At 34.1% G+C, this 144,179-nt stretch overlaps 9 protein-coding genes, 1 long non-coding RNA gene, 1 other non-coding gene and 1 pseudogene across 15 annotated transcripts; 4 read left to right on the plus strand and 8 right to left on the minus strand.

Annotated features, from left to right (window-relative positions):
• Window positions 1-1,883, minus strand: part of LOC133699278 (BAG family molecular chaperone regulator 4-like) — a 2,638-nt pseudogene extending 755 nt beyond the window's left edge.
• A 42,053-nt stretch (window positions 1,884-43,936) lies between these two features.
• On the plus strand, window positions 43,937-45,662 carry LOC133683433 (probable N-acetyltransferase HLS1). The gene is made up of 2 exons (XM_062106773.1): window positions 43,937-44,252; window positions 44,423-45,662. Exons 1-2 carry the CDS (start codon window positions 44,082-44,084, stop codon window positions 45,404-45,406), a joined length of 1,155 nt encoding a protein of 384 aa, XP_061962757.1. The 5' UTR covers window positions 43,937-44,081; the 3' UTR covers window positions 45,407-45,662.
• A 4,529-nt stretch (window positions 45,663-50,191) lies between these two features.
• Window positions 50,192-52,177, plus strand: LOC133689275 (zinc transporter 6, chloroplastic-like). The gene is made up of 2 exons (XM_062109084.1): window positions 50,192-51,020; window positions 51,629-52,177. Exons 1-2 carry the CDS (start codon window positions 50,310-50,312, stop codon window positions 51,941-51,943), a joined length of 1,026 nt encoding a protein of 341 aa, XP_061965068.1. The 5' UTR covers window positions 50,192-50,309; the 3' UTR covers window positions 51,944-52,177.
• Window positions 52,178-53,128: 951 nt separating this feature from the next.
• TRNAI-UAU (transfer RNA isoleucine (anticodon UAU)) lies at window positions 53,129-53,202 on the plus strand. The gene has a single exon. It is a non-coding gene; the product is annotated as a tRNA-Ile (tRNA).
• A 9,963-nt stretch (window positions 53,203-63,165) lies between these two features.
• Window positions 63,166-64,758, minus strand: LOC133702039 (RING-H2 finger protein ATL63-like). The gene has a single exon (XM_062126216.1). The coding sequence runs from the start codon at window positions 64,033-64,035 to the stop codon at window positions 63,253-63,255; it is 783 nt and encodes a 260-aa protein (XP_061982200.1). The 5' UTR covers window positions 64,036-64,758; the 3' UTR covers window positions 63,166-63,252.
• Window positions 64,759-65,145: 387 nt separating this feature from the next.
• Window positions 65,146-78,400, minus strand: LOC133702010 (6-phosphofructo-2-kinase/fructose-2,6-bisphosphatase-like). Of its 5 annotated transcripts, none has more exons than XM_062126199.1 (23): window positions 77,960-78,398; window positions 77,770-77,833; window positions 77,200-77,492; window positions 76,022-76,219; window positions 75,449-75,655; window positions 75,247-75,342; window positions 74,904-75,002; window positions 74,800-74,829; window positions 74,134-74,187; window positions 73,348-73,401; window positions 73,186-73,263; window positions 72,026-72,117; window positions 71,884-71,941; window positions 71,712-71,786; window positions 71,423-71,470; window positions 70,914-71,011; window positions 69,788-69,863; window positions 66,420-66,482; window positions 66,199-66,290; window positions 65,919-65,987; window positions 65,773-65,836; window positions 65,627-65,692; window positions 65,146-65,402 (listed from the first exon to the last, which is right to left on the minus strand). In XM_062126199.1, the coding sequence occupies exons 1-23, from the start codon at window positions 78,149-78,151 to the stop codon at window positions 65,325-65,327; spliced, it is 2,244 nt and encodes a 747-aa protein (XP_061982183.1). In that variant the 5' UTR covers window positions 78,152-78,398; the 3' UTR covers window positions 65,146-65,324. The 5 variants fall into 5 exon arrangements, 3 of the variants coding, with proteins under 3 accessions (XP_061982183.1, XP_061982178.1, XP_061982189.1); XM_062126194.1 differs by having other exon boundaries at window positions 75,449-75,658; XR_009843646.1 differs by lacking the exons at window positions 65,146-65,402; window positions 65,627-65,692; window positions 65,773-65,836; window positions 65,919-65,987 and adding an exon at window positions 67,586-67,669 and having other exon boundaries at window positions 66,231-66,290; window positions 75,449-75,658; window positions 77,960-78,400.
• Window positions 78,401-79,910: 1,510 nt separating this feature from the next.
• LOC133688550 (uncharacterized) lies at window positions 79,911-80,387 on the plus strand. Its single transcript, XR_009841174.1, has 2 exons — window positions 79,911-80,001; window positions 80,105-80,387. It is a non-coding gene; the product is annotated as an uncharacterized LOC133688550 (long non-coding RNA).
• A 1,765-nt stretch (window positions 80,388-82,152) lies between these two features.
• LOC133696965 (INCREASED PETAL GROWTH ANISOTROPY 1-like protein 1) lies at window positions 82,153-85,022 on the minus strand. The gene is made up of 5 exons (XM_062119271.1): window positions 83,839-85,022; window positions 83,439-83,755; window positions 83,240-83,351; window positions 82,538-82,669; window positions 82,153-82,459 (listed from the first exon to the last, which is right to left on the minus strand). The coding sequence occupies exons 1-5, from the start codon at window positions 84,514-84,516 to the stop codon at window positions 82,379-82,381; spliced, it is 1,320 nt and encodes a 439-aa protein (XP_061975255.1). The 5' UTR covers window positions 84,517-85,022; the 3' UTR covers window positions 82,153-82,378.
• A 4,620-nt stretch (window positions 85,023-89,642) lies between these two features.
• LOC133675982 (ran-binding protein 1 homolog a-like) lies at window positions 89,643-92,413 on the minus strand. Its single transcript, XM_062097562.1, has 4 exons — window positions 92,099-92,413; window positions 91,841-91,992; window positions 91,634-91,759; window positions 89,643-90,331 (listed from the first exon to the last, which is right to left on the minus strand). The coding sequence occupies exons 1-4, from the start codon at window positions 92,251-92,253 to the stop codon at window positions 90,108-90,110; spliced, it is 657 nt and encodes a 218-aa protein (XP_061953546.1). The 5' UTR covers window positions 92,254-92,413; the 3' UTR covers window positions 89,643-90,107.
• A 1,254-nt stretch (window positions 92,414-93,667) lies between these two features.
• On the minus strand, window positions 93,668-105,000 carry LOC133702098 (clathrin heavy chain 1-like). The gene is made up of 30 exons (XM_062126311.1): window positions 104,838-105,000; window positions 104,535-104,739; window positions 104,280-104,368; window positions 104,083-104,161; window positions 103,872-103,999; window positions 102,549-102,647; window positions 102,336-102,444; window positions 102,057-102,136; window positions 101,738-101,965; window positions 101,582-101,647; window positions 100,957-101,073; window positions 100,653-100,850; window positions 100,165-100,281; window positions 99,958-100,017; window positions 99,707-99,793; window positions 99,511-99,594; window positions 99,288-99,422; window positions 99,137-99,199; window positions 98,953-99,057; window positions 98,768-98,880; window positions 98,416-98,668; window positions 98,132-98,268; window positions 97,781-98,059; window positions 96,689-97,691; window positions 95,985-96,470; window positions 95,695-95,865; window positions 95,428-95,613; window positions 94,867-94,989; window positions 94,654-94,764; window positions 93,668-94,224 (listed from the first exon to the last, which is right to left on the minus strand). The coding sequence occupies exons 1-30, from the start codon at window positions 104,880-104,882 to the stop codon at window positions 94,081-94,083; spliced, it is 5,100 nt and encodes a 1,699-aa protein (XP_061982295.1). The 5' UTR covers window positions 104,883-105,000; the 3' UTR covers window positions 93,668-94,080.
• A 16,937-nt stretch (window positions 105,001-121,937) lies between these two features.
• Window positions 121,938-123,497, minus strand: LOC133703658 (mitogen-activated protein kinase kinase kinase 17-like). The gene has a single exon (XM_062128272.1). The coding sequence runs from the start codon at window positions 123,336-123,338 to the stop codon at window positions 121,962-121,964; it is 1,377 nt and encodes a 458-aa protein (XP_061984256.1). The 5' UTR covers window positions 123,339-123,497; the 3' UTR covers window positions 121,938-121,961.
• Window positions 123,498-136,104: 12,607 nt separating this feature from the next.
• LOC133681151 (probable protein phosphatase 2C 25) lies at window positions 136,105-138,387 on the minus strand. The gene is made up of 4 exons (XM_062104294.1): window positions 137,743-138,387; window positions 136,965-137,303; window positions 136,676-136,855; window positions 136,105-136,561 (listed from the first exon to the last, which is right to left on the minus strand). Exons 1-4 carry the CDS (start codon window positions 138,238-138,240, stop codon window positions 136,400-136,402), a joined length of 1,179 nt encoding a protein of 392 aa, XP_061960278.1. The 5' UTR covers window positions 138,241-138,387; the 3' UTR covers window positions 136,105-136,399.
• Window positions 138,388-144,179: the final 5,792 nt, after the last annotated feature.

A 144,179-nucleotide genomic window follows, 5' to 3' on the forward strand; every position in this document is an offset into this window, starting at 1 on the left:
TCAGCAAGCACTATTCTATCTACTCTTCTCAAATCTCTCTCTCTCTTTTTATTTAGATGGAGTGGGAAAGCATGATTAATGAAATATGAAACTGACAACTCCTTGTAAGCAGTTGAAATAGCCCATAAATCAGGACCACCATAGGCTCCAACTTATACCTAAGCTGTGTTTAATCATATAATTCCACTTTCTAGCATTGTTTTACCTATATTATTAGATCACTTTAAGCTTTTAGGCACATGAAGAGCAAGAATCTTTCAAGCCCAAGCTGAAACCTGACTTGGGAAATTTCAACAAATCATAAATTCAAGATATGTTCCCTCGTGCTTTCGAACGAACTAATGGAAGATAATGATGCAAATACCGCATGCAAAGGAAAACGTTTTGCAAGCAGGGAAGGCATTATATATAACCTCAATCTTTCTCTGCACTTTCGCTTGTCCATCTGCCTCAATTGAATCCAATTTAAGCAATTGTATCATAAGCAATTCTGTTAAGACAGAAAATTCTTTTTCTGCAATCTTGGTCCCACTGCGAATATTTGTCTCTAATGCAACAACCTAAGAAATCATCAGCACATAGATAACCAATAAGTTCTCTGATTTGCATCAAGGAAGGCTTTAACTTTTATCTCAATGTGAAAGCTAACCTTCTCGCTGGATCCTCAAAAAGTATCACCTTTGACATGTCTTTTACACCTACCATGTGCAGATATTCATCATTCTCCTTTTCTTTGCCTTTAAACAATAGCCTCTGCTCCTTAGACTCCAGACCAGTCTCATGGGCAAGGACTTTTTTCAAATCCCCTTCAATTCAACCAAATACAGCAATTAAGCATCAACTTGCGAAGGTAGAATAAGGGACAGCAAAATATTGCAACCAGTACCCTCACTGAAACCCAGCAGCCAGTCTAACACATATTAGGCAATGAAGGTAAACTCAGCCAACGTCATGGACAATCAAATTGCATGCAAGAAGGAGAGGAAACATGTAATAAACGTTCGAAAACAAATGACCATGTTCAATGTACATCCCCATAAAGCTAAATTAAGCTAAATTAATTTTTAAGCATGACTTTTGTCCGTTGGATAAATATGCAGTGCATATTGAAAGAGAAACAAAAGCCAAAAGGCTTGTTCGATGACAAAAAAAAGAAGAAGCATTACACAAAAATGCTAAGAAATGTCAAAATCTATTGCCAAGCATGACTAGACCCATTCAAATTAAATTCAAAACAATCACTAAATGAAAAACTAGGACCAACCACAGTTTTGGCTCTGACCCAACGAATCAACAGCAAAGTCGACCCCGGAAGGGAGAAATGAGATTCTAGCATTTTATCCAATGGGATCAAACCAAAGAAAGCAAATTTCAAGCGCAATTAATCAGTGACAAAAGATTACCAAAAGTGGATTGAGCAGGGACATCAATATCATAGTGACATAAGCCATGAGAGACCTTGATCTTGATCATAGGCCCAGAAGAGCCATCCCCAGCATCCATCTTTTGAACAAGCATGCCACCAGGCCTAAGTTCCCAGTGTATATCCCTGTAGTTGGACTCCCTTGTCTCTCTGTTTTTTGATTTTTTCATGGTCAAGAAATGGAGTCAAGAACCATATAGAAGTACAGAATTTGAAGAAAAGTGAAAAAGGTAGAAGTTGGGTTGTGAGAGGGTTGTCCCTGTAGTAGCAAATCAAGATTATTGACTAAGCAAACAAAAAATATAAGCCCTTTAAGACAGAGACTTGTCAGCGCTCAGCAGACTTTAGAGCTTAGCAGTTGGTCGGTTTCTCTCAATAACTTGTACTAAAAGAAAGTTGGTCCCGTTCAGGACCATGACATACTCTATTTTCAGTGCGTTCAAATATCTTCATCAAGATCGACACTATCTAAGGTAAAAGCGATGGCGAAGTCTTCAAAAATATTCGAAATCTTATTCAGCCCAAATATATTTTCCTGTTTCTTTAGAATTTTGACAATATAAGATAGTTAACCAACGATAAGGACAATAGTTAATAAAAGTTGGAAACAGCTTTTGAGATTTAACAGAGCTCAGTGTAATAGGAAATTACTGAATTAAAAATCTATTATTTTGCTTCATCAAAGGCACATTATTAATTATTAATTATTAAAAGAAATCTAAATGAAGAAAGAAATTGCCAGATTAAAAGGTGAATATCAACGACAAACTGTAGGCAGAGATCCAAAAGCTACTTAAATTTTATGGGTAACTCAAATCAGATCTTGAGTTTATTTTTATAAGAATTCGAGTTTTTTTATCACTATTATAAATTTATATGATGATTAATTTTGAGATTAGTTAGATTAGTCGAGCCACATTAATAAAAAATACAATAAAAAACTACTTGATAAACCTTTATTTTATAGTAATTGAATACCAGCGGCTACTTTGAAATATATATACAAACCCTCTAATTTCTTAAAAATTCAGAGTTAGAAAAGGAAAAATTGAAACTTTCTATTCATATACAATATTTATCTATCCAAACAATTCAAAAAATAATTTTTCAGTTTTTTAAAAATACTGAATTTTGAAAACACCCTACAATTTCTATACACAAGTTTTGACTGATTTTTTAATGAATAAAAAACTCTAACAATTTTTTTTATATATATATACATGTACTTTTTAGCAATGACAAGAATTAATTTTTGTTTATATTTTTATATTTAGTCAGTGTCATAAACTTAATTTTTATTATAAATCTAATATAAATATTTCTTAGTTAACAATATAACTTTTTTATGATAATTTTTAATTTAAATAAAATAAAATTCCAATTAGATTATCAAAAATATAAAAAAGTGACTATTATAATTATAGTTTTTATTTGTTTAAAAAATTTATAATCTTGATGTATTTCCTATTTTTTTAAGTAAAAGTATCTTTTTCTGTTATCAATAATTTTTTTTAATTTTTAATTGAAAATGAAAAAAAAAACTAGGACGTAAAATAATTTTTTTATTAGCAGACATACCCTTAACTTTTGTTTAGATATTTTCTTACAGTAAAATAATAAAAAAAAAATTGTTTGATACCATTATCACTATCTTTAATACAACATCAGTGATGGAATATTAACTTTGTGACATCCTCGTGAAATCAACTCGTCATTTATTTGCCATTCAAATGGCATATATGTTTTTTCTTTCTTCTTTAGGGTATGCCATTTTAGAAAAAAAATTAAAAAAATGTTTTTCCAGATTGATTCAATATAAAATAATTTTCAATTGATTTCTTAATATTGCTACCTTGAAAAAAAATTAACTCATGAATATGGATTTATATATATATATATATATATATACAACACATCGATTAATCATTATCTTTGTTATTAAAATAAAAAAGTTATTGTTACTTAATAAACAAATTATTAATTATTAAAATCATTATATTATCCTTGATCATTAAAACTATTAACGAGTATTAAGAGTAAAATAATCTTTTTAATATAACATAATTATTTTTTGTGAATTGTATGAGGTTAGTTTGATAATTTTATTTTAATGTACAATAAAATTACTCATTTAACTTCGGAATTAAATAATTTAATGCCTACTACTAAAAGATATTTTTGTACTTTTATTTTTTAGAACAATATAATTACTTTGATGCCTTTAAAAATAAAATCAATTAAACTCCCAACCTAGGGTTTTTTTTGTCATTTTACATTGTTTTTATTGTAATTTTTAAGGGTATTCATAGGCATTGTTTTAAATTGTATTTATTTAATATATAAAAAAAACATGCTAGCGTGTGCTATTTAAGTGATGCGTGGGGGGTTGTCTAGCCACCAAAAGTCGTTTTTGGGGCAATGTTTGGAAGATATTGACGACTTCTACATGGTGGTACAAAGCATTTTTCAAGATTCATGACCGTTTATTGCCAACGATCACTTTTTTTTCCTTCTTTTTCTATCTCGAGTTTTGCATCGCCCCGTAAAATCTCAAAACAACCCCCTTAAATTTTCCTCCCTTGATATTTAGTCCTATACTTTTAATTACAATTTTTTATTTATTTTAGAATAAGCTCTAAAATTATAGATGCTTTTCAATTTCCCCCCTACTATATTTTAATCTATAAATAATCTATCAAATTATAAATGTTTTTCAATTTCACCTCCTAAAATTTTTAAATATATAAATAGTTATTAAATAACAAATATTTTTCAATTTCACCTTTTATGATTATTTTAATCTATCAATATATTTTTTTTATTTAAAATTTGGTCTGTATTATTTAATTGCTATTTATTTTATCTAAGATTATTTATTTTATTTTTAAATTTCATCATTTTAGATTTTTTTATCAAATTTTATCTTAATTGTTTTTGTGTTTCTGCAATTGTTTTTTTTTTTTTAACTTTTTGTACATCAATAAAATTTGCTGACAACATATCTAGTCATCACTACAACAACAATCCAATCAATCACCACCATAATAATTATTATCTTCTTCTTAGTACTTTTAGGAGAATGTAGTAGAGATATTTTTAAAAATATTTTTTATTTAAAAATATATTAAAATAATTTTTGTTTTTAATATTAGCATGTTAAAATAATCTAAAAATATAAAAAAAATTAATTTAAATTTAAAAGAAAATTTTAAAAAATATTTAAAAATACAGTTAGACTATAATGTAAAACATCTTCTTTTCAATATCACCGTAGTTTTTACCGCATCATAACCCCACCACTTCCACAATAACAATTGTCATCATTTTGCCACCGTCAACAATAATTATGTGTTATCACCACCACACAAAATTACTACCATTCAATTACTATTAATATTATTACTACCGCAACAATTATTAGAAATGCCAACCAGCAAAACTATTGTTGTCATAGATATTGTCTCCTTAAAAAATTGTACTTTTCTCACCTTATTATAATGAATAAATAAATTTTATTTTATAAATAAATATTTCTTATTACTTCCTAATTCAATGAAAATATTTCTTATTTTTTAAATATTAACTTTAAAATTAGTAAAGTAGCATATTTCCTAACTCAATGAAAGCATGGAAATGTTGTTCGTGATTTCTAAGGAAATTAATTAATTTTTGAGTTTTGATTTTAAGATAAACCAGGAATTATTGTTCGTGATTTCTGCTATAAAAAAACCTGTTTAATTATCATAATACCTTCTCAATTAAAGAAAAACAATATAATTAGTAAGATTTTTCTAAAATAATTTCTAAGAACACACATCAAGAAGGCATTAAATTCTCAAAATTTAAAATTTCACTCACCCCTAGCTACGATGAATTATAAAAAGCCACTATTTTCTTATCAAACTCTGATCTCCTTACAAAATAAAAGGGCACATTAGACAAAATCCTAATATTATTATTGGATAATATTACGAGAACCATTTATTTCAAGATCAAACTTGATCTTTTAAAATTATTTTTTATTTTTTAAATATATTAATATCAAAAATAATTTTTTAAAAAATAAAAAATATTTTTTAATATATTTTTAAATAAAAAATATTTTTAAAAAATAATTATTCTTCAATATTACCGATATACACTGAGTTCGCTTATTTCATTCGCACACATGATGTGATCAAAGGGTCCACACACTTTTTTCTCGTTTGCTTAATGATAATGATATCGAGGGTGACTAGCACTTCTCCAACCTGCAGATATATATATATATATATATATATATATATATATATATATATATATATATATATATATATATATATATATATATATATATGGTGTTAGTTGGTGAAGGCATGCGGGTCCGATGTGCCTGTTCTGACATTGCCCAGTTCAACAGGGATTATTTGGTACCCACAGGCAAATAATGCACCGAGATCTTTATCTTAGATTTTCCAGGCCAGGAAGACGAGGATCTTACCTGGATTTTGCTTTCGTTTTGATCATATGTCATCGTTTGCCTATGTATTTCTGAAATTTTATCAGAAGCCCGAATGGCTGAATTCGTAGTCACGTTTTATATCTGCCTCTCTCTAGAACCAAGTATTAATTTGTGAGGAATTATATCAAACAGTAAAGGCAACACGAAAATAACACTAGATGATTTGGTGCTGTTGTTATATTATTTATTGTTTTTTAAAATATTTTTTTGTTTAGATTTGTATTAAAATAAATTTTTATTTTATTTTTTTAAAATTATTTTTGATATTAGTACATTAAAACAATTCAAAAATTTGATTTAAATAAAAAAATTAATTTTTTAAAAATTATAATTTCAACGTAAACAGCACCTTCTCGGAACAAAATCAAAGTAGATAAATAAGCTATTATTTGGTATTAATGGACCATATTACTTGGTATTAATAACCGGCAATAATAATAATAAAAAGTGTGTGAAAATAAAGTACTTATATGTTATTTAAAGGTTTTTTTAATAAAAAAATATAACTAGAAAAATAAATTTAAATGAAGATATTTTTATTATTTTTGATAAATCATGAATTTTATATTCTTTTATATTTATATTTTTTTTCAAAATAAATTTTTAAAAAAACTTATATAATATCACTAATTATTCACTTATTACCATAAAATTTTCAGTCAAAATATACATTTTCTATAGTTACCAGCACTGATGTTAAAAGAATTAAATAACATAATTTTTTACTTGCAATTAAAAAAAAAAAGAACGTGAAGATAGTTTTGCTAATTATTTGTGTTTGCAATTTCGAGACACTAGCCCGCAAGAAAAGTCGTATGGGCCAGATTTCGTACCAGACTGAGTCAGAAATCCTCAAGAGATCCTTGGCCCAAAAAAGTGCACGGTACAGTGAAATCAACTAGGCCCACTAAATAACCAAGAATCCTCTCCTTAGTGATTGGACTCTTGCAGGATGGTGTCTTGTTTTACGAAAGAGAGTGAGAGAAACACATAATCCAAAGACAAGGCTTTTTTTCAATGTCATATTTGTTTTTGTATTTTAAATATATTTTTGAAAAAAAATATATTTTTTATTTATTTTAAATTAATATTTTTTTGATGTTTTTCAAATCATTTTGATGTGCTCATATCAAAAATAATTTTTTAAAAATAAAAATAAATATTATTTTGATGCATTTCCGAACGACACTCCCAAACAACCCCTAAATGGTTTGAATGTGGTTCGCAAGCGCGACCCAATTAAATTTTTACAAAAAAATATTTATTTTATTTAAAAAATATTTATTTTATGTTTTTATATTGTTTTGATGTGTTAGATACTTTAAAAAACAATCGCTACCATAATGTCAAACAAACTCTTAAACTTTAAAGTAAATAATGGGTTGGTTTAGCGGCCAATTACTTTATAAGCATTGTAAAAGAGTTTTGAGTTTGAGTGTCTATATTAAAATCTTTTATTAAAAATATTTTGACCTCATTTGCGGATTTATTCTGAATTTCAATTATAAAATAAAAGCAGTAGAATCTTTCTAAATATATAGTTGTTTGGAACATAACTAGATTGGTGGCTTGTGTTTTGTCGTGATCTAGACTAATTTTTTATAATAAAAAATGATGTTTAGGCACTGTTAGTGTGCCTTTTTTTTTTAAAAAAAAATGATGACATGAGTCATAGATCTTATTTGATTCAATAAGATGATTTCATTTAATTATATGATAGAAAATGCAATGACATTAAATATATTGAATTAAAAAAAGGAACGCCTGACAAAGTTAGAAAAAATTACAAAGTTGAATTTCAAGATAACGCAACGTTACAGGATGAAATTGAAATTTTTTTAAAATGACAAAATAAGTACCACAAGTCAACCTAAGCTAGTATGGTAAACACGCAACTCAAGTCATGAGACCGGATCAACCTCATAAAAAGCAAATTAAAAAAATATATATAATGATGACCAATACCTAAAAATCTAAATGTAGAATGATAAAATAAAAAAAATCATCAACAAAAATAAGCCCAAAAAATAAAACAACTGCAAATACAGGTAAGGTTTTCAAATCTTGTTACCTGGATCATATGAATGAGATAACCTAATAGAAAGCGAAACAAGAAAAATGATGGATCTTAATGTTAAAAAGAAACTAATTTTGAAGGACAAAACTAAACAAAGATATATTAAAATGACCCCAATGAAATATCTGGGTCAACAAGCCAAATTTGCTAACAAGTAATGAGATGTGGATAACCTGATTGAAAAAAACCTGAAGAAAATCACGAACGTCATTTTTTAAAATAAATAACGTTGAAAGATGAAATAAAAAAAAAGTTATAAAAAAAGATTTCAGTCCATGTTAACTTTTCAAACTTATGAGTCGAATCACTAAACCAGAAGCATCCCATATAGAAACAACCATGAAGTCCAATTCCCAACAAATCAAATGTAGAAGGATAAAATAAAATAAAAATTCAATTACACAAAAGGATCTAAAAACAAAAAAAAAAGCAATTAAGAGAATGAGAATCAAATTTGAAATAAAAAAACAAGAGGATAACTTAGAATTTTGAATCGAAAGGGGGAATTGAACAGAAAAATCAAGTTCACAAAAGAATCCAAAATAAAAATTTGATATCAAAAGAATAAGGACCATATTTCAAAAAATAATGAATCACAATTATAGATTCAATGATGAAATTGAAAACAAATTAAAATTTGACAAAAGGGATAAGAACAAAAATTAAAAATAAAGAAAAAATTAGGACTAAAGTTGAAATATCATTAAATGAGAGGACAACTTGAATGACCAGCATAAAGTTCAAGTGGAAGAGAGAAAAGAGGAAAAGAAAAAAAAAAGGCCATCGGTGAAGACATATGCTACCCCAAGCAAAAAGAGATGCCTCAACGTTTCTAACATCATCATCGAAGCTATTGTTCGAATGCCAGGAGACATAACACACACTGTAAAAAAACTGTTGGCAACTCTCACCCATTAGAACGTGCGTTGGACATGCCAACCAACTTATTTTTTTGAAATTATATTTTATATCTATTAAAATACCAAATTGCCCCCAGACATTAGTGAAATAATTTTTTCTTTTACCGGTAATTTAGTCATTTCACTATACTTTAAGAATATTAAAAGACTGAGTTATCCCCAATCAATCTGATAATGACTAATGGACATTGTGAAAAGATCATATTACCTCTAATAGCCAATTTATTGATTTTTTTGTAAGGGTAAAATGATTATTACACTGTTCCAATAAAAAAAAATGAATATCTTTATAGTGAACAATTCCTTTCCCTCTGTAATTAGCTTTTGTTAAAATGTTTTGTCGAGACTCACTACCAGAAAATTATCAAATGGTAATGGAATTATTGACAAAATAGTTCCCATCAATACTTTTTAATGATAACAATGACAAAATATTTATGTCAGTAATTTCCAATGTAATAACCAATGGAATCACCAAAAAAATAAAAATAATTAAAAAATAAAGAAATATCTTGTCGGTGATTCCGTCGTTAAAATGATATGTCATCATTTGGATTGATTGACAGTATTTTCCATCGCAATATTCCATCAAAAAGTTTTTAGGTAGATTTAAAAGTGTTGTTATAACCCAATTTTGGATTCACCAAGATTTTCTTGAATGATATTTTATTTCTATTATTATTTATAAAAATCCAAAAAAATTAAGAAAAAATTTAAAATTCAAAAAAATATTTTTCTCGATTCAATCGCATCTTTCCATTAAAATTGAGTCCACTGCGTCAATACGGGTCAAACCATGTCGACCAGGATAAAAAATGAGTTTCGGGCCGTTTCGGGGCAAAACCGTCATTTTCAACCAAAACTGAGTCCACCGGATCAATACGGGTCAAATTTTGTCAACCAGGGTAAAAAATGAGTTTCATGCAATTTCGGGTCAAAATCATCATTTTCGACCAAAATCGAGTTCACTGGGTCAATATGGGTCAAACTATATCGATTAGGGTATAAAAGGAGTTTCATGCCGTTTCAGGTCAAAACCGTCATTTTCGACCAAAACCGAGTCCACCGGGTCAATTCTGGTCAAACCATGTCGACCAGGGTAAAAAATGAGTTTTTGGGTCGTTTCGGGTCAAAACCATCATTTTCGATCAAAACCGAGTCCACCGAGTCAATACGAGTCCAATCATGTCGACCGGGATGAAAAATGAGTTTCAAGCCATTTCGGGTCAAAACTATTATTTTTGGTCAAAAACCGGTTCATCGGGTTGATATCCATTGAAAGTTTTTTTTAATGTTTCAACATAATTTTCGGTAATTAAAATTGATTTGTAGCAGTTGAGTCGGGCTTTTTCTAATACTGATTTGAGTTTTTTATTTCTACCTATATAAATATTTATTATTATATATAATAAAACAAAATCAATAATACAGAAATTTATCATACTAGTCGGTGCAGTTGTGCCGATAGGAGGCGGAGTAGTTGTGTCGATGCCATTTTTCTTTAAAGCAGATCCGTGGTGTCCCCTGTCACTGGCTATAAATAGCCAGTGACAATTCACCACAAGGGAAGGAGGAAGGAAAAGAAAAAGAAAGAAAAAAAGATTAAAAAAAAAACAATTTGAAAAATACCAAAAATATCCTAACCGTTAGATTTAATAGTATTTAGTTCTGAACCTTTGATTTAATAGGATACAATAGGGCTTACCACACTAGATTAAAACCCAAATCTATCTCAGCACTTAAAACAATCTGCCCTTTGATCGTGTGAAGCCACGTCACCCGGTGCACCAAGCTCTCGGTACACTGCGCCATACCAGATCAACTTGCAGATCAAGCCAATCATAGCTGGAGGATCAGGTCATCCGCGATCCAACAATTCACTACCTTCAGCTGCACCGGTGTACCATGCTCGTGTTCACACCATAGCCTCCGAACCACCACATAAAGGTTTCTAGCCTCATATAAAGCAAAACCCCGACCTGTTTTAGCGTTTCCTCCTCCCTATCGGGCCGGAAAAAGGCCGCGATTTTCGTCGGCCACCCGAAGCTTCAAACCGACGATTCTCCCTCATCAACCATCAACGGACGTCGAAACCACCATCATCAGAATCGTCTCCCTCAGATCTACCAGAATCAACCATTTGTTGGCCGGAAATCTCGCCGAAAAATTTCACTGCCTCCAACAGTAACCGCGCGTGACCACAGGGGCATTTTCATAAATTTTTGAGAAATTCAAGGGTATTTCAGTCCTTTACCGATACAGTGGCACTCAGGTAATTTTTTGGGGTTCCTGATGGTATTTTTTATATTTTTTTATATATAAATGCTTGTAAATATTCTTGCATGTTAAAAAAAACAAAAAACCAAAAATAAATATAAAAGGAATAACGACGCGGGTCCAACACCCATCTTATCATGTCATCGTTTGTGGATCCAAAGCCCAATTCTCAAGTATGGTTATACCAATTTCTCAACAATATCAAAATAATTTTTGTTTTATAAATAAATATTATTTGTCGACACGTCTCTTTTTTAGAAAAGTGTCGATGTCAAAGTTTAAATATCAAATATGGATTATGTCCATTATTATTTCTTTTGGTAACTCAGATGTAACTTTCCTTTTTAGGGACAAACGTCAATATTTTAGACAAGTCTTCTAGTTTTAGAAACTGATGTCATTTTTAACGTGTCTTCTATTTTTAGGTACCGACGTTAATCATTAAAAAAAAAAACAAAATTGCAAATAAGCTCAAAATATAATAACATTTGAATCAAATAAAAAACACACAAGTAAGGGTAACCTTTCTCTTGAAAGGATGTTTTAAGGATGATGCCTACCTTCCCTTAATTATAACTAACCTCGTACCTAAATCTCTGGGACCAGTGTCTAATTTGAGATTTCTAGTTCCCTCAAATTATTAGATGGTGACTCCAATAAAATCTTCATTTCCCCTAATCGAGAAAAAACCCTTTTTGTTAAATAAACAAAAAGTGGAGCCGTCACCTGATGTCGTGTATCGACAAGTGTTATAACCGACACTAGCCCTATTCTCATTTTCTTTTCTTTTTTTCTTGAACTGCAAATCAAAACAACAACCTTTCCCTTTATTTGTTAAAAATCTAAGCTCCATCATCACAAATTCAGCCACATAACATTTTGTAGTGTTAACATTATTGTATTGGTAATTTTTTTCTCTAAATATTCCCTACACCAAGTAAGCGAACCTATCCATTTATATTTTAAATTAATGTATTCACACTTTTTTAGTATTTCTAATGTAGTTTGCTTGTATATTTAAGTGTTTTTCAACTTTTTGATAGAGAATTAAAGTTTGATTTATATGTTAGGGTTTATTTGTGATTTAGAGAAATTTGAATTTATTTGTAATTTGATGAAATTGATTTTGATTTTGATTTTGTAACTTAGGTGTGTTATACTGAAATAAATAAGGGGTCATATAATTAGTAACAATCACATTTTATCAATTTTATTATTATGTTGGAAATTTTAGGGAAATTGACTTTTTATGGAACTGAAAATAATTAAATGGTATTAATTTAGCTTGAATGAGTTTGAATTGAATAAATAATAGATAATTTGTTGGTACCGATTACTTGTAGTTAATTGGATTTATTTAGTTAATTTTTTAAGGCATCATTACATTGTTATACAAAAATAATAATTGGTTATTAGATTGTGAACTCATATTTAAATAACAAAGTTGGATTTTGAATTGATTGCTATATTATTAATAAATATTGTCATATATATGATGTATTGATACTCACCCCAATGGTTGAATAAGGGAGATTATTGTAAAGAGATTGAGAGTTTTATTAATTTTACACTTTTAAATTTAAAGAATATTAGTGGAAGCGGAATTAGATGTCGATGATGCATCTTCTAAAAAAAACATCAATTGAAAAATATTTGTGTCGGTTTGCACATGGAGAACTCTATATTCTTTACATGACCATATTAGAAAGGATTGTTGGATCAACATCTAGTTCTAGGAACATACATGAAGTTATAGATGATAATAGTAATCGTTATAGGAGTATGATGATGGATGGAATGATAATAAATTATGGTTATTTCGGTAAACGTTCGCGTGTATATGAAGAACCAAATATAGATATAACTAGGTTTTTTAAACTTTTAAAAAATTCCGATGAACCATTATAGGATAGAGGTACAAATCACAATAAATTATCCACCATTGCATGAGTGTTTGCCATTAAGTTAGATTATGATATGAGTGAGGTCAACTATGATAGCATCATCGAATAGACAAAAATCATTTTTAATTTAAGAGAATATGTTGAAAAAGAATTTATATGTTGCAAAATCCATGATGAAACCCCTTTGGCCCAGGTTATTAAAAAACTGATATGTGCTTAAATTTTTGCATATTATAGTGAAGATGTAAATTTAGTCATGTAGGCATGCTCACTACAAACCCAATATAGGTAGAAGGAGGACACTTGTCATATATAAAAAAATCGAGATGTTTCCCAATCATTCCTAAGTTGCAAATGTTATTTATATCTTCGAAGATAGCTAGACACATGATATGATATCATTCACATGATATGAAAGATGAAGTCATGGTGTATCCTTTATATGATGAAGCTTGAAAGTAGTTTAATAGGGTGTATCTTCAGTTTTCAATGGAACCATAAGACATGCATTTTGATTTATGTACAAATAGGTTCAATCCATTTGCCTTATTTGTTGCACCCTATTCTTGTTGGCTAGTTATACCAATAATTTATAGCTTGCTCCCAGTGATGTGTATGAGGCTGTAATTCATATACTTATCTATATTTATACCCAGTCTTTATAGTCGAAGTAGAAATAAGATGTCTGTCTTCAATCATTGATTGCTGAATTGAAACAATTATGATAATTCAGGGTTTGACGTATGATGTCTTAAGAAAAGAAAATTTTTAAATTAACACAACTTTGATGTAGACTATAAATGATTTTTCTATGGATGAGATGGTTTTAGGATGGAGCACACATGGAAAATTAGATCTGGTTATATTTTATGGAAAACAATAAGACCTTCACCTCGTGATCAACTTCTTTTTTTGATTTCCACCATATATTCTTGTCAAGTCATCATTGATATTGAAAAAATAGAAAGGACTTCTTAAAAGGTAAAGCTAAAAAGGATGTTTCCTTTAAACAAATCCAAGTCTTTTCTCCCATCTCTTTAATTGTTTCCTTTGGACTCACTTCATTTTCACTTTTTAAATTCACAACTTTATATCGTTTATTTTTCTTCTCAGTTTTGCTTTCTCTTTTCAGCTTTAATTGGTTTTATTTAAGCCTTCAAATCTTTTCTTTTGCCAACTTTTTCCTCCAACAACATTTTATGAAAATAGTAGCTGATAATAATTTCAGATAAGCACGCCTTACTAACCACTTTTATACATATTTTTGCATAGTAACCATGACCTCACATTGTCGTATTACCATTTTAACTTCAGTGCTCTTTTTTAATTTCAATTGGTCTTCATAAACCCGTCTAGATGACAATGATGGAAGTATGTATGTCCTTCTATCCTTCTTAAGAGAATACCTATTTTTAAATCTATAATGCTTAGCCTTCCTATCAAATTTCCAAGGTCTCCCCAACAAGATGTGACTTGCATGCATTAGAACCATATCACATAGAATATCATCGACATACTTCCCAATCAAAAACAAAACTAAGATCTATTTAGTCACTTTCACCTCACCACAATCATTCAACAATAACAATTTATAATGTCTATTATGCTTAAACGTACAGATGTTCAATTTAATAACAAAGATAGTACTGGCTACATTAGCATAACTTCCACTATCTATAATCAAACTACATACCTTGTTTTGTTCATGGTAACACGTATGAAATGTGTTCTTCCTCTAGCTGAAAGCTCTATCCTAGTTGAAACTAACACTCTTTCAACTTTTATTATGTCCAAATCGATCTCTATTACCCAATACATGTAAAGTCATGGTCATTATCATTTACATTTGCATTTTCATCCATAAAAAGTCAGTTTTAACATTTTGTACAACCCTTCAGAAATGTTTCATCTCTGATTAGCCCCCATTCTCTATCCATCCATCCCACTATTTTGTTGTCTCATCAAAGCCATCTCATCTTTCAAATCTTTTGTCACCCTAGTCAGCAATTCAAGTTGTTGGGTGAAAGCTTGAATCTGAAAGGTGTTATTCATTTTTGGTGTCACATAATCATTATTTCTAGAAATTTTTGAATTTGTAAAAATTGATTGGTAGAAAGAAAAATATACCTCACAACTCTTGTGATTCACACAATTCAAGACTTTTCACTCAATTGTTCTTACTACGTCTTTTACCTCTCGTCTCACGTTCTTGTGGTTCTTTTAGAACCGAAAGTCAATGAAATAATGTTAATGACTACAATAACACAACCCAAATATATTTTAAATGACTCAAGAATCAATAAGATACTAAAAAACTAACAAAACTACAACTATGATTTCATGAATGGCAAAGCAAATTTGTACGAAATATGGACGATATGAAGGCTTGGAATAAAATAGAAGCAAAAAATAATGAAAACATTTATTTTACCACTAGCTAACCTAAATATAACAAAAATAAACTAAATAGGTCAAAACAAATAGTAACAAACATGTTTTTATACCTTGATGCAAATTTGACCCGACACCAGAATTGAAACCCAGACCAAAAGATATCAAAACAACCTTGAAATTTATATGCAGTATCTTTATACCCATTGAACAATAATTCTTAGTTTATAGGTTGTTCTTGTATGCCTAAGTATCGAACACCTGTGTATGATCAATTTGCGATAAAATTTAACCTTGAATTTAAACACCAATAAAACGATATCAAAAGGAGCCCAAATTTAATATATAGTGTGGTTTCACCAAAAATAAATTTCAAAGTGATTTCAAGATGGTTTGATTCAATCTTTCTATTTTTTTTGTGTTTTCCCAACAGAATTGAAACAAACTTAAATGTCCATTCTTCTGTTTTATTTTTTACTTTTTATGCTACTAAAATGTTTAGGAAGATTAACAAAATGAAATGATAGTTTTTTGTTCTTTTTCTTTTTTACTTAGATGTTGAAAACATAAAGAGAAGAAAACGACTAAGAAACATAACTAAACTTATAGAACACAAAGAAAACAAAATTTTTAGAAAGATATGACATGATTTCAGAACCTAACTTTGATTCCAACTTATGCAAACCTCATAATTATGTGGTCATACAACCCAAAATAAGATTGACAATGAATCTTGAAAAACCGAGATAGGTATTATAGGAGTGTGACATAATGAAAACATATTTCATGACACCAACACTATTGAAATAAAAAACCCCACTCTATGAATACTAATTCACAAAACAAAGTATAAGGAAATCACCACAAAGCCAGTTAATCTTTGATAAGTCAATTTAGTTCGTTAGAGAACCAAAAAAATAGAAGAATCTCTCGCACTTAAGCTGAATAAATTTGGCAGCAATTGTATTATCAAGTCTTTATATCTTGTCCTTATAAAAAGTATTTATACTCTTGATAATAAAATAAAAAACTAATAATAATGGGTCAAATATGCACCCAATTTAAATAAAGCCTAAACTAATTAAAATAAGGTTTAGAAATAATAAAAGAAATAAAACAATAGTCTAAAATTATTTTTCATCTGTTATCGCTTATGATGATGAATCTAGCTTTGATACCAACCGATGTGAATCTCATGATTATGTGGTCACACAAATCACAACAAGATTGACAACGAATCTTGGAAAGCAAAAGCAGGTCTAATAGGAGTGTGACACAACAGAAACTTGTCATGAGGCACCAATGCTATTGAAATAAGAACCCCTATCCTATGAATACCATTTCACAAATGAGAAGTATAAGGAAGACACTACGAAGCCAGTTAATCTTTAATAAGTCAATTTGCTTCGCCGTTAGCAAATCAAATAATACGAGAACCTTTTTCACATAAGTTGAATAAATTCACTAGCAATTATATTATCAAGTCTTAATATTTTGTCCTTACAAAGAGTATTTATATTCTAGAAAATAAAAATAAAACCCCAATACTAATGTGTCAAACATGCACCATGTTTAAATAAAGCCCAAACTAATTAAAATAAGGTTTAGAAATAATAAAATAGATAAAATAATAGTCTAAAATTATTTTTCATCCTTTGCTAGATATGATAGTGAAAAATACCCAGGAGAAATAATTGTTAAAGAATCTTTGCTAAACAAAAGTTTGATGCCTTGTAAAATAAGAATTAATTTCTGACCAATTAATTCTTCTTGTTTAATATGGAATCTGTAACATCCCTCATTTCTGGGATAAAACCACAATCTCATGTCAATAGAAAAACAGAGTAGTTAATTTTTTTTTATATATATACATATTCATGGTCTTCGTATTAACATCTACCAGAATTTCGACAGAGTCCCCCCTATACCGGAAGGTCCCAAGTTACCGACATGTAACCTGTTTACACTTGTAACAGTTCGCATCTCATAACTTAATTCCCGACCCAATCATCCTGGGTTTCAATTCCACAATTATACTCGCACCTATCAACCATAATATTTATGATATGCATTATATAACAAAAAATATCATTATGGATGGATAATTTAAATAATATAAATACATAGACATGAAATATGGTTATATAAACTACAACGTTAAATTCATCCAATCAAGTTTAAACATTTATTATACAAATTAAGTTATACAACCATTTTCATGTTTACAAAATACAAGGGTATACTCCCTGGAACCTAGACTTCAAAAAGGAAACATAAGTTAGGATTTACTCCTGTTGTGCATGCGATGATCCTGAAACAAAATACATAATATTGCAAGGTGGATATTTCCATAAATATAACAATATGAAAATCTAATAATTTCAACAGGGTAACATGCATTCATATTTCATTTACTTCTCCCTTCTAGTTTTTTTTTTATTTAAAAAAAATCTCTTCCTTATTCAAACTATTAATAACCGTTCCCTCTGCCACTATCAACCTTCATTCCAGACTTTATAAGATGAACGTGATTACTTTTGCTTATCACATTACCGATACCAATTTCACTGGTATTGTCATCACCACCCCATAGGAGTCGATATAAGGCGATCCCTTTACCCGGAATCCTAACATACACTAAATGTATGCTGGCCATTCCATGGTGATCCCTTTACCCGGGATCCTAACATACACTGAATGTATGTTAGCCAATACGTGGAGATTCCCCTTACCCGGGATCCTAACATACACTAAATGTATGTTAGTCCATTCGTGACGATCCCATTACCCGGGATCCTAACATACACTAAATGTATGCTAGCCAAAACAGGGTGATCCCCTTACCCGGGACCCTAACATACACTCAATGTATGCTAGACAATACATGGTGATCCCCTTACCCGGGATCCTAACATACACTCAATGTATGCTAGACAATACATGGTGATCCCCTTACCCGGGATCCTAACATACACTCAATGTATGCTAGTTTATGCCTCAAATCACACTTCTAATATTTTCTTTTTTTCAGTGATAATTTCATCACTTGGCAATTCACATAACAACTTTTCACCTTGAATACGCATACATTCAGTAATTCACATTTCACATCAAAATATATTAAATCATGGAATTTAACTAGGAAGCATAGGTGTGAAACACCTACCTGCAATAGAAGCTCTACTCGTGCTCCCCTGCTGCTGCTGTTGCACTACGTCTGTGGTCCCTCCTGCAAATCACAGGTTTATCTCATAAATTTTCCTCACTCAAGGATATGTTTTATAATGACCATATCAACAACCAATAAGTCTTTCTCTCAGTCATTTCTTAGTACTTTATGTTTTTTCTCATCTCACTCATTATTACTGTTGTTCTTTGTCCAATCCTAGTTATCATTTCTTTCTTTATATTTGGACTTTCACTGTCCAACTGTTACTGTCCATTTTCGAACTGTTACTGTCTGACCTCTCCTTAGATTTTTAACTATATCTGGAGTTATAGAACTCCGATTCAAGCGCAATTTGTGGCGTTGGAAAGGTAAGACATGAGGTTACAAGTTCTATGTTTTGGGAAGAACCTAGTTCTGCCTCTAAGGTAGTCAAAATCGCTCATTAACAAACGCTTGGACTGTTACTGTCCAACTGTTACTGTCCATTTTCGAACTGTTACTGTCTGACCTCTCCTTAGATTTTTAACTATATATGGAGTTATAGAACTCCGATTCAAGCAAAATTTATGGCGTTGGAAAGGTAAGACATGAGGCTACAAGTTCTATGTTTTGGGAAGAACCTAGTTCTACATCTAAGGTAGTCAAAATCGCTCATTAACAAACGCTTGGACTGTTACTATCCAACTGTTACTGTCCATTTTCGAACTGTTACTGTCTGGCCTCTCCTTAGATTTTTAACTATATCTGGAGTTATAGAACTCCGATTCAAGCAAAATTTATAGCGTTGGAAAGGTAAGACATGAGGCTACAAGTTCTATGTTTTGGGAAGAACCTAGTTCTGCCTCTAAGGTAGTCAAAATCGCTCATTAATAAACATCCAAAACTACAATTTCTATGAAGGAAATTGATCCTAATTCCTTCATTCTCCTACCCAAAATCTCTTTGAAGGTCAAGAGACGAAACTGTCCAGATTCATCAACCTTTCCATTTACACACAACACATGAAGTTCTTTACTTTAACAACTCTTACTTTTTCCTCAATTCAAGTCTAAGAACTCAATATATAAATTAACATCCAGGCATCAATTCATAATCGACTTGAAATAACTCATAAGGGTTTAGAATATCTTACCTGATGCGAATCAAGGCTTCGAACCCTCCTTTTCTTTCTAATGACAACCGACCCTCCCCTCTTCTCTTCTTATTCATTTTTTTATTGTTGACCCCTTTCCCACCAGGGTTTATTTTACCTATAACCCTCAATCTGTGATGGGTTCTTGAAATTTTGGTGTTTCTCTCTTAATTTCTAAAAATAGATATAAAAACTCCCTCTTTTCTTTCTTTACGTAGCTGCAGATCTGTTTTTGGTGAGAATAGGAGTATTTATGCTCTATAATTATTCTTATTTGCATTTAGGCCCCATTTTCTTTAAGTGTATTGGTTCTTACCCCCACTTCTTTTTAGTTTAGTTTATTTTCTTTAATTTAATTCAGCCTTGGTTTTTCTTGGGATTTACAATCTCCCCTCCTAATAAAAATTTCATCCTCGAAATTCAAGTTACGTACCTATGTCGGAGAATAAGTGCGGAAACTTTTCCTTCATCTCGGATTCTCTTTCCCATGTTTCTTCTTCGATTTGAGAGCTTCTCCACAATACTCTCACCAAGGGAACTCTTTTATTCCTCAACAATTTCTCATCTCGATCTAAGATCTTGACGGGCTTAGTTTTCATGGTTAGATCCCCTTTAATCTTCATAGGAACTTGTGGCAATACCCGTGAGGGGTCTATCTTGGCCTTTCGTAGCAATGATACATGGAACACATTGTGAATCTTATCCAAATATACAGGCAATTCTAATCGATATGCAACTGGCCCGATTCTTTCTTTAATCTCAAAGGGGCCAATATATCTCGGGGCTAATTTCCCTTTTACTCCAAATCGAATGATGCCTTTCCAAGGAGCCACCTTCAAAAATACTTTATCCCTACTTGGAATTCCAACGGCCTTCTTCGGCGATCTGCGTAACTTTTTTATCTATCCTGGGCTTCCTTCATTCTCTTTTTGATCACCCTCACCTTGTCAGTTGTCAGTTGCACTATCTCAGGTCCCAAAAGCTTCCTTTCTCCTACTTCCTCCCAACAAATTGGGGTACGACATTTCCTCCCATACAATGCTTGATATGGAGCCATACCAATAGTAGTTTGATGGCTATTATTATAAGCAAACTCCACCAATAGTAGGAGATCCTCCTAATTCCCTCCAAACTCCAGCACACATGACCTCAAGAGATCCTCAAGAGTTTGGATGGTCCTTTCAGATTGACCATCCGTCTGAGGATGAAATGTCGTGCTCAAATTCAACTTTGTCCCCATTGCCCTTTGTAAGCTAGACAACAATCTTGATGTGAACCTTGGATCCCGATCCGATATAATTGAAACCGGCACTCCGTGAAGTCTGATTACTTCATTTACATACAATTTTGCCAGCTTATCCACTGAATCAGTCTTCTTCATTGGCAAAAATAAAGCAGATTTTGTTAATCGATCCACGAACACCCATATGGCATCATTCCCCTTCTTTCCCCTGGGTAATCCAGTCACAAAATCCATAGAAATATCCTCCCATTTCCATTCCGGAATTGATAATGACTGTAATTCCCCTGTAGGTTTCTGGTGTTCTATCTTTACTTGTTGACAGATCCCACAATTCGACACAAATTCTGCTATTTCCCTCTTCATATTTGGCCACCAGTAGTTTTCCTTTAAATCCCTATACATCTTTGTACTCCCAGGATGAGTAGCAAATCGAGATTCATGAGCTTCTCTTAATACTTCATCTTTTAAAATCTTATCCTCAGGCAAATAAATTCGCCTACCCATAGCTATTAGCCCATCGGATAACATTTGAAATGATGTCTCTATACCCTGGTTTACCCTCTCCTTGATCTCTTTTACTTTCCCATCTGCTTGTTGAGCCACCAAGACCCTGTCTCGAAGCACAGATCGGATCTTTAACTGAGCTAACAGTGATCCTTCGGGCCCTACACTTAGCTGCAAGCCCATTTTCTTTAATTCCACTATACTTTCTTGTTCCTTAAGCTCCATATTATTCATCACTGTTTTTCCCTTCCTACTCAAGGCATCGGCTACTACATTAGCCTTACCAGGATGGTAATCAATAACACAATCGTAATCTTTTATTAACTCTACCCATCTTCTCTGCCGCATGTTTAACTCCTTCTGTGACATCAAATACTTCAAACTTTTATGGTCTGTAAAGATTTGAACTTGTGTCCCATATAAATAATGTCTCCATACTCTCAAGGCAAACACCACCGCTGCAAGTTCTAGGTCATGAACCGGGTAATTCACCTTATGCGACTTTTTAACTGTCTTGATGCATAAGCAATGACACGCCCATTTTGCATCAATACACATCCCAGACCCCTTTTTGAGGCATCACTATATACCACAAACCCTTCTGTCCCTGATAAAAGGGCCAACACAGGAGCAGAAGTGAGTCTCTCCTTCAGTTCTTGAAAGCTCGCTTCACACTCTTCCGACCAAACAAACCGGACTTCCTTGCGGGTCAGCTTAGTTAAAGGTGATGCTATGGTGGAGAATCCTTCAATAAACCTTCGGTAATATCCAGCAAGACCCAAGAAACTCCGGATTTCTGTCACATTGGTAGGCCTTTCCCATTTTAACACGGCCTCAACCTTTCTTGGATCTATAAATATTCCTTCTACGGATATTACATGGCCCAAAAATACCACTTCATCGAGCCAGAACTCACACTTATCCAGCTTTGCATATAATTGATTTTCCCTTAAAGTTTGTAGCACAACCCTTAAATGTTGTTCATGCTCCAAATGAGAGTTTGAATACACCAAAATATCGTCAATAAATACAACCACATATTGGTCCAGGTAAGGCCGAAACACCCGATTCATCAAGTCCATAAACATGGCCGGAGCATTGGTTAACCCAAATGGCATCACCGAAAACTCGTAATGCCCATAACGGGTTCGGAAGGCAGTCTTTTGTATGTCTTGTTCCTTGATTCTCAACTGGTGATATCCAGATCTCAGATCTATCTTAGAAAATACCCTAGCACCCTTCAACTGATCGAACAAGTCATCTATTCGTGGGAGTGGGTACCTGTTCTTCACCGTCACTTTATTCAATTGATGATAATCAATGCACAAATGAAGGGTGCCATCTTTCTTCTTTACAAACAATACCGGAGCTCCCCAGGGTGAGTTACTAGGCCGGATGAAGCCTTTATCTAACAATTCCTGAAGCTGGACCTTCAGTTCCGCCAATTCCATAGGTGCCATCCTATAAGGAGACTGGGCTATAGGAGAAACTCCTGGAATAGTTTCTATGGAAACTTCAATTTCTCTAACTGGAGGTAATCCAGGCAACTCTTCTGGGAATACATCTTGAAACTCCCTCACAACAGGAATACTAGCCAAACCTATGCTACCCTTTTCCAGCTCTCTTACATGGGCTAACCAAGTAGAAAAACCTTTCCTCAGTAATTTTCTAGCCACCAAGACTGAGATTACACAACTTGGAATTACCTTTGTTTCCCCTTTAAACACTACTCTTTTATCACCTATTCCTTGGATTGTCACCGTCTTGGTGAAACAATCCACTTGTGCCTTATGTTTACTTAACCAATCCATGCCCAGAATCACATCAAAATCATATAACTCTAACGGCATAAGATCTGCCCTCAACTCTAATCCTCCAATATATAGTTTTACCCATCTATAAATATCATCAATATGTATATTCTCTCCCAAAGGTGTACTAACCGTCACCCCTACTCCCAAGTTACTAGATAACACATGCAAGTTATTCACAATTCTATAAGATATAAAGGAATGACTAGCTCCAGGATCAATTAAAACATAAACTTGCATTGTATCTAACTATAAAGTACCTGCCATCACATCAGGTACAGCTTTCACATCCTCGTAGGTCATGTGATATACCCGACCCTGAGTCCTCCCCTCCTGATTTCTGGGCCTCCCACGTGTAGCACTCGTGCCTGACTGGGTAGGCCTGATAGGACGATTGACTGTCACCAATTGCTGCTGGCTCTGAACCTCAATCCTCTGACCATGGGCTCCCTCGGTAGTTCTATGAGGACAATCCTTCTTTCGGTGACTCGTGTCCCCACAATAGTAACAACCTCTTCCTACATGCGGGCACTCTCTCCATCGATGCCCCTCACTTCTACAGATATAACATCTCCCCGGCATCGCAGAGCAATCTCCCGGATGTCGCTGCTCACACCTCTGACAAAACGGATATACTGGTCCCTTTTGCTCTGTAGACCCTCCAGCAGTTTTGACTCCCTGTCTAGACTGTCCTCCCCAAGCTCCTCTTCCACTGACTTGTCTAGATCCTCCTGAGCTCCCTCCTGGGGTGAAACTCCCACCCCTTCTTTGGAACTGTCTTGATGATGGCCCGCTCTTCCCCTTATTTGGGAGAGGAGGTCTCCCGGTTATAAACTCAAAATCTCTCCTCTTAGCTCCCATTGCCTGACTTTGCTCGACCACTGGCTTTGGGGTATCCTTTATTACCCTCTCCATACCCTGAGCAGCACGTACCAATTCCCGTACCGACTGAAACTGCATGGCTATCAATATCATCCTCAATTCCCGCCTCAGTCCATCACGGAACCTCTCCACCCTGTGGCGCTCTGTGGCAAGGTAAGTGGAGGCAAAAGCTGCTAAATCTTGAAATCTCCTCTCATACTCCAGCACTGTCAAATCTCCCTGTTTCAATTCCAAGAACTCCTGTTCTTTCTCCCTCTTATGCTCCCAAGAATAGTACCTCTCCTCAAACTCTTCACGAAAATCCCTCCATCTCAATACCTCCTCTGATCTCCTTTCTCTAATGGTCTCCCACCAAGAGTGGGCACCTTCAACCAATAGCTGAGTCACACAATCCACCCGTAGCTCCTCTGGCACCTGCATCTGATTTATAACTCTTTCCACTTTCCTCAGCCAATGCCCAGCAACCTCAGCATCCTCTTCACCCCGGTAAGTCATACAACCCATCTCTCTCATACCTTTCACCCATTGCACTATGGTGACTATTCCCCCTGATCTAGGAGTCGTATTGGAGGCCCCCGTACCATTCCTGCTGCCACAGCTCTCACTATATGTTCCATAAAAGTAGGATCCGAAAATAGGTTTGATTCAGCTACCGGTGCCACTGGTGGAGGTATATTATCTCCCCCCTGTCTGTCTGATCCCTCGGGCATGGATACATCTGCCTGACGGAATGATGAATCATCTCGAAGTCTCACTGACTCGCCCCCTTCTGAGTACACTGATGCTGCAGGTATATGAGAGGAGGTGTCTGCCAAGGGATCCCAGTCTGGATCACTTTCATTACGAATACTCTGGCCACTTCCCCGAACTGGGGATGGATCAGTCCTGGCTCCTTGCCTTGTTCTCACCATCCTAAAACACATTCCAAAACCATATAATCATTCATATCCCCAGAATAGCAACTTGAGCTCTGATACCAAATGTAACATCCCTCATTTCTGGGATAAAACCACAATCTCATGTCAATAGAAAAACAGAGTAGTTAATTTTTTTTTTATATATATACATATTCATGGTCTTCGTATTAACATCTACCAGAATTTCGACAGAGTCCCCCCTATACCGGAAGGTCCCAAGTTACCGACATGTAACCTGTTTACACTTGTAACAGTTCGCATCTCATAACTTAATTCCCGACCCAATCATCCTGGGTTTCAATTCCACAATTATACTCGCACCTATCAACCATAATATTTATGATATGCATTATATAACAAAAAATATCATTATGGATGGATAATTTAAATAATATAAATACATAGACATGAAATATGGTTATATAAACTACAACGTTAAATTCATCCAATCAAGTTTAAACATTTATTATACAAATTAAGTTATACAACCATTTTCATGTTTACAAAATACAAGGGTATACTCCCTGGAACCTAGACTTCAAAAAGGAAACATAAGTTAGGATTTACTCCTGTTGTGCATGCGATGATCCTGAAACAAAATACATAATATTGCAAGGTGGATATTTCCATAAATATAACAATATGAAAATCTAATAATTTCAACAGGGTAACATGCATTCATATTTCATTTACTTCTCCCTTCTAGTTTTTTTTTTTATTTAAAAAAAATCTCTTCCTTATTCAAACTATTAATAACCGTTCCCTCTGCCACTATCAACCTTCATTCCAGACTTTATAAGATGAACGTGATTACTTTTGCTTATCACATTACCGATACCAATTTCACTGGTATTGTCATCACCACCCCATAGGAGTCGATATAAGGCGATCCCTTTACCCGGAATCCTAACATACACTAAATGTATGCTGGCCATTCCATGGTGATCCCTTTACCCGGGATCCTAACATACACTGAATGTATGTTAGCCAATACGTGGAGATTCCCCTTACCCGGGATCCTAACATACACTAAATGTATGTTAGTCCATTCGTGACGATCCCATTACCCGGGATCCTAACATACACTAAATGTATGCTAGCCAAAACAGGGTGATCCCCTTACCCGGGACCCTAACATACACTCAATGTATGCTAGACAATACATGGTGATCCCCTTACCCGGGATCCTAACATACACTCAATGTATGCTAGACAATACATGGTGATCCTCTTACCCGGGATCCTAACATACACTCAATGTATGCTAGTTTATGCCTCAAATCACACTTCTAATATTTTCTTTTTTTCAGTGATAATTTCATCACTTGGCAATTCACATAACAACTTTTCACCTTGAATACGCATACATTCAGTAATTCACATTTCACATCAAAATATATTAAATCATGGAATTTAACTAGGAAGCATAGGTGTGAAACACCTACCTGCAATAGAAGCTCTACTCGTGCTCCCCTGCTGCTGCTGTTGCACTACGTCTGTGGTCCCTCCTGCAAATCACAGGTTTATCTCATAAATTTTCCTCACTCAAGGATATGTTTTATAATGACCATATCAACAACCAATAAGTCTTTCTTTCAGTCATTTCTTAGTACTTTATGTTTTTTCTCATCTCACTCATTATTACTGTCGTTCTTTGTCCAATCCTAGTTATCATTCCTTTCTTTATATTTGGACTTTCACTGTCCAACTGTTACTGTCCATTTTCGAACTGTTACCGTCTGACCTCTCCTCAGATTTTTAACTATATCTGGAGTTATAGAACTCCGATTCAAGTGAAATTTATGGCGTTGGAAAGGTAAGACATGAGGCTACAAGTTCTATGTTTTGGGAAGAACCCAGTTCTGCCTCTAAGGTAGTCAAAATCGCTCATTAACAAATGCTTGGACTGTTACTGTCCAACTGTTACTGTCCATTTTCGAACTGTTACTGTCTGACCTCTCCTCAGATTTTTAACTATATCTGGAGTTATAGAACTCCGATTCAAGTGAAATTTATGGCGTTGGAAAGGTAAGACATGAGGCTACAAGTTCTATGTTTTGGGAAGAACCTAGTTCTGCCTCTAAGGTAGTCAAAATCGCTCATTAACAAACGCTTGGACTGTTACTGTCCAACTTTTACTGTCCATTTTCGAACTGTTACTGTCTGGCCTCTCCTCAGATTTTTAACTATATCTGGAGTTATAAAACTTCGATTCAAGCGAAATTTATGGCGTTGGAAAGGTAAGACATGAGGTTACAAGTTCTATGTTTTGGGAAGAACCTAGTTCTTCCTCTAAGGTAGTCAAAATCGCTCATTAACAAACGCTTGGACTGTTACTGTCCAACTGTTACTGTCCATTTTCGAACTGTTACTGTCTGACCTCTCCTCAGATTTTTAACTATATCTAGAGTTATAGAATGTCGATTCAAGCGAAATTTGTGGCTTTGGAAAGGTAAGACATGAGGCTACAAGTTCTATGTTTTGGGAAGAACCTAGTTCTGCCTCTAAGGTAGTCAAAATCGCTCATTAACAAACGCTTGGACTGTTACTGTCCAACTGTTACTGTCCATTTTCGAACTGTTACTGTCTGACCTCTACTCAGATTTTTAACTATATCTGGAGTTATAGAACTCCGATTTAAGTGAAATTTGTGGCGTTGGAAAGGTAAGACATGAGGCTACAAGTTCTATATTTTGGGAAAAACCTAGTTCTGCCTCTAAGGTAGTCAAAATCGCTCATTAACAAACATCTAAAACTATAATTTCTATGAAGGAAATTGATCCTAATTCCTTCATTCTCCTACCCAAAATCTCTTTGAAGGTCAAGAGACGAAACTGTCCAGATTCATCAACCTTTCCATTTACACACAACACATGAAGTTCTTTACTTTAACAACTCTTACTTTTTCCTCAATTCAAGTCTAAGAACTCAATATATAAATTAACATCCAGACATCAATTCATAATCGACTTGAAATAACTCATAAGACCAGGTTTAGAATATCTTACCTGATGCGAATCAAGGCTTCAAACCCTCCTTTTCTTTTTAATGACAGCCGACCCTCCCCTCTTCTCTTCTTATTCAATTTTTTATTGTTGACCCCTTTCCCACCAGGGTTTATTTTACCTATAACCCTCAATCTGTGATGGGTTCTTGAAATTTTGGTGTTTCTCTCTTAATTTCTAAAAATAGATATAAAAACTCCCTCTTTTCTTTCTTTACGTAGCTGCAGATCTGTTTTTGGTGAGAATAGGAGTATTTATGCTCTATAATTATTCTTATTTGCATTTAGGCCCCATTTTCTTTAAGTGTATTGGTTCTTACCCCCACTTCTTTTTAGTTTAGTTTATTTTCTTTAATTTAATCCAGCCTTGGTTTTTCTTATGATTTACAGAATCCTTGTAAAATAAGTAATCCAAAGGCTGCTACATAAGTTTCCAATAGCTTTAAGAACTTTTTTGTTTTTATTGGCAGATTCTAGGCGCAACTTTAAACACGTCATTATATATCTTCTAGATGAGTAAATGGGTCTAACATATATTGTTGGAAAGATACGAATCTTTGGTTTCCGACCCAATAACCTAAAAAGTAGATAAAGGTCCAGACTGACAAATTTGAACCTTTTTAACCAAAACCTCTTAACTTAGCCTATTAAACTCTTCTCGGATCCATTTCATTTTAGGCCTTATAATAGACTCAATGGACACTCCAAATGGATTATTTGATGTCGTAGCTAAGATTACATCATACTATTTTGAGTCTCATATAATAATGTGAACCAACCGCGTTTCAAGATATGATGATGATGGTTTTAGTGAGAATTTATCAATATTTCCTCATCTTGGTTGACTATTATCAAAGAATGTAGTTTTGAGAAGATATTTGACAGACATCAAATTTAGATAAACATATAATTATATGTTATTCAACTGTAATGATTTGAGACTTTTTTTTAGTAAGTCAATTTTACAATTTTGTGTCATAAATTATTTTCTATTGTATTCTCATTTATGATAAATTCACAATATTTTTTTTTATAGACAACTTTGTTAATTTTTGTTATTCAAAAATCCATATCTTATTAAAGGTCAAAATTTTCAAATAGAAGATTAATAATTCGCAATTTGGTTTAAAATATAAGTATGTAATATTTTGTAATTGTAATTTGAATTCAGTGTTACGTAGATTTTTTTTGTTACCATTAATAATAGTTATCTTTAACCAGGTGTACAACGTGGGAGGTAATGTTGATAGTTCGAAACTTTTATCTTTGGGTTCTAAAAGAAAGATTCAATGTTATAATGGATATGTTTTTCATATCAAAAAGTATAAAGATGATATAAATACCTATAATAGTGGGGTCTATATGAAGGGATCAACTTCTAAAGAGTTTGAATTTAATTATGATGGCCTGTTAGAAGAGGTGATTGAATCTCAATATCATAGGGCATAAAATACAATATTTATATTTAAATATTATTGGTGCGATATCGATAAAGAAATTAGGGTAAATCTTTTTCATGGTTAATAAAAAAGATAGACTTAGCAACATCAATGATGTTTTTGTATTTTCCAAACAATGACAACAAATGTATTACATGTACATTCCTTCATTTAGAAAGGATCCTAATAGAGTTTATTGGTTATCCATTGTGAAAACCAAATCTAGGATTTGTGTACAAGTTGTTAAATATAGTAACGATGAAGTAACTACATAAGAAGATGCATTTCAAATGGATGAGTTAATTGATCTAGATAAGGCTGCTCCATCTACTGAGTTAGAAAAATATTTAATTTTTCATGTTGTTGAGAATACTTATGTCCATATTGATACTAATGAGTTAAATGAGTTACTAAGTACCAGTGGACATACAAAAGTTGATGAAGATGAAGCGAACAACTTCAGCTCAACAAAAAAGATGATGATGATGGATGTGCAGATGATGCAAATGAGGATGATGAGGTTCAAATTAAATAATGGATTTGAACTGATTTCAGATGTAAAACATCGTTGTGCAATTAAGATCTTTATTGTTGTTGTATAATTCATTGTATATTGTACATTTATCAAGCGTTTGTTGTTATGTTTTGTGGTTTTAATGAGTTGGTATTGAATAAATATAAATACAACTAATGTTGGTTCTTAATTGGGTTGGATAAGGATCATAACCAACATAGCAAAATCACCGATTAATTAGCTAATATAAATAAAAAAATATAAATTATTAAATAATTATCGGTGACTCCGTCACCAATTTAAATCACTGACAAACACTAAAGTCATCAGATAATTAAAAAGAGTTATGAAAGAATTCAAGAATTTCAACTACCAGACTGAATCATTGATAATTTTATGTTTGTTGATGATATTTTAAATCATCAATGGCTTACTGACAAAACTTAAAATCATTGGAGAATTACACAGAGTTTGGAAAGAATTCAGGAATTTAAAACAACAAATGGAATCACTAACTATTTTATATTCGTCAGTGATATTTTAAATCACTAATGGTCTGATCACCAGCAAAAAACTAAAATCATTATAGAATTATAAAGAGCTTGAGAAGAATTTAGGGGATTGGATTCACCAATGAAAATACTGACATATAAAATATTGCAGTTGAACTTGGGGGTTTCCAAAAGTTTTCTGAATATTTTGAAATAATGATGGATTCACTGATGGTTTTAAAATTTTTTATCAATAATGTGTTGACGTGTTAAATCACTAATAGAGATATTGATGAAAAATATTCTATCAGTAAATTTAAATTCAGATATACAATCAAATCCTATAAATGGCGCACAACACTCACTCTATATATTCATTACTTAAGGTTTGTAAAACCCTCCCTTAAGATTGTGATTTATGTGTTTATTAATTTCTTTTCAATTTACCTATTTTAAATGGATCTTGAGCTTTTCACTGATAGATTTATGTGGTGGACATGATTGTTTGGACTTGAATGTTGAGCTTGGTATTTTTATGCAAAATAATTCATTTGTACAATTAGTGAATTCTCTGATAATTATGTTGGTAAAATGGAGAAGAGGAAAATAAACATTATCATATAAATGATGAGGAGAAAGTTTAATGCAATGAATCAAATTTCTTTTCTTATGGACAAAGAGGAATCAAATTTCAAAATACCTTTGAATTATTTCATTTAGGCTCGATGAGAACCTCAGATTTTTTATGTACTTATGTTGACAGCTTGACCGCTTAATATTCTTTTGCAAGTGCAGCCATTGGTCGGCTGGTGGCTAGTGATTTATAAACCAAAGTAGCCCAATAAATGCAACTTTTTATTTCACACACGTTAATTTCTAGGAAATTCAGTTTTCATAGTATGAGAATAATACCCCTTGAAAATGGTATGCTAATTGTTATGAGGCCGATGGAATTGATGGTTATGCATGTTAATTAATCATCTTAGATTTCATACTTAAATATATTCATTTTATCATCCTGTGAGTTAAATAAATGAAGTGGAAAGATGGATTAATTTATAGTCCTAGTATATAAAGGTTGACGTGAGAATACCTCTTTGAAAAAAGAAAATAAAATGTTATTTGAAAGATGATCCATCAATTGAGAAATAATATTTGGTTTGAATTAATGCGTTGATGATCCATTATAATGAATATTTAATAAGAATAATTTATATAATTTTTTTTTAGTGTTTTGAGGTCTAAACATACATTGTTTATTGTGTTTTTACTCTGTTTGTAATGATGTTGAGAATATGATCATATCTTAGACTCTTGACAAGAAAAGAATGAGGAAAAATGTTTCTAACTATTAGATCAATTCAAAGAATAAATTATAGTTATTGAGTTTCGATGTATCTAATATTACTTTAAATTAATCAAATTTCTCTTTTAAAAAACTTGAAAGATGAACACTATTATAATAGATATGTTTAAATTTCCAGAAGTCATGATAAATTTTCGTGGATCATTACCATGATTTGGAGTAGCATTATAATCAGTATAATATTGTGATTTTATATAGAAAGTCCTCTATTCATTCTATCATTGGAGACAAATAAAGAATTTAGAATCTCGTATAGAGGAGATGATGCTGAGATTTGTTATAAATAGATAAATGCACTAAAACAAAAAACCATAAACCGTAGATTGATAATTTAATTGAATATGCTAAATTATTTAGTTACATTGTTTAAATGTTGAGAAAAAAATATAAGGTCCAAATAGAACGGTTGTGATTTGTCAAGCAGTAGTGTTTGTGAGCCTTCGATACATTTTTAATGTTGATCATGAAAAGGCACTTGATACACCTACTAATGATGTAGACCCATCGATTACAGGTTGTGTATTCGGCATCCCATTTATTAGAAATCCTTATTCTGACAAGTTAATATCAGAATGGAAGCTGAATTTAAGCATGTAAGAAATTTATTTTGTTAAAACATAACATTAAATTAATGATTACATGTTTATATAGTTTGGAGTTAATTAAATGATTTTCAGGTTCATAAGTATGGAAGTTGTGCGAGTGATAACATAGACAATGAAAGCGTTGATGAAAGTGCCTTTTTTTTTTTTCTAGTGGAGCCAACCTAGAGATCATCTAGAATAGATGCCTATGAGTGAGGCTTGGTGAGAGAGGTTTAAGATTAGTATATATATAATCTATACTTTTAGTAAATATACATTTGTTTTTAAATTATAAACTAATTATTTTATTTAAATGATTTTAAGGAAAAACTCTGGTGGGACTTTGCAAACTTTAGGATTGCCAGGTAAGTCTTAGAAAATCATAGTGCAACTAGGTGAGTGTGAATGTGTTAAGTTTATAATTTTTTTTTTTGTAAAATTGTAATCTATTTTATAGTTATATTTTTTTAGTTTAATGAACTCCTGAACCGGGTTGTATGATTACTGGTATGACACGCATACCTATGCCAAAAGAAAAGTCGAGTAAGATGACTTTGAGATGTAGAAGAATTTTAGACATTCCAATGTCAATGAGAGTATTTAGAAGAGATATCTAGAGTTCTTGACGTTAAAGGGTTCTAGAAGGTGATCACGAAGTGGATCCTAAAAAAGAAACAAGAACACTCACAATTCTAGTAGCAAGCATACCGACGACTCTTTTCTTTCTACCAACCATACAAAGCACCTAGTAAGAGCATGTTTTATTTTTAAGTATTTTTTTTTAAATGATAGTTATTATTTGTGATAATATTTAACTAATGATTTATTTTACAGGCTACACGGCTTGAAGGTAATCTGACTCCGATAGGGTTATACATGAAAATACATATACGAAGGGAAGATAAACATAAAGGGATGCAACAATTCATATGCAACAATTTTTTTTTTATCTATATCTTTGACTTATTTATTTTGTTATGTAGAAACAATAAAACGCTGACATGCATGCCAAACACATGGAAGACCCTTCCACCCATCTGGAATACAATCCATAGTTGTGGTTAGAGGCCGAAGTAATCAATGGACCTAATAACATTCAATTTTATGGTAACTCTATGACTACAGTCGTATATATGAGGTCGGACTATAGTGTCTTGACCATAGGCACCCCATAATTTGACACGAGTCACCTATAACCAGCCATTGAGGAGTTGGTTGAACAACAAATTAATGTTCTAAAGGCTGAAATAGAGGCAAAGTATGAATAACAAAGAAAGAAGCAATGGGAAGAGATGATGACATACCTATCCAGTCATTATCCTTCCCCTTATAGACCTTTACGAGATTTTCCTCCCCTTTCACCTTCATCCGTAGCTTCTTCTTAATATTTATAAACATTTGTAATTGTTTTTTTATAGTTAAATTAATAATATTAAATGTGTTCTTCAAGTTACATTTTTTATTCCATGTTGTTTTAGTTTCAAATTGTTTGATAGCATTAAAAACAAATTACTAAACCAACGATGAAATCACCGACGAACATAAAAAATCTGTTGGCTATTCCATCGGGACAATATACCCATTTGACTAAAAAAAAACTACATAGTTGTTTACTGTTTTGATATATACCGATAGATTCACCGATAGAACATGATTGTCAATGATTTTGTCGCTTAATCCAATAGTTAGATACGATATATGACTAACGTTTTATCTACTAGTATATCCATCGATAATTATTTTTGATAGTTTGACCGACTTAAATTGATGTCGTCTATTTTTATTACTAATACTAATATTATATTGGCCTTTCTATCAATGTTTAAATAACCAATATAATTACTAACAAATCTTAAATCACTGACATGACTCTAGCCGATGAAATGACTCATTCATTAAATTCATCGGTGATATTTGTGTCAATGAAAACACAACTTTTACATCGATATAATATTGCATCGGTGTAAATCAAATTTCGGTGTAAATTTCATGTGTATTTACTGTTATGAAAGTTGATCAATGAAAAATACTTTTTAGATAAAGAAAAATCTATCTTGGTTTTCAGGAAAATATTTTTTTTATTTTGGGCAGAATACATTTTCCAGTAGTTGTAAAAACATTTTCTCTTTAATTTATTGATTAAATCAAATTTGGCAATCAATCTTTTTATTGCTATATATTTTGTTCTAAATCTTTTGTTCTTCAATTTTGACTTTTAAAAACTTGATTTAATTTGATTTTTATATCAACTTTGATCTTCATTTTTTTATTGCTATTTATTTTATTTGAAATAATTTTTTTATTTGATCTTTATTATTTTGATTGCTATTTTTTATTTGAAATAATTTATGAAATTATAATTGTTTTTTAATTTCATCATCTTTCAACTTTTTTATTTGTCATATTTGATCCTTATTCTTTTAATTGTTATTTTTTTATTTGAAATAATTTATGAAATTAGAATTTTTTTTTCAATTTCATCATCTTTCAACTTTTTTATCTGTCAGATTTATCTTTTATTCTTTTAATAAACTTGAAAAAAATAATTAAAAAATTAATTCACTTTTTATAAATTCACTTTCTATAAAAACCACTTAAAACATTTATTTTTTTGGCAAACAAACATGCACCAGTAATTAATCCTAATTTTGACTTTTTCAAAGAGAAATTAAATTTTAAAAATCACTAATTATTTTTCTCAGGCATAAAATATTCGGTCCTCTGTTTGGCAACTTAATAGCATTTAAAGGTCAGTTCGGGACCAAGAATATGAATTCAACCTTGCAAAAGGTTGTTTATAAAAAAAAAAAAAAAAAAAGGGAGTTTTGAAGCAAATATGTTGAGGATTGATTGGTGGAGCTTTGTAGTTTCATTTCCTTTGGTTGAAAAGAAAGAAATAAAAACATCCATGGCGAGGATTTTTAATTATTTTATAGTGTACAATTCCAATTAGTTCAATTTAGGACTTGCATTTCTCTAGATTACTTAAAAAAAGCTATTGATAACCGTAAAGTATTCTGAATTTGTAATGCATATAACTTAAATATCCATGGCACTGGAGAATTGTGTCTGTAAATCTTTAAAATGAGATTGGTTAATTCCATTTTAAAAATGAAATATTTCCTTCATTAAAAAAAAAAAAAAAAAGCTAATTGGTGATCACTACTTAACATCTACAGTACCCGGATTAGTATGCACTTCGAATATAGGTAGAGTGACCCTTTTTTTACTTCTTCTTGGCTACATTCATTGCAAAATAAGATTTTTATACTAAGAATATGGTATCTTAATTGGTTGGTGTGTCATGTATTCATTTAGATAGTGGTATTTTGGGTTTCAAGAGTAAAAAAATTAAAAAATTGATTAAAATAAGAAAATCAGAATTTTTTTTGAAAAATCAAACCATGAAAACAAATCGATTAAACCAATTAGAATATTTAAAAAAACTGACTGGTTCTGTTCGATTTCATAAGTTTGAAATCAAAAAATCAAACCAAACTGAAATTAATAACCAAACCAAATTAGAAAAAAATCAAGTCAAACCGGACAAAACCGAGTCAATCAGTTGAATTTCAGTTTTTGTTCTAAAATAATCGAACTGAACCGAAAATAATCACTCCTAATTTCATCTATGTTCTAGCCACCAATAATCTCCAACTCTAGTTTCGGCCAAGTTACGACAATGGTTCATAGACATTGGCCCTTGAACGTCGCATCTCCGAAGGGTTTGAGCGAGATGGATAAAGATGATTATTGAGTATACTCTTTTGGAACCATATTAAAGCACCAACACAAAAGCCTCTCCTCATTGGCAATTTGGCACCACTATAAGTTTGGTGAAGAATAAAACTAAGGAGTTTTAATTGCAGCCCCCCCTCCCAAGAAATCGCCCTTCTTCTCCCGTACAAAACGTGGGCCCGTTCTACTTATGGACACATTATAAATTGGCCCTCCACATATCCATCTGAAAAGGCATGCAGACAGCATAATGCATGCAAAGAAAGATTAGGACACCAAGTAGACAGATTTATGTCGTTCACTTCTTCGAGGAGAGCGCTTCGAGGAAGAGTTAAAATCATCAATAAATCCGTCCTCGAACAAAAATAAATCATCATGAGTGAAGCAGAGACCCTAATTTTCTTTAGCCAAAATGTAGTGGGTGGGACCTCGGTGTTCTTCTTTGGGTGTGTCATTGTTGGAGCTTTCCCACACGTGTGCACTCAGCATTTTGTTAATGGCGCATAAATGGAGCATGTGTCTTTTTCTAGCAATAACGGTAGCGGTGGTCTGGTTTTTATTAGGATTGATAATGAAGAAAAAAAGGTGAGGTAGGTGGAACTACACCAGTAGGTAAAAGGCCCATCAACAAAAAGAAAAGAAGAATAATAACAATGTGTTATCTTGAGATTTTATTACATAGTTTAAGTTTTTAGATTGAATTATTTTTTAATATAATATATGTGGGTTTATGCAAGTTTCCGGTCAAAAAAACTTTCACTTGAAGAGGTGTATTAAAGAATTATATAAATCATATATTGACGTCTTTATCTAATAGCTTAAACTTTTAAATAGGATGATTATTTCATAAAATGATTAGGATTTCGTGAACTATTTTTTTTATGTCTATTGTGAAATGTTGAAAGTTTATTTCACTATGTTGAAAATTTATACTAAAAACCAACAGTATTATGACTGGACCACAACCGAACTCGAGTCCACCCTCATCTCATTTGGGGCTCATTGCAAAACCCAAATCAATTAACGGTTAAATATGTCATATGAATTGGTAAAGCATTGAAGACCAACGAACCACATGCAACTGAACATACACAAATTACATATCATAGTTGTCGCATCGAGGTTGACTTGATTATTTAGGGGTTGAATTGATTATTTAAAACTTATATAAGTGAGTTGTTGAGTTAATTTATAGGTTATTTGGTCGATTCAAGTTTATCATTTTTTAAAATATGTTATTTTAGTGTGTGTGTTTTGTTAAACTCTTTGACCGGACTATATTTAGTGAGGTCAATTATTCAAGTTGAGAAGAATATGAGGCTTTGACCAATTAGTTAGTCAACTTTTCTTATTTATATATGTAGGGCAGTGTACAATAGTTAATGTAGAAATTATAATACAAGATTAAGCTTATCAATATTCCCTAATTATATACATTATATATTGTGTAATTTAATATAATACACCCCTTTAAATTGAGGTTAGAGAATCAACCTAAAGCTTGAACAGAAGATCAGTAAAAGAAGCAGTAGGAAGTAGCTTGGTAAGAGCATCGACAATCTAATCCTTAAAAGAGATAAAGATAATCTGAATGTCTTTCTTGGCAACCCTATCATGTATAAAATGAAATCAATTTTAACATGAGCATAAAAGATAAGATTCATAAATAAATAAGTAGCACCTAAATTATCACACCAAAATATAGGCATTTAAGTAGGAGTAATCTACAGATCTGACAATAAATATTGAAACTAAATAGCCTCAGTAGTGCCATCGACCTAGGTTTTATACTCAGCCTTAGTAGAAGAACGAACAACAATGCATTGTTTGTCGTATTTCTAAGAAATTGGTGTATTACCTAAAAAGACAAGATATTAACCCGTAAACTTACAATCATCAACATTATCAGCCCATTCAGCATTTGTAAAACCATGTAAAGCAAAGGAGGGAGCTACAAGTAATATATAAGCCAAAAGAAAATGTACCTCAAAGATAATACATAATACGTTTAATGGTAGCCCAAAGCATATTTACAGCAGCATGCATAAATTGACATGCATTGTTAACAACAAAATAAATATTTGGTCTTCTAAAAGTGAGATATTGAAGAGCACCAATAATTTGATGAAATCAGGTAGGATTAGAAAACAAGCAATCGAGCACCACAATAACCTTTGAGGTAGAAATAAAAGTATTAATAGGTTTGTAAAAAGACATATATGCTCGATTAAGTATGTCAAGAATATACATATCTTTTCATAGCATAAGACCTACACTAGTAGAATAAAATTCAATCCCAAAAAAATAATGGATAATTCTTAAATCTCAAAACTTAAACTCTGAACACAACAACTATATCAAGCGGTTAAGCAAGACTAAATTGTTTCCCGTAAGCAAAATATTGTCAACGTAAACTAGAAAATAAAAGATACCAGCACCCGTGGATGAATAATAAAATGTCAAGTCTCATACTTGTCAGCATTAGAAAATGCAATCAGTTCATAAATAGGAGGAGAGAGTACATAAGAGAGAGGGCTGACAGATGAAGCTGAAGAAGTTATCAGATTTGCTATCTTTAGCAGCTGTGGATGAAGAATCATATAATGCTAACAAACCATAAAATTAAAGGTAGGTAAGCTTGAACTTGTATGCTATTATAGAGGATAGGAAAAGAGGTCAACAACTAAATTTAACCCAGTTGGAAATTCAAACTGAAACGCTGGACTGGTAACAGCAGACCCAAGTGATCCAGTAGTAGAACTAGGAGAACTACGTGCGTCAAACCTGGAAAATAGCAACTCTAAAGGAGGAGAACCTGTACTTGGAGAATGATCATTAGATAAACAAGCAGATGATGACATAAAAGCATGACTGATGAGCTATCTGATGATGGTAGAAATGGTAAGCAATATGGATGGTGGACAGACTGTAGGTATAATGGAGTGAAAAAATGATGAATTAAGTAAATAGGGCAAGTGGGTAGTAGGGATATGATATGGAGAGGTGTTGTAGGGTTGTGCCATTTTTTCATATTTGTCAAAAGAAAACTCTTTTTCATCAAAATAAGCATGACGCGAGATATAAATATGTTAAGACGTGGGGTCAAAACAATGATAACCAAGATGAGAGGAGCTATAACCTAAAAAAACATATGGAAAGAAATGAAAATCCAATTTATATGCATGATATGAACGCAAAAACAAAAAGCAAAAACACTAAAAAATATATAGAAAATCATAATTAGAAGTACGATGAAAAACACACTCAAATAGGTATTTATTTTGGAGGACATGAGTAGGCATACAATTGATAAGATACAGTGAGGATTCAAATATATAATTTCAAAACTGTAATGGGGCTTTACATTATCTAATGAGAGTAAGAACAATTTCGACTATATGTTGATATGACGTTCAACAATGCCATTTTGCATATGAGTATGAAGACAAATTAAATGATGATGAATACTAATAGTCTGAAAGAAGGTGTTTAACTTGCAGCATTCACCACCTAAATTAATTTGAATAGATTTAATTTTTCACAAAAATTAACGCTTAATAAAAACTTGAAAATGATAAAAAAAATAGAAAATATATTAGATTTCGCAACAAGAGGATAATACCATATATATTTTGTATGTGCGTCAAAAAAAATTAAAAAAGTAACAAAACCATCAGAGGAAAAAAATAGGAGCAAAGCCTCAGACATCACTAAAGATTAAATCAAATTGAACAGAAGTTTTGTGACTCATAGGTCCCAATAACATACGCAATAACTTTCCTAGCGGACATGCTTGACATTGAAAAAGTGAACATCTAGAGGTACAATCAAGTTTATTATTTGATACTAAAAAATTGAAAACACGGGAAATAGAATGACTCAATTAACGATGCTAGATATCAGTAGAAGCAGAGACACGAGAAGACCAATAAACCTTAGGAATTGACATGGTAGAAGACTCAGACAGAATATAGAAACCATCATTGCTCTGACCAAAAAATAGCATTGTCTTAGTGGTGAGATCTTTAACATAGAACACATATATATGATATTAAAAATACACATTATTACCATGATAATATTTCTGAATAGAAAGTAATAACTTTGTAATATGAGGAACATAAAGAATATTAGATAAGGTAAAAGTGCGTTATGGGGTTATGTAATATAATATGCCTAATATTAGATATGAAAAGGCTTTTACCATCACCAACATACAAGTGATCATTACCAAGTTAGGGTTCAGAACTGGTTAGAGTCACAAGAGCAGGTGTAACGTGTTGATTTGCACCATATCCAGAAACCAATCCATGAAGTTAGAAGAGGAGACATTAATGAGCATATATTAGCATTCGAGTGTTGTCCATAGTTGTGAAGCTGAGAACATTGAAAGGATGTATGGTTGAAGGATAGGCAAAGTTGGCACCTGATATTATTCGTAAAAGAACGGTTATTGGACCATTATGAAAAGCCATTATTCCTTTTGTTTTATTGCTAATTGTTCTACCTTCAATCACTGTTATAAGACCCTTGAAAACCATGCAAATCAGACTTGTTTTGTATTTTGTTTTGGTTATTGTTAGAATGCTAGCTTCAATGGAATTATCTTCTACCACAACTGAAATTAGGATTGTTGTTATACAAACCTGAGGGCTGATGGTTTGCAACATTAGCTGATGGTGGCTGAGATGGCATGAGCAGTAAAGGAGGAGTGACAACCATGGATTGAATGGAGGTCTTATGAAGGAACTTGTGGGTAAAGAAATGGCTATGAAGATCTATATACAAAATAGGTTTTACCTTGGTCACAAGGCTTGTTACTAAGTCTTTGAACTCACTGCAAAGACTACAGAACATATACAAATTGAACTCCTCTAGAGAAATTGGTTGGCTAGCAGCTGCTAATTCATCAAATAATGTTTTTGCTTTCTGTATATATATAGTGACTGAATCATCTCCCTGACAAAGATCTTGAAAAGATTCATGAAGTTGCATAAAATAAGGATTGGACAGAGAAACGAGGGTTTGCTCAAGAGTACGCTAAACACAGTGTGTGGTTTGGCAAACAACAATAAGATACAGTACATTCATTGAAAGAGAAGAAAGTAGTGCATGCAGTCAGAATAAGTTCATCATGTTGTTTGTAATGAAGGAAAAAAAAAGATTAATATAGAAAAACCATCAGCAACAACCACATGAGAAGAAGGATATGACGAGGAGCCATCAACAAAGTAGAAAATATCTTATCCAATAAGATACGGCTTCATCTGTATTTTTCAATAAAGATAATTGATGTTTGTAAGTTTTAAAGAAATAACTTATTGAGTATTAGATAAGAAAAAAATTGTTTGTAATTGAAGCCTTTATGGAGGAAGATTCATGGTAGCAATAATAGCAGGGGAAGATTACAAAGCAGAGAAAAAGAAAGAAGTCTGCATCGATTGAGAAGAAACGAAAGCCTATGATGTAGGAGATGGAATGTCGGTCTATTATTGGGAAGAAAAAACATTCAGGGCAGGGTCCATTAAGGAGAGGGAAAATAAGTTTTAATGTGTTAAGGCTCTAATACCAAGTTGAAAAGAATAAGAGGCTTTGACCAATTAGTTAGTTAACCTTTCTTATTTATATATGTAGAGCAGCGTACAATAGTTAATGTAGATATTATAACACAAAATTAATCCTATCAATATTTATTAACCTGCAAGGTCACCCGAGTTTAACTAGGTTAATGATTAAAATAGTTTAAATAAAAATTGATCCAAGTTAGGCTCTACATTACTAGGTTGATATACTAAGTCGAGTTTAATAAGTATGTTATAGTCCGGTATAAATTGCTAATCATTAATAGTAGCATATTTACCTAGGCATATTCGATAAGTTTAAGCCAAAGCATAATTTTAGTTGCATCTATTAATTTTTCACTTCTTTGTTGACTATTCTTTCTATTAATTGTCTTGATTAATGACCATCCTCTTAGCATAAGCTCATATCATAGCTAGGACTAGGGGTGTTCAAAAAAACAGACCAACCGTTTAAACTGAAAAAACCGAGAAAAAATTAACCGAAAAAATCGAACTGATAGAATAAACCGAATAAACCAATTAAAAAATAAAAAAATCACCCGGTCTAGTTTAGTTCTGGTTTAAAAAAGCTTGAAACCGATAAAACCGGACCAAACTGAATTGGTTTAATTGAATCTAAAAAAAATATAAAAGGAAACCTCCTAAACCTAAATACCCTAACCCTACCTTTCCAGCTGCCCCACTTCCCTTTTCGTTTTCCCTTTTCCCGCTCTCTCTCTCCCACCTTACCCTTCCCCTTCCAGCCACCCCACTCATTCCTCCCTTCCGCCCTTCCCCCTCCCACCTTACCCTTCCCTTTTCCTCATTTCTAGTTGCCCCACCCCTCCCTCTCTCCCGCTCTCTCTTCTCTGTGCTCGTTTCTCTAATTTTCTCTCATATTGTTGCCTTTCTACTCTTTGCTTTAGTTTCTAGCAAGAAACTTGGATAAAATCCTTGTTTCTGGTTTTATTAACATGTAGTTGTGCTAGTGAGGTCCCGGTAGTTTGCAGGATGTTATTGGAATTTTGTTAATATGTAGTTGTGCTAACTTGGATAAATCCAGTGATTGTGATTCGGTTTGAACCGGTTCTCAGTTCGGTCTGGGTTATATTAACAAGGAATAGTATTTTCCGGTTCGGTGAAATTTTTAGGTTAAAACCTGATCGAACCGGACCATAAACACCCCTAGCTAGGACCACTTTAGAGCAGCATTATGATTAATTTCTTAATAACGTTTTTCATAACTAGCTAGTAGAAAGCCAGCTAGTTATGGTTTTATAGTGGGGTTACTTTCACTTTCGAATCCAGGTGAATAAAAGGAGGCCGATATGGACCACCGTTGCCGCACACAAAGTACACAGAAACAAATCGTGAATAAAATTGCGCTAACGCAGAACCTTCAGTGTGAGCAGAAGGGGACTTATCCTCTTGCATAAAGCTAAAACTAATAAAAATCTCCCCCAGCTCAACAATTGATTAGTGATCCGGCACCTAATTAGGTAAACCGCGTCTTAAATACCTAGAAGATTAATTTGATAATTCGATAGAATTATATATATAATGAACTTCTTGTTAAAAATCGTTAATTTATGATTAGATTTGAGATATTTATGGCCTACCGGCTCTCTTTTTTCCTAAGCATTTGTACTGTATAAACATACATACATACATATCAATTAGGTGGTCGTAGATGTACTGTATGAACCAAAATTTTGGAGGGGAGAGGGCTTAATTTATGATTGGTTTATTATGTTTGGCCAATCAATTAATTGACAAATGAGGGTTGGCCAACTATACATATTCTTTGGAGTGCACCGTGGCGCGAGCCTGATGAGGTGATCTTAAAGTGGATAGGGCTTGATTAAGTTAAGAATGGCAAAAGGCTAAGGACAAAAAGACGCATCCTATTATTACCCGCCTTTTGTCCAATATTAATTATTGTTGTTGAAGCTCGATGTTGATGTTGATTAGAGAGAACATTCCGCAATATTTCCCACCTTTCCATATAAACGATGATCAATATGAATTTCCAAGACAAATCATTTTAGTTAGTGGTGGAGCAAAGCACCTATTTATAACTTCTTACATTACTCTAGTTTACTACCTGCTAGGTTTCATCTTGTATATGAGCTCTCGTTTCTAGATCTTATAAATAAATAAAGATTGCTCCTATAATCACCCTCTCATGCCAGTTGCTAAATATTCTTTTCTACTTATGGTGCAAGTTTGAATAATGGGATGTGGAGAACTTAAAATACGAAGCTATGATGTTCAAGTTCATAGAGCTGGAGTGGAAGATCTTGAGAGAAGATGTGAGGTAGGCCCGACTGAAAGAGTACTCTGCATAGATACCATGGGTGACCCCATCTGTAGAATCAGAAACAGTCCGATGTGCAAGATGCTGGTACGTGCACACTATATACTGATCATCATCACTCTTATTTATTTTTCCCTTCCTTTGTTTTCATTACATCCATTATCACACAAACCCTATATAGGTGTTGTTACATCCATTACCGCTTGTAATGATGTCTTATTGACGAAAAAAATGCAACCTTGTTTCTTTTACGTTAGGTAGCCGAATTGGGCAGCGAACTGGTTGGTGTCATTCAAGGCTCTATAAAGCTAGCAACCGTTCATAAACCTCCAAAGAATATAGCCAAGTTGGGTTATGTGCTAGGCTTAAGAATTGCACCACTTCATCGACGAAAAGGGATCGGATCGACGCTAGTGCTTGAATTGGAGAAATGGTTCATCGCAAATGTTGTTGACTACGCTTACATGGCTACGGAGAAAGATAATGAAGCGTCAGTTAATCTCTTCATAAACAAGCTTGGATATGCCAATTTCAGGACACCGGCGATTCTTGTTAATCCAGTTGATCATCGCGCCTTACGTTTGTCATCAAAAACTGAGGTGGCAAAGCTCAAAGTCGAGGAAGCTGAGTTTCTATATCGCAAGTTCATGACTTCAACAGAGTTTTTCCCTGATGATATAGGGAATATACTGAGAAACAAGCTAAGCTTGGGGACTTGGGTGGCTTATCCCAGAGGTGAGTCATGGGATGATTTTGGTTCAGATGGGAAAGTACTTCCAAGAAGTTGGGCTATGCTTAGTGTATGGAACAGTGGGGAGCTCTTCAAGCTAAGACTAGGGAAAGCGCCCTTATCTTGCTTTCTATACACAAAGAGTTCAATATTGATTGATAAAATCTTTCCATGTTTTAAGTTGCCTGCGATACCAGATTTTCTTAGTCCATTTGGATTCTACTTCATGTATGGAGTGCACCATGAAGGATCGTTATCAGGAAAGCTGGTTCAACACTTGTGCCAATTTGTGCACAACATGGCGACAAAGTCCAAAGATTGTAAGGTTATTGTAACAGAAGTTGGCGGTAAGGACATCCTAAGGCTTCACATCCCCTACTGGAAATCACTCTCCTGTCCAGAAGATTTGTGGTGCATAAAGACCTTGAAAAATGAAGAGAACACAATACATCAATTGCCAAAAGCGCCACCGACAACAACATCCCTTTTTGTAGACCCAAGAGAGGTTTGAACAATTTGAAAATACCCCCCTGGCCTTATTGTTCTTGCTTGAGGCCAAACCTCACCTCATGTATTGTTAGATAAGTCCATCCCTCTCTCCCTTTGTGGGGGCTAGCTTTTCTGTTGTACCTTTCACATCAGTGACTCAAAATCTCAAAAGATTTCCTCAATTAGGTGCCACCCTCTCTGTCCTTGTTTTCAACTGATCAATTGTCGCTACCCTCATGATCTTGACTAATCAAGAAGCCAGTTGTCCTTGATTTGTCCCTCGCTCTCGAGTAAAAATAATTCGATTGGATCATCCAGCCTTCATTAATTTGTCGCCACTCATATATAGCTAAGGTATTCCTTCACATGCCATTGCAAGAAATTCAGATTTCTTTTGAGGTTAAAGGCGGACATAGCTATTGAATGCAAAGAAAAACCTAACGAGGTCTCCAAATTAAGTTATTCAATAAGTTTATTTGATATTGTTTCTGCCAAACCTTTTATGATTTCGACGAATTTCAGCTCATGCATAATTAAGGCACAGCATAAAGTTGGGAAGATGTCAGCTTCAATGGCCAAATGCGGATCCTACATCTTCCGAAACCCTAGTTCTGAGGATAAAACAAAGTTGGTTAGGGTTTCAAGTCAATAGTTACAGTCGACACCATGTTTGGCTAGGTAAAGCAGCCACGACTTGGGTATCTATTAATTCTCTCCAGCCATAGAAGGAAGTTCCTCCATTTATAGTCACCATTGATTTTGTTTTTCTAAGGTATTTCTTGTCATTTAAATACGTACGTGTACCGAGGCTAGCATAATCACGATTATTGGGATGATGATTGTTATGACCATAAAGAGATAATGATTTCATTGGTTAGAAAGTAAGCAATCGAATGCAATCATAATGGAGCAATATACTTTGATTATTGAAAGAGGCTTTTGTCTTTTGATTGAAATATTTTGAGTGAGTGGAGCACGAGAGCACGAACAAGTGGTTTAAATGACTTGAGAGGTTTCTAATCATGATAATGTCCATATATACTTGCATGTGTGTTGCATTACATTACATATATATAGAGCTAAAGTTGATACATGGGCCATCGCTGCAATAAGCACGAGCACTAACCCCTTTATCAACTGATGTTCTTTCTCTCATTTAATTCATCGCATCTTATTTGAATTACTGTGTTATTTAATTGAGTTTTTTGTTTTAACTGAGTGGTTTATCTCATTTTCCAGCTTGTTTCCTGTGCATGAGTGTGTTTTTGTTAATTTAGTAGATTCAGGGAGAACATTAATTTGCTAATGAGATAATATAATTGTATATACATATATAAAAAAGGTATTATCCCAAGTAGGATCTTAAGCAAGCCTTCTACATCCATATCATTGCATTTATAAGAAAAGTTTTCTTATGTGATGTTTCAAGAAATTCAAATAGCTTAAAAGTAAGGTTTATGTGTTGAAAAATTAATTACTTTCTAGTAATTTAATTCATTTTTTATAATCAATGTGATTGGTAGCTTGTATGTTATATCTAGTAGGTCAAGATGCTGATAATTAGTACCTATAAAAGGTTTTTTTTTTGTGGATTTGAAAATTCTCAGATGCTTAAGTATGTATTTTTTTAAAGAGAGAAAATATTATTATATTTTAGAGAGATAAACTCTAAAAATATAACTAAAAATATAAAGAATGATGATATTATGAACTTGAAGTTTGAAGAATTTATGAGGTATTTATAACATATGAATCTTGTCTTTTTTAGGAGCTGAAGAGTCATTTTATTCATCTGATATTTTGAGTTGTATTTCATTTAAAATAATACTTATTAAATCAATATAAAATATTAAAAAATTCATGTGAAAATTATAAAAAAATTACTGAGAAAGTATTGGATTCAAACAAAATATCTAAATCCATTTGGAACGAAAAGTAAGCCTAACCGCACTTTTCAAGATCATGGTTGTTGAGTTCAAGCTACTCCTAGACCTATACTTTTTAGGTTACTTGCCAATAAATTTGGGTTGATCGCAATATCTCACTTAGGATTGTAATTTTGAATAATAACGTATTAGAAAATAAACTCACTCACCACTATTCCAAAGATATATTAACATCACTCCTTGCACTTGCATAGCCTTATCATGCACGCCAAAAAAAGAAATTAAAAATAAAGAGAAAAAAACAAACGGAAAGTGTTATTATGACTCTGAACATCACACCACTCGACTATGTAAGTTAATTCCATGGAGGCTTCTAGCAAACAGCTTTTTACATCCTTGTATGAAAGAGAGAGAGTACAAAATTCACCATAGAATAAAGAGCACACATGTATATATGATATATACATGGTGAGTGAGTTTATTACACTCGCATAAGTCCGATTGTCTGATTTCAATAATTTCCCACCCCAAGAAAACATGCAGGCTCCACAGTACTAAGAGTAGACCAAAAAATGATGCTGGCCACTTCGAGAGAAGGATGTGCAATTCTTTCATGCTGGCAAACATTCTTTTCTAAGTGATGTACTCTTGACAAATCTCCCTCGGAGATTTAGAAGTTCGTGATCATCAAGGTTTGTTTGATCAATCATTGGACTTTTCTCTTAGTATTCGAGCACTTGAGAACCTATGATGGATCACGATTCTTAGAACATGTATGATATGATATGGTTGGTCTTTATATGGATCACAATTCTTAGAACAAATCTCCCTCGGAAATTTAGTAGCATACGCACACATCCCAGTAATTTCAATTCCTTCGAGGAATGTGAGGATCAAGGGCATGGCAAGGTCAATTTATATGGTTGGTTTCTAGCTTCCTATATTTATTCCAGTCCTTAATCTAACGATTTCCGGAAGATTAGAGGAAGTTCTTTGGGCAGAATACATCGTGCACGACAATCGACAAGCTCCCACCATTTTTGTTGCTTTGATATCACTAAAAATTATTCTGACTAACGAAATCTGGACGAAGGCCGGTCTAAGCGACCTAAAGAAATCATTGTAGGCCCAAAGACTACCAGTTTTGATTCAAGCACCTAGGCCTGCGAGTTATCCTAATCTGCTTTCCATTAAATCGATATTGGGTCTTGTAAATCTGGAGTGACGGTGAGTCTTTATTTGCTTTGATCCTGGGCCTGGAAGACTATCTGAAATCCATCTTGGCAAAAGCACCTAGGCCTGCGAATTATCCTTTCTTTCATAAAAATCATCGTATAAATTCATGGATTTGGCTCCTAGCTTGTATGGTCAAACTGTAAAGTTTGAAATGAATGTGTAATCATGGGCCAAGGATCTGATTCTTTAGATAGAAATCGTGGGCTTTGAACAAATTCCATTGGGCTTTGAAGTAAACAGCCCTGGCTCTGTTTAATGCTTGCAGCCCTGCTATGGAGCCCATTAATGAGGTGCCTAGGTGTGAATTTGTTTTATACCGTAATTTAAAAGTAACCTCCGAGACACAAAAGGTGACTATGAAAGGAATTAGATTATGTGAAACCGTAATTTAACACCTAAGCTAAGACGGTCCTTTCTCAAATTAGTCCTAACTTTATAAAAAACCAATTATCCTAACTTTCTCATGTACAATAATGTATCGGTGGTTGTCACACCACATCTCATGATTACCGACTTTATAGCATCGTTGTCTTATAGGCGAAGTTGCGTCTCGTGGAATTGCTTTTCTTCCTTTTTCTTTTCTTTGTACCATTTTTTTTCAGAATACCACTAGTTTATTTCCCTGTTATCGCTGTAAATATTTTTTTAATATTATTATTAAATTCAGGATAATAGTTTAAAATTAAAAACTCTCGGTCCAACTCTTTAAGTAACTTAAATTTTAAATTAAATTATATATGAGTTGTCCTAACATATCCTTGTTGATTAAAATAATTCAAATATAAAAATTCAATTAAAAAAATAAATAAATAAAGATCAAGCTAACTCTAACCACTCTGCTTAACTTATGACTCGAATTATAAACTCTATCGGATTAAATTATATTATTTTATTTTATTATATGATAAAAAATATAAAAAAATATTTATCATGATTCAATATAAAAAAATTAAAATTAAATAAGAATTTCCCATTAAATAATCAAATTGAGGGGAAAAAATCCAAATATCCTATAACAAGAAAGCCTAGAGTCGTGGAAGCCTATACCTTTCTCTGAACACTAACCTTTCTATTTCTCTTGTAGTATATTTGCTAGTGGTTCATTACACATTTCATTTGCTAGTGGTTCATTACACATTAAATGTTAATTTAACCTAACTTTCATTTGCTAGTGGTTCATTACACATTTCATATCATGATCACCAACCTTTTTCTTTTTTAACACTTTTTTTTTTTTTTGGGAATACTTTAAACGGACAAAATTGTTCTTCTTCCCCCCCTCTCTCTCTCTTTTAAATATTTTTACCGAAATCCATACGTAGTCTCGACACGATTATTTAAGTAAGCTACGCTTTTTTCTCATATTTTTATCAGGACAGGACATGATCAAAAACCTGTATTCTAAACTCTACCAGCAGTTGTTCATATTTTAAGTTCCTTGATAATCTGAAAAGACAGCACTCAAATATTTTCAAGGAAATTGCACAAAGCTAATTCTACAAAACAACAGCAAGATCAAAGATTGGAAACACACGCATCGCACCAACACAAAAAGCTTCTATACCAGCATCACCGTTCATTCAGAAGTGGACCCCATCAATCCCCACCCTTCTTTAAGAAACCTGTCCCACAGGCAACCATCCCTTTCTCAGTTAACAATCCAGTCCACACACGGCAGCGCCTAGTCTTGTAAACTTCCAAATCTCCCCCCCCTCCCTCCAAGTCCACAAAGACCCATTACAGAGCGCTCCCCACCACATTTCTCCCGCAAACTCCAGCTCAATCAAAACACCATTGTTTTCCATGGCAGCAGCTTGCTTGATCGACGCAACCCGCTCCGCAACCTGCAGAGACACGCAAGCTGCAACCCACCTAAAACTAATCTCCATCTTAATAATCTTCTTTACAAGCATAATTGGCATCTCTTCTCCCGTTCTCTTAGCTCGCTATTTCCACGGAAAAGCCCTCTACGACAAGATAACTCTGATAATCAAGTGCTTCGCCGCAGGTGTGATCCTCTCCACTTCATTAGTTCACGTACTCCCCGACGCTTACGATGCACTATCTGATTGCCACGTAGCATCAAAACATCCTTGGAAAGATTTTCCTTTCGCTGGTTTTGTTACTTTGATTGGGGTTTTATTGGCTCTGTTGGTTGATTTAGCTGCAAGTGCACGCTTGGAGCAACATGGGCATGGGCATGGGCACGGAAACGGAAACGGAAACGGAAACGGTAACGGACAGTACACGGTTGTTGGGATACAGGACGAAATGGTGGGAAAGAAAGAGAGTGACAAGTCGGTTAAGGTGGAGATCATGGAAGAGGTGGATTTGGTGAAGGTAAAGCAGAGGCTGGTGTCTCAGGTGTTGGAGATAGGGATTATTTTTCATTCGGTGATAATTGGGGTTACTATGGGTATGTCACAAAATAAGTGTACTATCAGACCACTTGTTACTGCCCTTGCTTTTCATCAAATTTTTGAAGGGATGGGTCTTGGTGGCTGCATTGCTCAGGTAAATTACTCTTACTTATTTTGTCAATCTAACCTCTGATACGATTGGCACTTGGCACTCATTAATTAATTAACTTGTGGGTTTTGTAATTCGTGAAGTTTAATGATATGCCGTGGTTTAGTTTATTACCTTCCTATTCCTTATTGTGATAAGAAAAGGTCTGTGTTCGTGGGCTTGAAGTGGGGTGATTTGTAAGTGTAGGCTCTTACATGTCTTTCTTTCTGTAACCGACTGTCTTTCATTTCTTCAACCACCTTTTCCTTTTCCTTCGACGACTGCGAGCTTCTAGTTTAATGTAAGCACGTGATTATAGAATATGTAGCTAGTAAGTAAATCTGATGAGGGACTGGGTGTGCTTACTTAGTTTATAGAATTTTACATGGCAGTCGGTGCGAGAATTAATGAGTCATTCCTCATGAACAATGGACAATAAAGTGGACATGCCACCATAAATTGGGTTTAGTTTTATCGACTTTCTTCATTGCTATTGATTTTATTTAGAAGAAAGTTGTCGTCAGAACATGCCACCATAAATTGGGTACACTTTTTTTTGGGAGTTTCATTTTTGCTATGAATCTGATTGTTGAAGTAATGGTGACAAATTGCAGGCAGGGTTTAGCCTTGGAACAGTGGCCTACATGTGTTTTATGTTTGCAGTGACTACGCCGATGGGGATAGTGTTAGGGATGATCATATTTTCAATGACTGGTTATGACGACAGTAACCCCAACGCCTTGATTATGGAAGGATTACTGGGGTCATTATCTTCAGGTATTCTTGTATACATGGGTCTTGTTGATCTGATAGCTGCTGATTTTTTCCATAACAAGTTGATGAGTTCTGCTCCATGGTTGAAGAAGGCATCGTACATCGCATTAGCTCTTGGCTCTACTTCAATGTCAATCCTTGCTCTTTGGGCTTAAAAATTCTTTTTGTGCTTTTGTTTCTAAAGGCCATACATTAGAGTAATGAGAAGGGAGTATGTACGTAGTTCAAAAACATCCAAATCGTTTTTAACGAGACAGGGTCATTCCTGACAGGGTCATTCCTGCTGTATAATTTCGCTAGCATGTAACTATCAAGGTGTATAATTCAGAAAATGTGGTGTGCTGCGGCCATTTGGTATCAAAAAATGGAGCTAGGCTAGTTACTTGACATTTTTCTTTCATGTGTCGTTGATTTAGCCAGAGAATGCTATAGCATACACCTTTCTACAACGTAGTGCCCTTCTATGCCAAACAAGTGGAGGAGTGTTCCAGTACTAATTTTGTCACTAATTGATCAATTAAATCACCATCTATACCAGCTGCGTGCTAAATTTACTTGGACGATATAAGAACAACCGAACCACTTTCAACCCTTCCATGTTCCATCCATGCACCTCTTTGCTTCCTTTGGCTTCTGCTTGTTCTGTACCGATTTCGAATGTCTCATGTCTGCATAATCAAGCAGAAAAGGAAGCGTTAATGCTCGTTGGTGATGATATTGGGCATTTCCTTTATGGGCACTGTAACATTCTTGGTTAATTTGTTTCAGTTCGTTCCTACGCTGAGCAAATGGCCTAATGATTGGGAAAAAATTGCTGAGAGTTCAGACATGACGGATACAACGTCAGAAACCCACTATTAAATTGAAACACCTTGGATTGTTTCTTTTTACTCATGGAATGGTGTACTGTTTTTTTCAAAAAAAAAAAAATCTCAGTGCTAGTCGTGACTGGAAGCTCGCAAAATGACTCCGTGTTCTACTACAAGTCTATATCAAAGCTACGTGCCGACAGATGATTGGAAAAGGAGGGCCTACGGGTATGCCTTTTCTTCTTCTTTTCCCTCTCTAGAGAAATATGGATTTGTTTTGTTGAGCATTCGCCGTTCTTCCTTTTCCTTTCTTTCATATTATCAGGCCATAAGAACCCTACGATGAACCGAGTCTACGCTCACCAAGACGTGATTGGTCCGTCAGCTTTCTTCAACCTTCGGCCAGTGGACCACGAATTGATCATGTAATGGAGAAATAGGACAAAATAACTCGAGTTGAAAACTGAATAGAGGCTTTGGGACCCTTTTTATTTGTTGATATATTTTAGTTGGAGACCTTTGCCGCGTGTTGGTCCCGTAGCTCAGTTGGTTAGAGCGTTGGTCTTATGAGCCGAAGGTCGCGGGTTCGAGCCCCGCCGGGACCATCTCTACTACCAAAGACTTTACCTTGAGGTTAGCATTTTTTTAATTTGTTGATCCTATTTTGGATGCCAATGGCAACTCGTCGATTGGAAGACAAAAGAAGAGAACCCATTTCCTAAAAATAATTGTATTTTTTCAGCCAATGCCTGACAAGATTTGGGCCCATCTTATAACATGAGTTCTATGATCATTACGATCTCAACCCCATATCAAAATATGGGCCACAAGTAAATTCCTTGTTTTTTGTTATATCTAATGTTGGGCCAGAATAAAAAATTGATATTTTTTAGTTCCGAACGCAAAGCCATTGTCAGACAGAACTACAATATTGGACAAAAACATCACTAACACAAAATATGAAATATAATTACCTAATATGAAAACTTGTTCTATACCCGATGCGTTTTGTTGAGATGGACTTCCACCTTCATGTTCTTGATCTGAAAATTCAAAATCGAAAGGTGATGGTGTATTTTGATGCTAATGGGCCAAGAAGGGTGCCACATGAGGTTTATAAATATGGCTACCGTGGATTGAAGAGGCTAAAAAAAACAAGAGGCTCCGAATGATTTCAAGAGAAGAAAAGGGGAAAACGATCTAAAAAGACAGAAACTTGAAGGAGTTTTTAGAGTTTAGATTTCATTTCTGGGAGAAGGAAAAGAAAAAAAATTGAGAGGTTCTGAGCAAGCAAAAAAGGGAAGGGAGAAGTTACTGGGACTAAAAAACAGAAGAGAAAGTACCAAGAAGGGGAATTAGGGGGGATGAAAGTCAAAAATTAAAAAAAGAAACTGAAAGCTTTTTGTTCGAGACTTTCTGTATTTCTTTTAGGTTGGTTCCTTCCTAGTGCGAGTTCCATCAGGTGTGAAAGTTTGAACTATCAAAATAATAAATCTTGTCTTCAACAATGATCACAACTTGGGATTCCAAACCAATCGTAACGTCCGGAGGTGTTTTCTTGTCTTTTTTACCCTTTTCTCTTTTAGTAGTTAAATCCATGTTTGGACTTCGGAGTACGTGGATTCGAAGTTTCTTTATATCATGTTCTTAATTATCAAAATCATTTCTGGTGCTTGGTAGAGCCTTAAGTGATAATATGGAAGTTGAAGTCATAATAGGAAAATTCGAAGTTTGTCTCTGAATGCCCCGGTCGGTCAATAATGTCCATCCAAACTTTTTTTCTGCACAAGGACAAAGTGAGTTACTTAAACAGTGTTGATGACATAAATCTATTCCTTTATCATTTTTTTACTTTACCATTAATGTACCAAGGTACTGTTTGGTTTCACATAAAGTGATTTTCTTTAAATTATTTTTCAAATTTTTATGTATTTATTTATTATTAGAAAAATTAATCAACGGAAAATACTTTTCAGTTAAAAAAAGATTTGACTTGATTTCTAGAAAAATATTTTTCTTTTATTTTGGGTAAAAAATACTTTCTAAAAATGATAAAAAAAAATTTCTTACTTAATTTATTCAATGTTCAGTTTCTTTTAAACTCTAAGCTTTATGGTTAGCTTCTTGGTGTTGTTCACTTTCATTGTTGCATTCTAATGGTTGTTTTTCCTTTTTATAAGAATAATATACATGTTAGGTTCATTGTTATTGTTACAAGGTCTTCCTCCAATTCAACCTCCCCCTCTCCCTTTTTTTTTTTTCTTTGTTTTCCTTTTGGCCTAAGGTAGATGGATTTTTCATCATTTTGTTTACATGCTGGATTGAAATTTCTTAATTTTCCCCCTTTAATTGTTGTTTTTTTTGTATATTATTGTTGTTGTTGTCTCTTCATAATCTGTTTTTTTATTTTATTTTTATCTATGTTAACAATGTCACATATAAAGCATTGCCTACTTTCTAAATATTATAGGAATCCCTATAAAAAAAGGTGAATTGGGAAAAAAAAAAGAAAAAAAAAGCACACAAGTATGTTATTTCTTCCTACTCCTTCCTGGCAGCAATAAATGTTTGTTTTTTTCCTCTATTTATTTTGTTCTTATTTGTGTTATGTTATACATACACACACATACACACATACACACATATTATATAACAAAAGCCAAATGGTGAAGAGAAATCAATGTAGATTAAAAGAGCTTTTACAATGGATTGTAATAGTAATTTCACTTTTAATTTCTCATCTTTTCGCAAACGAATAAACGTTTCTTTGGCTTTCTTCCACAAGAGTATCCAGATTTTTTCAATTTTCAAGTATAGTCAAATAACGTTTTTAACCTCAAAAAAAGAAGCTTTGCCTTGGGGGTATTTTTGGTACTTTTACATGGGTAATTTGTGTAATTATGAGAACTATAGGGGGCGTTTTAGTATTTTCATGATGTATTTGTTATTTTTTAACCGAAAAGCTACGAGGGTGCGTTCCTCACGCCCCAGTGGGTGGGCAGCGCCCACGTCATTAAGGAGGCGCGTATGACTCTTCTCGATAGCTAAATCTGGCCATCCGTCGTCTAACTGGTTGCGCAGCCGTGCCCTCTTACACATGATGTGGTGCGTGTAGATAGATAATGTTTGGATTGTCGCCGATAATCGATTGTTTGTGTTTTTTATTTCTTTTTTCTCTCCTGACAACTAAAGTGCACAATTATCCTCTTTATTTGTTATTTTTCAAATCTGACATGTTTGTCATACCCAAGGTGCTTGGGTATGGCATGGTTATCAGACCCACGTGCTTCGGTCTGGACCCATGCGCTTGGGTCAAAAAATTTAAAATTTTTCAAAAGCATAATTGGATTACAAAAATAAACACTATTTCATTCAAGCAGGATTTTTCATTCGTATGCAATAGAACTTAATTGCAAACTCTTTTTTATTTGTGCAACTTGTTTTATAAATTTGTTATATTCAAAGCGGAAAGAATGGAAAAAAAATGTTGAGTTTCAAGTGATTTATTTCAAGTCTTTAAAAATAAACTTTTCTTTTTTGCATGCATTGTGGATGAAAATATTAATTTTATGTTTCCATCTAAGTTTTAGACAGTTTTTTAAAGGGTTCGTGCTTTTTTTAAATTTGAGATGTTGTAGCATGATCTAATTGTCAAAGTTTGTTACAATGAGAGTTTATTCTATAATTATTATTTTAAAGGGTTCATGCTATTTTTAAATTTGAGATGTTATAGGATAATCTAATTGTCAAAGTTTGTTACAATGAGAATTTATTTTACATTATAATTATTAGTATATATGAAAATTTGAAATATATAATCATAAAAGAAAACTTTTGAACTTTTGAATTGATTCATTATGTTGTAGGAAAAGAAAATACAGTATATATAAAAGACTTATTGTCTTCTTGACTATCTTAATTTGTGTAATTTTGTAGATGATTTCTTCACTAAAATTAGAGATTAATAAAAAAAAATAATTACATGAATTTTAGGGATACGTGTGATTAATGTCCCAAAATAGAAGAAAAAAATATAGAAAAGATAAAAATATATTTGGTTAAAAAGAAAAGGATGAAAATACAAAATAAATATGTTTTTAGAACAATTATAAGTGAATTCCTATATTTTTTTAAAAAGACGCATGAGTCTGGCATTGTTGTCGGGCATTTAGGTCATGCATGATTGTCAGATCCAAGGTGCTTAGGTCTCAACCCAAGCGTCTGGACGTAGCAACCATGCCAGACCTATACTCCTAGGTTTGCTAGACCTGTGTTTGGGTTAAAAAATTTAAATTTTTTTAAAAACACAATTGGACTGCAAAAACAAATACTGCCTCATTTAAGTAGGATTTTTCATTCATATGCAGTAGAACTTAACTACAAACTCTTTTTTGTTTGTACAACTTATTTTATAAATTTGTTATATTCGAAGAGGAAATAATGTAAAAAAAATGTTGAGTTCTAAGTGATTTCTTCCAAATCTTCAAAAACAAACTTTTTTTTTTGTATGTATTATGGATGAAAATATTAATTTTATATTTCCATCCAAGTGTTGGACAATTTTTAAAAGGGTTCATGTTTTTTTAAATTTAAGATATTATTGCATGATCTAATCGTCAAAGTTTGTTACAATGAGAGTTTATTCTACATTATAACTATTAGTATATACAAAAATTTAAAATATATGATCATAAGAGAAAACTTTTGAACTTTTGAATTGATACATTATGTTGTAGGAAAAGAAAAAACTGTTTATGTAAAAGATTTATTGTCCTTTTGACTATCTTAATTTGTGCAATTTTATAAATGATTTTTTTCACTAAAATTAGAGATTAATAAAAAAAATTGAGTGAATTTTAGGGATGCGTGTGGTTAATGTCCCAAAATAGAAAAAAGAAATATAGACAAGATAAAAATATATTTGGTTAAAAAGATAAATATAAAAATACAAAATAAATATGTTTCTAGAACAATTATAAGTGAATTCTTATATTTTCAAAAAAAAAAAAACGCATGGTTCTGACATGGTTATCAGGTCCAGGCGCTTGGGTCTTGCCAAGCCCAGGCGCGGGTCTGACATGGCTGTCAGACTCAAGACACTTGGGTCTAGCATGATTGCTCACTCACGTTACTGGGGTCTGACAAAGAGTTTAGTGAAGGTTTAAAAATTAACCCACTTAGTTAGGTTTAATAACATCATTAAAATATTTTATATGCTCTTAATATTTTTTTTATATGTTTATAAAAAAATAATATTAACCCACTGCAAAGCGTGAGACAATAAACTAGAATTTGTTAATTTATATGAATAATGTGATGTTTAAAACGTAGCTCTCTTTATTAGTATAATGGGGATAAAAATTAAGGGCCGGCCAAAAACAAAAAAAGAAGGAGGACTCGTGTGGTTGTTGATTGTTGTGTCAAGCCCTCTCACTCACTTTTGTTTAAGTTGATCCTCGAATGATTATTGGATTGATCAATGTTTTTTTTTAGCCATGATAACTATGTTTTCTTTTAGCTCTCACAGTTGTGTTTGCTAGATTTTTTTTATTGATAATAAATGATATGTCGAGACCTTATATGTGATATTCCAAATCAAAAGTGAGCGTCCAGAGCTAAGGCTTTATGAGTAGAGTAAGTTGCTGACATAAAGTACGCGTTTTGGGACGTTAGGCTTAGAAGTGGGTTCACGTCACCAAGAACAAACCGTGAGGGTGGTAAGGCTTAAAGCGAACAATATACGTCATGTTGGGGCGGGCTATTACATTTGGTATCAGAGCCGAGGACGGCTCGTCTTAAGATGAGGAGATTGTGATATCCTACATTGAAAGCGAACGTCCAGAGCCAGGGCTTTATGAATAGAGTCGGCTGATGACATGAATTACGCGTTTTGGGACGTCAAACTTAAAAATGAACTCGCGTCATCAAGAATAAAACTGTGAGGCTGATAAGACTTAAAACAGATAATATACGATATATTAGGCCGAGCTATTACATTATGTTCTATTAATATCTCATTTCTAGGTTAGTTTATTTGCATTGGTAACAAGGACGGTATGTTGGGATTATGTTTTCTTAAATCTATGTTAACAAAGTAATGTACATAGCGTGGCCTTCTTTCGAAATATCATGGGACCCTTTTTTTTTTTTTTACAAGGGCTATTTTATATAACTGTTGTTCTGTTTGCTGGATTTTTTTTATTGATGCTAATTGATGTAAGTAGATTCTTGAGTTGTTTGAGCCTCTCATTTTTGGAATACTTTGTTTGCTTCGGTAATAAAAGCTATTTTGTTTGTCGCTAATTGTTGTCGTATGGGAGAAATCTGTCTTTTTTTTTTTAATCTATATTTACAGTGCAATACAGAGAACGTAGTTTTCTTCCTTGATATTATGAGGGGACAAAAATTGTCGTGCTCAAGGGCAGAGCCATGGTAAAAGCTTGGGTGAGTTATAGCTAAAGTTAAGATTTTATCAATATTTTTTAATTAATTTTATATAAAAAAATTTATAATTCTTGATTGAATTATTAAAAAAATTTAAAAATTTACGTGGAGCCTTCTAATGTGATGCTTTAGCTTGGGTTAAAATTTCAAAATTTTTAGAGAAATTCAGAAATTTGATGAAAAAATATAATTTGACCAGTTTTACGTTATTGAGCGTAATTTTCAATCCGACCATCACATTGAGCTGAAATTTTATAAGGGATCTTAAAATATATTGAATAAAATTTGGTTAAAATTTTAGGATGAACGAGCTTGGTAGTGTTAACAAAAAGAAAAACCGTCAAGTAAAAGCAAAACGACTCATTAAGATTAAAATGGTTATTTGCCATTAAACAATAAAACAAATAAGTTGTTCCTTCCTTTTATATGTTGTCGACTGGGCAGAAGCATAATAGACAAAGAAAGAAAAGAAAAAGCGAGCGAGAAAGAGAGAAAAGCAAGGGAAAAACATAATCTGAGGAAAAAAAAGAGAGAATAACCTTGTAGACTTACAAAGTATAACTTATAAAACACTAATCTAAGGAAGAATCAAGTGAAGGAAAGAGGAATTGAGAGAGGGAAAATTTTTTAATTATTTTGTTTTTCAGTTGACATGAGATTGTTATTTTATCCCGGTTGAGGGGTTGTTACAATATCGATTTATATTCGTTTATAGATGAATTATATTCCACAAAACATCGAAAGATGTAACTTCAATAGTGAGTTTATTTTTATTTTTATTTTTATTTTATGTATTTTCAAATTTATTTTTTAATATTTTAGGCAATATATTTAAATGAAAATTTTACTATTAATTTTAAAAATTTATGTACATAAATTAATAATTGATTTTTTAAAAATATTATATATTTATTTAATACCCCAGGATATAAAAAAATCATGGCTCCGTACTTGTTCCACGTCTACTCTCTTTTTTCGCCCAACACTAGCCTGCTCTTTTATATTTAGTTACATCTACTCTACTGTTTATTTTTTAAAATAGTTTCCAGCAGTATTTAACTATGTTTGAGTTGAAATCTTATGTGCAAGCTACTGGAGCTTGATTTCTTCGTGGTGTTCACACAGTTGTTCCCGTTTTTACCTTGGATTCTATACCTGGTACGCCAACTTCTTCTTCTTAAACATGAATTTACTCGGCGAATCTATCACCATTAATTCAATACTTCTAATTTAGATCTTATTAATAATTTATATTTTGTAATGTGTAATTATTGTGTTTCAAATTATTATTTTTTTATTTTAGACCATCTTAATGTGCTAATATCTTAAAAAATAAATAAAAATATTATTATGATGCATTTTCAAATAAAAAATACTTTAAAAATAATTATTATCACAATTCAATTGGTAGTGAATTCAAGTATAATTTTATTAAATTTATTTTTTCATGTCATTAGCACGGATAGGTTAAATAATTAAAGGTTAACTCTATCTTGTAATTTATTAAGAAAAAATAATAAATTGACTGCCGCGCTTTTCTGATTGTGTTAATAATGTTCCACTCCAAAATTGAAATCTATGGTTGAAGGTTTGTAGTTATGCTACATAATAAATTAGTTTGTAGCCCAAATAATAAGAATATTCATTTCTTTTAGAAGATTTGGAGTTTCGAATCTAGTTTTTGTATATAAAAAAAGGAAAGAAATAAAAGAAAAGGTGATACCAAGCGCATGTTTTGTCTCAAGAGTAAAATTATTTGTCTTTTATAGTTTGTTTGATACAATTTATGAAAGGTATAGAGTCATAATTTAAATTTCTTTTTTATATAAAAAATACAAAAAAAAATATGAAAGAAATTCATTTTTTGTTCTACCCAGGAATAAAATATAAAGACAAGTTAAGTACTTGAATTCTTGTGCAATTTATTTTCCATAATGATGCCTGTAATTTGTACTTGAATTCTTTTTGTACTGCTCTGAGAAGATAATTCAATAGCTTTTTTCATTGCTTTGCATAATGAAACTCGATTTTTTTAATTTTCCGGCTGTAAATCATGCAAGAACATTAGGTGTATATAAGGATTTTTAGTTCTTGTAATATAAATGTTGAGTTTTCAATTCATACAAATAAATTAAAAATAACCTTAAATTAGAAATATATTTGGTACAACAAATAATCACTTTTATAAATTATTTCGAGTAAAACAAATAGTAATGAAAAAAATAAAAATCAAATTTGATAGATAAAAAAATTTAAAAAAAATAAAAGATTATTTTATGATGTTTTGCAGTATTATAAAAAAAAATCACTTTCATAAATTATTTCGAGTAAAACAAATAGTAATAAAAAGAATAGAAACCAAACTTGATAGATAAAAAAAAAGTTGAAAAATAATGAAATTAAAAAAAATTAAATCTCACAAATTATTTCAAATGCAATAAATAACAATCAAAAGAATGTGGATTAAATTTGACTAATGAAAAAGTTAAAAAATGATGAAATTTAAATTAATCCAAATAAAATAAACAGTAATAAAAAGAATTGAGACCAAATCTGATAGATCAAAAAAATTCAATCAAGAAAAGAATAAAAGAAAAATAAATAATAGTAAAATAATACGGATATCATGAAAGATTGAAAAATAAAAAAAATAATTCAAAATAAAATATATATCAATTAAAAGATCGGTGATCAAATTTGATATAACATGATATATTTTTTATTTTTTGTAATTTCTAGAAAGTTTATTCCAATTAAAATAAAAAGAAAATATTTTATTGAAAATCAAAATAAATTATTTAAAAGACATTATCATCAACTCATTTCACTACAAATTTTATTATAGTCTCTAAGGTATTTTCACAATTCTCATCCATTTATGATATTTTCATTTCCTATCATCACATTCATCCGTTTATCATCATATTATGTTCAGGATATCATGTTTTATAACAGTAATGAGAAAACTTACAAGTGCACGTAGATTTCTAAATATTTAATGCTATTCAATTTTTTTCCATTCTTTTTTCTTTCTAATTCGTTTTCATTTTGAATCTGGCTCCCAAGATTTTCTTTCTTTTACCATAATTTGATGAATAATGCGTTCGTAACAAGATGACGAGATTTCTTGCCTAAATAAGGGCTTGTTTGCAAAATTGTTGTTTTTGAGGACCCGAATGAACTTGTTCATGTGTGTCTAGGGAATTTGCAGGAGGAGAGTGCGTGGCAGTGTATCATTCCTATTAGAAAGATTCATTAATGGTGCTGCGGCTCAAGGGATAAGGATCTGAAAAAAGGGTGAGATTTGAAGTTATAAATTGAAGGAAAACTACTGTGTTGAAATTGTCTACACAATATCAGAAGGCTCGTATAATTCTTTTTCTTTCTTTCTTCTTTTTTTGTCCTGCTACCGATAATGACAGATCATAAATCCACTGTCTCTAAACAACAAATTGAGCTGAGTTCTGAAAATCTGGATGAGACAAGTTGAAGCCAGAAGCTCTAATCAACGGAAAGCTTCACATCTCTGGTTTCCTGCGTTAGCCTTGACCTTTTGGATTTGTGAGCTAAGCACAAACCAACAAGGGAGGCCAAGCTTGTGAATCGCTCATATGTAGCCATTTGTTTAATGCAAGACTCCAAAACACCAAGAAGAAACCATGGAAGACTTTACAAGAGAATTTGTCCTCTCTTACCTTTCCATATAGGCCCACCTCTTAATTGGTGATGGAAATAAGACCCACTTTTTCATTTACTCATCAGACATAATACGGATTTAGCCCCATGCATCAATTATGTGTCAGGGATACAGCCATGCTCCACACACAACTCCATAACCAGCTACAGCTCAGTCAAGATTCTTCCCTTGCGATGCCTTGTTCTAAGCATATAGCTTTCGGATCATAGACAGATATGGTGCACGCCAGTTCTTTGATCAAACTACTGTTTTCTTCAGCTAACAATGAGTGTGACCAATTTTAGAACTAACCCCTAAAAGGCCAAGATTATTGATCTGTGTTTTCTTTACCTAGTGGAAGATTCAATAGATGTTTAAGAAAGAGAATCAAGTGACAATCGATCAAACAGTTCAAGTTACATGACCCGACGAGTAAAGGCAATTGAGATTCAAAAAAAAATTATATGATATATCAACTTACAAAAGATCTATACAATGTGGAATGCAAACATTCTGCGTGAACATAGACAATCTCTCAAGCATCCAGCTCAGTCGCATTAATTGATGGGAATACCTTGCTTTCTGATCTATTCCTACACATTCTCTTCAAAGAAGAACTCAAAGACAAAGAAGTAGATGGTGATTCTGATAAACAATCACGATTTACCACAACATTTCCATTCTCATTCTCAGAATTTGAAAAATCAGTGACAATTTCCAATCTAGAAGCCCCACCATCACTCAAGCCCCTCTCATCTGTTGACTCCCTACTCACCTCCGTGGACTTGAGATCATCAATAGTAATGTCATTGTCATCACCCACAGCAGGAGCTCTACAAACAGGACAATTAGAGTGAGAATTCAGCCACATATCAATACACTCAACATGAAAACCATGACCACACTTTGTCAAGCTCTTGCCAACCTCATTTTCCTCAAAGGGACTTAAGCAAATGACACACTCTAAGCCTTGTTTACACTCTTCTGCTTTGTAAACAAACAATGGAATTGAAGAAATGACTGATCTATCAAGACCCTTTGAAGGGGAAGTAGAGAAAGTAGTGTCAACAGTGAAATTATGGAAATGGTGGAATCTTGAAGCACGCAGAACGTGAGACACAGACACAGAACTTGATCTTCTTCTATGGCGAGCTTGTGCCAAGAACCACTTGGCATAGATGTGGAGAAGCAACACAAAGAGGATTACTAAAAGAAGGGATATAACTGCAGCAAGCATTATATTGCTGTCATACGAAGATATGCTGTTGATGAGATGACTCATTGGATTGTGCTCTGGTGATTCGACAGCACTTGGCATTGCTGCGTTTTCTGGGGTTTAAAGAGAGATGTCTGTAGAAGAGAAAAGGTTGAGGATATATATTTACACATGAACAGAACAGTATAGAATGATCTTTTTTGTAGACAACTAGGTATCAATGGAAGCTGCTACCACCACCACTTCAATGTAGGGATTAAAATATATAAAGAAGACATCAACGTGAAAATGAAGTCGTTGATTGAGGATTAGATTACGGGCAATGTGTTCTGGAACACTTGCGTGTATTAGTTAGCAATAAAACAAGAGTGTGTCTAATGTCTATAGTGTACTTTGAAGTCAAAAAGAATCCCTTTATCCAAGGAGCTAATGGGAGTCATGCATAGGAAAGAAGAGAAGAAAGTCGAAATGGAGGTCTCGTGAAGGCGACGGCAGAAGAGGTTGGGGTTATTGGCTTCATGTGGCTCTTTTAATTGTTTAATAGGGAGGTAGGGATCCCAAGATGAAAAAGGAGATCTAATATCTCTACTATGCCATCCTTTTCATGTCTTTCTTGTTGACTTGGTAGGGGCCTAACTGGTCTTGGGCGTCAAATTTTGTGTTCGGGGTCCCACCGCTGCTTCACCACTACCAGTCAGGACCTCCCTTTTCTCTGCATGTTTCCGGGCTAGATATCAATTTTAGCGTTGGGTATAGGCTCGTGACCTCTGACCTGTCTCGGAGGCAATGACCACTTACCTGTGACATGCTAAGGCTCCTACTCATAGTTGGACTTTTAACATCAGATCCAGAAGTCAGCAACTCGACATCCTGCAACGGCACTCAATCAACAGCCCGAAATCCAGCAATGATTTACAACTAAAACGGCGTTTGCAGGGACGCAGAGCAGCCAACCTGTTGTTAACCAGTAGGAAGTACGTGCTACGCCCATTGGCATGTATGATTGAGGGGCAGTGCTTTCACGATAATCTCGGATTAGGGTGTGAGACATTTAAAAAATAATCGGATTCGTCCTCGAAATACGCTTAATTTGGACAGTGAAATATTTAGAAAGCGGATCACTAGAATGTGCTCTAGAGTTTTGCACCTAAAACAGTCGAGTTCCAGAATAACAAAAACAATGCAGCTCAAACTTTGTTGTAAGCATTGGAATTTGAAAGGAAGGCCATTGTTGATTACGCAATAAGAATTTTATCCTCCGAGTGGTGATTATTCTAGATACACTTGTTGTGTTTATGCTTATGATGCGTCTCGTTAATGAATGGAGAGCAATTGAAAGTGAAAATGCATTAAGTTAGTGTAAAGAGTCCCAAAAACTTTCTTCAAGCATTTCAGTCCATGAGTTTGTATCTTTTTTCCTGGACTCCAGTAACTCCCATTTGTATCTCTATTATTGTATGAAGCGGCACCTGAAAGTTGAATACAAGTAACCTGTTAGAATGCGTCAACAATTCGTTCTAGAAGCCCGCAAATCACTTTACAAGCATCAAGCCAGACTTCTAATAACAGGGCATCACTCGATGTGCCAAGAAGAATAATTACTCCCTTGATTCGTATAAACATGTTCATCCTAAGCTACTTACCATCAATTTCATTGCAAAAAAAGTACCAGTTCTGAATTATTAGAAATTACCTCGATATGTGGAATTTCTTTTAGAGGCCTATCAGCAAAATATGCATATAATGCTCTCAATACAGCCTGCACAAATAAAGCAATAAAAGATGAGCTTGATAACCCAAAGCATCGGGATATTCAAGATCGCATGTTTAATGTATAACCTGGTGAGAGATGACTACAACAGGTGCCCGTTGTCTTTCCAGTTCAATAATTACAGGCTCTAGCCTGCATCAATGTGGAAATTAGTTTTTATTTAACAAGGAATATGAAGTATCAAAGGTTCTAGTTAAAGCTGAAAAATGCAAACCTTTGGATGACATCAAGATAAGATTCTCCACGAGGGTATCGATACCTCAGCTTGTCCTTCTTGCGTGCCCTGCTCATAGGGATACAAGCATCAGGCCTCAGGGAAGCAACTAATAATGTCCGAGCGCAGGAAAAAAATACAAACATGTGTGTGGTTTTAAGACAACCTCAACTGATCACCATAGGAGTTTATTAGAAGAAAATAAGTTACCAAGGTAAGAATGTAAAGCAAATGGGAGGGAGGGGGCAGAGAAAGAGAGACAGTATGAGAAGAAACATACCCATACTCCTCAGGCATGTTCTTCTTGATCTCTTCGTATGTCATTCCATCACATACTCCAGCATTTATCTCATCAAGGGCACGCCATTGGATCTATCAAAATGACGAATTGTGAACTTTTCTACAATCAATTCCAATGTCTATCAATTACCCAATAAAATCAGCCAAAGTAAATCACAATTCTGAACGACCAACTAATGTTCTGAGGGGGTTCACACTGACCTTGGGAAATCCAGGGATAGGACTTGCTGTTATAATTGTTCTTTGAAGTGTGCTGGTCCAAATCTAGACCACAGCAAAATCAGAACAATGGTCATAAGAATTCATATGGCTCATTCTAAACACACTCTACTTGACAGAATTACCATGGAATAAATTAAATAATTAAAAGTGAAATCAGTGTTCCAACTTCCCAAGGCAAAAAAGAGAAGAGGAAAAAGGACTAAATTGTAAAGAAACTGTAGTAAGTTACAGAGAGTCACAACTAGAATGATAAAAACAGTAGGCAATTATGATAAGTTGAACTTGGACTACAAACTAGAACCCTGGTGTGCTCATTGACACAAAACATCAAAGCATTAAGCAAAGAAAAGGCCAAACTTGAACTGATATTCGAAGGGATAAACAAATAAATCATCGTTCCTACTTCCCAAATAAAAGAAAAGAAAAGGGAAAGGAAGATAGAAGAAGAAGAGCTAAATTGTGAAGAAACTGTAATGAGTTGCAAGTTGCATGATAAAAATAATAGGTGATGTAGAACAATTATCCTAAGAGTTTAGTTTTCAGTTGACAAGGTCAAGCCTGAAAAGAAGTCCACAAGGAAACCCGAAAACATCTAATATAAAGCTTGAATTTAATTTTCATGTTTTAATTATTTTCCTGGTTAATTTTGAAGTTTAATTATTTATTTCCTGCTTAACTTAGAAATTTTAATTTAATTAGTATTTTACTATTTAGAAATCTTAATGCTAAATGGATTCTATTAATTAAGTTTTAATTAGAAATCATTTCCTATAAAAGATTTTAGGATTAATATAATTAGGGATGTCTAGTTTATTTAATGGAGATCAATATTATTATTTAGATTCAATAAAAATACCAGAGATTTTTCTATAGATTTCTCTTCAATTATAATCTGTAACCTTAAAGCTTGAAAACTCTAATTTTATCTTAACATACATTGTGTCATGTGGTATCAGCGTGAGTCAACATCTGAATCAATGGCGATCGTGAAGAGAATTGTGGAGTGACAACCATTTTTGTGAAGGTGATTAAGGGGTGTAGGCTGTTTAGGATCAACTAAATCACCATTCAGTAACGATAACAGCCTTAGAGGGGCAAATGCAAACTGGATTTAGCGACATCAATACCAGAGTTTATGACCTTACAACCAGGCTTGAAGCACTAAGATTGCGTGCAAGCATGAACTAGGAAAGGAGAGGCACACAATGGGGATAACATCCGCAGCCAACCTGTCATTAAACCAGTTCATGCAAATCCTCGTGGTAAGTATGACTATGAGTATTCATTTGATAAAAAAAATGTAATTTGGTTGATGGGAGGCACAAACAAGAATCGCAAAGAGAAGAGGAACATGTTTAGAGACTTATCCCGGGGCCGACTTTACCTTAGACGTGTTCCTTAAATTCCATCTATATAACCACTTGTTTATATGAGGGGTGTTGATGAAGATGAACTTGATGGAAGTCATGGGACCTTAGCAACTCAAAACAAACAACCACAACCCGACAGACATAAATCGATCAACGTGATTGAATATCAATATGAGCGAGAACCTTTCAATGATGAGGATGTTCTATGCAAACCTGATGGAGATTATGAAGAAGATTTATATGATGATGAAGATCTTGCAAACAATGACACGGAGGACTTGGTAATTTTTGACAAATCTCTAGAGATATTTTGGAAGATTAATTTGGTGTTCCTTTAAATACAAGGATTGAAGTATTTAAGGACATAAATAATGATGAACTCAAGTTTAAACAGAAAAATATGAGAATGAACCAAAAGAGGACTTCATAGGAACAGAAGGTATAACATCATATATAGATTTTTTTTATCGTTATACATGCACCATAAATTAATTTTTGATGTTTGTTATAGGTTGTAAATAGCACATAATTAGGAAGTAATGTGGAGCCTAATTGTAGGAATTCTAATTAGTCTACTTTTCTAATATAGGGTCCTAATTGTAGAGATTCTAATTAGTCTACTTTCCTACATAGGGTTCCTATCTTGTATATAAGGGATAGATTGATCAATGTAAAAGTAAGAGAGAATATTTGTTTTCTTCTTTTATGTTTTCAATGTTCATAGGTCAAGGACATGTTACTTCGTGAATAAGCTAGCAACAATATTATATTTCAAGTATTTGTTTCTTTGGGGCGAAAGAATTCAATTTCTGATAAATACCTCAAGGATGAGTTTTTCTTAAGTGACAGAGACTGGCATAGAACAATTATCTCAAGAGTTTATGGACTAGATTGACAAGGTCAAACTTGAAAAGAAGTCTGCAAAGAAACCTAAAAGCATCTCATATGAAGTTTGAAGTTATTGTTTTCCTGATTTAATTATTTTCCTAGTTAATTTTGAATTTTAATTATTTGTTTCCTACTTAACTTATGACTTTTAATTTAATTAGTATTTTACTATTTAAGAATTCTAATACTAGGTGGATTCTATTAATTAGGCAAGTTTTAATTAGAAATCATTTCCTATAAAGGATTTTTAATACTAACATAAATAGGGATGTCTAGTTTATTTTATAGAGAAGAAGACTATTATTCAGATTCAATAAAAATACCAGAGAATTTTCTCTAGATTTCTCTACAGTTTGGTCTGTAACCTTAGAACTTGAGAACCCTGGTTTTATCTTCGCTATACGCTATGTGACACAGGCAATTCTGTTAAATTGAACATCGACTAAGAGCTAGAATCCTTCTCATTGACACAAAACATCGAAGCATTAAGAAAAGAAAAGGCCAACCTTAAATGTAAAACCTATTAAAATACCACTTTTTTAATCTTTATGTTCTGGGAAAACTTCTTGAGCTGATCTTCAAAGGAACCAAATAAATAAATTATAAGTTAAATCATTGTTCCTACTTCCCAAAGAAAATAAAAAGAAGAAAGAAAAAGAAGTGCTACAAAGTGAAGAAACTGTGATGAGATAAATACAGTCACACTAGCATGATAAAAATAGTAGCAATTCTGTTAAACTGAACTAGAAGCATGGTGTTCTCACTGACAAAAAACATCAAAGCATCACAAAAAGAAAGGGCCAATCTTAAATGAAAATGCTATTAAAAACCCACTTTTCTATCTTTAAAAACTTGTTGTGGTTAGGAGCACAAAGGTGTTGCTACAAAAGCTTCCAAAAATCTGATTGTGTAATATCTGAATTCTTTGATTTATAATTGCTAGAAGACATATCGCACATAATTTCACTACTTAAAGTGAAAAAAGTTAGGACAGTTGCAGGAGCACATCATATAAAAAAAGGTTTTCAAAGATACACTCAGAATAGATGCGGACATAAAAGGTTTATCGTGAGGATTGATGGGGCTTACAGATGCTGCCTTTTCAGATTTCAGTCGTTTCTCGACAAAGTTAGTGAGCTTCTTTGCATAAATTTCTCCAGCATCACTGCAGAAACAGTATAGTGCATTCCAGTAATGAGTAGGGTAAATCAAATTTCAAAGAAGAACCAAGGTTTGCAGAAAATTAGAACGTGTCAAAAAGAAAGATTAGAAGCTGAAGGAAACATGTCAGCATGGAGAATTAAACCTAAATAAAAATGAAACCACAATTGGCAGTAGACATGAAGGGAAGATTGATTGAAGATAGAAAGACTAGATAATGTGGCATTATAATTGACACACATCAAGGCATCTCATTGCTCTTGGACATTGATGGGACTAGTTCTAGGTTATGACAAATCTCATCTTTGGATTGATTTTGAAAAACAGATGTGAATATTGAAAGGACAAAAAAAAGCCTCCAAAATTTAAATACATAAAGAACTTATCAGCATCGGTATCAAGTTTTAGAGGACTTCAATAAAAAAATGATAAAGAAAAGGGTATTAATATAACATGCATAATTAATAGATATTATAAGTGGGTATGTATAGATACAAAGTGATTTATATTTGGTCTCTCAGGTGCATATCAACTATAATGTTGCTAACAAGAGTGCTATGAAAGCCATTCAGCTTCCGTGCTCAGCAGTTTTGCTCCTCTTTTAATCATAAAAGATTTACATTCAAACACTTTTGGGTAAAAGAGAGATGCTGATCTTCACTGCAATACTGTAAGCAGCAAGAAGCCAACAGGAATTCTATGGAGAATATTACAAACTTCAGCAAAGCCTTCAAGACTGCTGAAGAGGTCAATTTAAAGAGCTTTATGTTAAAGTCTGTAGATTATCCCTTCAAGGAGAGCTAGTTTCACACAACAAAAAGGAAATGATGTCAAACACTATCTGCAAATATCTCCATCATACTTACAAAAAATAGTACTCTTTTTGGCATCTGTGCTAATATAGTGAAACATAGTAGCAGTGCAATGAACACAAGATCGAGAATAGAGTCATACCATACAGGTCATCCAAGATTAAAGCTGATTTGACAAAATATAACATTTACTACTTCAAATTCAAACTATACCAGAAAATTAATAAATCGTGAACCACTACCTCAATACAGTATCACCACCAATTCTACCTCTAACATTATCCCGACTCTCTCCATGCCTGGTAAGTAATATTGGGCGTGGTGTAAGGTGTGTATTCACCTGCATCACATTAACAGAAGTTGTTGGTTTGAGTGAAAAGAATGACATTCAAATCAGCAAGATCATAGCAGTGGAAGAGATTGTCACAATAATGGCTAATCATGTTTCATCACTTAAGGCATCTTAGTTTTTTTTGTTTATTTAAGCCATTGCTTGCAACTCAAGCAAAGACCATGTTCTTGCTCCACACAGAAGTGTATAAAAATCTCCGAACAAATATTCTCTCGAGACTACAATTTATTTTCAACAAACATGGTGTTTAAGATTCAACAGAAACTTGAGTATCACTAGCGCCAGCAGAGATGATAACAGAATTTCAGAAGTAGAAATTAGAAACGAGAAGTGGCCCAACAGAACATTTCTATAATCTGCTAAGAAATAATTGATCCAAGTTATGGCAGGACAGCTTACCAAGAAAAAAACAATTCGCCCGGGCAGGTAGCCACTGATATTGTTAACCTGAATGTATGAAACCAAGTTGTATTATAGAATAATCAGATAGAACATAGTAAGTTCAAAGACAACGTCCTTTATTATATATAGGGTTCATGAAAAAAGTTGAATTATCCAAGGTAACATATAGAACAAAACAGCACTATCAATTTACATCCTCTGCTGCATATAACTGAATTCAGGAAAAAAAATTCTCTGAACAATTAAATTAAGGGGAAGAAGGGGAAAGAAAAAGGCGTTCTTTTACTTGTATTTGTCCACCATGTCCACTGGCCATATCAATCATTTTGATATAAGACCCTTCTTCTACTGGCTCATAAACCTGGTAAATAAAAGTGAATGTTAACCTAAAGTTGAAATTCTTCATTGATAGCGACCAAATCTCAAAAGGAGAAGATATTAGAAGCACATGAAACTACCTTTTCATAATTGGCTAGCCGACTTTTGAAGTCTTGCAATCCAGCTTCGAAATCTGGCCTGGAAAATAACACCAAGGCCTAAGTAGTAAGTACCCATGTCCATCACATATAAGAAGCCGGTGATTTCAGATAGTAACCATACTGTTCTGCATAGTCAGGGCTTTGTTGAATTTTGAGACGTATATTTCTTTCAATTATGCGTTCATCATTGCACAGTGTTTCCAAGAAAATAATCTGCAGCAAAAAGAGAACAGATGTCAAAAGAGTTTGGGACTAATCATTGCATCTTGATTGTATCCCACCTTCCAGTCAAATTTTGTTCTCGGTGACCACCAACAAGAGTTATTAAGGGGAACTTTTAGCAATTTGAAAATAAAGGAAATTCTACGGGGGAAAAAGAAGCGAAAGAATAAGAAAGTCTTCTTTTTAGGGTGGTGTTATTTGAGTCCATAGTTTGTTATTCCCACTCCATATTTATTGCAAAATATATTGATAGACTACATTAACCTTTGTTTTTAGTAAAACTATGAAATGTCTTTTCTATTTTTTGTTTTTACATAATCAAATTTTACTGAAATATTACTTTCTAATTATAAAAATTAAAATTGAATTAAAAAAAAGAAGTAAATAAAATTTGAAGTTCTTAAAATTTTAATTACTCTATTAAATTTTTTGAAATAAATATTTTATTGATGGATGATGTCTAGGAGGAAAAAATGTAGCATGACCAAAATACAATTTCCAAAAAAATAAATTTGGTAATGAGTTATGATAAAAAAAAAAAAAAAAAGAGTAAAGTATCCTAATTACAAAAGGAAAGAATTTGTACTTTTAGCTATATTTTCTAGATATAAATATAAAACGAACATTTAATATCATCATTTGTGAAAAATAATATTAAGGATATTTTGATCCGAGTAATAAGAATAGATTATGGAGTGGGAATAATATTATCCTTCTTTTAAGATATCAACTGTGCAGTTAAAAGGTGAAGAAAAAAGATCAAGACACACCTAGGCACTGTAACACTTCCAAATTTAGCATCTTACTCTTAAGCTTAGAGAATAATATCATAACAAGATAAATAGCACACTTGGCAATTATATGTGAAATTCAGTTTCTTGAGACACATAGAGATTTGGAAAAAGAAAAAAAAAATAACACAGGCAGCCAAAGTGCATATCACTTCAAGGCGAAACACATTAAAAGTACACATCCCAAAAGGATGTTCTTCACCTAAAAATTATATTAGTATATTACTGGTGAAATTCAGGACCTTTTGCAATGATATGGTCTTAGTACCTTGCACTTTCCTTCAGCCATTTTCATCAGCATATTCCTTCTTTTCCTGTTACTGTTTGTGGCATCAAATATTCCTACCTACAAGGAAATTAAAATGAACCAAACTAAAGGATTAGGAAAGATCCGGAAACGTCATTAATATCTGAATATATGATAGTGTACCTGGCCACCTTCTTGCATCCAGGAAATCATATCATCCATTGCCAGTGCTGCTACCTAGTAGCATGTGATACATTAAAACTATTTGCAAAGGAGAAGGTTAATATGGTGTTATCATTCCCAACCATGTAAGAAAAAATAATAGTTCAGAAGTAACAGCATATTTTGAGGGACACAGCAATAATTCTGGGAGGCTTTACTACTAATTACTATTTGGGTTACTGTATTCATCCAGGATTGTATCTGGGACGGGTCAAATTGCTGAAGCAGCTAAAAGGTCAGATCCTGCAACATGCTTACTCAGTTCCACCCTTTATTCTCACTGCACAGTAATTGATTTCCTTTTATTACCTACTTTCATTTCACTTTATTAATGACCATTAGCCAACAAATCTTTAAGAGTCGAAAATCCAAATGAACAAGATCTTGAGATCTCAATGACTCAAGGATACTTCAAATAAATAATAATACCTGTAATAAAGCAATTTGATTCAGATGTTATCATGCAGAACTTGTAAGATTTTAAGAAATTAATGCCTTACAATTTACAACTTTTAGAAATCAATAAATCTTCCATCACTATATCCAGAGGAGAAAGTGAGCAGCAACCCATTTATGAAACCAGAAATTGATTCAGTCCAACCAAATAATTGATTCGCTCACTCATAGAGACAGTTTCACAAGTTCCATCAGTCCAACAGGCCGCAAAAAAACACAAAACAGTCTTAGGATGAAAGAAAAATGCTTTTGTGGTCTACGAAATACTAACACTTATTTAATAGATATTACCTCATTTCGTGCCTCCATTCCTTCAGGGTTGTCGGCTCGGAAAAAGTCAGCAGACTGCATCCACACAAATCATCAAGAAAAAACAAAAAAAAAAGTGACAAATAAATGCAGCCAGAGCATAACATGAGTGCAATACATAGTACAAGAATACAATAAAAAATATTTCTGGATCAATTTCTATTCTATATGCATATCTAAAATAACCATTGAATTTTGCACTCCGTCCTGTAATCTCCTTCACATTATACTGTGATAACAGACATAATATAATACAGCAGATTTGAATGCTCAACAGATCTTGAAATCACATTAAAGTTTAAGTTTTTACTAGCATTAATTATTTTTAAAAAATGGATTTTAATTATTAACAATTATTGAAATTCAGTCACATGATTGACAAGCAACGAAATATTACAAAACTGTAGCTGTAGCTAATGTAGCTGTAGGAAGCACCACAATGATATTCCATGGAAAAGACTAAAGAGTTTTTCAATTAACAAAAGGGAGAGACACACAAACAAGAAAATCACTGTATGTCTATGAACTGTACAGCATTAATCACTGTTTCATGAAAACAAACAATGCAGAACAAATTCCTTTATCATTAAAAAAATAATCATTAAACCACTAATATAACCAAAGAAACCTATAAAGGCCTATGCATACCTGATTAGATCCATGCTTAAGGCGCCGATACTGTTACAGCCAAATACAGTATTATATTACGCTTCAACTTTTCAAATGTAATAGTCAAAGGATGTATGACAGACCTTTCCAACATTAAAGTGCTTGGTATCATGACCCAACCAACGAAGATATCTTGTAAGTTTAGCTGCAGTAAAAGTTTTGCCTCGAGCAGGTAAACCAACCTACAGTTCAAGCAATAGTTAGAATTTTTAATTATCAACAGTGTTCATGTATTAGTTTTTGAACTATGAAAATTGAAAGTATATAAACGAGCACTAAGTAAATTCCAGCATCCAACTTTCAAGTTATTTGTAGAATGTGGTACCAAATCTAATCTGGAAATCTTTACAATTGAACTGAGAGGGAAAGTAGAAGGATAATAAATATTATCACCAGTTCTGACCAATAACTTATGCAGATACATACCAGAACGATCGCCAAATGTCTATCCTCCTTTGGTCCAAGCATCTGATCGGCCACTGCTGCAGCTGTAACAGCTCCAGCAGCTGCTGGCATTGAGTTCTGAGAATATAGGGAACACAGCATAAAACAATGATGCAAAACCACCACGTACAGAAAATAATTAAGCTTGAAAGATTTCCTACAGTGAGAAATATTTGGTACAAACCTTGGTTTCGGTGTCCAGTTTGAGACCGGAAGAAAATGCGCTAGAACTTGATGATTTAACTAGCCTAGGAGATCCAACACCCCTATCCACAAAGAGTCCCCTGTGACCATCTTGCTTTTGCAGAGGTGAAAATGTCCCCACTGATTTTGATTCGACCATCCCAGAACCAGAATAAATTTTGGATGGATCTGGGATAACAACCTCCATCTGCTATTTGAACATTTGTAAAATGCATCAGAACTGGAATAACATAATGACAAGGAGAAATGATGCATCGAGCAGCCACCCATCATATGATAATGCCCTATCTTAAAAGGTAGCATCAAACTGCTCCTTGACCAACTGGAATGAACCTAAGTATTCTAGCAATAGCACATGTTAAAATTTGAAGTTCAGGCATGACAAAGCTGAAGTCATCAAATTGTCCTCCTTATTGGAGAGACATTGAATTTTATGAGGAGGCAAATGATAGAAGATTGAAAAGAACATCCTCATATTTCAGGTAGACTTAAATTTTTGGAGGCCATGATGAAAATTAATTGTATATCTGCAGGATAGGTGACCAAGACAAACCTTTATAGTTGCAGGTCGATCTGCAGAAACAACACTATCCTTGTAGGAAAATGAAGCATTGCCTGGGCCATCAACATTGGAAAACCTTGGATTCTCCGCATTGTTAGCTGCATACACCAAAGCAGAGTTTGCAGAAATTGATGGAGCTGGGACAACATAATGTTCAAGATCAAGCTCCAAGCTAGCCGAAGAGCCGTTCTGAAAAAAAACAATGGAAGAATATTTTTTTTACCATGCACAAGTTTTTAGATTGAAAAGGATCATGACACTAAGGCTTCGTTTGTTATTGCGGCCAAAAGCCAACCGCGTAGTTGGCCGCAATAATATGCAGGCTCTAACAATCCACCCAGTAAAAAAGGATGGAAATTAAATGTTTCAACAAAGAAGTCCGCAATTGCATGTCATTTAAAAAATGTCTCAATTCGACTTGGAGTAGGGTTTTTTTAAAAAAAAAAACATATAACAGCATCATGCAAGGGGGAAAAGAAAAGATAATGCAGCCTAGTTAGAGAAACTTGAATCAGAGGACAACAATTAAAAATTACCACAGCAAGCTCCAATACCAATTTAAGCAACCAACTTGAAAATTTGAGCTAGTTGGTGGAGCAGCTCACATAGTCAACAAGGTCACAGCAAAATTTACACTTGCGATCCATATAAAGTTTGCTCAATGAACCCCCCCACCCAGCACTCATATCTAAATATATGAAAACAAAACTTAAGAAACACACTTGATGACAATGATAACAAATGAACTGAGCCCAAAAACAGGGCCTAGCCCATAGGTAACCAATAATAGCAATCAAAGAACAGCGATATCCAATTCTAATCAACTGTGATTTGACAAGAACAATAGTGGATGGGCTATAGCCCAAAAACAGCCTCGCTGAGAAAACAACAACATAAACAAAATGATGATAAACATTAGAGTATCGCACCTAAAACTTTAGCTCGCAGGTCAAGGAGCAATAGAGCATATAATTTTAGATAGTAAATTCATGATAAATGAAATGCTTGCAGCTCAGCAATCGTTAGGCACAAAAAAATTATAAGAGTACAAAGAAACATATTAATTAAAACCGTTTTCTTCTCACTCTTGGTACATAAAAGAAATGAAATCTCACAAAGATAAAAATAAGATATTATGCAGCATATAGCAACAGGAAAAGAAGATGCACCTCAGCTCCTGCCATTGGCGTGGAATTGATGCTAACATCAGGAATTCCACGAACAGTTGAAGGCTGGAGATTCTCCTGATAAGCTCTCCAACTTGCCGCAAGATCAAAAGGTGAAACTCTGTCAGCCTTAATAAACACCCTACACTCCAGAATCTCATCACCATTCTTGAATACCGCCAGCCTCGATTCCCCTTGCAATGTCCCCCCGGTGAGCAGCCGGTTTGGACCCTCCTCGACCACACAAGGGGCATTACTGTGCTTTGGCTTCAACAGGAATTTGAAATCCAAAGTTTCTAAAATTCAAAGCATAATTAACCAATAAAAGAAAAGGTTATTAAGAAGAAACGTAGAAAATTATAATAATGAATAACTGAGCCTTATAGTGTTTACTGTTTGATTGAAATCTGAAAAATAGTTTTTCTGTTTCTCTTAAGCAAGAAATGGAGGCAAATTACTCCTTAAATTAACAAACAAATCCTAAAAAATCCCTTTCTTTTCTCTAAATTTCTCAGCAGCCAAACAAAAGTTACCGGAAAAAAAGGACACGTACAAAAAAATTGAATTAGTTACCGTGATTAGGTGGAACGACAAAGCTTAATTCCCACATTGAAGCCGATTCACGTTCCATGGAAAGCTAAGTTAGAAACATGAACAAAAGCAAATGAGTGGTTAAGAAACTAAATGCAACTGAATTAAATTTTAAGTTAAACATTTAAAAAACACAAAAAAATAAAGTAAATAAAAAACAAATAGGTATTACAGCTTTAGAAGAATCCCAAGAACCAACAAGTGGCACGGAACCGTAGACATGAGGGATAAGTTCGCCCTTAAGTTTAAGATTCTCCATTTTAAGAGAAACATACAGTTGACCTCCTGCATGGTCTAGATTTTCTTCTCCTTCTTCGCTTCCGTGGGAGCTCCCGTCTGCGTCCTTTGACATTCCAGTTCCCATAGCTGGCCACTCCAATGCCTCTCAGTCTGTTGATTTTGGAGATAGATAGAGAGAGAGTTGTCACTTACATAGTGCGTTTCAAGCAAGTGGTTGTGTGTGGGTGGATTTTTTTCGGGATAATAGGGAATAAAAAAGAGATTAAGAGATGGGGATGAAAATGATTTTTTTTCGCTGGGTTTTGTGCGGTTGGATTTGTTTGTGGAGTGTAACAGAAAGGGACGAGAGGGGGGAGGGTGGAGAGTTGGGGATGGTTTGTTCGATTTATGTGGATGATGAAATTGGAGGGGCCAGCGCTGATGCTTGCTGGTCCACCTTGCAGGACACGGGCGGGCGATACTTCTTCCTCTTTTTACTCGCTCCAAGAATCTCAGGGCCTTTAAACATCTTATTTGTCATCGATCTAACCATATTTTTTAAAATAATTTTCTTTAAATTAATTTTTTTATATTTTTAAATTGTTTTGATATGTTAATATTAAAAAATAAATTTTTTTAACAAAATATTATATTAATATATTTTATAACAAAAAATATTTTAAAAATTAATATTTATTACAATTTAAAATAACCAACAACTTGCATTTTAAATATTTAATTATTTTTAGCTAAATCGGTAACACTAAGACATGTTTGATAACTTAAAATAAAATTTAGAAATTATTTGTTTGTTTCGTATAAATATTTTTTTACAAAATGCTTTACATGCCAAATATTTTTTAATGTTTGGCTTAAAAACTATTTTTATATGCAAATAATTTTCAATGGTAAAGGTAATGAAATGATAGAAATGATAATTAAAAAGGAGATGATTGTAAGAAAATATCTGTTATTATAGTAAAAGAAAAAATAGTGATAATATGATGACAGTAAAAAAATAAATTATAATAATAGTAAAAAAAAAAAACGATCATATAATGATAGTGATAGAAAAATTGGTAGTAATACATGACAGTAATGACAAGATAATTGTAGTTATGGTAAAAGAAGAGGTGGTAATAGCTAAAATAATTAAATAATATTATAATTAGATTAATATTTGTAAAATATTTTTATAAAATTTCATGAGTTAAAAACATTTTTTAATAAATAAACTAAGTTTGAAAGTTGACTATAAAATAATTTTTATTAATTAATTTTGATGTAAAATATTTTTTTTAAAAACCAAACATAAAAAAATCTAAAAAAATATTTTCCTGTTAAAAACTTGACACGAAACAAATATTCCCTTAATACTATATGGGAGACCATCCAAAAGCATTTTTATTATATTATTTGAAACTATACTCTAAACTATTATTCTAACTAGATATTTTATCTAGTCAAAACCTACAATCACATCTCAACTACTAACCAAGTTGGTTCCTAGAGATTGAATTATAACTATATAATTGTTTAAACAGAGATAGCAAATAATATATACAATAAAAAATAGAAAATCTATAAATTTTTTTAAAATGGATCTTCTAAAAAGAAAGCTACCGCTGATATGCAAACTATTGGTAGTTATTTTAGTTTTATTTTTAAAAAAAAAATAGTTATTTTTTTGTATAAAAAACCCATAACCGTGGATTTCAATAGCGAAATCAGCGGTTTGGATTTCATTAGACATGGCAGGGAGCCAAACCTTAACTCGTTATGAGAATTAGAACAACCAACCAAACAAGCCTCAATTTTCACATTGGATCCGTTTCCAAGCCCAATGCTATTGACCCAAACCGAATAAAGTGAGGGTTTGTGTATAAAAACTCCGAGAAGTGCCAAACCCCTACGCGAACTTGCAACTTGCTTGTCCAGGCATTGGTGAAGCAGAAGGGTTTCTCTCTCGCTCCATTTGCTACGATGAGAGCCAAGGTGATCCAATCTCTCATTTCTAGAAAGCATGAATCATGAAAAGCCTGTTTAATTAAAAGACTCGAGAATGATTAATTGGTAGTGTTACCTGTCTAATTTGCAGTGGAAGAAGAAGCGAATGAGGAGGTTGAAGAGAAAACGTCGAAAGATGAGGCAAAGATCCAAGTAGTTGCAGTTTTAGCTCGCCAAGCCATTAATTAAAAGTAATAGTTGCAATACAATTCTATGCTTTACGTAAGCTCCAAAAAGTCAGAGTTAATCAACTAAGGAGTCTCTTGTCTCAGCAATCACAGCTGTTTCCATGAAAGCATTTTCTGTATATGTTGAAAGGGAATTTTAACCCGGGGATGGAAGTTGATTGATGAGCATTTGGATTTTGTTTGAAATTCAATGTTTTTCTTTTATATGAAATCAAATCACGGTGTCATCTATTTGTTAATAAACTGGGGTGTTTAACAGTGTCCTCATTGTTGTTTTACTTAAAAATATATTAAAATAATATTTTTTTTAATTTTTAAAAATTATTTTTAATATTAATATATCAAAATAATCTAAAAATATTTAAAAAATAAAAATTTTTAAAAAATAAAAAATATTTAAATAATTTCAAAAATATTTTTAAAATATAAAAATAAATAATTTCTTATCGTTTTGTGTTATTATTGTAGTCGAGTGATTCGATCAGTCACAATTCCAAACTTACATGGCGAAGTAGCATTGGTTTATAATACGTGGTTTTTTATATTTTTTTTTATAGAAATACATGTACCATTAATTTTAATATTACCTTAGTTTGAAAAATGGTCGTCACGGCTACACATAACTTAATCTCATAAAAATTATCGAAAAAACTTAAGCAAAAACGGATGTTAACAATAAAAAAGTTGAGAGATTGGCCGGAAAACGTTTAATTTTCAATGAATAATTTTCTATTTTTTTTTTTTTTCACAAAACAAATACACCCTTATGTTTATGTATGTGTATTATTTGCTGTTGAAGCTGCGGCCAAAATATTATTAGTTAAAAAATATTTATTTATTTTGTTATAAAAAAATTTTATATATTTTTTTATCGTTGTAATATATTGATATTAAAAATAAATTTTAAAAAATAAAAAAATATTTTTATATATATTTTTTTAAAATAATATTTTAAAAAATAATATTATCTCAGTGCCAATCATGCTCTTAATCAGCCATCAGCGCATAAAATTTCAAGCAATATATATGCCAACAGGATGGTAGTATCTACAAATGAAAAGAAATACTCCTGTCTTGGTAATATGACTTTTTAATCTCGAAAATTGATTTTTTTAATACTATAAATTGAAAATCCGTTATATATATATATATATATATATATATATATATATATATATATATATAGTGGTGCAAATGCTACGCAATGCCTGATAAGTCTCGTAGGGCATTAATTCTGAAACGTTATGTGATGACTATTAAGTCGCTTATCGTAAAAGATTTCTGTTGTGGTCCTCAACTTGCTGGTCCTTCAGATTTTAGGGCGGTCGAAGCATGGTTTCCTGTTTATTGGATAGATGGTTTTTGGTCCTGTTAGAATCTACCATAGCAAAACTGCAATGTTTCTTTTGTCGCGGTGATAAACATGATTGAGCGATTGACCTGGTGTCAGCATGATGGTGCCAACTTTATGTGCCTCACATGGGCTTGGAATGCAATAAATTTTTCTGTTTAGTTGGTGATTCTGGTGGAAAGTCATGCTATGTGCTAAGCATACCCTAGGATTTACGATGTTATTTAGGAAGTGGCTTCTGGAGTGCATGGGAAGGGCACTGCGATTGGGGGAATATCTGACAGATTCAGTGAATTTGTTGCCGAGTGTTTTCCCATGCATTCAGTGACAATAATTACCGAATTGCAGAATACAGATTATGTTTCCAGAAATTCATCGAAGAAATTGTCAAAAACAAACCGAATCCTGGAGACTGTAAGCAATGCCTTCCCTTTTAGGCATTGTTAAATTTGCCCATGTTAGATAGATAAATTCATGAGAAATCGAAATGCCTTCTCGAATGTTTTTGTTATCCGGTCATTGTCATCTTTGATTTTCCTTGCCCTTTTGTTCTGATTGCAACATGCTGAAAGCTTGAGATGATCAAGGTGCTTGGTATCATTGTTCAGAAACCAATGCTTAGTGTGTCTTATCCATTAGAGCTAGAGAAAATGATTTCATAATTTATGGAAATCTCCCATTCTACTGAATTTCAGGAGGCACTGGCTAATACTTTTATAGCACTAATTGATACACTTCGTGCTGGTGGCCTTCTAACACACCACTCTGGCACTCAATAATATCTCATTCAGACACATGTCTAAACAAATTGGATAACCTTAACACACTATTGTTTGAGACTACCCATGCCAATCTTCTTTAGCTCTTGAAACGCACGTATGGTCTCTGCATCAAAACCACCTGCGAACTGAATGTTTTAACATGATGGTTAGTATATATGACTGGTAAAATCTCAAGATTGAGCTTGATGGAGTTCAACGTTTACCTGGTGTACACGATAGGCAAATCTAGCTCCTTGAAGCAAGAGATTATCTTCTCCCGAGCATTCATTAAGCTGCAGTTCTTTAGTTATCCTTTTCAAATAAACCTTGGCCAGCCTCAAAGAACTTAATTTCATCTGCAAACAATGTCAAGACTGTCGGTGCTGTGTCTCTAACTTTTTATTGGGAGTCCAGTATAAAGTTGTTCTCTTGATAATATTTGTGTGAAAATATTGGAAGATGTAGAAAGTCTTTCTTTGGAGTTCGTCAAGTTGAAGCCATTATGAGATGCAATATGCAGAATCTAGAAAATGCAGTAGTGGGGCATCATATTATCTGGATGGGTTTAGTCGTGTGGCCGCCAAGTTTTTCTATCATTACAAATTAGTCACTTGGGAGAAGCCATTTTTCTGTTCTGCTGTTTAAGTTCTAGAGAACGCAGGAGTCTAGACCATTACGTCCTGCTTTTTCGCTGAGACTCTTTTTGGTGGGATGTATATTACCAAATGATACTCTGATCTATTTGAATGGGAAGGAGCAGTTGCCTTCATATAACAAGTGAACGTCTGTTTATTTCTGTAAATGTGAAAATTTTTGGCATGTTAAGCTGTTGTGCTAATTTTATATTAATAATAATTGAGTTGGCAAGGTACTGTCATTAGTTGAACTATCATGCTTATGGTAAAAACCAGCTACATGATACCTACCTGACCGATCAACCCCGTGTTCAGCAACCATTCCCATGGGATCTGAAAATCCCTGTATCTCTTGATCATGCCCTCTCTCGTCCTTTCCATATTATCAATACTTCGCTCCAACCTGTAAATTTGTTGTTTAATCATTTCGTTAATACTCAGCATTGAGTCAAAACGGGAAATTACTGCAATTTAGTTTGTACATGCTCGCCTGTCTTGCAATGCTTGCATTCTTCCCAGGGCTAGGGTCAAAAGATCTTTGGGATTGTCCTGGAATGATGAAACTTCAGACTCGAGGTTCATTAGGTCTCGGTAGTTGAAAGCAGCTTCTCGCAAAGCATCTGCTTTTCGTTCTGGCCATTGTGGGAAATGCTTCAATACTGCCCTCTCGTCAACCAAAGATGATAATTCATCATCTAGCCATTTCACAAATGCCTTCACATCAGATATGTCTTTGAAGGCTGAAGACTCCACTTCTTTGATTAGGAAATTGATAAATTCCTTCTGTTTTTCCACATCCGATTTTATCTGTTCAATTAGCATGCATTTGTCACCAGAGAGTAACAATTCGTTAAAAGCTTAATGAGAAGAGCAGGTGGCAACTAACTTACAGCAGAAAGATAACTGGAGCGATTCTCAATTTCTCCAATCATGTTAGGAGTAAATGCGACTACAGGAATAGCAGCTGAATTGGTTCTGTTCTCCATGTGGGCATCTCTCCTTGTAAGCAAACGATAGAACTCCACTACTTCTGGCACGCGGCGCACTGCTTTTGACCCAGCACACATATTTGGTGGAGGAGGCGGAGGCGGTGGTGCAGATGTCGGTGGCAACTTATTGTCGTTCGCTTCCTTGAGTGATGGAGGGGCTACAGAAGTAGGCCTTGGTGGTGGATTTGGTACTTTAGCGTGCTTCTCTTTTATCGCAGCTAGTTCTTGTATACTCGGTCTTGGACTTGAATGTTCCACATTCCTTTCTGAAACTTTGACAAAATCTGATTGTTTCTGCAGAAATACTTCAGTTTTGCTGCTGTCAAAGGGATTCTGTAATTTCTTCCAAAGCATGGATTTCCTCTCATTGTCGTGTGCTTTGAGTGAACATATTTGTGCTTTTAGACGAACTACTTCTTGTCGTAAATCCTGATTTTCTTTCTCCAGTGAATCAGTCCTTAGCAGAGCCGCTTCGACTTCTTTCTTGAGGTAGATGATCAATGATTCATCCTCTTCTTTTCGCATTTTCCTCTCTTGTTCTGCTTTCATCGGAGCAATAACAGGAGATTGGAATCGCATTCAATAGCTAGATCTTTCCCCTTTTATTTAATTGTCTTGCTTTTGAAGCAAGGTGTTCTCACCTAAGCCTGAAGAGAGATGCTCAGGAGAATACCCCTTAATATGCTCAGAAATGGTACTTCAGGCATGCAGACCATTGTATCCTATACAGGGTATTTCTGACTTTTTGTTAAATCAGAAATTGTGATTTGTTGTATTTGCCCTTTTTTAGTTTGCAGTGTAGGTGAGGAGATTTCCTTGGTTTGCTGGCATGATTTATAGTTGCCCCTAGGAAGTTATGTTAGGTGCAACATTAAATTCTCAGGTCAAATTTAACTCTCTCCTCTTCTATTCTTTTTTGCCTTATTCATTGTATATCACTGACCCGTGAAATCCTGGTAGAATCCCATTTTCCTGCTGTGGCATACGACGCTAGGTTTCATCAAGCCATTTACATGTTTTACACGTAGACTGGTTAGGCATGGCCCAAGCAGAAGCAATCGAGATATGACTGATTGCAAACTCCCAACTGCCCATCTGTGGACTTCCTCTTCCATTCTCCATTGCACAAGTGTAAGCCCCAGAGTGGGATGGTGGAATCATATGGTCAAACCAGGTTTCAATTAATATTCTCCTAACGTTGACCTCTACGAGCTTTTCCAGAGGTCTTGAGGGCACTGAATTGCATTAGTTATTCTTTGCTTGTTAAGCAATGTGAATAGGTAAAAAAGAAGCACATTAAAGATGCTGGCAGTGGTTCACTAAAGAAAAAGAAAGGCGATGATAGATAAAACCTACCAGAATAAGCTTTTTTACTCTTCTTCTTTTCCCCCCCCCCCCTTACTTCTCAAGGAAAAGGATGGAAGCGCGCTATGCTTAGGTTTTATTCTTGAAGTAGCCTACCCTTGTGTAGGCCTTGGTTATCTTCCATAACACAGTATCTCTATGTGATTTATTTTATATGGATTGATCAGAAATTGCTAAACGATTAATCTAGAAAGTAATTCAGCTAAAAGTCAAGAATATCTCTGATGGTGAGGTTTTATTTCCCGTGGTAGTTGAAGAGAGACAGAATGATAAAAGACCACCATTTTGGCAAGACAGGAGACAATATGTACAAGGTTTAGAAGGATCCTAGAAATCTTTGCAGGAATCTATTCTTCAGCTCTAGAAAGCAGAAACTAAGGTTCAGGAGCAATCACTAGAACATAGAGGACTCAAAATCTGTATGATTCTTACGTCTCAACATTAAAAGAAAAGGTAGTCCTCCTAGCTAGGAGCTGCAGGAGCTTGTTTTTGCTTTGATTTTCAGCTTTACTCTTTTTGAAGGCCCCATGGCCATCATTAGCTCGTAAACCGAATCCCCAATTGCCAAGGGAACATAATGGCCTGATAGACTAGCTAACAGCTTGCTGATGACTCAAGAAATGTAGAAGGATGACATGGGCAGAACATGTCTTATTTGTATCAGTATTTGAGCCACAGGAACTTGGTCGGCAATTCATTTGCGAACAATATTAGTAGGTTTGTTTAATGAGAAGTAGGTTTTTATAATTATTTTTAGAAATTTCCCTGTTTTTTTGTTATTAAAAAAATTAATTAACAAAAAATACCTTTTAGTCAAAAAAAAATTTTGATTTAGTTTTTAGAAAAGTATTTTTTTTTTATTTTAAACGAACAACACTTTTAAAAAATTATGAAAAATTTATATTATTTACTGATTATATCAATAATTTATGCAATTTTAATTATTATTATTATTTTAATTTTATCATCTTTTAACCTTTTTTTATCTATTATATTTGATCTTTATTATTTTAATTGTTATTTATTTTATTTAAAATAATTTATAAAATTAGATTTTTTTTAAATTTCATTCTCATTCAACTTTTTAATTTGTAAGATTTGCTTCTCGTTATTTTAATAAATTTTAAAAAAATATTAATAAGTTATTTTTTAATTTATTTTTCATGACTTAACTAAACACTAGAAAGTTTTTTCTATTTTTTCATGATATTATTAAATATTAAAAAATAATTAACTTTTTAAAAATTTATTTTTTAAAAACTATTTTCTAAAAAAAAAATACTTTATCATCCGTGCTTTCATTTATTGCTCTCCTAAAAATGTTTCCTTAACCAACGGCTGGCTTTGTATCCCTATTATCAAACCCCAGTCTAGCAGGTCAAGTTAGGATTAGGCCGATACATTCCGAGTCCAAATTAGATGTAAAAAAAGTTAACTATACAATTTAAACTACATAACAAAATCTATTAAAAATTCTAGATAAGCTAATTTTAAAGATAAGGATAAAAAAATTTAAAAATACATTCAATAAACTTATTTATTTAAAATATTTATTCCTAGGTAAATTTCTAAAAGCTATATATTTAATAAATAATGATCAAATCTTAGCCAATTTAATCTATAGAGTCTAATGTATTTACTTCTTGGACTAATTAAACTTAGCTTTCTTGAAAAATATCAATTTAACTGTTAGTTTCTTGATTTTTATATTTTTCAGGTTCGTATCATAGAATTAATTAATTTTAACTCCATTGATTTAGCAAGTCAATTTGATAATTTTTTTTTAATTTAAAATGATAATGTTTTTTTTAATTTAAAATGATAATGTTTTTTTTTAATTTAAAATGATTTCATTTTAATTTTTTTTTAATAAAGTTAATTCATTTGATTTGTGACTCAGAAAAAGAAGCTATCATTCTCAATTTGACTGGAATACCCAAACCCACAGGAAGGAGCTCAACACCCTGACCTTTTTTGTCCAGCATTTTCCACCCCCGTTATGGAGAGCATCAACTAAACCTGTGTTACTGTGTAGTTCCAGTTCTTGATTACATTGTAAGGTCTGTCATGAATTTCAGCTTCTGTGGTGTATCCACCGTTGTCTATTAAGAAGATGATACTCTTTTGTCCACCGCAGCATAGTTGACACATGTTGTGCTGTCATCTGCAAACCAAATTCCACAGCTTTACGCATCCAACATTACACAACAGTTTCAAGTATGAAATAAGACCACTATGTGGCCAGTAACCTTACAAAGTTATTCTATAGAGGGATGAAATGTATTCATTTTCATGCAATTAACAGATGGATTAATGAAAACAATACCAGGTGCTAACCTGAAAGCTCCCGTCACCAATGCAAGCAATCACACTCTTATCTGGCATGGACTGTGCGTAGCCAAGCGTTGCACCAACTTTTGTTCTTTTTATGTTTCGAAAAATCCGTAATGAAGACAAACAAGTTTAGGCCTTTCGATTCTACCCCACATCCTTGTTATTTGAGTTTCTGGCAGCTAAACCAGGAGTCTCCAGTCTCAGCAATCACAGCTGGGTCCCCTGAGAGCATTTTCTGTATGCGTTGAAAGAGAATATTAATCCTTAAATGTTCCTTAGGATCACATTTGAGAGGAAGCCCCTCTGAAATACAGATCATGCTGTAGCGTGTTCTTGTTTAGCCTTTTCGCAAGTCCTTCATTAGGACACACCCGAAAGCAGTTCCATTAGATACTACAACACGATCAGGCTGCAATGATTGCCTTCTCCTTCTTGAGGAGGAGAGAATATCTGACGGAGATTGGGCCGATGAGGATGTACTCATCGGCAGATTCAGCAATTTCAGAACAGAAAGGATCAGTGCTCACATCTCCCCAGTAAGTACCAACAAAGTGAGGGTGGTGTTCTGTCACTAGTCCTTTGGCTACGCACAGTCCATGCCAGATAAGCGTGATTTATCCTGTAAGAAAAACAAAACACAATAATTTTTGTAAAATGATTAATCCATTGAACCACAAATTAATCTTATAATCGAACGATCCAGGCTCTTTTCAGATCAATCGTCGTTCGGGTCTCAGAACTATTACCATGAGTTGATAGAGGAAAAATTGCACATCTCTGCGTCAACCATAAATGATAAGTTGTTGCCGCTCTCAAATCACAATCACGCTCACGCGCAATACATGCATTACACGCAGAGTCACATTTCTCAAAGAATAATCCAAAATACTATGATTTGCAGAACATAATTATTAATTTCCTTAATGGTATTCTTTGCTTTGCCTCAAGTTACAGTTTGGAAGCACCGAAGTTACAGGACAAAACCAAGCAATCCAATGACAGGAAGATTCTCACTGTAAGCCCCAGCAATGGGCACAGTGAACGCAACAACACAAGCGCCAACTCCATCAGCCCCATAGCCTGCACGGAGCCCATCCCAGCAACCAATGCTGCTAAGCCCTGAAAGAGTAGCGGGAAAATGTCTCAATTCCTTCACAGTTCATTTTTTTAACAACCGTTGAAGTCTCAAACATAACTAGAAAATGCAATGATTATTAACGGATATTAAAGAAAACGTTTTAATTTAAAAACTACTAAAAGAACGATCAGCAGAAAAATTCCTTCGGTACTAATTTGACTCGTCAAAGGATTGCATACACAAGTCCATTGGCAATTTAAAAATTATTTGCAAAGTACAAATCATTCACAGAATTTATTAAATTTCATGAACTCGGAGATGGAACTAATTTTCATTCGTTTCTGATATTCAATATTGGTTGATTTTTCTACTTTTATAGGCTTGTTGGGAGATTAATAAATCGATCCCAGTGTGGCTAGTGCATGTGAAGACCTTCTCTTTTGTAAAGTGAAGTCCTTTACTAAAATTAACTCAAGGTACTTTAACTAATTTTGTGGGCATGCAAACAAACTAATTGAAGGCTTATCAGTGGTTGCTCATCAGATAATCAAGGTTGGCAGTGATGATGGTTGCAGTTTTGGACGGCCAGAATAAGGTCAGAAAGAACATGCAGGATAATTCTGGTCTCCACATTTATCTCTATAGATATCTCTCAGGCCTCAATCAAATATAGAAGAGTTTGGCAGCCAAATTAATCAACAATTTGACAAGAAATTGCACAGATTAACAGAACAAATTATATATAGACACACACACAGAGGGAGGGGGAGGGGGGGCGCCGCTAAATGGCTCTTCTTATCTCTTCTTTGATCACTAGGACTAATATTCTTTAAAAAATAGATATATATATGCGTTGACCACCACCCTCCCACATTCTAGAGCTGGATTTTCATGGAGCCTTTGCACAAGGAAATTTGATAGATGAATCTTTCAACAACATTAATAGTAGCACACAAATCATGCCCATGATATAAAGATAATATAATTCAGACTGCACAGCTCAAGGAATTATATCCCAATAAAAACTTGCCTGTAACAATTTTGTTCTTTTTTTAAAAAAAGAAACTTCAACCCCCACCCCACCCCACCCCACCCCAAAGCAATTATAACCGACTTGTAAACAATTGTTTGAGAACAAAACCCTACCTGAAAACCTTGACAATACCCAGACCACAAAATCACAACCCTCAACATGCAAACATGACCCAAAGTTTGACCAAAAGCTAGCAGAATCAAACTGCAGAATGCATAGGACCACAAACCATTCATCACCAATAAACCAGGTCCAACAAATTTCAAGAGCATGAGAAAATTGTCAAAATGGACAAGACATGTGGTTGACACCCAACTTCATCATACCGCCAAGGGAATGAGAAAACAAACAAATCAACCCTCAAGTTGAGGGATCAGGCTTCTCCTCTTTCTTATCTTCAGAGGTCTTAGTTTCCTCTTCCTTGGCTGCAGTTGGTGACTCTTCAACAGCTTTCTCCTCAGTTTTCTTCTCTTCAACACTCAACTTATCCAACGCATCCGCAGTAGCAGTTGCATCCTTGTTTTCCTCGTTGCCCTTTTGGGATTCAGCAACTTCTTGAAACATTTCCATAAAGGTTTTGCAATCTGAGGAAAAAAACCAATATTAGTAATCACGTGTTTAGAATGATGCATGTGTTTAGAATTCACATGTCAAGGAGGAGACATCACGGCAAATTATGCATGTACAAAAAAAAATACAACCATTCATCATGCTAGTGTAAAAGTCAAGACAATTAGATGGAGGCCCACCATTAAATGAACCAAGGGTTCTTTCAATATAAATCCACACAGCCCACTTCTCCGACCCCATTTTGCAGAGGCCTTGACTCAAACTCAAGTTCCACTAAATGAAAAAGACATTTCCATACAACATTAAATAAAATTCCAGGTTTTTCTTAAAGAAAAGAATGGTTTCTCTGCAAAAACAAAAACAGTTTTAAGAAAACTAAGGTTATTAATGAAGTCACTGTTGAAATTGAGGTTCTTATTTTCTATTTTTCAGGTATCCAATCCAATGGATCTTCTGTGGATACAGTAGACAATTCATTCTATCACAAGATATTGAAACTAATAAAAAAAACAGCATATTTCATATAGTGCATACAATGGAGCACAAATGATCAGCTTAGCGAGTTCCAACTTTGCAAATCCCACACCTTATTCATTGTCTATTTAAAACTAATTGATAGAGACAACAACCATCTCCAAATTTCTTTCTTACTTCACCACATTACAATTTACAACATTTAACTACCTACTCAAAACAGAGTCGAAGACTCTTTTACATCTTTACCATCTTAGGCATTATGCATCATGCATTAGTACTCATAAAACTTCACCTAAGTTGAAAGAAAATCAGCAGAAAGCATCTACTCATAACCAGGTTACATAAGAAACAAATCCTAACCATCTGCATGTGTGCACAGAAGCTACCCTAACTTGAAACCAAAAAAGCAGAAGGCATACAATTGAAACCAAGTTATGTTTAGAACGGAGTTGCATAATGATGCAGCACAAAATTATCACCACAAAGCCTTTAGCTTATACTAACCAGCCACAAAGGCAGTTGTTACTACTACTAAATCACACCTATATCAATTATACAGTCAAACAAACAAGGATTATCAAACAAAATAGTTCACATGCTCACTAAATTTTTTTTTTAAAATTTCAAAATTCCTCTCATGCATTCACAGTTCAGACCCCACCACGATCAACCATGCTAGCAAACACACATGGTAACATATGGAGTCAACCATGCAACATTTACAGCAAAGAATCCATTCAAACATTATCACAGTCAGATAACCCATAAAATGACATAAAATGTTTCCAATCAAACTAGATAAGAAGTTATCGACAAAACATATACTAATAATGACTCACTTTCAACAGATGCAAAACGAATACAGAACAACTCATCCTTCAATTCACCATCAGCGAAATCCGTTGCGTGCCACACACACGACTTCTCATTCCCTGCGTGCTCCTGCACTGACATAGCGGGCAGCACTACAAAAACACAAACACAATATATTCAAAACCCTAAAAAATCAAAGAAAAAAAAGGAAAGGAAAAGAAGCGAAAACAAACCGAGATGATTAGCGCAGATCTTGAGAGTCTTAGATTGTCTCATAACAAGACGAACTTTTCCAGACTCCTTATGTTTCAAAAACTTAACAGTACCAGCGCCTCTCTCTTTCCACTGATTCCCGTCCTTATCGAATCTATAAAGCTTCGATTTCCTTCAATTTTTTTAAATAAAACAAAAAGAAAAAGAAAATTCAGTTTCAATAAAGAAAACCCTAAAATAGGTTAAGAAAATTGAAGAGATTGAATTTATATTCTCACAGATCGAGAATCGCATCTTCATCTTCTTCGCCAGTAGAGACGGCGACTTCTTCGAGTTTGACGATCGGAGCGACCTGAGCACCAGTGTCTTCGTCATCTCCGGCTGGGGCTTCCTCGTCTTCTCTGTGCTGGTGTTCAGGCTCTGTGCTTGCCATTAGATTTGATGTTTTTTGGTTGGAGAGGAGAAAAGTGCGTGTCTGTAAGTTTTAGTGTTAGAGATCGAGTCAGATGGGGGGGTTTTGGGGCTATGATAAGCTAGCTAGGTAAAGGAGGTTTATATATGGTGGGGATGGCGAATTATGAGAGAGAGAGAGAGAGAGGGTGTGATTTTGTGACTGCTGCCGTGCTGGGGTAAAAATAAAATGAGGCCCGGATGCACTACAAGCGCAGGGTAGAAGAGTTAATACCTTTTTCTTTTTCTTCTGTTTTTTAATTTTATGGTAAATATTTGAGGACGGATTTTTTTTTATTTGATTTGATTTTAGTTTGTTTGGTATTGTATTTTAAAAGTGTTTTTAAAAAGATTTAATTTTTTTAAAAAATTAATATATTTTTTAATATGTTTAGATAATTTTGATGTGCTGATGTTAAAAATAAATTTAAAAAATAAAAATATATTATTTTGATGTGTTTTGAAATAAAAAACATTTTAAAAATAAACCGTTACTATACTTCCAAACACATAAGTATAGTTGTTTTTTATTTTAAAAAAATTATTTTTTTATATTTTTAAATTATTTTGATATAATAATGTCAAAGAATATTTTTTTAATATATTTAAAGAATAATTATTAACACGTTTAATGCATGGGGTTAAAATTTGTTGTCTATACTGGTTTATCCATCATAGTATAATAATCACTGTTTTACACTTGGAGACAATACTTTTTATTTATTTATTTATGAAAGTTTCAATATGTGAAGACGATAAAATAAGAAGTAAAATCATTTTACAGCTTGAGTCAACACGTCAGAAATGCCTGTCCTTCACAGGTTTGTGGAAATATAAATTTGAGAACAATTTATTTTTATATCATGAAAGGTGTCTTTACATGACAACTTACAAAAATTATTGTTATATCATTGGGTTTATTTTGACATTACCTGCTAATAGAATATTTGTAGTTTAATTAAAAATTAGAGATGAAAGCCACCTGGAGGTGTTTCGCACGACGAAGAACAGAGTATTATTAATTGAGTTTTACTCAAAAGGTACGATTTCCGTTTAACATAATAAAGACATATTAGGCTGTGCTTTCTCATCAAGCAGGGTAAACTTATAGTCGTCTCTGTACACATCCAAATGATGCGCCGCAATTTCATTCAAACAACTCGCCGTCATCATAATAAAGCAGCCCCAGCATGTTCGTCACTCAACTTCGATGACTGCTGGATAGAAATTGCAACCGCTTCCTACAAGAGGTGAGGTTAGTGATTCGACCAGCAGTAGCAGGAGCTGTTTCCAAGTTCAAGACTTGACGATGGAAATTCTAACACCGTAAATTCAAGAATGATCAGCTCGAACTCAAAGCACTGCCATATCAAGAGCAAGAAAATTGCTTTGCAACATGCATCCAAGCCCAACAATATTTTCAAGAGTATAAATTGAACTGTTGTACATGAATGAAATATGGTGATTACAAAATTTAAAAAAACCCTAATATGAATCCAAGAACCGTGCAGGCGACAATTAACAAAACCAAAATGTTATTACTACAATAAAACTAAAACTATACACGTGCCACAACCACAACAAATTTCATAACCCAATCTCTGTAGAAAACATGTTCATGGCCGAGACTTCACTGGGGAAAACTTGCTGCATGACAACCAATTCTGAGAGATAAAAAGTTACGGAAAATGCAATGGCAGGGACCGGTTTAATTCCTCCCGGAAGTATATAGCCATCAAAAGAACTGAATTAACCTTCAATAACAGACAAGCAATTCTAGATAACCTAATTTCAGAGGTAGATGTCCAAATCAGTAGGGGGCCATGGACGGCATGCCATAAGGTGGCATTGGAGGCATTCCCATTCCACCCATTGGAGGTGGTGCAAAACCTCCACCCATTCCAGGCATTGGTGGCGCAGGCAAAGCAAGGGGCAGCAATTGTGCATACATATTCTGCAGAAAAAAGAACCGAAAAAAGTCGAATGAGTTTAAACCAAGTATCCATAATAATACAACTATTGTTACACATTAGCGTAGACTTCATTATAAAAGGGCATTGTTAATCGCATTTCTTCTAGAAAAGCAGTTAGAGGCGTTAAATTTGGAAAAAATATTAATAAGGTCTTTTCATCAGCAAACCAGAAAAAAACTGAAATATTATAATTTCATTGATCAGCAACTTCATATATAACAATATGGAAAAAATCAGTAGATTGAAAGGAGAAGAGCTTTCAAGACACTAATTATTTTCATGCATATATTCATTGAAAGCTTGGGAACAAGTTCAGAAAAGTTTTGTGAGGAAGACAACAAAAATACAAGGAAACGAATTTTTTACTGGTAAATTAAGTATTTATGTTAAGAGCATTAAGATGCCCATACCTGCTGAGCAACCATGTCCTTCTCCTCTTTCTCTTTAGCCTTCACCTCACTAAGAGCCTCAAGTTTTTCCTTGATGAGTTCATCTACTTTGCTTGTGTACTCACGGATGAACTTGGAAACAGAAAAGAAAAACAAAATCAGAAGTTGAGGAAAATGGAAGACAAATAAGTATCAACAGTTAAGAACAAAGGAGAAGACAAACAAAAAGGCTACCTGCAAGAGATATGGGAACGCAAAATCAATCATGTTGTTCATCCAAGCCAGCTCAAGAGCAACATCTGGTCGGATCATATCATAACAAACAAAGAGGCAAGCTGCAAAGCACTCTTTCTTTCCCTGCATCAGCATTTAACAAGATCATCAGCACAGTTCTCATTTGTGACTCCCAATATGACAAAGTGCATCTAGCACAATATATTTTCTTTCTTTCTTTCTTTCTTTTTTCGAGGGGGGAGGGGAGGGTTGGTCTTTATCTTTTCTGAAAGAGGACTGCATTATAGAAGAAAACAATTACAGTGGTCCAAAATCAATATCATCCAATGGCTTAATCCTTAAGAAAATGATTTGAAGAAATATCAAAGGCAATCTTGTTTTAGCAATTATCTGAATGGATTAAACAATGAGAAAAGTGCAGTTGAAAAATAGCTGGGATTCTGAAGAGGGATGGAGGATTGCACAGGGACTTCAAGATAGAAAGCTCTTGTCAAGCACTAAAGGTGTGTGCTGCATTGCCACACACACAACATGGGGAGAGAAGAACTAGATAAAACAAACCTGCTCAATGAAATAGACAAGCAACTCCTCGGAAAGTTCCCTTTCACCAGACTGTGAACAAGTTTCCATACAATCTTTGTAAAGATTGTCTTTCTTTGACAAAGCAATTGACTGCTTCCACCTTCCAGCTTTCTTGTATATGTAAGCAGCAACACGTCTCATCTCCAGAAGCTCGTGTTTCTCAATCTGCACAAACGCATTATTAGGGCTTGTAAATAAAAATTCAACCTTTAGGACTTTCAGTCATCTATTGAAATTTAAACTAACCTTCTGTGCAAGACCTATCTGGTCAAAGTTATCATGCAACTCAATAGATTCACGAAGCCTGTCATAGTCCTCCTCCTCAATGTAAATTCCATTCAGTGCTTCATTTACAGCAGAGACATTGTTGCTCTGAACTGCAACCATGTATGGCTTAACAAGGCGGAGCTGACCAGCCTGAAACTCAGAATTGCAGATGTGAATAAGATATATTACAGACAGAACTCTTCCTAGTCACTAACTTTCCAAGAGAAGTGGGAGCAACAACAACAGATACAATAAATGTTAACATGCACCTTTCGCATTATGTCCACCACTCTAGTATGGTCAACACGAAGAGCAATCACATTAAGAAGATCATTGATTAGGTCTGGATGCTCTTGCAAGTAAAAGTGCACAGCCTTGTAGTAGAGCTCAACATTTGCAACTTTTACTACAACATCTTTGAATTGCATGTGGTCCCAAGCTTCTGGAGAATGGTTCATTATAGTGGTAGCAGCATTGTCAAATTCATCATATTGGATGTATAAATAAGTCAGTTCCTTCCAGTGCTGTTGTTCATCACAAGCCCGTATAAGCTTGGGGATGTTGAGACGAGTTGAGAACAATTTGATGTGCTCCATAAGCTTCTCAGGGCGGTATCTTGCATATAAAACTCCCAACTCAGTGAAGATGCCCATATGTGCACGTTCCAAACCAAGCCCACTTTCCATTAGAGAGATGAGCTCACTGAAGCATCCTCTGTTCTGGTAATACTCACTGACCTCTTCCAAATCATCAACCTATAATGATAGAATAAACACAAATCAGAATTTAAGACCACTTGAATACTTTCCATTTATGCACAGAAATTCATTTTCTACCATTAGCTATGTTACTTGCTAAAGATAAAGATTTAAGGAAAAAAACCAGCAGAAAAGGGCCAAGGCCTGTATAAGGTTATAGCAAGTTACGCTCACAACATTAAAAAGTCAGACTGAAAGAATCAAACAATAACCACCTGTACGATGATGTTGAGACCACATATCTGAGCCAAGCGGAATTCCTCAGCATCAACACAAGCAAAGCAGACTTCTTTCCATGTTTTCGAGCTGTTTGCTTTTCGAGCTGCATCAACAGCACTTTGGAACTCGTTTAGCTTAACATGTGTAACAGCTAACTTCGCCCAGTTACTAATAAATCTAAATATAATCTTTGCTGCCTCGTACAGGGCTTCATCATATAAGCGATCTCCAACATTTTGGAGATTAGCGACATTAGGCATGAGAATGAACTCTTCAATTTCACCCAGTTGATCAATTTTAGCATATGCATAAATGAGTTCACTATCCACCTTGGGCTCCTTGGACTTTTGCCTCACCATTAGAAGGTACCTCACCAAGTCATGATATACATCTGCATCCTCGGCAGCCTTTATGACTTCCAAAAATTGAGTAGCATCGTCTGCACGGATAAATGACTCAATTGCTTCACTCACTAGTCCCTCTCGCAGTTGGGCCTTGGCCACTTGGCTCCAGACAGCTTCTTCTTCCACCCGGAATGCAAACTCCACAGCTCGATCAATGCTGCGAATATTATCCAGCAAGACATTGACAGCTGAAAAATTCAGATTGAACTTCTTGAAAATGGCAAATGCCTCTTCATACAATTGAGCTTCCACAGCAACCTCCCCAATTGCAGGACCATCAAAGTTGTCTAGCCTATTAATGTAATCCATAACTCTTGATGGATCAGCCTTGATGGCAGTCAAGATGAGCAGGTTTTGCAGATTGAAATTTCCACTGAAAGCAGAATTTTGGAGAACAATCTTTTCAAGAAGTTCGATCAGTTCATGTGGAAGATCAGCTGTCATGAAAGCTTTAACAGTTGCTGAAACTTGATCAGGACTCTTGCTTTCAGGCAAAGCAGTCGATACAACCTGATCAATCAGTTGCCGTCTATACTCATTATCAGGACTAAGGACTTTCTCCCAGAGATCACCATCCATCCGTTCTACAACATATCTGAATAAAACCATTGGGCAATCAGCAGAAAGAAACATATCTAAGCACATAATGAGTCATAACCACTTGCTGATGAACAATGTGCATACCTGGCCTGCAGTTTGAACAATGAATTCTTGTTTGTGACATTGATTAGTTCATCATCACACTGTCCTCTTCGGTAGGCAACAACAGCAAGGGTGGGATCCCGCTTCTCACAATATTTACCAACAACACGTGAATCGTAATATGGGTTGGTGGTAAGAAAATGCTCTGGATTGTCGCCACTGTCGATAATGATTTTACCAAGAGCATTGTGAACATGCACATCCTGGCTTCCCTCACTGACTAGATGCTCCAAGAACTGAGTGAGCAAGCGGAGACGATTCCTGCAAGGAAAAAAGTAAGTGAAGCTGCAAAAGACAGATGATTGAACATAACATTTTGAAAAAACAACAAACCTTTTCTCACACTCCTCCACTAAGGGCTCAACTGGCAGAAGAGAACGAACTGAAAGAATAAGGCCTTTAATGAAATCTTCAGCACATTCATCATCAAGAAGTTGTCCTACAACTAAAGGAGCATTTCCTGGATTGACCTGTCAAACATAAGAACAAGGGGAAAATGAAAAATGGGACTGTATTGCCACTTAAGAATGATTTTAGCAATTAAAAAACATAAAAATGTTCCATCACACAAAAATCTCAAACTTAACATTTGAAGTAAACCTAAGAATAAAATTTACCTTTTGAACATAACCCTCAATATAGCGAAGCATATTGTTTACGTACAGGTAATGGGTAAGGTCCGGGACAAATCCAAAACGATCACAAACATTGATCAATGGCCGCGCATCTGGAAGTTTGGCTTCCATTAAAAAGTTCTTTGTCTTTTCAGGATCATAGAAGTTAGATTCACGTGTCACACGTTCTACCTCCTTAATCTGCCCAGTTTTTGCAGCCGCTTCAATGTACTTGAAGTGGATTTCAGGATCCTCACTGCCCAGAAAGCAAAGAGATTTGTTGCAGCATACATTTTAACAACCAAAATTATTGTTTTTTGGATAAGAGAATCCACATTGTCAAAAAAAGGAGTACCTGGAGCTCAAATATGAACCCAAAAAGAAATACAGTCCTTCATACGACTTAAACTGCTCGAAGAGCTTTATGCATGCATCCACACCCAATTGCTCACAGTATTCTTTGGCAGTCTGCATACAGAGATGTCTATGAGACCTAATAGAAAGGTTGTATTTGTGATTGCTACTAAAAGGACACTTTACCTGCACAATAATCTGAAGGTTGCCCCTCAGGTTGACTAGAAGAAGATCTTTCATACATTCAAGAGCCCATTCTCGAGAAAGAGTGCCAAAGAACTCAACAAGCGCCTGAAAAGAAGTAACATAAACATTTAGAGATAATGTTACATTCGCTTGGGACAAACTTTTTTATGCATTGTGAGCAAACCTGACGCTCAATGACATGTGTGTTCACAATAACACGTTTTATATCAGGCAACTCGGTATAGTGCTGCATTATATATAAAATATCATTAGTTCAAGAAATAGTGAAATTCCAAAACAAAAGGTTTTACTTAAGGATTGAGAAGGCATTTTACCTGAAGCGCTCGAATATACAACCCAGCTTTTTCACAGAGTTGGCCAATCCGTGGGCGATCATAATGACTAAACATACCATTGGCTAATATAGCATCTGCAACATTTGGAAATGTCACCAGATTGATCTCCAAAACCTGTGGAAATTAACATGAAGATTGTTCAGCAATGACCATCAATAGTGAATTCAACTATACAAAATAACTTTTATAAAAAAGTATTAACCTTAGTTTGAAGGAATCCATGCTCAGGCAAATTTGGCTTCAGAACATCCAACAAAAATGCTGTTGCCTCACGGATCAAATTCCTCTGAAAAACAACAACAGCAATAAAAGGAAAAATAAAATATCATGTGGACAGAAGGAACATTTCTGTGCATAATTGAATTATTTTGTGCTAAAAAATAATAATACAGTAGAACCTGAAGGAATAGATCAGTTATTGTGTTGTAATCGACTGGGCAACCTCCCTCCATTTGAGACATCATTAGAGCAAAATTAACAGCAGCCTGGCATCCAGAAAGTTGAAACGAAGGTGAATGCCAACAAAACTCAAAACAAAATAAAAGAAGCTTCAGCCATTACATTTTGGTTGACACATTGTGTATACAAAACAGTGTGTGTGTGTGTGTGTGTGTGACTAAAAAAATTGAGAAAATGAGAGTCCACATACCTGAGGGTCTGTCCGCAATATTGTTTGGAGAAGGAACAAATAATCAGGATTATAGCCAACCTATACCAGTGAAATAAAATATAAGTTGTCAGCACCCAAAACATAACTAACAGCTATAGCTAAAAATATTTTATTCATGGTATTAATTAAGTTGGAATTTAGCAGCATAGATCAAAAGATTTTAATGACAGAGCATGAGTACTTTACCTGCTTTGAGTATATAAGAATCTTGTCAAACTCCCTCCTCTCAGCAAATGCTGCAACAACTTTTGGAGTTGCCCTAGCTTTGATATATATCTTCAATGCAAGGTCATTATCAACTGTCTGCAATGGAAACATGTTTATAATATCAGAAAGATGAAAGAAATTATACACACTAACTACATAGACAAAGCAGAAAATGATATCCATGTCAAATTAAATATATCCAAGTTGTTTACATAAATAAAAAATAAAATAAAATAAAAAAACCAAACCACTGCCCGGGATGAATACCATATTTATCGGTCTTGATACCAGAATAAATTTTTGGACCCAAGAGAGGTCTCTCAATGACATCTCAGTAGAGTCAGGTCAGGTAAAAACATTGTGCACGGATATTAAACAAAAGTCAAAAGAATAAATGATAAAATAGCCCTTTTTTTGCTATTAATAGAAGAACCCAAACATTACCAGCAATAATAAATATAACTGACCTTCACAAGATCTCCAAGCTCTTCAGTGCATTCAAGCTTGTCCTCTGCCAACCAGTTCTCAAGAAGATTTTTCTTATTCTGATTTACAACAAGGCGTGATAATTCCAATGACTCGAAAGCATTGAGTTTTCCTCTAGTCAACAGAGTTCCAAAGTACTGCAGCAATGGTGGTGTTTGCCCAGCTTGCACCGGAACACTCTGTGGCACATGAACAAAATAAGAAATTCATGACCTTCGGATTACAGTATCTTCATAGATAAAGAACTAAAGAAACAAGAAAGGATAAACTTTGCACTAAAAAAACCTGAAATTTAGCAACAGTGTCAGGAGTGCGCAGGATTCCTTGTGGAGATTCTGCCGCAAGTTCTGCAGCCTCCTTATACTTTGCCTGAGAAAATAACTCTTGAAACCTCTGGACAACCTGAAAGAGACCACCAATGGGAGATGTTCACGGTAGAAACTAGAAACACACCATACATGCACACAGACATAGATCAATTCAAGCATACATGGTAAAATTTTGAGTCAACCCGTGATACTTCTCAGAGAAAACTGAAATAAAATAAAATAATGCAAACTTTAAGAAAGCGTCATAAAATTAACTTTCATGGAAAATTCAAAAGGTGGGAAGTTTTTCTAGCATATTCAAGTTTTACCTGCACTGACACAGGATACATCATGTTGCACAAAGTTATTTATTGGAGGTAAGATAATCTTTAACTCTTAAATAACAAATATCATTTTTCTCCAGATTCATGTCATGAAACATTTCAATAAATAGTTTATTTCCGGTGCATAGAGAAAGCAAAAACTGATGAAAGATACATTATCATAGGAAAACAAGAACATTAAGTAAGTAAACAATAAGTACGATTAATTCCAACACTCGGCAAAGTTAACAAATGAAAACAAGCAAATAATGTGTTTACCAGATTTTCAGCACCAGGAAGATTTCCTCTTTTTGCAAGATTAACAGCAAGTTCAAGATTGTTTAACTGCCAAACCACCAAAAAATGATATAAGATTGATGGCCCTCTTCCGTATAATAAAACATGACAGAAAAGGAGAGAATCCAGCAAGCAAACCTGGCCACTAACGAAAGGCACAAGTGTTGCTTCATTTACAGTGGCAAGCAAAACCTGTCCTCTCCTATTGACTGCATAGAAGCCACCTACTGAAGAAGCATCAGTCGTCAAAAATATAGGATCTGGACTGATTCGGTTTCTATAAACCGCGCTAGCAGTCTCTAGGTCATAAACAAATAGAAGTCCTTGCTTTGTGATCACATATATTAAGCCATACTTTTGGGATATCTGTCACAAAATAAGAGTTAACAAATTTTAGCTTGTGGTGAACCTACTAGAAACACTGCCAGTCTAGATAAAAAAATAAGCTATGATTTACCTGCATTGACACAGGAAAATCATCAGCGAAGTCTGGTGGAAAGAACAGGTCTGCTTGCTTCTTAGTAAATGATGGTTTGCCTAATAGACAATAGCACAATCAGTATCCAAAAGATTTCACCGGAAGCCAATATGGAAAGTTATAGCAACATGCTTTTAGTTTCACCAAGAACAAAAACTTGCTTTGGGACAGCATAAAAGCAAACAAATGAAACCAAGACACAATTACACTTCATATGATGTACATATGAAATATGAATTCCAGAGAAAAGTAAATGACCTGGCACAGCACCAAGTTCAATAACATGCAACTTTGATGTTAGTTGTCCAGCATTAAATGACCTTGATGCAAAAGAGATAAGGATTGAAGCATTATCATTTCCTGCAACCTGGAAAGGCATCAAACAAGCACATTTAAAATACAATACCAGGAGGATCACAGAAAGGATTAGAATCCACAAAATGAAAAAAAAAATTGAGAGTAACATCACACTTTAAATGCGGCAAATGACGCTGCATGTGCTTCAAGAGCCTGACTACGCTGCTGATCCACAGAGAAAAGCTGCATATTCCCTTTGACCAATTGTGGCCTCTGCAACAAATATTAGGATATTAATCAATGCTGTTGAAAACTCTGGAAGAATTTTAAATATCCACAATCATCAAGGCAGGTACAATACCAATCATTTAAGGAATAAATGTTTCACAACTAAAGAACCAATATTTATGTTTTAAAAATGACAGAGAAGACAAAATATGCCATCTTACATAATAACTGGAAAACTTGATAAGACAAGAAATATGGGAAAAGCAAAAGCAAATAATGATTGATTACTGTACTTGAACAGATTAAAGGCTCACAAGTCATACTCTAAATAACATTCTTACCTATCTACAGTTACAGATAAAAGAAGGAAAATCACCCTAAATAACCACAACATTTTGCTAGACCAACAAATTTGGAAATAACCACAATGCTTTGACAAACCAACAAATTTAGAACTAATACAAACCATGGTCCAAATGACTTCTTACATTATAGACAACATTCAGACACAATGAAACTACAGCAAAGGAAACCGCTACAAAAACAAGTGCACACAATATTGTCTGTTTGGGCATCTATTTACAGAGTCATTGTTTGACAGTTCTGAAAATTAAGTCCTCATAATTAACTTCCACAATCAACCACTCTATTGTGCAAAAACATATGCTCTTTTGATTTCCCACCGAGAAACATGCAGACTCGCATATCATACACTACAGGGAAAACAATATTCAATGTCATGGACAGGGAAAAATTTAACCAAGGATGTTCTCAAGATAAGTTACATGTAACAGTGCATTATTCTGAGTAGTATCAATTGATTGAAAAATTACACTTCTGGTAACTCCTAGTCTCAGGTAATGCATGAAGCAACTAAATCTTTCAATTGTAGAAGAATTGTTCGAAAAACATGCACTTCATCCCTAAAGAGCACCCAATACACCAGGAGGATACCAAGTTTTTCATACAAGTTATTAAAAGAGAGCAGACCAAACAACATAAAAGGAAATAAACAAGTCAAGAGCCCAAAATATTATTGGCCAGAGACTCTGCATCAGAAGCATTGACAAAAACAAGAGTACAGTAACTTAGCAAATCAAAACATACAAAGAAAGCATGTATAGCAACTAACAGCCATTTCACTTACTAAAAATTTAACTTGTAAATTCTTATAACATAGCAAAAATGGAGCCACTAGTATGACCAATGTGTCATGAATACAGGAAGAAATTTCTATATGTAAATAATAGAGGACCACAAGTGACACACCTCTGGAGGACCTTGAGCAATTCCAATGAGGACCAACCACTTCTCTGAAGGATCACATCTATAGTTGATTATCTGATTACCTTGCAGATTAGCTGTCCTATCAAACATCTTCACAGGCTCCGAATCACCTGCAAGAAGATAGAATCATAAACAATGAGGCGGTGGAAAAGGAAACAATATCTTAAAAAAATGAAAGATACAGAATGCTTGCCTTCAATTGACCAGTGATAAACAGAAGTCTGTGTTACCAAGGCCAGCATGTTAGCACTACTCCACTTCCAAAACACAACCTATAGCGCAAACCAACAATGAATAATATAATTTAGACTGGCATTCTAAATAAAATAATTTAGACTGGCATTCTAAAACTAAAGAACAAAATCGAATCAAAACTCGATATATAGTAACCTGCTCAGGCATTTGATGTGATTTCACTTTCGCTTTCATTTCGATATTAAATATCTGTAAATGATCCTGAGTAGTTCCCGGGAGTTGAGCTTCCAATAAAAAAACAGCAGATCCATTAACCATTAGACAAAGATTAAGACCATAATCATTGCCATTAATAACAGATGACAACTATACTTCTCCATTATTCACTACAAAATATGTAAATCAATTTAAATAAATGAAAAATGATGGCATTATAAGTTATAAGAGTACCTTTGAGAGCGAGAATTCGGGAATTAGGATTCATCAAGGCGGAATCGGCCGTGATGGGCCTTCTCAGAGGCTGCGCAGGCATGCTCATATCGACAATAACCACACTGTTCTGCGGCGCCGTTTCTCTGATGCAGATGTACTTCTCTGATTCCATCGTCACATGGGTGAAATTTATGAACTGTGGATTGATCCCGAGGCTTGGCAACTACAATTCAACAACAAATCAAACAAAACCAGAATAAGAACGAAGAATTTTATAAAAAGAAATCACGAGATCTAGGGAGAAAATGTTGATAGTATTACCGTTAAAGCCTCTTTCATGGTGATTGGGGCATTGGCAGCAGCCATGGTGCCCTGGATCAGGGGTTTCGATTTCAGAAGCCCGAGGGGGAGGAGAGAGAGGGTGTTCGTTGGTAGATCGAGTAGAGGAAGAGAAAATGGGTCTGTGTTCCTTAATGATTCGACGAGCTAAAAATGGGATGCAGGTGGGTTGTACCTTAATAATGTACATCTCCGCTGTACCAGATAGATATTTGTCTTGGGCTGTTTCAAGACGGCCTTGAGTTAGTAGCGAAAACCAGTCTGTCTTGGGAAGATTGTGGCCCAGTGGGTCTAGAATGGAGGGAATTTGACGGTTCGATGGAGTTGAAAGCCGAAACAGAGATATTCTGTGATGAATGGATTTTTGTTTTTTTCTCCTCCATTCAGCAAGGTAACTCGCTAATTGTGATTCCATCAAGGTTGTGTCCGTTGACGGGATATTTTTGGGCCTTCTTTAATTGGATTGTTTAAATTTTGAAAAGCCCATATCTTAAAGAACATTGTTTTGCAAAAATAGTTTCATTTTTTCTCTAAAATATTCTCCATGAAACAAATTTTACAAGAAACATTCGATGGTGATAGGATGACCATACATCATGGTAACAGAGCGCCTCTGCTTACGTCAATGGTGGCGGTAGTATTAATGTGGAAGAGGTGGTGGCGATAGCGTTGACAAAGCGATAGTAACGGCGAATCTCATCGTGTTGACGAATTGACGGGCAATGATCGAAGAAATGGTTATGATGAGATCGTAATTGTCTTAGTGGAATTACGACGTTTCTGTTCGTTTTTTCTTTTCACATAATTTTACTATTATAAAATATTAAATTGATTTTTTTAATGTATTTCAATATGATATTAAAAAGAATATTTTAATATATATTTAATTAAAAAATACTTTTAAAAAATATTATATACTATATTCTCAGACGCGGGCAAAACAATAAAAATGATGTTAGAGAGATAACAATGAATCAATAATATTTGTAATAGTGACAGTTATACTGCTTGTTTTTATGTTTGAAACTATGTTTTAAAAGTGTATTTGACTTGAAAAATTATTAAATTATTTTTTTTAATAGTTTTTTATTATTTTAATGTGTTGATATAAAAAATAATAAAAAATAAAAATAAAATTATTTTTATATATTTTTAAATAAAAAATATTTTTTAAAAGTATCATATGTGTGGTGGTGAGTATCGTGACATTTATTATGATTAAAATGGTTCAATAATAGTATAGACTAATTATTATATGTGAAACTTGTTATAGAACTTTACGAGGAAGACAATATTTTTCAAAACGATTGAAACGAATTCATATACTGACTGTAAATTATTCTACAACATGCGATTTTCTTGTGAAACTGAATATACTAAACAAATGCAAAAGATTAAGGGAGCACTTTCTTAAAAAATATTTACAGTATGACAAATATTTACAGTAAAAATCGTCAGCAAGTCACTATGGCATGTGGGTTAATTTACCATGTATTCAAACAGTGTATACAGCAGCTCTGGGGTCAAGCTCTCATCCTTCATGTTCATGTCCTTTTAATTTGAATTTCGTTTTTTGAGAGCGACAATTCTATGATTAGCAGTCGCCAAAGACTGCAAGCATCACATTATGTTGGCCTGATGTTTCTTTATCTTACAAAGTTATTTTTATTTTTATTTTTAATTGTAAATATTTGGGTTAATTTATGCGTATTTTGACTAATTTTTTGAGGCTCTGAAGTTAACGATCATGTAAGTCTCAAGTAGCCCTGAGATTTATAACACTTAAATTAATAAACTCTAAAAAATAAACTCAAAATCTAATCATTTAGTTATACCTCTCGGTATTATAGCATGCCATCTTTATGATCATAGATCTTACCTAATATTCATGCTCATCTCACCAACGATCGTTTCCTTATGCAGACAATAAATGATAATAAAATATGCTATGATTCCTTGTAAAAATACGTTATTGTAGTCTATTCAATGAATGAAAGCCTTCCATTGACATTTAGGGAACCGAGTATTGAAAAAACAAAGCTCACAAAATGGTTTGTACGTGAGAAAATTGATGATGACGCAGGTAAACTATACTACTCACAAATTACTAATAATTTTTTTTGGGATGATGGGCCAAAAGAATGGATTCCTTGGTTAAAAGGTTTGAATTTTGGCCGTTAGGTTTTTGTTGAGGCTATAATCACAACAACTTCTCAACAAATTAGGCATCTTTTTGTCAATGTTATTTTTTTTGCGATATTATTAAACCTTTCCTTTATTTATACAGTATGTGAGGTTCACTTGTCGAGCATCGATCATTGACTATGATTTTCCAAATGGATGGAGGTACCAAGCTGCCTTCATTGTAACAAGAAACTTAGCGGGACTGAGAACAATTACACCTGCACAGACCAAGAAGTTATCACCACTCTTCCAGGTCCATAGTAACTCACCATCTAAATACCAACTAAACAATGCTTTACACTTGGACAGGAAAAAAAGGATACAGCTTACTGTTTATGCTGCCCGTTATCACCCACTGCTTATCGTTCACTTAGTCATCATTCCAATGCATGTAACAGGTTTCTCTTAGAATGTATAGTTACTGACGGAGATGAGGCCACTAGCTTTCTTCTGTTTGGAACACCAGCTGAGAACTTCTTCGGGTCATTAGCGCGCCACTATGTCTATGATAGGAAATTTGCGGATCCCTCTGTTATTGCACCTAGGGGTGTTCAAAAAAACCGATAAACCGAGTAAACCGACAAAAAAATAACCGAAAAAACCGAACCGAAAAATAAAACCGATTAAACCGATTAGATTATGTAGAAAAAACCCCGGTTCGGTTCGGTTTTCGGTTTTGTAGTGCAGAAACCGGGTTAACCGGACCGAACCGGACCGGTTCAAAAAAAAGGTCCCTAGGCTAGGCTAGTATAAATAGAAAAAGTTGTGCCACATCCCTCTCTTCTCTCCAGTTTACTCTCCGCCAGATACTTTGTAAACCCTAGCCGCCACCCATGTTTCTTCATCTTCATCTCAACACAGCCTCCATCTTCATCTTCATCTCTCAACCTTTCTCACAGCCCCTCCTCCCCACCCAACGTCTTCATCTCTCATCTCTCTCAACCTTTCTTTAAGGCTTTAAGCACAACCCCCCTTCCTCCCTCAAAGTAGATCTGGTGAACGAACCATCTGTATCTCTCATCTCTCCATCTTTTTGTTCTTTTCTTTAAGTATAGCCGACTAAGCTCATGGATTAATAACCAAATAGCAGCTCTGGAGCCCCTCTCTCTTCAATCTTTATCTCTTATTTTTTTTGTTCCTTTTTACTTTTTTTCTGATTTCTGTAGATCTATTATGTATTCATTTCCTATATTTATTTACAAGGTTGTTGATTTGCCATAGTATGCTCATGTTGCGATTACTGTAATAGATGTTGTGAGAATTATTTATTTACAATTTCTCTTCGGTTTTATCTATTTTTGGTGGGGTATTCTTTAGTGGCTGGCAATTTATACAAGATGTAATGCTTAACTGGAAGACAGTTGGGATGGATCCTATACCCAGGTTTGAAAAAAATGTCCATCTACAAGCAAGACTCCCTGTTAAGTGCTTCTAATGATATTCTTGAAACCTACAACTGTGTTGCTAATCTGTAATAGTTTTGTAAGGTATTTTTTCATCATATATGGGCTTCTTCATTACATCAAGTTATGGCAACAATCTGTGAATTCAAAGCTGTAAAAGCTCAATTTAATGTAAGCTTTAAAAAAATCCAAAACAAATAGGATTAGGTTTCCCGGTTTTTTGCCAAAAAAACCGGATTTAACCGGACCGGACCGGTTCGGTTTGAACCGGTTTTCGGTCCGGTTCGGTTAATATTTTACAAAATTACTGTACTTCGGTTCGGTTGGTTTTTTAAGTCTAAACCGAACCGAACCGAACCGTGAACACCCCTAATTGCACCTCATATGGCAGCAAAGTTGAACAAACACAGGATCTTTCAGCTATACTTTGGTGCTTTCAGTAAAACAACAGGGGAAATACTGAAAAGCTCTCGTGCCTTACAGTGAGAGGGATGCTGTGTATTTATATTAGTGGTTCATGTTATACACTTGTCTAGTCTATAGAATATACAAGGAAAGCAGATAATAGACTCCTAGAATCAAGGTACAATTACAATTGCTGATTTGTCGTGATCTGAAATGACAGCAATTACACACTTGCTGATTTGGTGCGATCTGTAACGTTCATTTCCATAATAGGCCCCTTCAAGGTCAACGGGGACGGGTGCACGTTGAGCTTGTCACGGAGGAAGACAAACCTTGCAGAAACGATTGGTTTGGTGAGACCATCAGCAAGTTGGTCTTTGCTGGATATGAAGCGAACTTCCAGGGTTTTTTGTTGAACTTTTTCCCTGACAAAGTGGTAGTCGATCTCCACGTGTTTAGTTCGCGCATGAAAGACTGGATTGGCAGTGAGATATGTGGCGCCAATGTTGTCACACCATAGGAGTGGGCGTTGAGGTAAAGTAATACCGATTTCACGCATCAGGGATTGCACCCAAAGTGATTCGGCTGTGGCATGGGCAACTGCACGATACTCGGCTTCAGTGCTGGAACGTGCCACAGTAGGTTGTTTCTTTGAGCTCCAAGAGACTAAGTTGTCACCAAAATAAATGCAGAAACCTGAGGTGGACTTACGATCATCCGGACAGCCCGCCCAGTCGGCATCAGAGTAGATAGAGAGTTGGGTTGACGTGGATGGCCGAATAAGGAGTCCAAAATGAATCGAGAACTTAAGATACCGAAGTATCCTCTTTACTGCTGTCCAGTGGTCGTCGGTGGGTTTGTGCATGAATTGCCAGACTTTGTTTACGGCAAAGGAGATATCTGGTCTAGTCAGTGATAGATATTGCAAGGCCCCCACTACACTATGGTATTTAGAAGGCTCTGAGTAAGCGGCTCCTGAAAACAGAGATAATTTCTGAGACGAGGACATTGGAGATGAAACAGGTTTGGCATCTAACATTTTGGTGCGTTGGAGAAGATTAAAAATGTATTGGCTTTGTGAAAGGAGAAGGCCGGCCGGTAGTTCATGTGCTTCTATGCCCAAAAAATATTTGAGATGCCCGAGATCTTTGACGGCAAATTCTTGACTCAGATTACTGATCAGTTGGGAGATGGCTAGAGGACTTGAGCCGGTGATCAGTATATCATCGACATATACCAGGAGGAACAATGAAGTGGAACCCTGTCTGTAAATGAAAAGAGAAGTGTCAGAGGAGGAGTTCAGAAAGCCGAGAGACAGAAGATGCTCTTGTAGTCGATGGTACCAGGCTCTTGGAGCCTGTTTCAGTCCGTAAAGTGCCTTGTGTAATCGACAAATATGATTTGGAAAGCTGGGATGTATATAGCCAAGCGGTTGTTGCATGTAAATCTCTTCAGTTAAGTTGCCGTGAAGAAAGGCGTTTTGGATATCAATTTGATGAACTGGCCACTGGTTTGAGACAGCATAACTGAGCATGATGCGAATGGTTGTTGGCTTTATCACCGGGCTGAATGTGTCATCAAAGTCAACTCCATGTTGCTGGTGATAACCTTTGGCAACAAGCCGTGCCTTCCTTCGTTCAAGAGAGCCATCAGAACGCCGTTTGGATTTGAAAATCCACATGGAGCCGACAACATTGAGACCAGGTGTTGCAGGAACTAAAGACCAAGTACCATTTTTCATGAGTGCAGTGAATTCTTCATCCATGGCTGCACGCCATTCTCGGTGTTTGGAAGCTTCTGAATAGCAGGTTGGAGATTCAGGAACTGTACCTGTTGCAAGAAATGTTTGTGGCAGAGGATACCGAATGGTGCCATCCAAATGCTTCCTTGGTTTCACAATGTTGTTCTGAGATCGTGTGACCATTTGATGAGGACGAAGCGGAGGGAGATCTTCAGCAGCAGGGATTTGTTGGGTTGGTAGGGTGGTGAGGGCAGGAGTGGTGGGATGAGGAGAGGGATGAAAGGTGGGTGGTGAGACGGTTGGAGAAGGGGAAGTAGAGAACGAAGGGTAGGGATGAGTAATATTCAGCGAGGACGTTGGCGTTAATGAGGTTATGGGTGGGGTTGTGTCGGGTTGTGGTGAGGGGCTATGAGTCATAATATTTTTGTAAAGAGAGAGTGGCAGGGTTGCATGTGAGGATGAGGGCGGCTGAGTTGGTGTTGCATTGGAGTGAGCAAAAGGAAAAATCCTTTCGTCGAAGATCACGTGTCTTGAAACAAATACCTTGCCAGTGGATGTATCAAGACACTTGAATCCTCGGTGAGAGTTGCTGTAACCAATGAAGACGCAACGTTTAGATCTGAAATCAAGTTTGTGGCGATTAAAAGGACGAAGAAAAGGAAAACAAGCACACCCAAAAATTTTTAGAGATGAGAAATCAGGAGTATGGTTGTATAGTTTTTCCAGTGGTGAAATGCCAAAAGGGGTGGTAGGAAGGCGATTAATGAGATATGTGGCCATCAGAAAAGCATCATCCCAATAGATGTGAGGAACATGACTGTGAGATAAGAGTGAGAGACCTGTTTCAACGATATGACGGTGTTTCCGTTCTACTGATCCATTTTGTTGGGATGTATGAGGGCAAGTGATTCGGTGTTGAATGCCAATATTTGCAAAATATGTGTGAAGAGAGCGATACTCCCCACCCCAATCAGTTTGTATAGATTTGATCTTGTAATTGAATTGGCGTTCAACAAGTTTTTGAAAAGAGCAAAAAATTTGCATGACACTAGATTTTGCTGGGATTGGAAATAACCAAGTATATTTGCTAAAATGATCAACAAATGAAACATAGTATTTATTGCCGTTGGTTGACATGATGGGAGATGGACCCCAAACATCAGAGAAAATTAATTCAAGAGGGTGAGTAGAGATTGATTGAGAACTAGAAAAAGGGAGACGATGACTTTTTCCTTGTTGACAAGCCGAACAAACACTCGGAATTTTATTAGACGAAGTAGGTAAAGAAAATTTAGAAACAAGATGTCGGACAGTTTGATAGGAGGGATGTCCCATTCGGCAATGCCAGACATCAAGAGGTGCTCGTTGAGAGAGGTATGTTTGAGGATGGTGTGTGGGGGATATAGATGTTGGAAAGATGTAGAGGCCGTCTTTAGGTTTGCCGCGCAGAAGAATTTTCCCCGTTGCCTCGTCCTTCACCAAAAAAGAAGAAGAGTGAAATTCAAGATAAACATTGTTGTCACTCGTAAATTGGCTAACAGAGATCAAATTCTTCTGAATATGAGGTACATGCAATAACGTATTTAAAGTAAAAGAATTTGCTGGGGTGGAAAGAGTGGCAGAACCAATATTTTTGATAGATAAACCTGCCCCATCGCCGACATGAATCTGGTCATTGCCAAGATAAGGTTTTGAGTGTACAGACAGGTTGCTGAGGTCATTGGTAAGATGATTTGTTGAACCCGTGTCCGGATACCAATTAGTGTCAAGTTGTGAGGAGGAAGATGCCAAATAAGCCGCCATATTAGGGGAATTGCCTTGGTAGGCATGATCAAACCTGTAATAGCATTGAATGGCGGTGTGACCGAGTTTTCCACAGACTTGGCATTGTGGTCTTTGATTGGAGGAGTAGTGTTGAGGTGGAACATTTCTACCTCTATTTCCACGACCTCGTCCTCTGTTGTGGAAACCATGTGTCTGATTTTGAGGGGAACGTTGCGGTTGTAAATATTTTACCCCGCGTGAGCTGTAGTCATTCCTGGTGGCCACGTTCACTGAGCCAACAGAGTTGTCAATGGTAATATGTTGTTGTTCTAGTCGCAACTCAAACGCAAGAAGATGGTTAAACATATCTTCTGAGGTCATTTTATCAACTTGAGTGGAAATTGACGTGACAATAGCATCATAAGAAGTATCAAGGCCACCAAGAAGATAAGCTGTGAATTCATGGTTTTGAAGGGGCTGTCCGATGGCAGCCAAGTTGTCCGAGAATGATCGCATTTTTTGAAAGTAATCAGAGATGGACAGGTTACCTTTCTTGGTGGAGGCCAAAAATTAACGAGTTTGTATGGCACGAGTAGAGGAGTGAGAGGCAAACATTCTCTCAAGGGCTACCCAGACTTCTCTTGAAGTTGAGAGACCAACCATGTGTGCCAGGATACTCTCTGATAAGGAGGAAACCAGTGCACTTAGAACTGCCTGATCTTGATCAGTCCAGGTGATATAGTTGGGATTTGATATTTCAGTGGGGGTGGTTTGGGAGGTTGCTGATGCAGGATCAGGCATGGTGGGGCTGGGACAAGATATTGTTCCATCAACAAACCCAAACAAACGTTGACCACGGAGGTAGGGGACGATTTGAGTTTTCCAGAGAAGATAATTACATTCTCATATAATTCGTTCTGCCTTTTAATTCTTTTACTGCAGTAAAATAAATATTGATATAATAACAAATTATATGAGAATGTAATAACTTTAAAAAAATCAAAATAAATTATGAAGGTTATTTTTAATTAATCTAATGTTAAAGAGTGAAACTAAAAAAATTATTAAATTAAAAAAAATACATAATTCAACTTGTGTTAACCTGTTAAACCATAATCCGGACTATAAAATCTGAATAACTCTATAAATAGTATTATAGAAAGTAAATTGAACTAAATTATAAAATTTAATTTTTAATTAATCAAATTTTAAAAATTAAAATTAAAAAAATAATTTAAATCAACCCAAATATTATGACCCGAATAAAGAGCCTGCGATATCTAATGGCAGTGGAATTATCATGTTGCATCCACCTATATAAAATTTTAGAGGGAAAAATTGTCAAAGTCATCTTCGCATCCTATCGATCCAGTAGAAAAGCTCACGAGAGAGGTTCAAGAAAAGGTCTCTGGTTAGATGTTGTCCTACGTTTGCGAAATTTGGTGCCCCCAGCTCCATTGGACAAAACGACATCAACCTTATGTGAAAATTTTTAATAGTGTTTGTGAATTAAAAAAAAAAATGTATAAGAAAAAAGATTTTTTGATTTATTAAAGAAATAAAATTTACAGATAAATCGAATCATTAAAGTTATAAAAGAAACTATAGACATAGGAGAGCCAAATTCTCTTAAAGAAATAATATTTGCAAACATTTTAAGAAATAAGAACACATGTTTGAGCTGTGAACACATGTCTGAGCTGTCCAACTTGCATGCAACTGGTCATGCCTCAGCCAATGTCAGCTTCTAGTTATGAACAGTGGTGGTCCGAGTTTCAGTGGACAAGCCTGCAAGTTGAGGGCCGAAAGGATAAACACTAGATATGGCTTGACCGGATGGGTCCAACAATTCGACCTAAGCCCATACGCAGCGTGCGGCCCCCCTTTCCATTTTCCATCTCCAAATTCATGTTTCAAACACGCGGATATATAACTAAATATTCGGATATTTTTTAAAACATGAAAAAAAAAAGACATTGATAATATATTTTTTAAGTAAAAAAATATAATCTTGAATTTAAAATTTGATGTCTAGTAAAAGATATTTTTTTAAAATATTAAAATGATAATATATTTGACAATATATTTTAACATCTAATATTGACACCATGAAATATAGGATCGATTCGGCTCAATTTTGGTTCGTCATGATACTATGATAAACTCATAAAAAAACAAACCAAAACAAATCAGGATAACCCATTCCAATAAACCAAATATTAAAAGGCAAGAATGAAACAAAATAAGCAACTCGAGCTAATCCGAGTAAACTCGTCAACCTGCAACTCAAGTCATGAGAACGAGATTACCCATTTAAAGCAAGTTATTTTTTTTAAAAAAAAAATCAATTCTCAACCAACGTATTGTCGAATGACAAAATAAAAAATTAAATTAAAAAAAATCAAGTTAACTAGTCAAATTCATAACCTGAGTCATGAGATTAAGATAACTGCATGAAAATCAAATCCAAAAAAATAACAAAGTCCATTTCTCAACCAACTGAATGTTGAAGGACGAAATGAAGAAAAATAAATTAAAAAAGACCCAAATGAAAAGACCTGAGTTAAGTTGGGCTAACATTCCAAACCTGTGACTCAGGTCTTGATATTGAGATTACTAAAAAAAAAGAAAAACAAAAAAAATTACAATAATCAGTCTCCAATGAATTATATGTTGAATGATAAAATTGAAAAAAAATAACTAAAAGAATGATGATCAAATTTGATACAAATAAAAATTGATAGGCCACTTAACAATTTTTCACAAAGCTAGCCACAAAAACCGAAAATATAAAAGTAAAAAGTGAGAGGAAGAAAGGAAATAAGAGTGGTTCGTTCGCAGGGCATCCACTATCATGTGCCTGACAACGAAGAACATGTCGAAATAATTCATATGTCACTATGAAAGGTAGTGTTTGGACATCAGAAGCTGCCACATGCGCCACCAGAATACAACGGCCTAGCTCGTGCCCATCAAACTCACTCACTTTTCTAGCTAAAAAAAACAATTGTTGAACATTTATGTTATGTTTAAATTTGGTTTTTAAAACTTTAATTGTTTTAAATCAATAATTATTTATTTATTTATTTATTTATTTATTCACATTAAGCATCAACCAAGTAATATATTCTTTTCTCAATGTCATGATATCTCCATGTGTAAGCAATCAAAACAAATCAACAAGCCTGATATGATATCTCAATGAGTAGGCAGCCAAAACAAACCAACATATTTAATTCCAAATTAATGCAATATCAATTGAATAAATTAAAAAAAAAATTAAGGGATAAACATAAAAAAAGCTAAGAGAAAAAAAAACAAAACATTTTTAGAAAACTATTAAAATCCACGGTTTTCTTTCCCTTGGATATCATCACTTTCGCCATACCTCATGTTTTTTCCCCTCAATTCGCTCACCAACATATGCGAAGGTGAGTAACAAAAAATGTCATACTTGCTGAAGCTTCCTCGAACCTAAAGGGATCATGCTTTGTTTTTAACAGGATCTTGGAAAAATATTTTCCGTACTTTCAATTGAGATCAGAGAGTGCACTCACGGGATGCTAAAAAAAAGAAGAGAAACGAACAAGAAAAAAACAACAGGGGCGCACATTCATGAGAAGTCCCATTTCCATAAAGCAAGATACATATTGATCTTCGAAGGAAAAAAAATCAAAAGAAAAGTTAAAAATGCTTAAGAGAATATGACATCGAATTAAGATAATAGTTAGCTGGTGGAAATAAAAAAAACACTCATGCATCTTATTAAAACAATGTGGTTTCAAACTATTTAATAGGTGGTTCAATGATAAGAGTTTAAGACCAAGAAGTTTGCTTTTCTTGTTATCTAAGATTCGAGCACCGTGATTGTTAATATAATGATTATTGTAAGTTTATATGGTTGTTAATTTCAGGATCTGTGAGATTAATCGAGATGATCGCGAGCTGTTCCAAACATTAATAATAATAATAATAATAATAAGGGATTGGTTTTTCCTTTTTGTTGGTTGTAATTCTGTGAGAAGTCCACCCAAGGGATATTGAGTTCTTATTTCCAATATGTAGGAATTCCCGTATACCAAGTACAATGAAGTCCCCAAAAGTTTCTCGCTCACTGGCTGGTCATTACAAATTAATTCAAAAACAAAAAAACTAAAGTAGATTGGAGTTTTACTATATCTCTCTGCACAAAATATTATTTACCAGAATAATATTTTTCCTTCCTTCCTTTTTTTTTCTATTTATATATTATTTTTTTATTTTATTTTTTAATATTAAATTTATTAGGGATTGAGTTTTATAGTTTGATGAATTAACTCGATTTTTTTTTCCTTTTTATAATTAATTTTTTCTTTCAAATTTATCATTTAACATTGAGTTGATTGGAGATTAAACTTTGTGATTTATTTTGGTTTGCTTTCTATAAGATTATCATCGTCTCATGACTCGGGTCACAGGTTTGGTGGGTTAACCCGAGTTAACTTAAGTCATTTTTTATGTCATTTTTTCAATTGAATCTTATTTTTTAATTTTATCTTTTAACACTGAGTTGATTGAAAATTGAACTTTATAGTTTGTTTCAATTTAGTTTCTATTAGGTTATCTCGGTCTCATGATCTAGGTCACATGTTTGACTGGTTAACTCAGGTTGACTCGGGTCATTTTTTAATTGATTTTTCTTTCAATTTTATCCTTCAACATTCAGTTTATTAAAAATTAAGTTTCATAATTTGTTTTGATTTGTTTTCTAGGAGGTTATCGTGATCTCATGACTCGACATGTATATTGACATATTAAACTAAAATTGATCTAAATCGATCAAATATATTGACGTCTTAATATTTATAAAAAAATCTCAATTTGAATATTTTTTTTAGTGAAACTATGTTTTTACCGGTCATTTGAGTTGTCTTTGAGCTCTTTAAGTCGACTAGGTCATATCAGGTCAATCTCTTTATGATTTAATACTTTTTCTACTAGAATAAATACTAGCAATGCCTAAATATTTTTTTACTTAAAAATAAAATTTAATTTGATTCACAGCCTAGCGCAAACTAATAATTTAGTAGTTACGATCCCATATGATTGAAAGTACACTTGTGGTAGCAGAATTCGGGAACGTTTGGGAACGCGGCTGCGGCTGCGTTCTCAAAAAATTTGAATTTTTTTTTTTTTTTGCTAAAATTTAATATGGTTAGTATGTTTTGGATCGTTTTGATGTGCTGATGTCAAAAATAATTTTTAAAAAATAAAAAAACATCATTGGCATGCATTTTGACACGAAAAGTTATTTGAAAAGCACCCGCAATCACACTGCAAAACACGCTCTTCATGATTGATCTGATATTCCATACTTCGTGTCTGTAAAAAAACAGAGGCCACTAGTGGGCGAATTTTCCTTTATTTCCCTTTCCTTCTCACTGAGATCGTGTTGTTTCCTTGGTGCATTTTTTTTATTATTCAATGTGGAATAATGGTGTCTATCCACTGGAACCCCAGAGTGCGAGACAAACGAAGTTCACGGGTTCATTAAGACTAGGCCTTAAAGGGACGATTTAGATCGGCTATGTACAAAGTTCTCCGGGTTGCGAACAGACAAAAGAAGGAGAAGCAACAAAAGATACGCAATGAAATTTCCTGGCAGCATAGCTCGGATTAGATTTCTTCGTGAACAATTGGAATCTTGGCAATTTTATAATCCGTCCATAGTATATGGAAAGGAGGAGCACTCGTGAGAAACTTCAGCATGTCATCATGTACGCCAAAACTTAACAATCAAGAGAATCTCAAAGATGTGGGAGATCAAGAAAGAATTTGCTGGCAAACATGATAAAATTTTCATGTTGGAAACATGCATGGGGCATAAATGAAAGGGATGCCGCTTAGACATCCAATATCTGGGATAAGAGCACGACAAATAAAAGGTACCTATGTGAGACAGTTTTTTATCAAGCTATTCCAACGCTTATGATTAGAAAGTGCTGGGTTCCTTTACTACACTATACATCATTGACTGTGACTATTTCACCACTGGACTAACTCACCAAAATGGGCGTAATATTCTTGGTGATGAAGACGTAAAAATCTAATTAAATAAAGGAATAAAGTTTTTAGATTCGATAATTGATTAATCAATTGATCATAGTAATTTCATCTACTCTTTTTAGTTAATTTAATGAAATCACAATCGTTTGGGTCTAGCCAGTATCAGATCCAACAACTTTTAGGTCTTGATTTGACCTGATTCAATAGCACATAGGTCTTTTCATTGCCGGACCTAACATGCCTTCACAGGGACACGTTGAGTGATGAGGCATGTCAACCCAATACACCAGAGAATACAAAAAAAATTATACTTATAAATTTTTTTGAAAAAAATATAAAAATATATTGATAAAATTTTGAATCTTTAATTGGTTTGGATATTAATTTATACCATGCCGCCAAAAAGATGTAAAAGAGACATTAGTCATATGGCATCCAAAAGAAATTTGGATATTAATTTATGACCCCTCATTCACTCGGGTCTAGCCAGTGTCAGACCCAACAACTTTTAGGTCTTGATTTGACCTGATTCAATAGCACATAAGTCTTTGCTATATCGCTCGGGAAATTTCACATTGTTAACCTTTTATACGCTCATCCTGTTTCCTTGAACTACAATAGTTAAAGTGTCTGCTATATCTCAAATTTTAATTGACATTTTATTTTTTTCCAAAGCATAATTACAATTGTTTATTATTTATTAGATAGTGGGCCAGTATTTTTCTGCGGGTCAGGCTAATTTTGTTACAATGTAAAAAACAATACTCAAGCGTTGTCAATGTATTTTAAAGAATAAAAAAAACTATAACTCGACAACATAGAAAGAGAATTGAAAAAAAAATGATTTCCAATCACCAAGAATTAAAATGTAGAAGCATAAAATCAAAAAAAATATCAATGAACAAAGCACCAGTAAAATCGGGTCAGGTTGTCAAAACCCGTGAGTAGGATCATGTGGATGTGATCATCTAATTTAAGGAAAAATAGGGGAAAAAACAAACTGTGAACCTAAATTTTTAACTAATATAATGTTGATGGATAAAATTGACAAAAAATAAACCAATTTTTTTTCAAAAAAAACCAAATGATTTTAGGTCAATCAGCCAAACTCTCATTGCAAGTTACACAAGCCATCATATTCAATAATTTTTTTATTCCATAGATTATTTTTTATTTACTAGAGTTACATGACAATAAAGAGAATGTGATATTTTTTGAAGAAATACTTTTTTAAAAAAAGGGAAAAAACATGACAGACACATGAAACTAAGATTGCAAAAGCAAATCGTTGATAAGAAAAGGTGAAACAACATTTTTTTTTATTTTAAGTTAAATAAAAATTAGATTATCAATAATAAAGGGTGAAATTACATTTTCTTTTTAAATTGAGGTACTAAAAGTGCATTAAAAAAAAAGAAAAACAATAGACTAGATGTTATGGCTTAACTTGTCAAACTTGCGATTCAGGTGATGAAACTAATCGAGTTATTTTTTTTATGTATCTAAAGAAAAAGGGCGAAAAAAACCCAGTAATGTTGGCCTATGGCTCAGCGCACTAGACCTCTAGAAGAAACAACGCAAGCACGTGGGCCTTTAAACCTCATCTTGCATGTTTGGACCTGCCTTTTTTTTCTCTCATTTAAAAGGGTGGATGACAGGTTGTCCGGCCCTTTTTATTTCTTTCTTTTAAAATACGGAGATAACACATCGTTTCTTTTAAACTCGTTGACTATTTTCATTTGTAAATAAAATTGTATCATTTTGACCCTTTTTATATAAAAACATGTATAAACCAATTTAGCAACCCAATAAACCCAAAAAAACAACTCAGATCACTAAATAAAATTGAATAAATGTTATTTTCCTTGATCTAGATCTTTTCTTTTAGGAAAAATCATGGCTTAAAACAATCACTATAAGAACCCTCTCGTCGAATATAACCCATTAACACTAATTTTAACCATTTCGATGGTCGATGTAGCTATAAACAATGACTTTCTTTCTCAAACTAGAATCTAGTGAGCTTCTCTTTCTTCTAATAGAAAAGGATTGAAAAATAAGAGAAATGAACTTTGACATCAAAATTAAGTTTCTGAATACTAAATGGACCGATCATCTATAAATCGAAAAAGATATGGGACTAAAATAAACTTTTCATATGAAATTCAAAGCTGCCACTTATGTTACCCGTCATTTTTATTTTGGTCTTCTAATTTTCAATCCAACCTTTCCAAAAAAAATGCAATTGAGTGTAAATTTGGGTTCAAAATAGCTCAATTGTGCAAAAAATAAGTTTGAGAAGCAAATTGAAGTTTTTTTTCAAAAAAAACTATTCCAATACATAATAATACGTGAGAGTGTGCACAGTGAAAATGACTCTAGTTAAAAGTTAAAACCCACGCATGTTAGCTTTATATACTTGATATTTTAGTTTATATATCAAATTTATAGAATATGATTAAAATATTGCGTAAAAAAAGCGGTATAAGAAATAGAATGTGCCATTTAGAAAGTGAAACTTGAGAGTAAAGATTAGACGCTGATTAATCAATATACGGAGGTGATATTTCTTTTGTATGATGTTCGTAGATTCATATTTAAGAAATATTAGGCAATTAACTACCTTGAAATCACATATTTAAGAAATATTTTACTAGAGTACCAAAAAGGGAAAATCATGATCCGATTGGACAACTTCAGTCAGATTTGAATCCTCTCTCTTTGATTGCTGGACAAGACACTCGTGTCTCTTCGAAATTGAATGGATTCTAGTTGTAACCAACCTAGAACACAATCAACGGGGACACACATGATACCAGCAAGTTGCATGCCGATCAGCATGCATGCTTTTTTCCTGAAATGGCCTCATGGCAAACTTGTTGTCACTTTCATATGGCAAACAAAATCAAGCAAGACTACAAACCGGCAATCTTGCAATATCTTCAGTCTCGAATTGATCAATCACTCTTCTCAATTATTGCTCCTTATTGTCACCACAATACCCTAATTATGACTTACAAGGGCTCAGTTCTTCAAGTTGTTAGTTGCCTGTGCTTTAGATTTTGACCGATCCTTTGTTTAACTCATAGGAGGTAAGAGTTCAGAGAGTTGTGCGATGACAAAATGCTATGATTTTAGGATGAAGTTCATGTTATTTTATTACAAGAAGCGACCACACTCTTTCTCAGGATGTTTGAAGAAAACAATTACTCTCCACGCTCATCAAAGTAACAATTTTTAGATTGAGATAAACATCTCGTAAGGTGATTTTTAAAATTGCATTTCAAATGGTGTTTTATAAAAAAATATTTTTTTATATATTTTTAATGCACTAAAATTAAAAATAATTCTTTTACATTAAAAATATATTTTTAAATAAAAAATACTTTAAAAAATAATCATTATCAAACTATTAAAATCACTTATGCTTGTACTTCACAATAACTTTGCAGCATAAGCAGGTAACCAAATTGTAAAGCGAATACTTTTTACGTCAACGTGGTAGTTCTACTTGCTGTGAGGACTGGAATAACTCCATAATTGAACTGAACACATTCGAATATGCTAGCACATATTAAACCCAACAACAAAGATTTTACACCAAAGAATAAATTTACATCTCATTAATCTCATGAAACACAGTAAATACAACAACAAATTACACAACATTCTGAAGTAAATCCCTACCAACTCACACCCCTCCACCGCTAGCACCGCTTTTTGGGAACCATAATGACAACCCGAACCACCACCAGCTTCACTTCCGCTGCACAACTCACCGCGCCAATGAATTCCACAAAAGGACGACCCGTTAGAGCCATTCACGTGTAATTCGCCAGCACTAAAATTACAAACTTTCCGTTTTAACCTACCCCCTTTCTCACTTATCCACGCCGAACTGGTCCCTGATTCATCACCCTCGCCTCTTTCACGTTTCACACAACCACTCCTCACCTCAGCCCAGCCATCATTTGTTTCCCAATTTACTCCTCCACTAGTCACCAATTTACCAATCCTATTTTTAGCCGAAACCTCAATATTGTCAAAACTCGAAGCCGAACCTTGCTCCGTCACGTCATTATCTTCCTCGAAATCTGAATTGAAGTACCAATCAAGTACGCAACGTGGAGACAATTCGTCCCCCAGCAAATCAGAATTCACAGAAGCTAAGAATGGATGCTGCAGTAGCTGATCACAGCTCCACCGCTGATTTGGCTCCCTCTTCAAACACTTCATCAGAAAATCCTGACCCAGCACACACAACTTACTCGGCAACTCGGGCACTTCGTTTGAAAAGCCGATCAGACTCAGCGAATCAGCCCCGCGATCCTCCCAAGCCGGCTTTCCGGTGACCATCTCAATAATTGTACAGCCCAGAGACCAGACATCACTTTTCGGTCCCTGGTATTCGCGTCTGATCACCTCCGGTGCCATCCACAGCGGACTTCCACGTGGCAAAAGGGGCTCCCCACATGCAGCGTCAATCGCCGAACCGAAATCTGCTAGTTTAACGGAATCAGAATTATTACCCAATAGAATATTCCGTCCTTTAACATCACAGTGAACAATGCCTCTAGAGTGTATGTACTTCAAAGCAGAGACTATACAGTATGTAAATGACCGAACAGCCTGCTCGTCCACGTCAGCCAAACGTTGAGTTGATGAAGCCAGGTCAGCAAGGGTGCCACCTGGCAAGTACTCCATGTGAAGATTCCGGCAGGTTGTTGAATTTTCAAACGAGACGTCGTCGCCGAGGAATTTAACAATAAAAGGAGAAGACAACGAGCTTAGAATCTTGATCTCGTTGTCTAACGCTTGAACGTGATTTGCTTCAGAGGCACTCTTCACGGCAAAAACCGCATCGGTTTGTTTGTTGAAAGCCAAGTTGACGGTGCCATAAGAGCCTCTGCCTATGCACTTTCCTCTAACCCAAGAAAACATGTTGTGTGTTTTTCAATGAGAGCTCATTAAATTTTTTATGAAGCTCGTTTCAGAGTTATGAGGGCCCAAAACCATTTATATATATATATATATGCGAGAGTCGAGGGTACTGTTATGAAAATAAGTACCTTTATTTTATTTTATTTTTAACTTTAGTTTTTGGGGGTGACATGGAATTTACAAGTGGATAATTGAGAAACCGTTTGATGACAAGAAGGGGGGGTGGTTTGGGCTCCTGGGGTGCTGAATGGGGAAGGCGTAAAGGGGGAAGATAGTGGGGGTGATGATACTGAGTTTTATCCTTATCCATGATGTAGTGGATTGGGGTTTAATCTGGGCCGTTGAAATAAATCGAGATCTTGGTTGTTTTTAACCTGCGAGGTTTGTCTTCGTCAAAGGATTGGTTGATTGGTAGAATAATGAACACGTGGTTGGCATGGTAGTGGAAGGCTATTTTTGCGGTGGTTTGGCTTTCTGGTTGTGGATGAGGAATATCCATTGAATGGAAGGGTTCTTGTGTTCCCTCCTTTATACAGAATGAAACTTCCAATTATTAATTAATTAGCATTAAAAAAAATTAAAGAGTATTGCTACTTTTCATAAAACACTATTTATTATTATTGTAACAATACTTTTTTTTAATCAATATTTTTTTTAATTTTATCTTTTAATATTAAATTTATTTTTTATTAGTTTATTTTCCTCTCATGACACGGATCGCAGTTTAGCAAGTTTCTTTGGTTGACTTTTTTCTTTCTTTTTCTTAATTATATATTTTATTTTATAATTTAATATCAGGTTGATTAAGAATTAAGGTTCATGATTTTGTTTTCTTTTTATTAGGTTAATCTAGCCTCAATACACGAGAATAGTGCATAACATGTTAACCCGAGTTGACTTGAGTTGTTTTTTATGTTGTTTTCTTAATTGATATTTTTTTACAATTTTATTATTCAACATTGAGTCTGTTGAGAATTGAGCTTCCTAATCTATCTTAATTTGCTTAATATGGGGATATATTAGTCTCCTGATCAGGGTTGTAAGTTTTAACATTTTAACCCCTGTTAAATAAGGTTGTCTTAATCTCATGATCAGAATCACAGGTCCTTCAACATTGAATTTTTTTTTTATTGGGTTGTCCTCGTTTTGTAACCCAGGTCGCGAATTTGACAGGTTAATCCAATTGACTTGGTTTTTTTAATTGATTTTTTTCTCAATTTCATCATTTAATATTATGTTTGATTAAGAATTAAGTTTCATGATTTATTTTGATTTGTATTTTATTAGGCTATCCCGACTCCATAACTCAAAAATAATGCTTAACGGGTTAACCCAAGTTGACTTGACCCATTTTTTGTGTCATTTTTCAATTAATTTTTTTAATAAATTTCACCGTTCAACATTGGATTCGACATGGTCAATTAAGAATTGAGTTTCATAATTTATTTTAATTTTCTTTCTATATGGTTATCTCAGTCTCATGACTAAAGTTGTGGATTGAGCAAGTTAACTCGAGTTAAATCAGGTTGTTGTTTTTAATTTTATTTCTATAAGGTTATCTCGATCTCATTACTCGTGTCATGGGTCTGACAAATTGATTCAGGTCGTTGTTAATGTCCAATTTTTAATTGATTTCTTTTTTTAAAATCTCATCCTTAAACATTGGGTTGAATGAGAATTAGACTTTGTAATATGTTTCGATACATTTTCTATGAGGTTATCTTGATCTTATAACCCGAGTAATGGGTTTGACAAATTCACTCAAATAATTTTTTTAGGTTTTTTTTTAATTGATTCTTTTTTAGTATCATCCTTCAATATTGTGTTGATTAGGAATAAAGCTTCACAATTTATTTTGATTTGTTTTTCTTGGGGTTATCATAATCTCATAACTCATGTTGTAGATTTGACATGTTAACCCAAATTGACCAAAGTCAATCTATTATGTTGTTATCTTAATACTAAAAAAAATCTATCATTTTAAATTTTTTTTAATCAAATTATGTTTTACGAGTCGTCTAGAATGTTTTTAGACCCGTAAAGCTAACTAGGTCATATTATGTCTACCTCAAACAATTTAATTTTTTTTATTAGAAAAAAAATATTAGTAATATTAAATATTTTGTTATGTTCAATCCAAAGGGTGAATAATCTACTTATGCTCTAATTAAGCATTCTCAGTGAGATTTTTTGTAGGAGCATGTCTATTAAGTTTGCCGACTAAGAGACGGTGAAGACACAAGGTTCAGTGCTTACCAAAGGTTCAGTGCTTACCGATTATGATTAAATGCTTTACCCTTTTCTTTTTTAAAAAAAAAGAAGAAGAAGAAGAAGAAGAAGAAGAGATTAGTTACTCGACAAGTGTAGCCAATGGGACATCATAAAATCTTGGGAGGTGCCTAGTAGGTAGAGTCAAACAAATAGATTGGAATGTGCTAGAGCTTTCCATCCAAATTGCACAATTAGTTGTTAGAATTTGAATGTAATATTAAGGCACGTCCATAAAGATCATTGTTATAACCATTTAACATTAACATTAGATATTGTTATTTTTTTTTTATTTTTAAAATTAAGTTAATGTCGCTCACACTCTAAATGAAAAGCACGGGGAATGCCTGTTTGTTTGAGTAACTCAGTTAATGGTAAAACAAAAGATGAAAACAAGTAATTAATTAATTAATCAATTAATTAGGGTTAAATTTACGCGATGCATCATGTATATTTTAAACGCGTCGCGCCAGATCACAGAGAAAAACCGAGGAGCTGCCAAATGCCAAATAGGTGGGCAAAAGGCAGCAACCGAAATTCAAAGTACCACCAATACGGGGCAAGGGACCGACAGGGTTCGGTTGAAGGTGATGCCAACTGCCAAAGAACTTATATACCTTTTTAATGCTTACATGGCAATGGACGGTAGGTCCACGTCTCAACAATAGAGAACCTGAGGCAGGCGGTAGAGAGAGAAAGATGCCTTGTTGTCTGCTGCGTGGACCTCCAGCCTCCGTCAGATAATAAAGTCCCGGGGAGATGCTTAGACAGTCACCCTTGGACACTCTCTACTCTAATGTGCCACGTGTAATTAAAAAGTTCCTCTTCAGCTTGCAACTGGTTAAGAGTTAAGACTTAAGAAGTGCATTCATCTTAAACAATCCAAACAATTATTAATATTTTAGTAGATAAATCTCCCCGAACTACTTTTCTCTGTTCGGTGAAATGTTCGTGGTTATTGTTTAAAATATATTTTATTTTAAAAATATTAAAATATATTTTATTTTAAAAAATTACTTTTAATATCAATATATCAAAATAATTTTTTAAAAAATATTAATTTAAAATACAAAAATTTAATATTTTCAAAAGCAGACAAAAAGAACAACTTGAACTTTCTCTTTCTGACATCTTTCTCCTTCTAAACGAATACCATAGTCAAAACGACATATCTCTTCCTTACATGAAGGAAATCAAACAAAGACTAGCATATTTTCTGTCAACCAGGATCATATTGATTTAATGAGTTCCAGAAAATATCGTTTCTGGTTTCTTGAAAAAAGAAATTATATGGTTACACTACTGAATGCTGGACGACTGAACGAGAGTCAACTTCTTTGAGTTTGCACATCAATATTGTGATGTCTGTGTTTATTAAGGCTGGTATCTTAAAACGGGTTCCTGCTCCCACTTCTTTTCATGCTCATGCGCCTTCACTTGTTTGCCTCGATCAGAATAAGATACTTCGAAGATAAAATTTTGTTCGATCAGAAATTTTCTTTCGCAAAAAAATTAAATTTAGAGATGAGTTATCTTGTTAATAGAAGGAACAATTGTTTAGTTTTCTACAAAAAATAAATAAATAAATAAAAGAATTGCTTGTTGAGAAGGCAATGGTAAAGGAGTTTGGACTCATTTGGATATTCGAAGATGACTAGAAATCCAAAAAGTGAGAGGGGTTAAGAAAATGAACCCGTGGATTCTAGGACAAATAGTTTAGACTAGTTTGTATACGACCAGTTCTAAGCTATTAAATAAATATATAAATTTATTTTAAGATAAATTATTAATTCATGTACATGAATTTTTAAAATTAAAAATTAAGTTTTAATTCAAATAAATTACTTAAAATATTAAAAAAATACATTTGAAAGTAAAAATAAACTCACTATTAAAGTTACATCCTTCAATGTTTTGTAGAATATAATTCATCTATAATTGAATTTGAATTAATATTATAACAATCCATCAACTAGAATAAAATAACAATTTCATGTTAACTGGAAAACAAAGGAATTAAATTTTTCTTCTCTCTCAATTCTTCCTTCCTTCACTTGATTCTTTCTTAAATTAGTGTTTTATAAGTTTGACTTTCTAAGTTTACAAGGTTATTCTCCCACTTTTCTTTTTTTTCCTTGAATTTTTTTATACTTTTCCCTTACTTTTCTCTCTTTCTCTCTCGCCTTTTCTTTTCTTTCTTTTCTTATTCTGCTTCTGCCCAGTCAGCAACATATAAAAGGAAGGAAGAGCTGATTTTTTATTTTTTAATGGCAAATAACCATTTTACCCTTAATAAGTCGTTTTGCTTTTATTTGACGGTCCTTTTTTTTATTAGCACTACTAAGCTCCGTTTATTCTAAAATTTTAACCAGATTATATTCAATATATTTAAAAACATCTCATAAACTTTCAAATCAATCTGATGGTCGAATTGAAAATTATGCCCAATATAGTAAAACTGGTCAAATTGTGATTTTTCATCAAATTTCTGAATTTCTCCAAAAATTCTGAAATTTTAACCCAAGCTAAAATATCATATTAGAAGGCTTCACGCAAAGTTTCAGAATTGTTTGATAACTCAATCAAGAATTATGAATTTTTTTATATAAAACTAGTCAAAAAATATTGATAAAATCTTGACCTGGGTTATAGCCCACCCAAACCTTTAACATGCCTCCGCCCTTGTTTGTATGTATACAGTATAGTTATGTAATGGAAAAATCCAATTTTTTTAAGTTTTTTAAAAAATTCATGTCTTAGGAAATATTTTAACATTGTCATTAAATCTAAAAATATATTTATTTTAAAAAATATATATAAAAATAATTTTTTCTATCAACGTATCTCTTGTTTATCTTAGCCAATAAACTTTTTTTAACTGGAAGTATTGTTTATGGTTTTTTAAAATATCAAAATAGCATGTTTATATTTATGTAATTCAAAGCTTAAAAAGTCATAAATACGATAAAATCATACTTTATACTTGTTTAAATATTTTAATAATAAACAACCAATTTCAATCGGATTTTCATAAACAATATATTATTAGTTTTATTATTTTCAAATCAAATACATAATTATTAAAAAGATCATTATTAAAATTCAAATAAAAATTTATAATAGAATATAAAAAAACATGTCAAAACTAAAGTGTGTGAATCCGGTAAAACAATTTTGGATTGTCCAAGAAAAACAAGGCAAAAAAACAAAAACAACAACAAAGAGCCAAGCCCACACGCGTTTAATAGGTCAAGGGTGAGTGGGCTAGTTTTATTTTTTTCATCATTCACCCTTTATTTTTTAGAAGAAAAAGAAGTGACAGACAACATGTTATATGTTATACTTTATGAAAATAAGAGCGCTTCACGAACGAACCCGCAACCCCATACTTGTCACTTGCATTAACCAACTAAGCTAAGACTTGAATTTATCTTAAGAAAATTAAAAATATATTAAGATGTTTAATTGTTTATATAAATAGTAAATTACCATAAAAAATTCTATTTAATGTTATAGGTTAAATTTTCAAAATAATATAAATTACAAATAATAGATTACTGGAAAGTACTGATCGCAGGTGATGATGCACTTTTTTCCAAGGTATATGCGACATAGTTAGATATCAAGTGTCTAAAGGCTATAACGAAAGCACATGCCATGGGCATTTGTCACAGGGTCAGATTTTTCGTAAAATTTATCCACCCCACACGGCAATCTAGTTCCCTTACTAGACTTAGCATTTCTCCTAATTTCACTCGTGTTTAGCCTACATTCTAAATATTTTACACATCCAAGAGTCTTTCCCCTTAACCTCTCGTTGATTATAGACAAACAAACACAACACAAGTAACAAAACAAAATACAAAAGCACAAGTAACGAGCATGAATCCACTACTTATATGCATTGATACACATCGTTATCGAATTTGCCACTGCCCATGCACACTGACATTGTTTGTGCATGCTGCTGTAACTCAAGTAGTGTTTACATTGGTAAGCCCTCGCGCCTAAGACCATGACAAACCACCCCCACTTGAAGAGTCTAACGTCGTCATTGGAACATAAGTGAGGTACCCTTGCACAAGTTCTTTAAACTGCCACAAGTCAATGTCTCTATAACATATCGGCAATGCATAAAGGAGCAAGTTCTCAATTGAAGCCGGGGAGAAATGAGGGAGGCGTGTTGGAGAAGACTCACCTGCAGCAAAGAGATAAGGTAAGCACGTGTATGGTCAAGATTGAACAAGAATTAATTACGTGGAAGGCTGAGATAATGAAGCTCCTGCGGCTGACAGCTGGTAAAAGAGTAAGTTCATAGGCAAACGGCACCGTTTGAGAGAGGAAATAGAGTCCAAATACAAAACAGATGAATAACACAGCTGGCAAGTCTATCTGTTACTCTTAATTCTCAACTAACCGAGAATTACAATAAAAGGGGGAGGAGGGGCTGCAGAAAGGCAGCAAATTGCTTTGAAGCAAATCTCATTCACCCAGGAGGCCCGGGCTACCTCGAAGCTACCCAGAAACTTAGTTAGGGTTTATCAACATTGCATTGTTCTTTCAATTCAAGTTCATTATAATATTTAAGTTTTAGTTGTTATTTCAATTTTCCCAATTTACCTGTAAAGTTCAAGAAAAGCTATAATAAAAATTCTAGTATCTTTCCCTTAATTACCAAGTTCATTACAGTCTCTTTCCCATGAAACCTCTTATTCGTTCTCCCATTTTACCAAGAACTATATCCTTTGATTATTATTTTTGTTCAAGTCTTTGGTGGTCCAGAATTTAGACAATCTAATTGTCAAACTATTTATGGATCATAACATGAGCCTTCTTTGACTTACTCTTCTTCGGATCCTTTTGGTCATCGTGAAACGACTTGAAATAACTCATATGAAATGTAAGGTGAAGCTGCAGTCTCTCTGACAGCTTTAATATATAGGCAACAATCCTTCTTCTTTTTTTTTATCTTAAACGGCTCATCATGCCTTGACACTAGTCCTCAATGCTGATTTTTCCCAACTATCCTTTTCCAAATCTAAGGAGTCAATTTTAATAACACACTATCAACTTCCACAAACTCCAACAGTCTTCATTTTAGATTTGCATATTTTTTCATACGTTTGCCTACCTTATGCAAGTTGTCTTGAGCATATTCAAATAGCTCTTGCCTTTCCTTAGCTAACTTATACGCATCAAGATTATTTCCTCTCACTTATGTTTCGATATCTTAGTTGGGGTTTGAGGTTGCACCCCCAGCACCAATTCAAATGGACTTACATTCGTGGTCGATGACTTGGGAACGCTATAAAAAAAGTGAGCACTATGCAGCAACTCCAGCCAATTTTGTTGAGTCATTGTTACATAATGCTGCAAGTTCCACATACTATCCAGCAGCCCTTTCTTCCATTTCAATAGCAAACTCAAGTCTGTCATTAATGGAGCGATCTTCGTCCTTTGCAATAGTACTAATAAGATTTTCCAGATGCGTCCATCTTCCTTGAATTATTTCCATTGGCATATGATCTTGGGACAGAAAATCTTAGAACCAACCACACTCTAATACCAATTGTCATTGGGTTAGATTTTTCATCAAAATTTTCCAGTCCTATCTACCAGTCTAGTTCCCCTCCTAAACTTGGCTTTTCTCCTAATTTCAATAGCCTACAATCTAGCTAAGTGCTTCACGCACCTAAGAATCTTTCCTCCGATCTCTTGTTGATTATAGACAAGGAAACACAACACAAGTAACGAAATTGAATACAAAAGCACAAGTATTACAGGAAATAATCTCAACCTTTATTCACCTTTAACCAAGGAATATACAACAATCTCTGTGTATGTAATGCACAATTATTTATGCATGCTATACAACCCTTTGACCTATCTATATTAAAAGAATATAGAAAACTACCCCAAAATAGATATGGACAATTTTCACCCTAGACAGACAACTGTCAAAAATTGCCTAACCCATTGCAACTTCCTTTAATCTGAAACCCATCAAATCGTAAGCTAACCTGACAAAACTCATTATGCCAGTGTTGTTGTGTTGTTGCACACCTTGGATAACCCACCATCCAAGTCAAAAGTCGTATCGAGTATGAACCGGCTACTCGCATGCACTGATACACATCGTTATTGAATTTGTCACTGCTCATACATGTTGTTGTAACTCCAGCAGTGTTTACATTGGCACGCCCTCGTGCTGTGACAGAATTCCTCTAAATGCTTATTTATGATATTAATATTTATACAATATAAATAAATTGGGGTCCATTTATATTTTTTTTATTGAAATGAAATTTCGTTGCATGACAATTACAGTCCACAACAACACCAATCCATATCCTGAAAAGGATGAGGATTGGAAAGGACACCTTTGCATGAACTTCCAGTTATCCGCATTTCCTAACTTTCTATTACCAGATTGGGCAAGTGCAAAAGAGCCAGAGTTGGAAGTTTCGATAAATGATCATGCATGCACCTAATTAGTATTTACATTGTACCTTGCCAGATTATTGAGGAGTAAGGATAGAATTTCCTGTTTCAACTCGGGATATGATAAGATTTTATGCCATTGCATTTTCACCGATCAATGATTTTCTTTTCTTGTCTGTTCCACTGGATGATTTTTTTTAAAAAAAAAAACATTTTATTATCCTGAGACGTCCATTTCTTACATGTAAAGACTAAATTATATAAAGTAAAAGATATGAACTATAACGTCAAGCGAATTCATTTATCTTCCTTGCAAGTCAATGCCTAAAAAATCCCACCAAACTGAACACTCGATAAAAAGAGAGAGAGAGAGAGAGAGAGAGAGAATTTCAACGCATAAACAATTCAAGTCAAGAACGGGTAATTATTACTAACAAATACATGAAGATGAATCTCAAGATAAGTTTTCAGAAGGTGTATCTACTAGAGGAGATCAAGCTTTCCCAAACAAAAGCCAAAATACTGGTAGATGATTAAAAATCTGTTCTGCTAAACAAATAGTTCAATCCAAAAATCCCCCTTCCAAATAAGACCCCACTCATCCGTATCCTATCTACTAGTCTCTGAGTACTTTGTTCGAAATAGAAGAAAATTGCTAATATCTGTGGCCACGCGTTAAGTGTATGCACCAACAACTAAGCAAGGAGACCCCCGTAGCATTTGTTCTCCAAAGTTTATGAAATGATCAGGTGACTCTTTCGCATGATCTGTCATTGTCGGTCGGTCTAACGTGCTATGAATGTCCATGTGCCATGCGTGTATGTTCCTGGGCTGAGATCATTTGCTTAAGACGAAGAAATTGTTTCTTAGTTGAGGATTCGGTAAAGAGAGAGGAGGCCGAGGGGTTTGAATTGGAGGGGTTCGAGCAAATTCTTTACGCGTGAAGAAAATAAGAGGAGAGTTTAGTTGAGTTTTGTCCACGTAAACTTGAATAGGCTTAGACTAATCGAGATTCGAGATCTAAAAGGTAAGAAACTTGGGTGACTAGCCTTAAAATGAAAGGAAAGAGCTAGCTTCAAGTTGCGTGAGGTCGTTTGGAACTCCACTTGGCAAATTAACAATGTGTGAAGAACCACTTTAGGTGGTGGCTAGTAATAAGAGCTTGAGATTAAGAAATTTGTTTTCTTTATGATCTCAGGTTCGAGTTATGTTGTTGCTCATATTATGGCTACTGGAGGTTTATATGATCGTTAACTTCAGGATCTGTGAGATTAGTCGAGGTACATGCAAACTAGCCTGAACATTCATGTTAAATTAAAAAAAAAAAAACAATGTCTGAAGATAACATTTGTGGTCCTCGAAGAATTTGCCAAACGCACAAAATATCCGCGATTTCAAAGAATGAGAGATTTCTAGTCTTTTCCTTCTGTCTTTTTTAGGAACGGTACAAGTCATTTTGGCTCTCGATGAGATGTAGATTCCAAATGCTTACACGATTTAACTCAATCTCTCTTAAAGGGAGATTTTATATTTAATTTAGTTTCCCTTTACTAATTAATCAACTCAGACATTCAACCTCACGATTGAAGTAGTAATTCTTTACCCATGACCCACCAAATCAATCCTGTGGTGATCAAATATTTTGTAATCAAAATATATTCTGTCTACCATGACTTAATTAATATACGGGGATTAAAGAACAATCCACTCACAAAATGGCAAAGTTTGAGGGTTATATATCTCATACAAATACTATACCATAAGTTTTTCCTAAGTTTATCACAGAGAGAATTCGTTTCAGAAGGAAAGCAGGAGATTGGGGCCACCCTCCTGTGATGCGGATAATCGTCGTTGGAGAGCAAGACAAAAAAAACCGCGACGCAGATCGGAGGGCCGACAATCCAACGTGCATGTACACCAACGTTCATGCATAAACAAGACAGCCAGTTGTCAAGAATAAATGCGTTCACAATTGTGGTGATCATTAATCTGTAACCAAATCATGCACGTTCTTAATTTTTAAATAAATCATTCAGAAAAAATAAAAATAAAAATGTTTGGTTTATTGATCATAAATTAAAAGCTCATGAATTATTCCTTTTAAAAAAAATTAACATTGAAGTATTTGATTGAAAAAAATAAACCTCTATCATATTTTTCTCTTTATTAGTGACACTACGTGCTACTTTCAAATTGATTACACAGCATTTTGTTTGTAATACATGTTAATGCAGTCCTACATATAAACCACCGCTAAGAGCTTTCTTTTCGTCGGGTTTTGGAAGTTTTATTTTAAAGTGTTTTTTTTTATATATATTAAAATAAATTTATTTTATTTTATTTTTAATATAGTATATGAAAATAATCTAAAAACATTTAAAAAATTAAATTTAAAAAAAAAACAAAATTTGGACTAATATTATTTTAGCTGCACTGCTTAGCAAAAAAGAAAAAATTGTAGAAGTGCGCGCGCGTAAACGTGTATATTGCAGGAATTTGGTTAATCAATTGTATAGTTGAATCTATGATTATATTTAGTGTTCGGTACAAATTTTAATACGCCCAATAATGAGCACCACCCAAACAAGGAACACGTGAAGCAAAGTATGTGCACATATTTTATGTCTGGGACTTGTGTCAATAGGCTGAATCAAGACATCAATAGGGATCCCAGATGATAGGGTGCTTCCCTCCTTCCAGTTTTGAACCCCCCGCACCCCAGGAAAAAAACTAGAAGGTTACGTATAGCACTGTTTAATCAGTTAGCCCGAAGAAAATTAGATCCAGGCATTTCCAATTTCACAATTTGGCTCTAATATTTCCACTAGTTTAGTGATGCATAGCGCAGTGTGGATCGATCCAAACTTTCAAGCGTTGATTTTTTCAACAGGGAATTATATTAATATGTGTATCTGAGAATCCCACGTCCGAAAGCCTTCCAATTTCTCTTGTCCTTTTAGCTGTCGCGCCTAAATTATTTGACTGTGGAGGTAGACTGTGTGCTAAATGGTGGAGCTTTGCAAAATATCTTGATGTCCCAGCTTAAAAATGACAAGAAGTTAAGGACCCAGAAGTTCCTTAGAGCCCATGCCATGTTTGATGGGGACACTTGCATGAAATATTTGAAAGTAATCTTCGGAACCACCAAATTAAACAAGTAACACATGCAGTGACATGCGCATATGCTTTTTGTGAGTATAGTTGCGATCATTTTATGTCTGGCTGGTGGATTGATACGATTAAGAACACCAAAACAAGTAGATTGAACCAGCTCCGAGAAGCCAAGAACCCGACTTTCCCCTTGGACGAAAGGCCATGGTCTTATCATGAACTTGTGGTGTGGATAGAGCTCGAGGCGCTTGGTCTTAATTGGACATGAGCTGCTGGTGGGTCAAATTGAGTGAACGGGTCCTTGCAGACAACGAACCATCTTATTGTGTCTAATGCGATTATATTAGTATTCTTGTCTTGCTTTAAACCAATAAGATGAAGATAATACTAACCCAGATGACCATGATGTCTGTCCAACTAGAATTTAGAGGGTCAGTGGACGGCAGGAATGAAGAAATTAGTTTTGGAATAGAATCTTATTGGTCCTTAATAAAAAAATCTGGTCAAAGCGTTTAGGTTCATTTCCTCCTTTGTTTTTTTCTAGTTTGTTTTCGGTCAATAAAAACTAAAATCAAGTTAAAGCTCTTAGTAAGTAAACAATAACTTGCAAGGGAGGCAGGATGGACGAAGTTCCGAGGAATTTATTTCAAATACTATAATTTGTATATGAAAAGGACCTGGTTGAAAAGTCAGACGTTGAACAGTTTGTTAGCTGGATGAATTAAAGTCCTAATCACGCGGAATATTGACCTAATCTTTGGTATTAATTCCTAGTTTATTGCCGATATCGCTGCATAGCCATAGCGAATTGCTACTGAAGAAGCAACTGGCTAGATCTAATTTAAAGTTAAATCCCAAGTCACAAAGTAAATCAAGATACTTTCAAAATATATTAGCAAAACTTTATTGAGCAATTTGATATACGCTAAATACCAAAGAAGTGATATTTTGCTAAAGAATAAATGAATTAATCAATGAATGAATAAAAGAATATCAGCTGAGAATCCTAATATGTTCAATCAATCTTCCATGGGTGAAATAATACCCAAGATTGTCAAAAGCTATAACTGTTTCTAGATCAGACTACTCTAAAATCTAAATACAATAATTATTCGATTTTCGTCATCACTACCACCATATTTATAGTCAACCTGCAGCTCCCAGCTTGCAAGGATCTTCCACAAAACAAATATCCATCAGCCTACACGTGTCAGTGGATCATTATCAAGAATGGTTTTTAATCAAACATAGCGTCCCAGGTGGATCAGCATCACACTAATATCATCACAGGAGCCTCGTGAAACGGAGAGATCAGCAAGCTTTTTACAGGCAGATAACGGGTCTGCCTTCTCGACTCCTATGCACAAACTGCGAGCAAGGTCTACAGCTTCTTGATTACCAACCTGAAACCATGTAAAAAATTTATTTAGGTTATCTAAGCTAGTGGAATTGATTAAAAGACTTCCATATGAACACCACTTTATTTAGAAGAGCAAAGATTGCTTGTGAGAACATACCTTATCCCATAAGCCATCAGAAGCTAAGATCAAGAACTCATCTTCGGGCTTAATTGTAACAATTTTTGTGTCAGGCTCAGCTATTACCCACTGTTTAAGGTCCCTATCTCCAATTCCCCTAGACACTGCCAAGCAGCCTTGAATTCTCCAAGTTCCATGTATCAAATCAACGTAGCCACCCTGCAAAATGAATTTCATAGAAATCATTAGTTCCAGTTCAAACAAAGCTCTCCTCAAGACTCCATATTTATAAGAAACAACGTGCTTAATATGGTGATGAACTACTTACCATTGACTCGATTCTGTCCTTCTCGTCTTCCCTAGAAGGCCGGTGATCGGTTGTGAGGGCCTCAGCAACACCTCCTCTACTCATAACAGCACGACAATCACCAGCATTGGATACAACAAGGTTCCCCTTCCTAATTAAAGCTGTCACACAGCAGGAGCCACCTCTAAAATCTTCTTTTAAAAACTGGGCATCAGTATTTAAATAACCATGCTTAACTGCATCCTCAATTTCTTTCTCATCCCTGCTAACAACTTCATCTAAAATATTCTTATCTAAGTTCCCAGCTGCAAATTCAGCTGCTTTAGCACCTCCATGTCCATCAAAAATACCAAAGAAAGCCTGCAGAAAAAATGTATATTTCTAGATCAACAATCTGAATTAACACAGCATATAGCAAATTTGGAACTTTGGTTTAGCCATGAAAGTCTCCGTAACCAAAAGTATGTGTCTAGATGATCAGAAGTCTTCATTTACCAGAATCGTTTTCAAATTCTTTGATATATATTTAAAATCCCCTAAACTGAAACACGTTATTGTCTAATTCCCATTAAATTTTAATGATTTCCAATTATTTTTTTTTAATATCATGATCTTGATTGCAAAAATTTATCAACTCTTAAAGAAAGTTCAGTTGCCCCCGCAAAATCAATAGATTCAGACAAGTTATTCATCAAAACAATTTAATTTCACATGCCAATCTGATGAATAGTCATACTTAAACGCAGAGAAGAAAACTAGAAGAAAAAAAAAGTCACGCGGCCGAAAACTATGAAATTACCTGCTTGGGATCTCCTTCAAGGTCAACGACAGCAGAAAACCGATCCTCCATAGCCTCTCTCCTCCCTCTCTTACAATAAACCGAATAGCCATACCCTTCTCTCTCCACCTCCGCTTCCTCCCCTGCCCTGGACGTCGCTGGCCCTCCTCCGAACCCCATAACAACCGGTATATCCAGCCTCATCGGTCTTTTCCTCTTCAAAACCGTCGCGGCTGACCCCGAAGCCGAAGCCGAAGCAAAGGAAGAAGAACTGAGCCCAGATGGTGGTTTTTGAAGGCGAAACCGAAACTGAGAGCAAGGGGACAAGGATGAAGGAGACGAACAAGAACTAGTAGCGGAAGAAGAAGATGGAGATTGTGTTGTTGATTTTAAATGGGTCAGTGTTAGTGCAATTGTTTCTGCTGGTGATGAAGGGATAGATACCGATGTTTTGCTGCAGAAGAGATTTGCTGATGGGGAAAATACAGGAGAATTCGACACCGCAACGGAGCACGACATCCTTTTTCTTTTTTTCTTTCGTGTGGTGTTTGTTCTGGTTTTTTAAAAACGTTGGGTTTTTGTTTCAGCTTTTGTTGTTTCTGTGATTTCTGGTTCGACTTTGTGTCTTTGTTTCTGTTTCCGTTTTCACAGAGATGGTTTATATAAAGGGGAAGAAAAAACCCTTATCGCGTATGGAAATAATGCTAGGCGGTGATTGTGGTTGGTCCTTTGACTACGATTTGGGTTGTCGTAATGTCCGTTTTATCCCTGGGAGATTTTTATTTTTATTTTTCCTCTTTTGCAAGGAGATGGGGTCAAAGAAGTCTCCTAAAATAATGGTTACGAGTCTTAAGATTTGGAGTGTTTTTACTTGTACTTCGCACGATCGCCTAGCAATATCCATGTCACTCCATTGGTGGGAGCGCGTGCTTTTTTTCATGTCAGGATTTACGGTGACGATTTTTTTAAATAAATATGTATTTTATTTGCCTTACCCATGATTATATGATTTCATTGGCTTCTAATTTTCTGAAATATTCACTGAAGTATCTATGTGGATGCTTGCTTTATTGATAAAAGGGCCTTAAATATTTTCTCATCTTGTATTATTTTTCTCAAAACCATGGAAAATTAAAAATAAAAAAACTATACGTTTTTCTCTGCACTCACAGCTTAAAACTTGTTTATTCTGTAAAAGAAACGAAGATGCTATATATTGTAGGTGTTGTTTAAATGTTTGTTTAAAAAAAATTATTTTTAATTTTAGATCTTTTTCACGTGATTACTAATGCTAAGATTAAATTTTTAAAAAAAAACGCATTAATATATTTTAAAATAAAAAATCACTTTTAAAAATAATATTTATTATTTCTCCAAACAAGTATTTAATTTAGAGTTATGAAGAGAAGTGAGAAATTACAAAATTAAATTCAGTTTCATTTATATATATAGAATTGAATTTGAATTTGTATTTGTGATCAATTATACTAATTCAAACAAAATACATATGAATCCGCGGGTTGGAATTCAATCATTAATTTCATGCTGTATAAAAAATTGAATTATTTTCTTCTTAAAATAGGAGGAAGAGCATCTTTTGAATAAGGGCAGCGTCGTCGGGAAAATACTGGCAGGAGGGAGGGAGTGTGTGGAGGAAAGAAGCTAGATATTTTTATTTGTGGAGGTCAGACACGTTAAGGGTGTGACTGGGAATGGGAATCGTGGCAGTGTTTGGAGAGTGTTTTTGACTCTCTTATCTTTCCTTTTCAGACTTTTATTACCAGTGAACTACTCGGATCTCCTTTTTTCTTAGCTCGGAAGATTTTATATGGGTCCCGTGCCGACCGCGCTCGAGCGCAACTTCCTCGAAGTTACCGTTGCTAACAACGTGTTTCTGTTTGGCGACCGTTACGAGTGTCTCGTTAGGTATCATTACATCATCAGCGTTCCAGATAAACATTAAATTAAAAACGTTACACTTTTCATTTTCATCCTTTATAAACTCACCACCGTCACATCTCCACCCTATGCATCAATATTTTGCAGTATCATCCCTATTACTTATTTTTACAATCAAATTCGCAGCAAATAAAGGATTCGATTGTTAAGAAAAACACAATACAGCCCTGGCGTGAAAAAACGTGTTCTCGTTGGACAATCACCCCGCTAGTCTAGCTGAATGACTCTAGTCTTTTTAACATGGCTCGATGCCTCCCCGCTCAGTATTTAGGTTTTCTCGGGCTCCTCTCTCCGAAGCTCGACACAGAACACCACAAGCACCAATTTGACACGGCCACCTGGAAATAAATGAAAACCTCTGGTTATACTATCAGAAGGATTCCCGTGGGGTGTATTCAAAATAAACTACATAAAAAACCTCAGTGACGCCCTGCGGATATTTCAAACAAGGAGAAAGAGCGATCACTTTTTTAAAGAGATATCCATGTTGTATGACCTGCATAAAAAATATCTATCGTTTAAAATATTTCTTAATTAAAAATATATTAAAATAATAATTTTTTATCTTTAATTTTAGCACTTTAAAATCATTAAAAAAACACCTAAAATTATACTCGGTAATAGTGAACAAGACAAAGTGATTATCTCTATATACATGTTTGATTATGATAAATAAGACAAGATAAATATAAAAAACAAATATTTTACCTTTGATATGTAATATTGTTGAATTTATATTTTTTTATTTTAGTTTATAGTGAGTGTTGAAATTAATAATATTATAATAAATCTAGTTATGAAACAACGACTGCTTAGTGGGATGACCTGAAACCAAGTCGACCCAAGGCATGGATTGGTCCAGGTTTAGAATTAAATAGAGAAAGGATTGACTCGACCTGACACTGTGAAAAACTCAGGTCAACATGGGATAAAACACGTGTCAAAAGCCCGTTGTATTTTTTGAAAAAAATAATCAAAACAAATTGCTTTGATTATTTTTTAAAAATATTGTGAGTTAACCCTCCTGATATGTGATCTCCATCTTGCATCGGGTCGCCTTACGAGTTGGGTTTTAAAACTATAATAGTAACCATTTTTTTATTTATACGTTCACCTGATTCAACTCATGTTGATCCTCGCAACCTATAACCCAGACCATGCCCCGATCAACTTCCAAATCGGGTTTTAAAACTATGTAATAATAATTTTTATCTGTATACTGGCTTGGGTTAACCTTGGTTAACCCTCCTGATGCATAACCCAAGTCTTGCCCTAATTGACCCTCAAATTGAGTTTTAAAATTATAATAATAATTATTTTTGTTCTTACGTTGAATATGGTCACTCGTGACTTAAGCCTTGTCCTAGACTGACTCTTGAATTGGGTTTTTAAATTATAATAATAACCGTTTTTATTATTACGCTAACTCGGGTCAATCTGACATGTGACCTGGGCCTCGACCAATGACCTGATTTTTGTCCGAGATCGATCTCTAAGTTGATTTTTAAAATTACGATAATAACCGTTTTTATCTTTATATGTCTTGGTTGGACAATTTCAAAAATAATTTTTTTACAAGGATATTTTATAAATAAGAAATAATAAATATTATCTCCAAAGATATATCTTCTTTGTACTTCTTGTTTTGAAAATACAAAAATTCATTTTAAAATTATTCAAGAAATATTTATTTTTATATTATTATCTCTTTAATCAAATTTTCTATTGTTTTTGCGTTTTTTTTTCCAAAATAATAATTAAATATTACTTAATGAATATCAATTTGATATTATTTTAGAAAAAAACAATAAAAAAAACTTTTTAAAAAAGGCGTTTGAAATCTAAAAATAAACGCTCACATATACGTCCTAGTAGGGCCCCCATGGGGGGAGTGCTCGGTCAGTGGGCTTTTGATGGAATGTTGACGTCGAATCCCAGCTCTATCTCAATTCTGAAGCGATGGGCCAATTCGTAATGAGCATTGCAACTTTACATCCCAGACTGTCAAATGCTTCTGTTTTCCACCCTCGTCATTATTAAGCCAGACAGACCAAGATAAGGCCTCCCAGCTCTCTTTGGGAGGATCCAGTGAACTGTTGGTAGTTTAGTCCGCCCAACACAAATGAAGCCGCCACCTCCACTGGATCAGTGGTTGACTGGTGGTGGTCTTTCAGCTTCTCTCTGTCCTGAATTCATCGTATTTGTCTCAATCTTTTTCAACGCTTTAATTTGGATAAAACGGAAAGATACGAGACCTCTTGCAAGGATATGAAGAGTTCAAAACGAATTCCTCAACTGGTCATTATGTAACTTTGCTTTTCAAAAATTATTAATTTAAGTATTATAAATCTTAAAATTATTAAATATTTACATTATCCTTAACGTCGAAATACAACCAAACATCCAAGAATTAATAATAAAAAAAAGTTCAAAAGGAATTATGTTATTATTCACAAAAATATATAAATATTTCCTCATATAATATAAATTTGACCATTCAAAAGGAGTTTTTTTTTTATTATTAACATAGATGTTCAGAACAGCTTGAGCGCACCTCAACTAATCCCACGGGTCGTGAAGTTAACGACCATGTAAGCCTCTAGTAGTTATCATATTAATAACTACATCTTTTAATTCTAAATTTTTACTAATAAATCCACTGTATAGTTGTCCAAAAGGAGTCTCTTAGTTCCTTAGGTTGATTCAAGAATCCGCTGGCTTGAAAGTTGAAACCAAATCTAAGACCAGATTGATTATCAATCAAAACAGGACATCAACCTTAAAAGAATCCAGTTAACTCTGCCAGATTTCATTTGACCTGTTTAACCCGCCATAACTGGGTCCAAACTGATGGTCAAGCTATTAGACCTTTTAAAAATAGCACAAAACATTGCCGTTTAGAAGAGTTCCCGTCACTTTTCCTTTCTTTTCTTTAGTCCAGTCCAAAATCAACCCTGATGACTAATCCCCAGCTCAATTATTCTTTCAAGTTTCAACAGAGCAGAATCGGACCAGCCACCGCATAATCTTCTTCTCTGTTGACAGCTATGACCACCATTGAACTTCAATTATTGAAGGCGGAAACTGATCTAGCAACACCCGGTCGTCCACTCTCTCTAGTTAAATCAAATGCACTACTTTTCCTTTTGCTTCTATTTCTTTCGTGGCTATTGACTGGAGACCTGTACGTGAACTTAAAAGGTATTAACTGTTGTTAATTTCTTAACTATAGAACACAGAGTAGTACATGCTCAGAGAAAAGAGAGTGTGCTGAAAGAAAACTGAGAATTAAGCAAATGCCAGAGAGTATTCTTATTACTTAGGAGTTGCACTGCTAATTTGAAGCTTTTTGTATGTAACATGAGTATTCAGATCTGATTATATGCTTAAAAGACGCAGGATGTAAAATGATTTCTGATTCCAATTTATTAACCATCGTATCTGAAAAGCTTAATCCGTTTTTAATTGTTTTTAGCACATTTGGATGATCTGCACTTTTGTAAGATTGTAAAATCGGTTTCAATAAAAGAAAAAACCTGTTTAGTATTGAGATTGATTAATGCATGGGATTACTTTATCGTAAAATAAACTGTCAACGTTATAGATTGGTTAATAGAATGATAATTTAGCTAAGTTCGTGACTGAAAGTTGGCACTGGGTTCATTAGCTTGGCTATGAATTTAGGGAGTGCCAGAACAGAGCTGTCCTATGAACTTAAGAAATATTTTTTTAAGAAAAGATGATGAGCAGCGGGGTCACATCTGTAATGCTATTTCTTTTTTTTTTCTTTTTTTTTTCAAATTGGTACATTAAATTAAAATAATAATAATTCTCCTGTGAGAGTTTGCCGTACATCATGACTAGAATGATGAAATCTTTTAAAGGTAGGGGGTAAAATTATCCTTTCCATCTTTTACAAATTATTAGGGTTAGATTGTTAATTTTCTGTTTTCATAGTAAAATTTTTAATTTAAACATAGAATAAAAAATTACAATGTCTACTTGCGTCTTTTTATTTTTTTTAATAGTATAATTACTTTGATATTTTAAAAAATAAAATCAACACAATTCTCTCATAAGATTTTAAATTGATTTTATTATAATTTTAAAAATTACTCATGAATCATTTGAAAGCATCCTAAACGTAAATAGAGCTGTTGCACTCGCGAATCTACTTTCCCTTTTCTTCTTTTCTGTCTCCCCAGCTTGAATTTCACTATAACCAACCACTGCAATTTATTTGACCTTCACAACCGGGAATGCTGCCAAATAGTTCTGTTCCTCCGATCTACCAGGTTGTTCAGTTGAGTTAACTTTTGTTCAAGTTAATAACATAAACGTCTGCTTTTGAATCTGAATTGTAAGTGCTTTAATTTACTAAACCGAACCTCCAAGGTTTATTATCATGTCATCCTGCAGGTTAGGATGTTTATCGCGCGCCATAAGTCGCTCTGCCTTCTACAGAGAAGCGTTAAAAGGGACTGCAGTTACTGTTTGCT

This window comes from Populus nigra, chromosome 1 (genome assembly GCF_951802175.1).
Source record: "Populus nigra chromosome 1, ddPopNigr1.1, whole genome shotgun sequence".
Taxonomy (NCBI): Eukaryota; Viridiplantae; Streptophyta; class Magnoliopsida; order Malpighiales; family Salicaceae; genus Populus; species Populus nigra.

What these genes read in the sequence shown, in the direction of transcription:
- LOC133683433 (XM_062106773.1), top strand. Translation starts at nt 44,082, where the DNA reads ATGGGATGTGGAGAACTTAAAATACGAAGCTATGATGTTCAAGTTCAT. An exon ending in GTCCGATGTGCAAGATGCTG is followed by an intron (nt 44,253 to 44,422) that starts GTACGTGCACAC and finishes CTTTTACGTTAG; the next exon opens with GTAGCCGAATTGGGCAGCGA.
- LOC133689275 (XM_062109084.1), top strand. Translation starts at nt 50,310, where the DNA reads ATGGCAGCAGCTTGCTTGATCGACGCAACCCGCTCCGCAACCTGCAGA. An exon ending in TTGGTGGCTGCATTGCTCAG is followed by an intron (nt 51,021 to 51,628) that starts GTAAATTACTCT and finishes GACAAATTGCAG; the next exon opens with GCAGGGTTTAGCCTTGGAAC.
- LOC133702039 (XM_062126216.1), bottom strand. Translation starts at nt 64,035, where the DNA reads ATGCCAAGTGCTGTCGAATCACCAGAGCACAATCCAATGAGTCATCTC.
- LOC133702010 (XM_062126194.1), bottom strand. Translation starts at nt 78,151, where the DNA reads ATGGGAACTGGAATGTCAAAGGACGCAGACGGGAGCTCCCACGGAAGC. An exon ending in GACATTTGGCGATCGTTCTG is followed by an intron (nt 75,003 to 75,246) that starts GTATGTATCTGC and finishes CTTGAACTGTAG; the next exon opens with GTTGGTTTACCTGCTCGAGG. An exon ending in GGCTAGCCAATTATGAAAAG is followed by an intron (nt 71,787 to 71,883) that starts GTAGTTTCATGT and finishes TTTATTTACCAG; the next exon opens with GTTTATGAGCCAGTAGAAGA.
- LOC133696965 (XM_062119271.1), bottom strand. Translation starts at nt 84,516, where the DNA reads ATGCGATTCCAATCTCCTGTTATTGCTCCGATGAAAGCAGAACAAGAG. An exon ending in GCTCCAGTTATCTTTCTGCT is followed by an intron (nt 83,756 to 83,838) that starts GTAAGTTAGTTG and finishes CTAATTGAACAG; the next exon opens with ATAAAATCGGATGTGGAAAA. An exon ending in TTGCCTATCGTGTACACCAG is followed by an intron (nt 82,460 to 82,537) that starts GTAAACGTTGAA and finishes TAAAACATTCAG; the next exon opens with TTCGCAGGTGGTTTTGATGC.
- LOC133675982 (XM_062097562.1), bottom strand. Translation starts at nt 92,253, where the DNA reads ATGGCAAGCACAGAGCCTGAACACCAGCACAGAGAAGACGAGGAAGCC. An exon ending in GAAGATGCGATTCTCGATCT is followed by an intron (nt 91,993 to 92,098) that starts GTGAGAATATAA and finishes AAAAAATTGAAG; the next exon opens with GAAATCGAAGCTTTATAGAT. An exon ending in TCGTTTTGCATCTGTTGAAA is followed by an intron (nt 90,332 to 91,633) that starts GTGAGTCATTAT and finishes TTTTTTCCTCAG; the next exon opens with ATTGCAAAACCTTTATGGAA.
- LOC133702098 (XM_062126311.1), bottom strand. Translation starts at nt 104,882, where the DNA reads ATGGCTGCTGCCAATGCCCCAATCACCATGAAAGAGGCTTTAACG. An exon ending in TTCCTGGTGCTGAAAATCTG is followed by an intron (nt 101,074 to 101,581) that starts GTAAACACATTA and finishes GGTCTCTTTCAG; the next exon opens with GTTGTCCAGAGGTTTCAAGA. An exon ending in ACCTTCAGATTATTGTGCAG is followed by an intron (nt 98,881 to 98,952) that starts GTAAAGTGTCCT and finishes CTCTGTATGCAG; the next exon opens with ACTGCCAAAGAATACTGTGA.
- LOC133703658 (XM_062128272.1), bottom strand. Translation starts at nt 123,338, where the DNA reads ATGTTTTCTTGGGTTAGAGGAAAGTGCATAGGCAGAGGCTCTTATGGC.
- LOC133681151 (XM_062104294.1), bottom strand. Translation starts at nt 138,240, where the DNA reads ATGTCGTGCTCCGTTGCGGTGTCGAATTCTCCTGTATTTTCCCCATCA. An exon ending in TTGAAGGAGATCCCAAGCAG is followed by an intron (nt 137,304 to 137,742) that starts GTAATTTCATAG and finishes TTTTTTCTGCAG; the next exon opens with GCTTTCTTTGGTATTTTTGA. An exon ending in CTGATGGCTTATGGGATAAG is followed by an intron (nt 136,562 to 136,675) that starts GTATGTTCTCAC and finishes ACATGGTTTCAG; the next exon opens with GTTGGTAATCAAGAAGCTGT.